General features: G+C 41.9%; 2 protein-coding genes across 2 annotated transcripts; one reads left to right on the forward strand and one right to left on the reverse strand.

The window, feature by feature from the left end:
* Positions 1-6,847: 6,847 nt before the first annotated feature.
* On the forward strand, positions 6,848-94,540 carry LOC110077741 (atrial natriuretic peptide receptor 1). The gene is made up of 25 exons (XM_078384084.1): positions 6,848-7,295; positions 10,712-10,808; positions 19,058-19,190; positions 20,789-20,912; positions 27,557-27,661; positions 28,951-29,053; positions 30,533-30,678; positions 32,347-32,419; positions 34,308-34,331; positions 34,489-34,846; positions 36,736-36,822; positions 38,255-38,398; positions 44,481-44,602; positions 60,806-60,947; positions 61,894-61,928; positions 63,528-63,541; positions 69,275-69,379; positions 74,840-74,959; positions 76,042-76,135; positions 77,107-77,194; positions 80,969-81,108; positions 82,091-82,243; positions 85,205-85,303; positions 87,207-87,298; positions 90,569-94,540. The coding sequence occupies exons 1-25, from the start codon at positions 7,209-7,211 to the stop codon at positions 90,701-90,703; spliced, it is 2,820 nt and encodes a 939-aa protein (XP_078240210.1). The 5' UTR covers positions 6,848-7,208; the 3' UTR covers positions 90,704-94,540.
* A 7,394-nt stretch (positions 94,541-101,934) lies between these two features.
* On the reverse strand, positions 101,935-104,088 carry TMEM215 (transmembrane protein 215). The gene has a single exon (XM_020791128.3). The coding sequence runs from the start codon at positions 103,949-103,951 to the stop codon at positions 103,148-103,150; it is 804 nt and encodes a 267-aa protein (XP_020646787.3). The 5' UTR covers positions 103,952-104,088; the 3' UTR covers positions 101,935-103,147.
* Positions 104,089-144,179: the final 40,091 nt, after the last annotated feature.

Here is a 144,179-nt window from a genome sequence, read left to right on the forward strand (position 1 = left end):
TTCTAACACCCTTGTGCCAGCACCTCAAATCTGCCTGCACAGCTGGATCCTGCTGGCATAACAGCTGGCAGTGGCTGAGATCAGCTGGCAGAAGAGCCAGGAAAGGAGCAGAGAAGGGAAGGAGATGATCAGATCCAACCTCATCCCTGCCAGACATGCAGCTAATATGCTATCACAACATTGGGCCTGGGGTTGGGTAGTCCTAAGTAACTGCTAACATTCCTGGGCTTCTTCTATTCCTACATTTGGCTTCTGCACAACCTCAGCTGACTTAGTGTCAGCTCAGCCAGCAATCCATCATCATGACTAGTTAGGGTTCCCCCTTAAGAGCAGAAGCCAAACTGGCCAAGATGGTCAAGGGTCAGCCGAGTTAACCTTGGGCCAGCTGAAGCTGTGCTAAATCCAAAACTGCCAAAGATGTTGGGAATCCATGGCCTAATTTTGTGCTGGCATTGCGGCTGTATCCCTGAAATGAGCTTCAATCTGGTAAAAGATGGCTTCTTTTCTCTTCCTGCTTTTTTTTTTCCTTTTGCTTTTCTACAGGCAGACCTAGGACAGCAGAACCCTTCTCTGGACAGATTGCTCAGTCAGCAGATCTTTTTGACCATTGGAGATCACAAAGATCACTTTCACCTGGCAGAAAAGAAAATCCAATCCCCACATATCTCTGAATTAAGATTGCACTGTGAGTATATTTTAGTGATTCTTCAGTCCAAAAATCCTGTTTATGTGTGATATCTGCATATTTTCAATATATCCATCCAATAAATGTCCTGTTTGTCTTTGAAAGTTAAGCTCCTCTTGGGCACAGGCCTGCAGCCTCCAATATTATTTTGCAAGATTGTTTTCTTTTCTTTGTTGTTAGTAAATTTATTTATTTATTTGCTTTGGAACTTCCATTGTTAAGTGCTTGTCAGTCCTCTTCCTTTGCAAAAAGCAAGTGCAGTGTGCAAGCCTGAGCAGATAATTCTGTTCCTTCTGCTACAGTTGACTTCAACCGTCATAAAACATTCATCAGCTAAGGTCTTGGCAAGTGCATTTGTGGCCTCTGATTTGCATGCTGGGACTAAAGATGCTTATTCAACATCTGTAGTCAGATCAGAACAGTGTGAAATGAAATGCTCCTGTACTGCAACTGGGTTGGAACTGTAGGTGAGATCTTCCTCTTCCAGAATATGAGTCAAAGTGACTTATTTTGGTTCAAAGCTTGGCAGAATTACTTTCTTGGACTACCACTCCAACAACTGTACAAAAAGTAAAATTTCTGAGCTTTTGGCTTAAATAAGTATAGATCTCCATTTTGGAACAGACCTGGTTGGCAGACTCCTTTCCCAATGCAGATCTTCTTGGTTGATTGTTTACCTCAGGGGTCTCCAAACTTTTCACTGTGAGGACCACATAATATATTTTCCATATTTTGAGGACTGAATGAACATACGCTCAAGCATGTGCACGCACTCCCACTCGCCTGCCTGCCCACCCACCCACCCACATGCACACCCATGCCCACATGCACTCATGCATGCAGCCTGCATACATGCATGCACACATGCACAGGGCAGATAAAAAGGCAAGGCGGGCCGGGTGCGGCCCGCAGGCCATACTTTGGAAACCCCTGGTTTACCTGGTTCCATAGGTATGACGGGGAGAGCTGCTATAGCCCCTCTGCTAGGGTGGCCATGTATTTTCCTTAACAAATTCTGAGTCATAAAAAGGCAATACCTTGCTTATAATCTAGTTAATGTATTTATTTATTTATTTTTACTGCCAGAGAAGCGGAGAAATATTTGCAGTGTTTAGCATAACATGCACCACTGAGTCCTGGCTGTTGTTTAGTATTATGTATGTACCTGATTTGGGGGAGAGGGGGGAGAGGGGGAGCTGGCAGGCACAGCATTTGGCTACAGCAGAACATCTTGGGTTGGCTATGCTTGTTGTTTTTTTTCCCCCAAGGACTCCTGCATGCCATGTCAGTTCCTCCTGTCACTATGGAATGTGATGAGATCCTGTTTCCCTCTTGTGGCACCTAAAGTCTTTGCTCACGGGATTTATACTTTACTAAGAGGAGAGGCAATGGTAACAAGGTGTGAATGACAAGACCTAAAAAATCAACCCACAGAGCTGACAGGGTTTTTTTTTACTGGAACTGAAGAACGAAGTTGGACAGGTGGAGACAGAACAAGAATGTAAAGAGAAGGAGTAGGAGCTTGGTTGAGTGGAACCTCTTTCTACTACATATTATGGTCACAAGAACCATGACTTTCTCCCTGCTTGGAGGTGCATTAGAATGGTAGTCCTCAACTAACAACACACTAACTACTTCTGTGACATAGAAGTCTAGTTAGGGTTTAATTTATTTTATTTGTTGGTGATATTTACCTCTCACTCTTTCTCCAATGAAATCAAGGCAGCTTTCTTCCCACGTTATGTTTAGAAGAGCCTTGTGGGGTAAGTCAGGCTAGGGGAGTGTGATTGGGCCAGGATCACCTAGTGAATTATGAGGATATGATCCTGCATCTTGCAAGTAACAATGACTAAGAATTTGCTCACCCTAAAATTCAGGGATCCTCCTGCAAATGTGACATGCTGTCTCCTAACTCTGTGACCAGCCACAGGCTATCCACATTCAACCTTTTGGCAGGTACTATCACGTGGTGGCGCTGTGGGCTAAACCGCAGAAGCTTGTGCTGCAGGGTCAGAAGATCTGGCAGTCGTAAGATCGAATCCACGCAACGGAATGAGCACCCGTCGCTTGTCCCAGCTCCCGCCAACCTAGCAGTTCGAAAGCATGCAAATGCGAGTAGATAAATAGGGACCACCTCGGTGGGAAGGTAAACAGCGTTCCGTGTCTAAATCACACTGGCCATGTGACCACGGAAAGATTGTCTTCGGACAAACGCTGGCTCTATGGCTTGAAGAGCGGGATGAGCGCCGCCCCCTAGAGTCGGACACTACTGGACAAAAATTGTCAAGGGGAACCTTTACCTTTACCTTATCATAGCAGTAAAATTTATGAACAGCATTGTCACTGTGTTCATCTTCTAATGGAATGATTATTTTTGTTTCCTTCAACTCCCAACAATTTTGTTTATTCCTAGCTGCAATGTTTGTGTCCTTAAAGCCTAGCAGAAATGAAATGGGTAATAAAAGAATGTCTGTAAACACATGAACATTCTTTCTAAAAAACTGGTTTTTGTTTGTTTCATGGTGAGACTTTTTTGGGGGGGCAGAGTGATTGATGGTGTGAAATAAGGTAGGAAAGACTGAGACTGCCTCCAAAGAGCAGTGTGGGTAAAAGAAAGCACGAAGCACGCCATTGAGATGCCTTCTTCTAGAACCAAAAGCAAGTTTTCCTCTGCCTATGAGTCAGTTCTGAGACATACAGTAGAAAGAACTGTGGATAGGAAAAGTCCAGAAGACTCTGTGAAAGATTTTAGGTCCCTAAGAATGTTCAGATTCCTGTCTATGCCCTCTAAATGGATATCTGAAATGGATGGGTTTGGAAGAGAAATAATCTGTGTAGAAGATAAGAAATCTATTACAGTATAATATAACATATCTGTAAAAATGAAGGGTGAGAAGCTAATTCAGAAATCATAATTCTAAGTCATGGCCAAAAATATTGGCACCTTTGCAATTCTGTCAGAAAAGGCAACCCTTCTCTCAGAAAATTGTTGCAGTTGCAAATGTTTTGGTACTCACATGTTCATTTCTTTGGTTTGCGTTGGAACAACACACACACACACACACACACACACACACACACACACACACACACACACACACACACACACACACACACACACACACACACGTAATCAGAGTTCCATGGCCTAAAGTTGCTTGATGCAATTTCAGCTAGCAATTATTATTTCCTATGTGTTCCATCTGCTTTTTCACTGCTGTACATTACCAGAGTTTATGAATTCCAGTGCAGCAAGGCACTTGATTCCATGACCAAACAAACTGATATTGTGTTATTTTAGTCTAAAACCACTAGATGGGAGCAAAAGTACATTTTCCTTCTTTATGTTGCACATGATTCAGTTACACAATATTCCTATAATTGAATGTTCATCATAGACAGGTGTTGTGTTTATAAGTGCAGTTGCTAAAATAAATCTTTTCCAGAAAACATTCTGTGCAATGTAATTGCCAAGGATTCTTGACAACTCAGTGTTGTTAAGTATCTCTTCCTTCCACCAACTTTCTGTCTCCTGACTACTTATAAGTCAGATTAGGCATCCATCAGTCTCAAGAGACTATGGTAACATGCTCTGTATGGAGGACTTGAACAATGTCTAGTGCGGCTGAGAAGGCCAATTTGAGAGTGACAATCCCTTTCACACTGAAGAAAAATACAACCTATCCCCTGTCCAGCTCCCTGATTTTGCTGGTTTTGGGACTGCCTCTTTGCCTTGGCCTGCTGGACAAGGGTCTCTTCATAATGGAAGAGGCCATGATGCACCACCTGCCTCCAGGCTGAACACTCAGATATCAGGGTTTCCCATCTGTTGAGGTCCATTCCTAAGGTCTTCAGATCCTGCTTGCAGATATCCTTGTATTGCAGACCCTCGTGGCAAAGTGGTTAAACTGCTGTAATGCAGCTAAAACTGTGCTAACGAGCTGAGGTTCAATCCCAGGTAGCCGGCTCAGGGTTGACTCAGCCTTCTATCCTTCCGAGGTCGGTAAAGTGAGTACCCAGCTTGCTGTGGGTGGGGGGCAATGTGTAGCCTGCATAATTAACTTGTAAACTGCCCAGAGAGTGCTTGAAGCACTATGGGGCGGTATATAAGCGGCGCACTTTGCTTTTTTTTTTTTAATCTGCAGTCTCCCTCTGGGGCGATTTCCCTACACTAATTCTTCATACAGGATATCTTAGAAGTCAAGTTACCTTGAGTTTTATAGTGGAGTAAAAAGTCTGAGGAATTCATAAGCTATATATGATTTTATAACGTGAAGAGATAATAAAAATTGTTTACTTGTTGCATTTCAAGTTCACAGACGAAATACAGGAGACTTTATTTCCCAAGCCATAATCAAGTACCAGTCATCATGGAAGGTGGCAGGAATGTGAGTCTTACTGTCTGTATCTGTTGGGGAGAGATCAAGGGAGGAAACACCGTTTCCCTCCTCACATTGATATTTTCCTGTGGGAGATTCCCACTCCCCAAAGCCTTGCAGGAAATCTTGTGAGATTCCTCAGATGTTTCACTATCATTTTTGCAGAATGGCATATTCCCTATGTAGAATTAATTGAGCTGTCTATAATATGGCAGTTTCGTGCACAGAACAGGTGAAAAGTAGAAGGAGAGAGACGAGGAAGAGGGGTGGCAGTGGCTGGGGACTCATTTTTGCTGTAAGTAGGGGAATGTTGGTGCTGCAGAAAGCCTGAGTGCGGAGTCCCAGCATTGCTCAACTCATAGAATTAATGAGATTGAGTAAAATTCTAAATATTCATTACATTTTTGGAATTGCTTCCTTGTGCTGCATTCCTGTAACTCCATCTGGACAGAATAACGTTTAAATCAGATCCTGGTCAAGAATCTAAGGTTAAAGTACAATTATTGTGTTCAGATATAACAGGAAACTATGATTTATCTAAGCTACAATGTCAGTACTGAGGCTGACATATCAGGGAGGAGAGGAGAAAAAGGCCCAAATGGAAAGTGTTCAGGCATTGTGCTCTGCTTACTAAACTACAATCACTACCAATCTGCTCCTTTTGCAGAAATCTTTCATTGCATTCATAATTGCATTGTTTCTACAGTTCCTCCCAGGCAATAACCTCATGCATCTGCATGCGTATGCTCTGTATCTAGGATGCCAACTAGATTACAGAGTAGGGGTGGGTAACCCATGGCCCTCAGATGATGCATCTCCCATAATCTCTTCCTATTGGTCATGCCAGATGAGGCTGGTGGGAACTGATACTGAAGAACACAGGTGGGACAGGGCACAGGCGTCACAGGCCTGTTAAAGTCTATCCATTTGAGAGTGGGGCACATTGGACCAATTTCTGGGGTCATAGCAGAATCCACAGCACATTTTCAGACTTATAATTCTAATTATAATGTGTTATAACCTGTTGTAGAATACTTTCCTCTTTAAAATATGTAATGATTCCAGAACCAGTTTTTGTATGGGTGTTCCGAAGCTTCCCCAGGGTGAAAGGGAGCCTTTGGGAGCCTCAGAATCTAGAAGCAGCAGGATAGAAAGCTTTTAATTACTTTAAATTGAAAGGTTTCAAAGCCCCATCCAGGTTATGCTGGCACAGAGTTAAATGGCAGGTTTTTGCCCAATATTTGCAATCTTTTTCCTGTATCAAATGCTTTTGTGTATGTTCCTTCTACTAATATATGCATTTTGTGTTCACTTCCTCTTAACCATATGCAATGTTTTGCACATATTTTTGTACAATATGTACATTTTTGTACACATTTCATTGTTGTTCAGAAAAGCGCATCTCAAAATCCAGAGAAGTAGAAATACTGATGGGCATAATGTTCCGACTAAGAACATGCACATTTGCTGCATTGGTATTGACATGTGAACTGAATGGCATTCTTTCCCATCCCTAGCTGGAAGTCATTCTACATTGTCATGTGGAGCAGCAATAAATTTTTTTGCGAATGCAAAACAGTGCATAGGCTCGAGCTGCAGTATCTAGGATGTTGATCAACACCTGTCTTAGTTCACAGGACTTAAACTGATATAGCCATACCTACTTATTAATACCAGCCCTAGAACCTGGAAAGTCCAACATCCGCATGAAGAAAACATTAATGCGAAGCCCAATCAGAGTTTCGTTTTTTAAATGCAGGCCTCGGTTTCCTTGCATGTGCCCAATCTTGATTTTTCAAGCAGGAACACTCAACATTTCAAACACATTGAAAAGACTTGAGGCCAATGAGCATAGGGAATGTGTGTGTGTGTGTGTGTGTGTCTGTGTGTCTGTGTGTCTGTCTGTCTGTCTGTCTGCTTATTGTCTTTTTATTATTCTTACCACAGGTGGTGATGAGCACAAAAAAGTCATGTGTACAGTCAGAGAGAGAGAGAGAGAGACCTGAAGGCAAGGCTGTGCTCCTCTTGCTGGAGTCATATGCTGGGGACACTCTCCATAATTTTCTTCACACAGTGGGGAAGGAAAATAACAAAGAGAGGGGGAGATACAGTTGCAGCAACTGTAGGACACCTAAAGAGGAAGCATGCCTGCTTGTCTTGATTCGGGTTCCAGGATTATGAGAGCTACCGCATCATTTGGCCGTGAGCTCCCTATCTTCCTCATTTTACTGGTAGGTAATTTTCATCTGGATCTTTATTATGCACCACTGTAATAGAAACTCTTGCTTATCAGTGATACTTCCAAAAGCAAACATTTTGTCTGCAAAATAAATAACTAAAAGCAAAAATAAACAGCAGTATCAGGTAATATTGATCTATAATGTGGATAAGGTAATAATGGCAAACATGATTAAAAATTTAAACTGCTTGCACACCAAAAAAGAAATTTTAAAAAAAATTAGTGAATATGACTGTGAATCAGCCAATATCAAGTATTTTGAAGTCCCATTGATTGAGAGTTCTAAGCATTAGTTGAAATGTTTCATTCTGGAAAAAAACCTCAGTAATAAATATAAATATTTAATATTGTTTGAGGATCATGTCCTACATAACTAAATGGTGGCATTGGAAGCAATAAAGAACAGTTCTACTATACAAAATAATACTTTATAAGGATGTGACATATTAACCAAATAGCAAATAACTATACAAATAACACAATGCCCCATCAACATCATGTAGACAATAAAAACAATATAGTGCCTCTAGGTCTGTGTATGTTTTGCTTGTGAGGGCAGAAATCATAATAACAGTAGATCCAACAAATGTCTGGGCTACCCATTTGTGTTCTGCTACTGCAGAGAAATTGTTATAACCTCTTATTATTTGGCTTGTCTGTGTGTAGCATTTTAGCCATCTTATTTCTTCCAAATTATATTAAACTGAAGAATTCTTTTCTTCTGTCTTATTTTGGACATTTTCTTGTAGTTTGTGTCTTAAGACCAAACCATATAGAGGGCTTCTACAGTTCTTAACACACAGTACTTCTCTTGTTGGGTTTCATACATATGATGTGATGTAAAATGGTGTTGATGATATGTTCTGTTTAATTAAGAGCTAAGTCATAGTCAGAAATCTGTAGCCACTTCACAAGAATGGCAACTGAATGGCAACAATGAGAGAAACAATTAGTTTAGGATAAGTTGTTTGAACCATGAGTTAGTTTGTTTACATATGCTCAGGGAATGACCTTGGATGAAAAAATGTTATAGTGTGTGTTTAAATCATTCATTAATTACAGTTTCAAATTCAATGTTTGCTCCATGACTGAATTTCTGAAGTAATGTCAGCATTATGAAAGCAGAATCAGCCTTGTTGTTAGGAAGAGTGAGTGGATGCCTCAGGGTACAGATTCTATGTTTAGGGTAAGGTATTGGACAGTACAGTTATGTGTGCCCTTTACCACCTAGGCTACCTTTATGTTCTCTGGTATGGGGCAGGATGTTTGCCCTGAGGTAAATTTTGTCTGGAATTCTGATCATACTTATTAGTGGGGAACAGGAGATGGTGCCATCCTGTCTTCCACATCAGGCGAGAATTTTCATCTTACCCTGATCAAAGGCGTCCAGAATTACTGTACCTTTGTGCAAGATAGCAAAATGCTATCCTTTACAAACTATAACAACTTTGTAAGACATCCCGGGTATGGTTTTGGTGTTCTCTCCCCTTCTGTGGGATCATCATTTCCTGCTTCCATCACATGGAGGTCAGAAGAGGAGAGAGAAAAAGAGAAGAGCCTGCAGAAAGAGTATATATACCCCTGTGTATATATACCCCCTCTACAACACCTACATAATCAGATGGAACCAGTTAGGAAAGACATGGGGAACAAATGCTCCATATTCATATGTCTTCATTACGAGGTTTTGCATTCCTGTCTTGCCATCACCCCAAGATTTGGTCCCTCCTCTCCCTTCCCCTCCCTTCCCCTCCTGCATTGCCAGTCTGCAGGAAGTCACTCTGCCACTTTCCTACCCCACAGAGAGCTGCTGTATTTGCAGGTGAATTTGACTGGCAGCTGTGATAGCAGCCACTGAGTTTCAGGAGCATTGTGGCCTCTGGGGAGGTTGCGTAATCCAGAGTGTTTCCTCAACACGAGGAAGCTCTTTACCCCTGAGCTAAATAAAGAGAGATAAAGAAATGAGATGCTACAGCCCTGAGAGTGCATCTTCACAGGAACTTCAAACATACCCAGTGTGCTGTTTTGATGAGTACAAGAAATACAGAAAACAGTATTTGTCAAAAATCTGTTGGAATTATTGCAACCTTTGATTTATGCCTTTAAAAGGTTTCGGCTGGGAGGGACCCTTCTGGACAGGGGGTGACTGTCAATCAATCCAGCAGCAACCAAATGTTCCTTCTGTCTCCGATTTTGAAGACAGCCATGCCTCTTTACTCAAAAGCCTTTTCCAGCTCTTTTCCAGTCATATAGTCAGTTATGTGAGTCTGCTGTTCATTAGCCTACAGTTAGTATGTAGCCATGTAGCCAGTTAAAGTCTGTTCATGTAACCAGTATTTTTTTACAATGTGTTGTTTTTTATCTATTAAAAACTGTGAGTAAATGGGACTTTTTATTCTTTCTCTTACCCATGTCTCTGAGTGAGTTATTGAGACAGTAAATGCTGATGAGAACAAACAACATAAGAGTCTACTGTGCGGAGACCTGAAGCTAATTATGCTCTGTAGATCCCTTAACTATTTCTCACTGTGTAGCTAGAGGTTTTTAAGCCAAAATTTCACATTCTGCCAAGAAATGCAACAAAAGCAGAATCAATCATTAAAAGCATACATATACCCTGTTTCCCCCCAAAATAAGACCTAACCTAAAAATAAGCCCTAGTATGGTATTTCAGGATGCTTGTAATATAAGCCCTACCCCAAAAATAAGCCCTAGTTAAGTGAATTCCCATCCTCCACCATTGTGAAGCATTGTGCAGCAACCAGAAGATGGCATGACTGTAAAATAAAACATCCCCTGAAAATAAGTCCTAATGCATTTTTGGAGCAAAAATTAATATAAGACCCTGTCTTATTTTTGGGGAAGTGCTGTATGTATTATGTATCTTTCTCATGTTTGAAGTATTTCCCCTCTGTTCAGCTGCACAGTTCCTCACCATCTGCTATGTGTCTGTTAGGGAATCAGCATGGCTTGTGGCTGAAGGCCACATGGATTTTGACATATGTTTGTTTGCTTTTTACAGTTATATCCTTCCTTTCCTCTAACAAGGTGGTAAATTGTTCCCTTCCTCCTCACTTTATCCTAATAAACCTGTGAAGGAGGTCAGGCTGAGCAAATGCAAAAACCCAAGGTCAAATGCCAGGTGGGCTGTTTTAAACCCATGTTTCTTGCCTCCTAACACAGCACACTGCTACACCACATTGGTTGTCATCCTGATCAGGTTTCACATAGAATCAGCCCATCAAGCACCTCTTTAATGGTGCCTCATTTTGTGTGCCTTTATGGTATTCTTCTAAAACGGCAATTATGGAAATGGAAAATGTGCTGTGCGTTTTTAAAAGAACTGCCCTTTCATACAAGCATGTATATGAACACAATAGCCCTCCCATGTGTTTGTTTCTGTGGCAGATTGTTGTGGTGAAGGCATGGCATGATTTGGATAATACGGATTATGACTGCTGGCCCTTGGAGAAACCAGACGAGTACAATATGCTGGACTGCGGAGGTGAGTGACTCTCTTTTTTCTTTACAGCCACCTACAGGTGCAATAGACTGGAAAGAAGTTTAAGTAATCAAGATGATTCTTAATGCATTTCCAGTCTTGTATCTTGCAGCAAATATGTGAGTCAGCAGTAGAATCTATTTCTAGGCAAATTAAATGGTGGAAAGTAACCAGCACGCATGAAAGTACTTAAGAATGATTGCTTGCCAGAAATTTGTACTGTCTAACATTCCAATGAATAGGCTCCATCCATTCCTGTGGAGCTCCATTATACAGCAGCCCCACAATTCCCACTGCAGTCACATTTGCTGTATGTCTACCTCTCTGATGCAGATAATTGGTTGTTGTTGCTTTTGTTGTTGCAAGAAACAGCTTATGTATGAACAGCAGAAAGACTTCTTAAACATGGACGGATGGGCGGACGGATGGATGGATAGATGGATTGACACCACCCAATATTTTGTTTCTGTGTTGTGTGTAACATATGTGCATAATATACCCTGTTTCCCCGAAAATAAGACCTAACCTGAAAATAAGCCCTAGTATGATTTTTCAGGATGCTCGTAATATAAGTCCTAACCCCCAAAAGCCCTAGTTAAGTGAAAACCCTGCCATCCACCCTTGTGCAGCAACCAGAAGAAGATGGCATGACTGTATCTGAATAAATGTAGATAGTTGTACATGAAAAAATAAAACATCCCCTGAAAATAAGCCCCAATGCATTTGGACCATATAGAATAAAGGTATATAAATAAATGAATACAATGCATTCATACTTTCCAAGAAGGGATGGGCAAAGTGTGGCCCTTCAGATGTTGTTGAACTGCACCTCCCATTAGTTTTAGCCAGCATAGCTAGGGGTGAGGATTAATAGGAGCTGCAATGCAAAACCCTTTTATTTAGAGGGCTCCAAATTCCTCCTCTCCACTTCATGAAAAAACCTCATACACTTGGGGCTGCTCTCAGGTCATTATAAAAAAAAGAGGACAGGCTACCAATTTACATTAGAAAATGAAAAGCAGTGCACCCAGTAGGAACATCTTTTCCCCCTAAATTCAAGAAATATTTAATATTGTTTGAGGATCATAACCTATGTAGCTAAATATTTAATATTGTTTGAGGGTCATGTCATAATTTCTTATGCATCAGTTTCAATGGTTATTCCAAGCAAGTAGGATTGGACTACAAAATTATCCATTGTTTTCAAGTTAATACTGCTGTCGTCAGATGTGGCAAGTTCAAGTTGCACTAGATCCAAGCTAATCTAGAGAGCTCCTCTACTGATCTTTTCATGCTTTGTTATTTGGAATCATTCAGTGTGATAGCAGTTATTTCAAACACACACGCAGACACACAAACACACCAGCTTTGGCATGCCTCTGCCTGGTGCCTTCAAAACTGAATCACTGGCTGAAAAATGTACGTATAAAACATGTTTCTATTGAGTCTCAAAAACTTGTATAATTATTGAAAACTTGTCTATAAATATTTCCTTTAAATAATAATTCAAAGTGGGGGGGGAACATAACCAAGGCAAACTGACAGATCATCTTGTTTTATTATGAAAGAATGAAACAAATGGCTTTTAATCTACTTGTGACAAATTCATCTGAAAATGTCCAGTATAGGACCAAGCCTTTCAAGGGTGACATTCAAATGCGAGCTACTATGCAAGACACTGGATTACTAGTACTGTGAGAGAACAGTTTTATGTCTGTACACATTTAAGCAGTCTACAGGTTGGCCAACATGTATTTATCTTATTTATCATCTGATATCGGCAGCCTGAATGATGTATTCCACGACCAACTGCAATATCTAATATTTGCTTGCCTTTATAAGCAATGCAAACACAATAAATTTCTCTTGTAATTTCAGGAGGAAGACATTTTGTTATGGATAAAACTTTCTAGATGTTGTTTGCAGGGGGGAAAAGATGTTTGTATTATTACTGCAATATATATGAAGCCAGTCAAATCACTATCTGCATTTCTCAAGATGACCATGATGTCGCCTGGTGGTAGCTCCAGGAATGTTTGAACTCTTCCAACGATACCCTTTAGACTGAGTTCTGTATTAACCATGAAACCAGAATGGAATATTTTCTTTAATCAGTTATTGTAGAGAATTCCTGGTGATATCATTCTCAGCGAATGGGCATTTCTCTTGCAGTTTGGTACAAGTTGGGGGTGGGCTGGTTCAGTTCTTTTTCCAATGACCATACGACAATTGCAAACCAGCCTCCCCCTGATTGTTGGCCACTCACACCTTAGTGGGTCCCTAAGTCTAGTCTACTTTTTTTTTTGGTCCAGGTAGGATTACTCCATTTTGGTTCAGTTTCAGTGTGTAAATTGCTGAGATTGAACCGAAGCAGCTGGTAGGCTGTCCCTTTGTTGACATAGTACATTCAAAAAGCCCTTTCAAAGGTTTGCAAATGTGTTAACAACAATTAAAAAGAAATGGAAAACTTCCTCTCCCTTTCCCTGTACAGGCAAGCATCAAGGAAGCTTCCCATTTCTCAAGATCATTAAGTGGCTTAAGCAAACCACAGAGGGGGTGACAGGTGGGGGATCTTTGTTGGTTTCTTTTCTTTCCCTTTAATGGAAAATATCTGTCTAGATTGTACTAAACAGAGTTGACTGAAGTGTGGTATGATCAGTTTTTGCATGTGGATGCAATAATTGCTCCAAATGACATACTATTGCCCCAAGTTACCATGATCCAGAGCAGACCAGCATAATTGGGCCATCTAGTGACAGCCTTACTGCCTTCTAAGGTTTCTTGTGTTGTCTCCCTATATTTTCCCTGGCACAAGGTATTAACAATTTCTGTGTATACTCATTTATGTGCATACTAGCAGAATGCTACTGAGTCTTTTGGAGTTTATTGTCCCTTTAGTTAGTAACTTCCTCCTTACTCCGCCCTTTAATAGCAAGCTAGATGTCTCTTTGACTAGTCATTTCAAAGAGTGGTCTGAAGCTCAACATCAAAGCAAAAGCAAAGTGTGCTACTTATATACCAACCCATAATGTTTCAAGCACCATCTGAGCAGTTTACAAGTTAATCATGCAGGCTGCACATTGCCCCCCCCCAGTGAGCTAGGTACTCATTTGGCCACTGGTCCCATCACCTCCTTGCAAATAGAAGGGGAAGACATGGAGGCTGTAACAGATTTTACTTCCTTGAGCTCCATGATCACTGCAGATGGTGATAGAAGCTACGAAATTGAAAGACGCCTGCTTCTTGGGAGGAAAGCGATGACAAACCTCGACAGCATCTTAAAAAGCAAAGGCTTCACCTTGCTGACAAAGGTCTGCATAGTCAAAGCTATGGTTTTTCCACTAGTGATGCATGGAAGTGAGAGCTGGACCATAAAGAAGGCTGACTGCCGAAAAATTGATGCTTTTGAATTGTGGTGCTGGAGGAAGCTCTTGAGAGTCCCCTGGACTGCAAGGAGAACAAACCTATCCATTCTGAAGGAAATCAACCCTGAGTGCTCACTGGAAAGACAGATCCTGAAGCTGAGGCTCCAATACTTTGGGCCATGTCATGAGAAGAGAGCACTCCCTGGAAAAGACCTTGATGTTGGGAAAGTGTGAGGGCAAGAGGAGAAGGGGACGACAGAGGACGAGATGGATGGACAGTGTCATCGAAGCTACCAACATGAATTTGACCGAACTCCGGGAGGCAGTGGAAGATAGGAGGGCCTGGCGTGCTCTAGTCCATGGGGTCACAAAGAGTCGGACATGACTTAACGACTAAACAACAACAACAGTCATTTCCTATTTCTTGCATTGACTGAGAGTTAATTACTTTCTTTAATTACTAGCAATTATAACTGCTTACTTTCAAATTAATTTTTACCAGCAGGAGCTTTTTATTTATTGTTGATACAGTAGCAGCATTAAAAATTGCAAACATGAACAAATAAAACAAGACAATGACAAAATGCTCCTCCTGAAATGAAAAGAAGTGATTAATTAAGGATAATTAAGGAGGACTGTAAAATTTGAACAAGAACCATTTAGTCAGTGATTTTAAATGCAAGGAAAGAAACTTCTAATTAAGGGACAGTTGTAAGGAGAAAAGGAACTTTGGGGATTTATTTTTTTAGAAACGTATAGGGTATAGTCATCACCATGGGAGATTAGAATTGTGAGATTTTAATCTATATTAAATGCCATGGAGAGCCACCCTTTCAACTGTCTTTATAGCTAACTATAAAAAGCAATTTTATCAGAGTGCAAAAGGGAAAAAAAACATTAGTGGGGAATACTAGAAGTGAGGTATGCAAACCAAGGGATTGATCAGACATGCATTTGTCCCACTGTTTGGTATGGTGTGGGAACAGATTGGTTTGCCCTTTTTTCTGACTACCAGATGCTGTAACCACTAGAGCAAACTAATCTGTCCTCAGAACACCCCGTACCCATCATCATCATCATCATCATCATCATCATCATCATCATCATCATCATCATCATCATTATTATTATTATTATTATTATTATTATTATTATTATTATTATTATTATTATTATTATTATTATTATTATTATTATTATTAATTGCCTCTGATAGACCATTGCTGTTGTGCTGCAAAACCTAGATTAATTTTAAAAAATACTTGTCTTGCATGAAGTGCTGATTAAAACTATGGCTGTGGACAGTTTCTTGTGCAGCACAAGATGCAAGGCAAATAATTTTTTTAAATTAATCTAAGTGGTGCAGGATGTTAGTGGATGATCTACCAAAGGCAAGAAAAATAATTTCACTTTCCTGCTGCTTCGCAGAGGAGCAGAGGAAATATTCAATTTGCTGACATCTTGAAGTGGCTCATTTATTAAGTCACTTCATGTTACTGGAAATTGACAGTGGAAGGATCTGGATTAAGCTGGATAGCTTGAGGTCCATATGAAGATCACACCAAATGATGTATCACACCTCCACCTGACCTTAAGCAACGCTATTTAGACCGCACACAGCCTGCTTCAAAAGGGCCAACATAGACGTGCTTTTTAACACTTTTAACACTTCTTTTGATCATCTCATGATGCAAAAGGCCTTTGCTCATCTCTGGCGACAGGGAGGTCATGTGTCCTGCCTTATACAACATAGTCTTCTGTTTGACGTAGCCTTTATTTTAAGGACTGTCCAGTCCAAGTCTGGCTGAAAGGTGGTGAGCCATAAGAAAAGAGTGCAGGGGTTTTAAATTTACCCATGATCGGTTAGTGAGAGCAGCTGAACAATCATTCAGGTAATCTGGCCCCAATCCTCCTCATGATGGATGAGAGAACTGGAACAGTGAGTAGCCATACCTAAGGCTGTGAGGGAAGATGAACTACACATTGCCAGAACTCTTGAGCAGCAATCAATGGAGACATTGGAAGTGAAAGAGGAACAAGGGAAGGCAGAGGAGGACAATGCTGAGGAGAGAGCAATCATAGTGGAGGAAGATCCATGGAAAAGAGTCACAGTTAGGAGCAAAAGGAGAAGGCTATATTTACTGGCATGGGGACGTGGTGGCGCTGTGGGTTAAACCACAGAAGCCTCTGCGCTGCAAGATCAAAAGACCTGCAATCGTAAGATCGAATCCATGCGTCGGAATGAGCCCCCATTGCTTGAACCAGCTCCCGCCAACCTAGTGGTTCAAAAGCATGCAAAATGCAAAATGCAAGTAGATAAATAGGTTCCACCATGGTGGGAAGGTAGTGACGTTCCATGTCTAGTCACGCTGGCCACATGACCACTGAAGATTGTCTTCAGACAAACGCTAGCTTTATGGGTTGGAAACGGTGTTGAGCACCGTCCCCTAGAGTTGGACACGACTGGACAAATTGTCAAGGGGAACCTTTACCTTTACTATATTTACTGGTGGAACTGCAAAACTGCTTTTAGGTTCTTGATGGGGAGTCTGGCAGACAGCAAGTGAAGTCAAAAGGGAGACCTTACAGGAGTACACAAGAGGGACTGAAACTCAACTAAGCACAGAAACTGAACCCCCACCCTACAAAAAGAGGACTAGAAGAGTACTTGTAATAGGAGACTCCCTACTGCATGGGATTGAAACTGAAGTATGCTGGGAAGATCCATGGACCCACCAGATATGCTGCCTCCCTGGAGCATAGATTAGGGATGTGACAGGATTGACATCACTCACAGAATCCATGGATACATATCGTTTCTTTCTCATCCATGTGAGAAGAAACGACACAGCCAAGAGCAACGTCAAAGACTTTGAAGCTCTGGGAAGGAAACTTAAGGACTTTGGAGAGCCCAGATACTTTTCTCATCCAGCCTACTAGAACTTGGAAAGGAAAAACACTCCGGGTGAATGACTGGCTATGAAGGTGGTGTCAAAAGTGAGGGATTTGGTTTTTGGGACCATGGGCTAAGTTTCCTGGAAGATGGACTGCTAGCAAGAGATGGCTTTCACCTCATAAGGACTGGGAATAATATGTTTGGCCATAGCATGAAGAACTTCATCAGGAGGGCTTTAAACTGAATTGAAAGGGTGGAGGGAGACACAAGTAAAGAGGTAAAGATAGATGAACCCTTATGCACAGTAAGAGGAACAGACCAAACTTTTTGATGGGGGTCAATAATAAGATTAACGTTCAATAGATGGGGGTCAATAATAAGATTAACGTGGAATAGCTAACACCCTGGAAGACAGAAACAAAATTCAAAATTATCTAGATAGGCTTGAGCACTGGGCTGAAAACAACAGAATGAAATTCAACAGGGATAAGTGCAAAGTACTGGACCTAGGAAAAAGAAACCAGACAAACAGTTAAAAGATGGGGGATACATGGCTCAGCAAGACTACAAGTGAAATGGATCTTCGAGTCATTGTAGATCACAAGCTGGATATGAGCTAACAGTGTGATGTGGCTACAAAAATGCAAATACTATTTTAGGCTCTGTTAACAGAAGTACAGTCCTCAAATCCCGCAAGGAACTAGTTCACCTCTATTCGGCACTGGTTAGGCTTCATCTTGAGTGCAGTGTCTAAACACCACAGTTCACGAAGGATGCTGAGAAATTGGAACAAGTTCAGAGGGCAACACAGAATATCAGGGGGCTGGAAACCAAGTCTTATGATGAAAGACTTAAAGAATTGAGCATAATTAGCCTTGAGAAAAGAAGACTGAGGGGAGATATGATAACACTTTTCAAATACTTGAAAAGTTGTCATTCAGAGGAGCGGCAGGATCTGTTATCTATCATCCCAGAGTGCAGGCCAATGGGCTCAAGTTGCAGGAAGCCAGATTTCAGTTGAATATCAGAAAAAACTTCCTAACTATTAGAGTAGTATGACAATGGAACCAGTTACCTCGAGAAATGATCCAACACTGGAGGCTTTCAAGAGAAACTTAGACAACCACTTGGCAAATATCCTTTGATTGTTTTCCTGCATTGAGCAGGGAGTTGGACCTGATGGCCTTATAGGCCCATTCCAACTTCATGATTCTATGATTCTTGGAATTCTCTCTTACAATATTAAAAATAATACAGAAAAATGATTTCTAAATTTGCTTGTTGTACACAAATATCAGCACATGCAAATATGCATCCATTTTGTCTTCTTTTCTGGCCATCCTTCCTGGGAAATACCCAATTTCTCAATTCTTTGTTTCGCATTTCACTGTCATTGTTACATCCAATACAGTTGTATCTTGGTAATCAAGTGTTTTTGTCTGAGTTGTGACAGTTAGATATTTTTGGACAGAATCTCATTTCCAGTTTCCCAGAATTTATTGGTTTTTTTAAAAGTGAAGGATATAGAAGAGTCTCACCTATAAATCAAGAAAAAAATGTTGTGTATAGCAGCTCTTCTGTTGCTGATTTGTCTATAATCAATCAGCCACTTTTATTGCTGGAATGGTAGCAGTATTAACCAAGCAATGCCAACAAAAACACTCAAATATATAAAAGGGTTTTGATACAAAGGGGAACAAAATTAGATGTGGTATCCAAAGCCCTGCACGAAATCTTTCCTAATGTGTACCTCAAATATGGAAATCCATAAGCAAAAGTGTTACTACCCTTTGGGGAAACTGAGGAGGCATTGCTCCTTTAATTGCGCTCATCTGCCCCTCACCCAAAAAGAGCATTTTAGGCCCATATGACATGCAGACTATATTGCTGATTCCATCACACACACCCCAAGTTTTTGAGCTAAAGGCTATGAAAGGTTGACCCAGGGTTGATCTATGCATCCTTGACTCATGGTTCTGCTTTATTTTTAGGTCTAGAGATGGCTTGGGTTCAGAGGCCTCCAGAAAAGATCATAAGTGGAGAGACCTTTGATGTTGTCTATGCAGTCTTTGCTTTGGATCCCTTTTACCACTATGCTGTGGAGAATGGAATCTTTTCCCACAGGTGAAAAACATGCATACAAGATTGTATTAATTGTGTTCTTGCTTCAGGAAAATTTGCACGCTAACCTCAATGATCAGGCATGGTACCTAGTGACTCCAAAGAAAATCATAAACCATCATTAACAGTTTAACAAGTTTACTGCTGGATAAATTTATTGCCAGAGAATAAAAGGCCACAACTTTGAGTGGTTTCAGTAGAATAGTATTGTTGCAACACAGGGAATGGATCCCCTACAACAGTTGACCTTCCTCTCTCCTTCATTTCTGGGGTGCTTCAGCTGGGAAGTTAAGATGGACTACTCTTCCTTTCCCTCTGTCTCCATGGTTGCAAACAGGGTACTGGAGCTCATATATATATATTTCAACATATTTTATGGACATTTTAAACAAGAAAACCTACATAAGTACAAGCAGATTATATTTGAGAACCAATATGTGAAAGTTGTATGGCATAGAGACTGATTTGCCTCCTTGGGGAAGACAGGCAAAATCCTTCAGGGAGATTTGTTTGTACAATATATGTTTTAAATCCCTACTAATGTACACTGTGACGTTTACCCGACTTCAAAGTAATGATGCTTACGTACAAAGCCCTAAACGGTTTAGGACCTCGATACCTGGCAGAACGCCTACTCCCACCAAGATCTACCCGTGTCACTCGTGCGAGCCAGGAGGTGAGGCTGAGGAGCCTAAGAAGGAAAAGACAAGAAATCGGGCCTTCTCAGTGGTGGCTCCTGGAACAACCTACCTCCTGAGATTCACGCTGCTCCCTCGCTGGGTATATTTAAGAATAAATTAAAAACATGAATGTTTCGGCAGGCCTTCCCATCAGATAATTCCTGATGCCCTTTTTTCCCTCTCTTATTGTTTCCCCCACTTTGTGTAATGTTTTACTATCTAACAATTCTTTTATATATCAATTTTATTGTACTTTTATGTTGTTAGCCGCCTAGAGTGGTCCTGATCCGATCAGATAGGCGGGATATAAATAAATAAATAAATAAATAAATAAATAAATAAATAAATAAATAAATAAATAAATAAATAAATACCCCATGGCCCTTGCTTGTTTCACCAAACCCAGAGCTCACGAAGGTATCCCAACAAGCCTCTTGACACACTGCCGCCGGTTGATCTCTTTATAAACGTATATTTCTTATGAAAGACTAAGGTCCATCCAGTACTGAACTTTTAAACAGAAACAGGTTTATTGATTATATTTGGTTTCCAGAATAATTCTTAAGCACATTCTTAAAGTTACACAAAGCTTCAATATTTTACTTTAATCTCTTCTCTGTTAATCAATACAGGTCATACTCTTGACTAATCACTCCTTCAACACACACTCTCTGCCTCAAACCCCCAAAACTATCCTCTTCTCTAGCTCTCCCTGACTCAGACTGAACTTCTCTCCCAGGCTCCGCCTCTTCAGCAGCCCCTTTGGCCCCGCCTCACAACCACATTAGCATATAACTTATGAATAATGCATAACTTAGGGTGAACGCCACATACACCTTCCAGCTTTTAAAAGTTAATGTAGAAATGCACATTGATTTCAAGGAATCCTTCTGTCTTCCTTTAAAAACTCTTTTTTTTAAGAGATGCAGCTGCTGCTAAGAGTTTCTGTGAAGATCAGGAGTGCCCACCCAACTGGAAGGATGCTAATGGAGAGAACTGCTGTGTCCATCATGCAAACATTCATTCCTGTCCCTTGGCATTCATGGTTAGTACCAAAGGCAAGATTTTGAGATCTCTGAGCTATATAGCCCGGAAAACATGTGGGAGCTGCTTTCAGAAGGGACAGTGGCAACAGCAGTTCGGCAATAATGATAAGTCAAAAGATAAGGACTGGGCTGAGACATTTGGCTGCCTGGGGCAAAAAATAAGATGGTGCCCTCCCCTCTCTTCTAAAATCCAGCTGCACTGACAGCTGGATTTTGCCTGAACACCTACAATGGAACAGTCTCTGAAGGCTTTGGGGTTGCTTGGGAAGCACCTGGCTAGTTTTATGGTGTGCACAGGTTTCATTTTACCTCAAAGAGCCATTTCTCTTGCTGTGTCTGGTAGTTTGGCTGGCCCAGGAAAGGACAGGAGAGACCTTACTTTAGCTAAATGTAACAGATATTAAAATCTCAAAAAGGACAATCTCAAAGTGCTAAGTCCTAACGCTTCAGAAGGGACATCTCTTTTGAGTTTTCTTCTCCTTTCCTCTGCTTGAAGAGCTAGGAGGATGTGCAGTGACCCAAAAAGTCCCATACTGATATTTTAGAGTGGTAGGTCTATGGGTTTGTTTTAGAATCGGGGGGGGGGGGAGGATTGTGGCAATTTTGAGATTAAGAAATATATTTCAGTGTGAGTTTTTGTGAACAGAGTCTACTTTTTTGGATTATGGCATTTTTGAAGAGGTGGATTATACAAAGAAAACTCACTCGAAAGTAAATTTATTCATCTCAAACTTTCCACAATATGTGTTTTTTTCTTTGTTTTTTAAAATCTTCACTATTCCGTGTTCAGATGTCACCTCAACCATGAGGGATTTAGCAGTTACACCACTATTTTATTTACTTCAGATTCCTACCTGCTATACAGGGAGAGCAATGCTAGTTATAAATGCTAAGGTGTCTTTTTATCTCCTTCAGAAATAAGTAGGGACTAATTTATGGTGCCCAGATTTCTGATTCTGTGGCTTCATTGTCAAGATGAGAAGATTTGTGAGTTCACCAAGAGGACTCAATTATAGCCGATTGTTATTAAAGATTTATTTTTATTCAGATATGCTTCCCTGCTTAGATATGCTCTTGCTCTCTCTCTCTCTCTCAATATATGAGAAATATGAGTTTGTGATATGAAATTCTTATTGGAACAACCTTAGCTTGGCTAAGTAGGAGCTATTTATATGCTCTATCTATTTTCTATTTTTTTTATACCCTTAGTTTCAGAAGCTGTCCAGGAGCTGAGAAATTAGAGTTTTATAAAAGGACTTAAAATAGACTTCTTTTGAGGTTTTTTTAAAATAAAAAAAGAAAATCTGGACTAGCCGTCAGAACAAGTTGAACATCAAAGACAAAGGTGCAAGAAATTCTCTCTTTAAACACTCTTTAGATAAAATTCCATTCTTAGGCTGCAATCTTATACCTAGGAATCAGCTCCATTGAAAGCAGTGAGGTTTACTTTTGAGTAGATAAGAATGGGCTCCTGCAGTTAAGTGGGTCCTGGAATACCTGCCACTATTCATTACAAGGAAAGAATGCCTTCCTTAATTCATGAGATAACAATTGGGGGAAAATGCATTGTTTCACAGAAAGTGCACAAATCAAAAGTTTTTCTTGTCTCTCTTTGGAGAGCATCTTATTTTTGGCTTTATAGTCTAGCTGCCTCCCTGCTTAGGCTGGAAGCAGGCTGCCAAACTCTTCTCAAAACGATAATAAAGCCACTGTAGTGTTAAAGAACTGCACTCATGGAGATAGGGATAAGCAGTGAGGTGGCCAAATTTGTAGATGACATAACATTTTCTCAGGTGGTGAAGACCAGAAGGGATTCCGAAGAGCTTGAGAAGGATCTCTCCAAAGTGGGAGAATGGGTGGCAAAATGGCAAATAAGTTTCAATATAAGAAAACGTAAAGTAATGCATACTGGGGCAAAAGAATCAAAACTTTAGTTATCAGCGGATGGGTTCTGAGCTGTCCATGACGAATCGGGAAAGAGATCTTGGTGTGCTGGTGGACTGCTCGATGAAAGCATCAACCGAGTGTGTGGAGGCAGTGAAGAAGGCCAATTCCATGCTAGGTGTCATTAAAAGGGGGATTCAAAATAAAACAACCAACATTATAATGTCATTGTACAAAACAATGGTAAGGCTGCACCTGCAGTACTGTGTACAGTTCTGGTCGCTGCACCTCAAAAAAGGCATAGTGGAACTGGAAAAGGTGAAGAAGAGAGTGACTAAAATGATGACTGGGCTGGAGCACCTCCCTTATGAGGAAAGGTTACGGCATTTGGGGCTCTTTAGAGAAAAGGCACCTGAGAGGGGACATGATTGAGACATATAAAATCATGCAGGGGATGGATAAAGTGGATAGAGGGAAGCTCTATTCCCTCTCACACAATACCAGAACCATGGGGACATCCACTCCAATGGAGTGCTGGGAGAGTGAGAACAGACAAAAGAAAATGTTTCTCTACCCAGCGTGTTGTTAGTCTGTAGAACCTCTTGCCACAGGATGTGGGGATGGCATCTGGCCTAGATGCCTTTAATAGGGGATTGGACCGATTCCTGGAAGAAAAGTCCCATCACAGGTTACAAGCCATGATGGGGATGTGTAATCTCCAGGCTTAAAAGGATGGTACCTCCAAATGTCAGATGCAGGGGAGGGGTATCAGGAGACAGGTATCTAATTGTCTCATGTGCTCCCAGGGGCATCTGGTGGGGCCACTGTAAGATATGGGAAGATGGACTAGATGGGCCCTTGGCCTGATCCAGCAGGGCTCGTCTTATGTTCTTCAGTAGAGTAGTTGGCTGAATGATGAACCTGGAAGACACAAGTTCAAGCTTTTGCTCAGCTGTAAAGAATAATAGATGGCCTTGGACAAAGTATTACAGAGGGAGTTCAGCAGTCCCAGGGATTGAAAGAATGTGTGTGTGTGTGTGTGTGTGTGTGTGGGATGTCATGGGGCCATGCAAGCTTGTCCTTTGCTCAACAGAAATACATGTTGGATGTGGCCATACACAAATTTCTGTATGGCCACATCTAATACCGCTGACCTCTGCAATGGAAATGTTTCCCACAGTTGATACATTGGCTGGAATGAGAAAGGGCTCTATGCATATCTGCAGAGTCATGTGTATCTGCAGAGCCCCTTCCAATGAAGGGAGACATTGACTGGGCTAGATCCCCTATACCTTAAAAAGCTCTATCCTTTCACTGGTGGGATATGATGGGCATATGCATGCCCTTTAACTCTTAACATAGCACTACTGTGGATAGCAGACTCTCCCTTTAAGAGAATTATATGTTAGCATAGTGAATTCTCTCTGACTCAAGAGCTAGGAGAGAGGCTAAAGCAGTACAACCTATGTAAAACCAGTTTAATTTCAAAAGTGTGCTCAGTTTAACCAGTTACACAATATACTACGCCTTCCAGGGCAGTGGTTCTTAACCTTGGGTTCCCAGATGTTCTTGGATTAAAATTTCCCAAAGCCCTCACCACTAGCAGTGCTGGCCAGTATTTCTGGGAGTTGTAGTACAAGAATGCCTGGGGACTCAAACTTGGGAAGCCTGTCGTAAGGCTTTCAAGATAATTTTATGTAGTTCATTCTGATCCCCTACATATCTTTCTTAACATTCTTTGATAAAAGGAGGGGAGCTAATACAGCTCACTGGGTTGGAGAACCTGCCTGTGGGCCGAGAGTTCTAATACCACTGTGCCTCCTAAAAGAGGGGCCAACTGAGATCACACAGAATTTGTGTTTCTGATGAGGTTGCAGACTTTACTATTTGTATAGCCCTGGGTAAGCTGCATGGCCTCAGAACTCTACCAGAAGGAGGGACTGGCAAGCCATGTCTGAATAACTTTATGTCTAGAAAATCCTAGGAGAGTTGCCACAGATCAGAATTGACACATTGACACACTGATTATTCTTAATAAAAGGAAATATTCCGTGCCTCTGCAGTGCTTTGGCATATAGTTGTCAGATGACTGAATACTGAAAGGCTGAATCTAATTTGTAGGTCCAACTCAACCATTGAACCAATGGGATTCATGTAAGTCTTGACAGGCCGTTCAGTCGTTGATTCAGTTGATCTGCTCTGGTTGAGTTTGATTTGATTTTCCCATGAGGCTCAGTGTTAAAACAGGACTTTGATTCCCAAAGAATGTCCATTCTTTCGAAATGAAACTTCTGTTGTCTTCTCATTTCTACCTCAAATTTCCTCTCTCTGGCTTGCTTGCTGGCCACTCCTCTCACACATCTGCTCTTTTTTCTCTTCTCAGCTCCAAGTCTGATGTCTTGGTGTTGTGCTTGGCGATGTAAATGTGCTGACTTCCAAAATTTCTAGCCGCACAGCAGTGCTTGCAACGATGCATCTATGACTCTTGGGTTATATATCTCCATTGATTGCTGGTTAAATACTGAGGCGGAGTCAAGGTGTTACCTTTGGCTTACAAGGCCCTATGTAGCTGGTGATGTGTGAGTGACTCCATATGCATATATTACAGCAGAATTTGGCTTTCAGGCTTCTGAATGTGAATGTAACAAAATGATATGTTTATTAGTGAAAGGACTGCTTCTTAGGCATTAAATTTTCACCTGGCTATTGGGCAACTTAGGCCCTGGTCACATGAAGGAAGTGTTCTCTAGTTACCCACCAGTTAGTTTGTTGGTTTTTTCCCCCCTTGGTCACATGGTGCACAGTCACGATCGAGACATTTTCCTGGGCAGCAGTGTAGCCACAGAACATTTTCCCATCACTAAGAGGGTTTGTTATTTTGTACGTTTGTTGCAACAGAGCATTCCTTACTGGGATTTCTTGTGTGCACAACCTGGCCCACATCTTTTCAGCACTGAAGCCAGGAAAGTGGCCGCCATTACTGTGATGCACATATTAATTTTTTAAATATTTTATTCCTGATATATCGATATGTTAGTAAAAGAATGTAACTGGGGAGTGCCATTATATTACTGGTGAGTAATAACATTTAAAACTCTCTATGGGAAGATACATTGAATTGTTGGTATGCCAGTGTTACCAGTATGTATGTGTGTGTGTGTGTGTCATTGACAATACTGCTGTCTGGATATACCATGTCCATTGTGTGCAGTGCATTTCTGCAGGAGCGGCCAGTGCAACAGAGGACACTCTGCTGAAGAGAAACCCCTTCCTGATCAACATTCTCTCTAATTTTCAGCCCCACTGGGCAGGGCTCCAGCCTCCCATGCATGAGTCTAACCCTGCCGTGCATGCAAGTCGCCCCCCCCATGCAGGGTTCCATTGCAACTGGAACAAAAGGGGCTGGAAACACTCGTTGGGTGCACAGGGGAGGGGGGAAACATATTCCTGATATAGCAATGTATTGAGAGATATAAAGGAGATCTAATCTAATATATAAAGCTAAATTGCCCCTTGAAGCAAGCAAGAAAATAAACTAGTACCATGGTGTAAGCTGGTCATAATGATTCAAATAGGAGGAAAGAAATTGGTACCATTAAAAGTTCTTGGGATATTCATCCCAGGATATAAACCACATGACTACGATTCACTATAACAGAGATGTGGAAAGTACTGGAAGTACTAGAAAACATTTCCCTTGTGAGATCAGGGCATTAGACTCTCAATGAAAATCACATCCAAGCCGTTGCATTCTAGAGTTAGAATTTTGAAATGTACATGTAAAATTTGAATGAGAATGTGTAAAGTTGTATTTAGAATGCTTGAAACAGAAATTGTATAGTCTTGATTATATTGATTAACATTTAAAGCCCTCTGTGGCCTCAGTTCATAATATTTTATGTAATAATTCCTTTATAAACCATATGGTCTTTCACCACTCCATATGCTCAGGTCATGTTAGGACACTGCTTTCATGGTCTTGTGAATCTGGAGAGAAGCTCTGAGGGGCAGCCTTGATCGTGTAGTGAGAGAGAGCCATTCTGTGAACCTTCTTGTTAAGAGAGGGTATCCATCTATTTTCTACCCATAAAAGTCAACAAGCATGTTAAAGTTGCTTGCTCCAGGATGATTCAGAATTAATTGATAGTTTGATCTGGTTTTTAGACTGTTGTTAGGTGTTGATATTTTAAAGTGATTTTTAATTCTTTTATGTTCTCTTATTTTGTACATTGTATAATAAATAGGATGGAATATATATATATATTTTAAAAAATCCTGAAATTTAACTACCCAAGGATGATGTATCTCAGGATTACTTTTTTAAAAAGATGTTTAAAATACTTAATCTGCATCTACTAAAATGTCATATCAGAAATAGAAGGAACTGTTGATTAAAAATACATGGATAGATTCTTTCATCCAGGTCCAGAGATTTGAGTGCATCACTCTTAGAAACCTGGGCTAGAGTTCCTGTGTATTCATCCATGTTTGTGGTGTGGTGCTGAATCTGAGTATCCATCTTTTCCCCCTGAGATTTATTTTTAGCAGCTGTGAGGCAGCCAGCTATAACATGGTCCTTTCCATGCCAGAAGTAGCTGTGCCTGTTAAAGCTGGCCGCTGCAGACGAGCGAGAAAATCATCGACATTTTGGTAGCAATTTATCAATTTTGTACATGTATTCAGACGCAGGTTGGAAAGAACTTGAAATTTAGAGAGGAAAAAACCAAATGTTTGTATAATTCCATCTCTTTACCGAAAGGGGAAAGGTGGCATTTGTGGACCATGGATTCCAGATGACGGCCAAATATTCACACATACTGTGTCTACTGCTGGCAAAATGACACAGATAAACTGGACTGCCAAGGTAAAGGAGATCTAATCATATACTTTTACTGCCTCTCAAATTGCTGGATTAAAGCCTGAATGATCCACATGAGGGCCTTTTCCCCTTCAGAGGCGTTGAGGATTGTACCCAGTGCTAGGAAGTCAGCAATAGGTGGAGCTGAAGCCAAAAGTAGGACAGTCTGCCCCTCTTCAGGGGCATTAATATCTGCATTTACTTACCAAAGAAGCAGGAGGTGCATGCCACCCCAGCCTTGTCTGCTTCTGGTTTCACTGGCTTGAATATGAAGAGGGTGAGATGTCTGAATGGGGAAAACCTGACTATGCATGAGGATTGACCATATGATTTTGCCACCCATTTTTCAGTGGTTGAGGTATCTGGCTGTGGAGCCAGAGGCTGGGACAGCACATGATGATGATTCTGTCTCTCCCTTTCAGGCTGCTGGAGATAGATTGCTGTTGCCAATATCTGAATTGACTGATAGCAGAAGGCTTTTGAAAATTACCTGAGGGGTGCACGTGGACCTAGGTTGCCCATTTGCAGTGCTCGAAAGCTTACTTTCTTGGACTATAACTCCCAGAACACCAACACCACCCCAGCATAACAGTGGGATTTTAGAGCTGTCCTCCAAGAAAGGAACTTTCCCAGTCTCTTTTTCCCCTGTCCAGTATAATTGATAAGTATGAGCCATTCCCCTTTGTTTCATTTCTGCCAGACACACTTGGTGCCGATAACAGGATTATAGCCACTGTTCACGCCTTCATTCTCTTTGGTGCTGATTGCATTCCGCTTCCCATTCCTTCTTGGCTTGCTAAGGAATTCAGGATCTCCAGAAGTTGCATGGAGAAGTTACATTCTCATCATCAACACAGCTTCTACAGAATAATTCTTCAGGTTTACACTTATGAAATTGCTAAAATGTTCAAACTCTTTCTCTGTTCGCTTTCCCGTAAATTTGCATGGAGTCTAAAAAGGAGAGATAGAGAGAACTCAGTTGGATTAAATAGATTTTTCTAACCCCCACCCACCCCTGCATGATCTTATGAGGAGAAAGAGACAAGGAAAGAAGTCATGGATGGCATCTTGAGCTCAATGAAAAAAAGAGAGAGGATATAAATATAGTTCATACATAAAATAAAATTCTCTTGAATATAGTGTTTGGGAATTGCCCTGACTACCCCTCCCCCCTTTTTTTCTTTTGCTTTTTTTGGTAATAAGTAGGGAAGAGGATTCCCTTGACCTTACTGAAGGAAAGGTAGAATATAAGTGCAAATAAATAATTTTGTTTGATGCTTTGTCTTGCCTTGTAGGTAGTTCTTGTGCATATTGGGATGACTTCTCTTATTGCACACATCAGAGTCGGAAGAATGCAGGCAGCTTTGGAAGCTCAAAGCATGGTGCTCCCTGCAGTAGGTATGCTACACAGCTGAGCTACTTATGAGTAGAGGCTTTCACAGCACATGTGTGAGATCTGTTGCTAAGGAGGTCCAGAGGGTTGTGAATATTCATTAGAATGGAATGTCACCTTTTCCACACCGCTGGAGATCTTGTTTCTCTTTGCCTGTATGAGGAATGACAATCGTAGAAGAAGATTCTTTGTGTCAGAAGGCTGGTCTCTAATACTGAGCTGCTAGCTTTAGGCAATACAAGTCATGGTGGATGTTTCAAGGTACAAAACTAATGTACTACACAATATCTTTTGCTGAAGGACATGGACATATCCCTTATATGAGAGGAAATGACCTTGTCTGAGGCACTGCAATTATGGTGGGCTGCTAATTAAACTTGATACCACCTTAAGTTCAGATTCACAAGGGACATGCGAAACATTGTCTTTGACAACATTTTTTAGAAATAGATTTATCCTGTTCGCTCTTTTCTGGACACGAAACTGGATGGTTTGTGGTGAGAAACTGGTGTATTTCTAGGATTGTGATATTATGAATGAACAATAAATTCCTTTGACAAGATATGTACCTTTGAATGTACACAAAATACTGTGGATGTTTCTAAAACATGCACAAAAATATATTGGTCAATAGGGACGTATGCCTGTTTAATGCTATCCCTTAATTAATCAGTTTGAACAATTTGTGTGGATTTTTTCCCCACTGAAACACCTACTACAGTTGGTATGGAATGCATTTGGAAGGGAGAAAGAAAGAAGTCCATAGCAATGGACTTTCCTAAGAAGAACAATAGCAACAACAGGAATAATGTAATAATGTGCCCTTGCAACAATTTTTTATTCATGGAAGTTCTTTCTATGGTTTCCTAGGTATATAACACACAGAGTTGGTTTTCCAGTCCCTCCCCCTGATGGTGTTCTGGGATCATATAGTTTCCTCACCCAGGACACAAGGTGGGGAATTAACTTCTAATCCCTGCCCAGCTGACCATTCCTATCCTGCTTTAAAAAACCGAGAGCTTCTTTTTTGTTTCACCTATTTATAAATGTGTGAAGGGTAATGGGGGGGGGAGAATGCAAAGAAAGAGCAGAGATGTTCTTTCTTATACCAAGTAGAATTTTCAATGATGAAAATCAGTTTCCAGATTGCATACATGTTATTTTTCCAGTTGTGTGTGGAGACGATTCTCCCTCCTCTCTCACTCTGAAGTATAATGGACAAGAATATTAATTCTGAGCTGGGGGTTCCTGCTTGCATCCCCAGCTCATCCACAAACTACTCACTAGACAGATTTAGGAAAGCTCTCTCACTCTCTCTCTCTCTCTCTCGCTCTCTCAGATTGATCTTTCCTTGGCCACTTGCCAGTGTGGCACCATTCTTGAATGCCCTTTGTCAAGATGTGGAGTCCGCTCAGTTTCAAAGGCATTTTATGGTTCCCTCTCTTTCATTATTCATGCTGATAGCACTTTCCCTTTATCCACAGTCTGTGGGGACAGCATTTGTGAAGACGATGAGGGTTGTTCCACATGTCCAGCTGATTGTGGTGAATGTCCCTTGGCCACTGGTGTGAAGATAGCAATTGCCTTACCTGTATGTTTAGTTTGCACTGGTTTCATTTTGACGGTCATGGTAAGTGTCACTTCGCATTTTGCCCCTGCTCCACTCTACTGCTTAGCTGTCCTCTCTCTTTTCTCCTTCCTTTCTCTAATCCCTGTTGTTTAATCTTAATCATGCCACAATAAATAAATGGAAGTTCTAGTTCTTTGCTGATTCCCTGGGTATTCCTGGATAAGATGAAATGATCGCCAATACCCATCTGCTTTGTAGCCTACCTGCATTTTTAGAGCAACCGACTGCCTCTAGCGAGTACCTCTCAAGAGACAGGCTGACAACTGAGGACCATTCCTTCTCCACTATATTTGTAACTCACCTGTGGAGTGCTAGAAGCAAAAGGAACTGCATGATATTTGTGTATCGCAAAGACCTTTTTTTCACAGCTGGTAGAGGATGCCTGAGAAAATTTCACTCACCACACAATATGGGGTAGAAGAATAAAAAATGACCCTAAGAACTGAGGCCAAGACCGTAAGACAGATTTCGCGCTGTAGCAGAGAAATCACAAAGCCCCTCAAGTTTGCTTTTATGATGTTGTGGCCTGTGAATATAACCAGGCAATCTCAGATCTATACCAAAAAGCAGTTTTTTAAAATCTATGGGATTTTGTGGGCAAAGTACATATGATGTGGGGAGGGAGTTCAGCACCTCGCCATCTCATTATTCTTTTCTTTCTCCTCTCCCTTTCTCCCTTTTTCTGTTTCTTCAGCCTCTTCTCTCTCCAACACTCTGCAGTTCCACTCTTTGATGCCTCCTGCCTTCTCTTTCCATGCCACCTAATCTCTGACACACAGCACTTCTTGTGGCGAAAGCAATGTATTTGTTTACCTTTGGAAAAGAATCTGTGCTTGTCTTTAGATATGTACGTCCACACATAATAGCTATCTTAAAAAACTGAAAGGCTGCCTCTGTCCTGACGTTTCTTCCTCTTATGACACATATGTGAATTGTACTGTACTCAGATCCAGCTATTTGCTAGTTGTTCAGTCTCTATACCTGCAGTGCAGATGCTCATTATTTGGAAGTGCAGGTGCTCATTATGACAGTCCCCATAGCCAGCTCCCACCCCAGGAGATTCCAGAAGTGCAAGGGGATGAATCAGTCCATATCAGCAAATGAGTTGTAGGTTTTTTGTAAAGTTAGTGGCTATTCATTGCTCATTCTAAAGCAAATAACCATGACACGTTTTGCATTATAGCAGGACTATCTTGCAACAATATACTGTTCCTGGGAAAATCCCAGCTACTCCCAGGTTATGTGTGGATTGCACCTAAACTTGGGAGGGGAATCAAGGAGATGTGAAGGGGCGGCAGATAATGTCATTATTCCTGGTACTTAGAAACTGACAAAGCTTTAATCCTGCAACCCTGACTGTGCTATAGCATTTTTTTATATGTTACAGCAAACATGTTGATTTTCAATGCTCAGGTTATCTCGTGCTGGAAACTGGGATTACTGCAGTGTCAGACTCTCTACTTCTAACAAAATCTTCAGGAATACATTGCTAATTATGTTTTTACTAGACACTACTAAGAAATCTGGAACTTTTGTGCAATTTCAGACAACCTAGTTTTGGACTATCATGTGCATTTACTAGTGTACTAGCAGTCTTTTCCCATGCTGTCCTATTGTCTATGTCAACAAGGAACTAGGGATTAATTTGGCCTGTTATGTTTTCTTTAGTGGTTTCAGTATCAAAAGCAAAAATTGTTTTGGGATGAAAGTTGGATTATAGACTTCAACTGCATCAAACAAGGTGTGTAAGTATAGACTTCATTCTTGAGAGCAATGGACACAAGTAACCGGTGGTAGCCCATGGGCCAGAGCTGCTGTCAGGTTTCCCATTTAGTCTTCAGCTTTGTGTCATATTTCAAAGAGAATCACCCTCCAATTATCCACCAACTTGAGAAATAATGAAAAACAAGAGAATCTCCTTCCTCGTCTTTCCATTGAACAGGTCTAGGTGGATGCTTCTTGCTTTATGATGCTCCCATTTGTGGACTAAACAAATGGGAGCAAGCAAGTAAAGCATAGAGTTGTGGAGCACTGCTTATAAGCCCACTGCTCTTATTCATATGTGGCAGCACAGGATAAAAGTGGTGGGCTAGTGGGCAGATCCAGTATTGCCAGGCCTTCAGTGTAGACTCGAAATAAACCACTTTTCTTTGTTTGTGTTCAAAATTCATGGGGATCAGGTAGGAGTATCTGAGTTATGCAAGTATCTCAGTTTGATACAGCTTTAACTGGCATTGTTCCATCTTAAAGAATCCTAGGGATGTGCATTTTAGTGAGACCCAAGCAAAGTGCCTATACATACTAGAGAATTAAACTACAATCTTCAACCCCCTTTTCTCATCCTGAATTGTAGTTGGAAACTGTAGTTCAAGGGAGTGCTCTCCAGCAGAGAACTTATAAGTACTCATCAAACTTCAAATCCAAGGATTTCTTCGGATGCAACCATGACAATGGTTGGATGCAGCCATGACATTAAAATGATAGTGTAGCTACAAGTTCGTAATATAAGTATGTCCCATCTTTGCTCATGTCTGTATATCAGCCTTCTCCAATAAAGATGGCTAAGCATCTAGAAGATAACTGCTTGAATGAAACTTACATAATAAATATGATCTCTTATTGATCTCACTGTAAAATCTGGATGTAAATCTCAATCATATTATAAGACATATGTGTTTCTGATAGCTTTGGCATATCATGCATCCCATTCCTGGTTGCTGTAGAAGAAGCAATTTCAGCAGGTATTATGACATTAGACGAGGCATTGGGTAAGGTACCATCTAGAAATCCTGCTGGATCCAGTTTGTATAGTCAACACACCACTTCTGTAAAATGACGGAAAAAACAGTTCAGGTTAAAACATGGTGGCTGAAATCCTGCTGTATGGTAAGTCACACAAGAGTAGACCTATTGAATCAGTGGAGACTGGTGAGTCAACTGCTCAAGTTCCAGTGATTCAAACAAACTTATTCTAGGTATGACTTACTTTAGGATAGTAAGTTGCAACTAGTGTAGGTCCGTTTGAATTAGTGAAACTTTCAAATGAATTGACTCACCAAATTACCACTAATTCAACAGGCCTACTCTAGTGTGACTTACTAAAGCAACATACCTTAATTTCAACCAGTGTATCTTCTTCAGTATGAGTATCTTGAGCAAGAATTTATTGTGTTATTATAATATGCTGCTGCTGGTAGTAGACTTTGAGATGCTTTCATTTATTTTTATTACTGAAGAGTATGGATTTGTAGTTTTCTTGGTGGAATGTGATTTGAAACATTGCTGCCCTGCACAAGAGACAAACAAGAGATAACCTGTACTCTTCCAAAAACAAATGATCCTCAGTTAGCCTGAATCTAATGAAAAAAAGAATGTTCCTAATTGAGAGAAACAAACTAAGCATCGATAAGTGAAGGCAACAAAAGAGATCATTGCTTCATTAATTAAAACAGAGAGAAGGATAAAAATAAAGATGTATACCCAGTAGGAAAAATCTATGGACAGAGCTGTACAGTGAGAAAAAAGATGAAAGAAAAAAATTAGGAAGATCTTTTTTTGTTTAATGGTATGGCATCAATTTAAGAGAACAAGTTATGTTAAATATAAGTTTTTCATCTTTGTGTATACAGGAGATCACTTTATATTGGAACCAGGTAAGATGTACACGGGGGAGAATAATCCAGATGCGCACCATCTTCATAATATTAAAAGGATAAGACCCAATTATTTCAAAAAACCAAGTTGTGCTGCTTGTATGTATCAACAGATTGTTTGAAAGATCCATGAAAGTTTTGTAATTATAAAAATAATTTCCACGCTTCTCTGTGGTGGGTCAATTCATCAACCGGCAGCCATCTGCTGCAAGTCGAGAATATGGGTGCATACTGCACAAAGGTAACAAGCAGAGCAAACAAATCCCAGGAGCCCGGAGGATGAGTCATCATCACTGTTGTTCTTGCCAATGTCTCTACAAGCAATCTACAGTTAATTCCCTGTTTTATTCCTTTTTTGAAAAAATAGAGGGCATGTCAAGAAATGCGGTGGGGAGTGCCTTAGGTACACCACACATTCCCAGTGCCTCCAACACCAGCTGCCTCACAGCACTGAGTTCCTGTACACTGGCTGCCAATCCTTCTAAGGCAAACTATTTCACACAGATCGGGATCTAGTAGGTGTATCTTTCAGTTCCTTCATCTTATTCTTATTCCCTGTCTCAAAGTGCTATATGACGTAGATGAGTGTACAGTATATGTTTACAGGTGTTTCTATGTATTTCCCCCCGCCCGGGGTCATTCTAGTATGACCCATATGCACATACCTGGCTTGAAAACTGTTACAGGGCCTGGATTATGTGCTCACCAGTAGGATTTCTTAGAATGGTGGGCAGAAGATATAAGACATTTTCACTAGTGGCTTCAGAATAATGCATTATAAATGATGGCATTACCTGTTAACGCATTTCTTCTGTAGGAAAGGCAGAAGCCATAACAACAGTTTTCTTCCTAGTAGCTTCAATGGATAAAATCCTGTTACTTGTGCATTATGCAGTGTAACTTTTGGAGGTGAATTGTCACAAGTTATGAAGTCAGTATAGAAATCATCATCATCATCATCTTAGACCTGCAGAGCTGGGAGGGACCCTATGGATCATCGAGACCAGCCCCAATCAAGGAGACACAATGGGGGATTGAACTGCTAAACCATTGAGCTATTCAGTAGTTCATTACCTGTTTTGTACTGAGTCAGCCCACTCAATGCTCAACAAATAATATCTATGGTGACTTTATTTATTTATTTATTGCATTTATAGCCCGCCCATCTGGTCATACCGACTACTCTGGGTGAATGACTTTGGAACTTGCAACAATTCGCTGTCAAAAATTATCCCATTTGTGTCATGCTGGCAGCAAGATTTTGACCAACAATTAGCCATGTTGTCATGCTTCTGTTTAATAAATAACATTTCCTTGTCAGTTTGTTAGAGGACGTGGTGGCGCTGCGGGCTAAACTGCAGAAGCCTGTGCTGCAGGGTCAAAAGACCAAGGAGTCGTAAGATCGAATCCACGCGACGGAGTGAGCTCCCGTCGCTTGTCCTAGCTCCCGCCAACCTAGCGGTTCGAAAGCATGTAAATGCGAGTAGATCAATAGGAACTACTTCGGTGAGAAGGTAGCAGTGTTCCGTGTCTAAGTCACACTGGCCATGTGACCATGGAAGATTGTCTTCGGACAAACGCTGGCTCTATGGCTTGGAAACGGGGATGAGCACCGCCCCCTAGAGTTGAAGACGACTGGACAAAAATTGTCAAGGGGAACCTTTACCTTTACCTTTGTTGGTGGCTTAAATGCTTTCTTGGGATGTCTTACAAATTTGGGGCACTTACTTTTCAAAATCAAGGCTCCAAAAAAAGACTATTGTAACAAGTGAATAATATGTTTTCTTGAAATGTCAGTGGCAATGCACTAGTTCTTAAAGCTTTCCAATGAGTTACATGATGAATGGGTGTTAAAAGATAACTTTCCAAAATCTTCCCCTACTGTGGGATATTATTATTATTATTATTATTATTATTATTATTATTATTATTATTATTATTATTATTATTATTATTATTATTATTATTATTATTATTATTATTATTATTATTATTATTATTATTATTAATAATAATAATAATAATAATAATAATAATAATAATAATAATAATAATAATAATAATAATAATAATAATAATAATAATAATAATTTATTTATTTATTTATTTATTTATTTATTTATTTATTTATTTATTTATTTATTTATTTATATATATCCCGCCTATCTGTGCATATCTCCATCCTTACGGTTTCTAAATGAGTCTTAAAGAGCTGGTTATACTTTAAACTTAATGTTGGCCCATTCATTATGCTACAATTTTTACTTTTGTGGCTACAGTATTTTGAAGGTTAGTGTTTTGTATCACTTAATTATTTGCATTTGATAATTTAACTGCTTTCACTTATTACTCTCTTAATCTTCTTAGACTGGGTAATCAGATAAGTATTTTTGTGTTCTTTCAGTGATGGCAGAACAGTTGCCATCAAAAAAATAATGAAGAAGACATTTACACTCACCAAGGCCATACGTAAAGAAGTCAAGCAAGTAAGGTAAGTTATAACTTAGAACAAATGCTCTCTGAGCATGAGTTCACTGTCCTCTTGTTTAAAAATGAACACTGACCTATTTGTTTCATTTACTGGCCAAAATTCTATTGCAAAACACCATATATAAAAGAGTAATCTTGCATGCAGTTGTTAAATTTTGGTGGCTGTGTGTTGTACACCCAGTTATGTCACCAGTTCAGCAACCAGTTGTGCAGCCAGGGGGTTATGAGACCTGCAATGGACAGCTAGGAAAATACATGTAACCTAACTCTTATGCAGTGGCATAATGCAGCAGGACTTTGTCCACTGATCCAAACTTTTGTATATTTAACATCTGAGTAATATTTAAGGTTGCTTCTAGACTTTATTTTAATGCTAAGGCACCTCCCTCTTGTAAACATTTATTGAATCTGAACTAGCCAAGATGTACGTGTGCACATGGGAGAGTTAGAAATTTAACATGTAAATGAACATTAAAAGAAGGTATTGGGATTCTCAGGAATTCATATGAATGGAATCTGTGAGAGAAATTCTATGGCCAGTATCTTACTCAAAGCAAACAGGAAATTTCATAAGCATTCTCCTGCTTTGGCAGTCTCCATCATGCACCTGATCCCACAACTGATTGTGCAACCAGTCTCAGAAGTAGTGTGATACTGGGCACACAAACAAGACCTTGTGGGAGAGATAGAATACTTCCTCACTTGTCCTTTCGTGATTGCATAATATGACAGAATACTGGTCTATGCTTTGGGTAAGTCAACTCCTCTATAAGTTCCATTCATTCAAATGGACACACTTATCATTGGAGACATGCAGTTAAATTGGACCACCTCCTAATTAGTGAGGGAAAAAGGGATAATACATCGGCAGTAGAACCCTTATTGTTGTGTTTCTTGTCTTGTTTCAATCTGCTTTGTCTCTAGGTCTTTCCCTTCTAACTTGAACCCATCACTATGTTGCTTGTAGCTGTTCTGCTGACTTCTTTAATGATGGCATGTATTCATCAATGCCTATTTACAAAACCTTTGGGGAATCTGAGCCAAAGGATGTGTGTGTGAACGTATGATTTATGCATTCCTCCCCACACAACCAGCGCTGAGAGTTGTGGAATTGCTCTGGGACCTGATGTCAATGTCAACTCCAATGGAAGGTTTCTGAATGTTCAAAGTGTGATATTTTACTCATAAGAAAATCCCGTCCAGTTTAAAGAGATTCTGACTGCCTACTTAAGCAGTCAGAATTATTTGAAGACTGCATGCATCTATATGAATTTGTTTGGCCTTCAAGATATAACACTGGTTTTCTGGCCCCCTATGAATAGCAGTCAGACTGACCGACACTGAAGACAGAGCCTTTTCAGTGTGAATCCATCATTTTGGCATTGATGCCAGGATTTGATTCTTGTCTCCCCCTCCCCTTCTCACCTCAACAGAGAACTAGACCACCCCAACCTCTGCAAATTCATTGGAGGCTGCACTGAAGTACCAAATATCGCCATTGTCACAGAGTACTGTCCTAAAGGAAGTCTGAATGATGTGCTGCTGAATGAAGACATCCCTTTAAACTGGGGTTTCAGGTGAGAGCATGGGGACAAAGCCTCATAATAAGCTCTAAACCAAGAAGGTTGTGTGAAAAAGCCAAGCTAATGGTCAGATTAGATGGTATTGCAGTGTGCACTTGTCACTAAAACTAGTAAAGATTTTGTTTCCTCTGTAAATACATTGGTGCCTTGCTTGACGACATTAATTCGTTCCAGCGAAATCGCTGTAGAGCGAAAACTTTGTCAAACGAAATAAAAAACCCATTGAATCGCATTGAAAACCGTTCAGTGCGTTCCAGTGGGCTGAATACCTGCTTGTCCAGTGAAGATCCTCCATACGGTGGCCATTTTCAGTGCTGTAAAGCAAGGAATCTGTCCTAGAAAACAGTGGGGGGCCATTTTCTTCAGCTGGTGACCATTTTGAAACCAACGATCAGCTGTTTGCTGATCTTGGTAAAGCGAAAATTGGTTACTGAAGCAGGGAACCGATCATCGCACAGCAAAAAAACCCCAAACCCATTTAAAACATAGTTTTGCGATCGCAAAAGCGATCGCAAAAGCATCGTCATGAAGCAGATCCATCGTTGTACGGGGTAATCGTCCAGTGGGGCACGACTGTAAATAGGCTACGTGTGGTTCCCAGGCACCAAAGGCAGCATCCTCAACACTCTTGGGCCCCCTAGCACCTTCAAAACATGTTTGGAAATAACTGAGGTTGTTTCGTTTTGCTTTTTGTCTTTGGTTCAAACAGTCTCCTTGTGACCTCTGGGTGGTGTGGATAGAAATGTTGCCATATTTTGAAGTACATTCCCAGTAATCCTGGTGATTCCCCACATCCTTCCAAATTTAAAACCATTACTGGGGGGGGGAAATCCCAGGGGTGAACTCAATTTGGCTTACAGTTTAATCCTTCCCTCCATTTTTGTAAGAAGAAAATCAGAAAAGGGTATGGGAGCAGGAGAGGCCCGCCAAGGTCCAGGGATGGGGAAGCGCAACCTCTGAGGCTTGCCCACTGCAGTATACAATCTTCATAGGGATATAAAATGTTTTTCCACCCTGCTTTATCTCATTTGCTGTTCTGCAAGCGGGATCTGAAGGCCTTAGGAATGGACCTCAACAGATGGGAAACCTTGATGTCTGAGCGTTCAGCCTGGAGGCAGGCAGTACATCATGACCTCTCCCAATTTGAAGAGACACACTTGTCCAGCAGGCCGAGGCAAAGAGGCAGTCCCGGAAGCAGCAAAATCAGGGAGCTGGACAGGGGACAGATTGAATTTGTCTTCAGTGTGGAAGGGATTGTCACTCTCGAATTGGCCTTCTCAGCCACACTAGATGCTGTTCCAAGTCCTCCATACAGAGCACGCTACCATAGTCTCTTGAGACTGAAGGATGCCTACTACTAGATGTATGTGGGATGATTGTGGGAGAAATGCATATCATGTCATGTATTTCCATTAGAACATTTTACAGCAAGAGGTGGGGTAACGAAACATATGACTGCTGTTTTGTTAGAGAGATCATATATATTTACCATACTCATAGGCCTAAATGCACTTGCTAGACACAACTAGGGCAGACCCACTGAACCGATAACAACCCAGTATTTGTCTAATCGTTATTGGGTTTTTTTAATGGACTTCATTGAGGATGGGTCTACTCACATTGCAAGTAACGAGTAGATTTAGGCCAGAATGTATAGTATAAAGAATGTCAATGGAATCCCAGATAGTGTCTGTGGTCTGTTCCACCTATTTCCATCTAAGGTGGATTGCCTAGTTGCGTCCCTACCTTGAGAGCAGGTCCCTCACCATGCTGGTTCCTTCACTGGTAGTCTCGAGATTAGACTATTGCAATGCTCTCTATGTGGGGCTGCCCTTGGGGCTGTTACAGAGACAGGTCCAGAACTCGGTGGCCAGATTGTTGAGTGGAGTAAAGAGACACCAACATATTTTCCCCAATTTGGCTGCCCTGCATGGTTACCTGCTCGCTTCCGTGTCAGCTTTAAGGTGATGGTGTTAACTCATAAGGCCCTAAACAGTTTAAGATCGCAATATCTGACAGAATGCCTCCTTCTGATTAGATCTGCCCATCCTGTAAGATCTTTCCAGGCTGGGTGGTTGAGAGTTCGAGATTCTGAGAGAGACCCGAAAAATGACAACCAGAAATCAAGCCTTCTTGGCGGTTGCACTGAAACTATGGAGCAGTCTCCCGTCTAAAATTCACCTAGCCCCTTCATTGGGAACCTTTAAGAAATTAAAAACGTGGTTATTGAGACAGGCCTTCTTGGATTTTAAAACATCCTGATCCAGTAGTGCTTTTCATAACTAACTTTCAGACCTCCGCCATGTTTTTATTATGCTTTATTATGCTTTTATTATGTTATTTCTTAGTGTAATCTGTCCTAGTACCTCTAATATTTTGTTTGGTCATAATTGATTAATTTTGTTTCTTCTGTTATTATTTTATTACTGTTTTGTAAATGGCCCAGAGTGGCCTTGGCAGCCAATTGAATGGTATAAAAAAAATCAAATAAATAAATAATAAAATAAGAAGCATGCATGGCCTCCTGATGACATACTGTAAAACCTTTTGCTGTTGTTAAGCCTTTTACAGAATCCTGCAGTTTTAGGCTACTTCCTTAGAAACTGAAGGAACAATTATTTTTAGTAGGAGAGAAAATTGATAATTCCTGAGAAAAGATCAACAGGGTTTCTTCCTGGCTTCTACTTCATCTGCTCTTTTCAAAAGTTTGGACTGAAACCAGTTGTTCATATTGTCTTCAAAACAAGGGCCTAAATCTCTCTGAGGTCTTCTGTATGTGTAAAGAAATTTGTCACATTTTCATATAGCTTGTCGTGCCATAGATGGTACAACTAAACATAAAACAGACAGCTTGGCAAACAGGGTTGTTCACTAAATAGAATAAAATACTTTTATATATAAAGCCATTTTTAAAATCCATTAAAAACCACGAGCACTGGTTAGGATTAAGAAATTACTCAGGAGAACAACTGAGCAAACGGAGTCCATCCAATCTGAACTGTAAAAGAAAAATATATAACAAAAATGAGTCATATCAGTTTGAAAACAAACCCAAATCCTCACTAACTTTTAAAAAAAGCACGAGAAGTTATATATCATCAGTTCACCAGATGGAATTCTTGACAGAATGTGGGATTCTAATTACAGAGAAATATCATTAAGTAAAGATGGCAGGATGATGCAGCTTCTGAACTCGTTTCTTAGAAGTGAACTAAAGTGATCAAACTGCTTTATGATCATAAACTGATGAGATTTTTTGATGATGAGATTATGGACAGGGATTTGAGATGGTACAGTCATGTGATTTTAAAAAACCCTCTTTGAATTCAATGTTTTTAGCTATAAGGACATAATAAACATCACCTGGGTCTTAGCAGGTCTAAAAATTAGGTAAAGACAACCTCAGATGAACAACAACTCATATTACATTGTATCATGATTTATTTCACAAAGATAAAACCAACATGGAGAAGCCATGTGTGAAATACTACGTACACCTTATGATTCAATAGCTTGTAGAACCATCTTTAGCAGAAATAACATGAAGTAATCATTTTCTGTATGACTTTATCAGTCTCTCACATCGTTGTGGAGGAATTTGGGCCCACTCTTCTTTGCATTGTTGCTTCAGTTCATTGAGGTTTGCAGGCTGTTTATGCACAGGTCTCTTAAGGTACTGCTACAGCACTCCAATTGGGTTGAGCTCTAGACTGACTGGGACCTTCCAAACCAACCATACTTGTTCAGTCTTCCTCTTATTGTATTGTCATGAACCTTAACATTTAACATGCTAACCAAGACCTGTAGAGTCTGAGATGCAACCCTTGGTTTTTTTGCATTTTCTCTGAGCATTGCACGGTCTGACCTTGGGGTGAATTTGCTTCGATGTTCATTCCTAGGAAGATTGGCAACTATCTTGAAAGTTTTCTACTTGTGAATAATCTTCCTCACTGTAGAATGCTGGACTTTAAATTGTTTGAAAGTGGCTTTATAACCCTTCCCAGATTGATGGGCAGCAACAATAGCTTCTCTACGATCATTGCTGAAGTGTTTCCTCCTTGGCACTGTGTTAACACACACCTGAATGCTCCAGACCAGCAAACTGCTGAAATTTCAGCTTTTATAGAGGTAGTCACACTTGCTGATTCAAGGGCATTTGGTTAGCAGCACCTGGCTGCTACTTAGCTTATGGACACAGTAAGTGTGTACTTAGTTTTTCACACATGGCTTCTCAATGCTGGCTTTATCTTATTATTATGTCCTGATATGTAAAACCATAGAATTCAAAGATGGTATACTTCCTTTTTCATATGGCTGTATTTTCTTTTAATAATGACTTAAGCCTGCTTAACCACACATTAAAGTGGTTGCTTTTCTCCTCTTTCCCCTATATCTTGTGGTATTGGCTAGCACAAGGAAGGGGACCTTCCAGTTTGCTGAAATATCTGGGCAAACCCAGGTGCCCCAGCCTTTCAATGGGGATTCCCATTCTGGCTTTGTTCCTCCAATCTCTTAAAGGAAAGAGTGTGGGATTCTGTATCTGATTAATGAGTGAAGAAGCAAGCTTAAAGTGGACTGACATGGTTGTGAAGAATAACTGAATCTAACTCCTCTATTGTACAGAATGAAAAAGGAAAGGGGCCTATGTGCTCCTGAAGATTAAACAAATGCAAGAATAGGCGATACCTTTTATTGGACCACTATGGTAGTTTCTCCCCACCCCACCCCAACATGGTCCTTCTGCACAATGTCTTGTTGAACCATTGATTACTTACAACAGCCCCTTGCGGTGAAGGAAGCCCTCTCAGTGGTCCTTGCATTTGTCAGAGGAGAGTGGTGGCTTGATTCCTCTTTCCTCTTCTCAGCTTAAGAAGAAGGAATGCCAGTCACTTTCACCAGTCATCATTTGCAAGCTTGGCTCCTTCTCTCCATTTTAGATGCAGCAAAGGAGAGGGGAAACAAAGCCAGCAGCTTTCATCTGGCATTTGGAAGCATCACCTGGGAAGCCTTCCTTCACTGTCATCCTTCCCCACTCAGGAAATGGCTGTTGTAATAAATGAACAGTGCAAGAAGATATTGTGCAGAAGAACTATGTGTGTGTAGGTGGGAAAATGGGGGTAGATTCAGTTATTGTTCACAACCAGCTTTGCCCTTCCTCGTTCTTTTGCAGGCAGCTCCACCCAGCCCTTTGCCTAGGACCTGATGCTCCCAGAGCCCCAGCCATGCCCCTGGCACCCTCAGGCTTGTGGTGGAGTGCAGGGAATGGGTTTAACCTGTACTTGTGGTCTTAAGAAGATGCTGGACATAATGTTCTTTATTCAAAACAAAGGCCCAAAGTCTTCTGAGGTTTTCTGCATGCATAAGGACATTTGCGCAAACAGTCCCTCACCATTCTCTTGGCTTGTAGGGCACAAAGAAATAACCTTAGTATCTAGAAGTCCATGCCATATTTTTCTAGACTTTCTAGGACACATTAATCAAGAACAGTTCCACCCAGTTTTACCCAGAACTCAAGTTCTCTCTCTGTAAAAAGGAAAGGCTGGAGAAACAATGGCCTTCTTAACGTTTCCGGAGTCCAGTTCCCATCAACACCATCCAACCTGATCACTGGTGAAAGATCAAAGGAATATTTCAACATTATCTGGAGGCAACAGGTTCTCCAGCTCTACACTATATAAGAGAGACCTGCTTAGGCATTTATGAAACATGCTAATGTATTATGTTTTTCCCTCAATAATTTTTTCTGAATTTTCCTGAGTCCCTTCCAAAACTTAACAATGTTGTATGAAATGGCATCATGTCATCCATCTTCTTTCATTAGGTATATCCTATGCTTAAGGAGGATGGCAAACATCACAAAAAAGGAAGGACACATTTTTCTGGAGGGAAAAAATCTAGAGAATGAAAGCTCAACATAAACAGTGAAGAGAAGGCTATTATAGGATATAAGTCAAATACTGTATAAGTGAAACATTTGCCAGTAGGATCTGCTGAACTCTTCTAAGCTTTAGTAAGAAGTAAAATATGGTTCAGTAACATATATTAACATTCATTATTACCCTCTCTGACTCCACAGGCTTTCCTTTGCCACAGATGTTGCCCAAGGAATGGTATATCTTCACCAGCACAGGATTTATCATGGACGGCTGAAGTCCAACAACTGTGTCATTGATGACCGCTGGGTATGTAAGATTTCAGGTAAGGAGGAAAGAAGAGGAAGCCGATTGCTGTGATGTTATGCAAGTAACAAAAGAAGATATTGCCTTTGTTGATTATAATGGCATTGCAAACATGATCATTGTCATAATCATCCCTCTTCCACTTCCTGCAAACCATGAAGCTCTGCAGTGTTTTACTGTAGACACTGAATGGATCTCAGGTGGTCATTGCTAGGTGAGAAATGCCACACAATCAACAACCTGTGCCCAGGAAATGAATCATTATTTTGTATAGGGGTCATGTATATTATTGTAGGCATCCTTCAGTCTCAAGAGACAATGGTAACATGCTCTGAATAGAGGTCTTAGAACAGCGTCTAGCGTGGCTGAGAAGGCCAACTTGAGAGTGACAATCCCTTCCACACTGAAGACAAATATAATCTGTCCCCTGTCCAGCTCCCTGATTTTGCTGGTTTCGGGACTGCCTCTTTGCCTCGGCCTGCTGGACAAGGGTCTCTTCAAATTGGGAGAGGCCATGATGTACCGCCTGCCTCCAGGCTGAATGCTCAGATGTCAAGGTTTCCCATCTGTTGAGGTCCATTCCTAAGACCTTCAGATCCCGCTTGCAGATATCCTTGCATTGCAGCTATGGTCTCCCTCTGGGGCACTTTCCCTGCACTAATTCTCCATAAGGGAGATCTTTTGGAATCCAACTGTCACATACAGCACTGATGGTACCTGTCTGTCATGGGTTTGGAGGGAAAGTTCCATCCTATGGGGAGTGGAAGGCAGGACATCAGGGGGGAGGAGCTGTACTGTATATATATTTGGAGCTGGTGTGGAGAGTTAGGAGTTGGAGTCTGTGTGTCAGACTGGGTACAACTGTTTGTCAGTTAGTACATACCTGATAGGTTCAGGTTTCTTTCTAGGTAGCCAGAACTGATAGGTTCAGGGTCTGTGCGTTCCCTTAAAGGGTTCTGTGGGAACCAAGCTGTTGTATGTGTATGATTAGGACTATGCCACGTTACATTATCCTATTTACCTGATCTTTTATTTACCCTGTTTGTTGTTTCAATAAACCTTGTTCTTTTATTTATTAAAATCCATTCCTGGTCTGTGTGACTCCTTATAGGGAATGGTTGGTGGCAGCATAATTACAGGGTGGGATACTCCAGTAGGTCTGGGGTTGCCACATTGATTGGTGTCCAGCGTGTGGGATACGACTGGTCCAGTTGTCCAGTGGTCCAGCAAAGCCTTGGCAAGTGTGCCCAGAGCAAGGGGGTGTCTAGTCAGGGAAAATCTGAGGGCGCGTAGGTAATCTTCTAGGCTTACCTCACGGGGAGGTAGGCTAGTGGAAGAACGTGCAAACTCAGATTGGGGGGACTAGATTAGGGAGCTCTGAGGCAACCCGTTTTGGCGGGAAAGGGCTGAGGCAAAGCTGCGTGAAGTAACAGTGATCTAGCCTGTCTGCTGAGAGGCCTAGCAGAGGGGGTGGATTCTGCCTGGCAACAGTTGCAAGTTGGTGCTGGAGGGACAGCAGCAGTCTATAGAAGGCTGTTTCTGAGGCAAAAGGAAAAAAGTCGTCGTTTTGTTTTGAGGCTTGACTTTTGAAGGCAGCCTGTTCTGGGGGGGATTATGCCCTTGACTCGAAGCCAGATGGCAGAAATGGGGGAAGTGAGAGAACCACAGGGAGACCAAGGTTCTGAGGAGGAATTTGGCTCAGTGCAGGATGAGAGCACGGGAGAACTGACCTCAGAACTCAGAAGAATGCTCCTAGCCCAACAGCATGAGCTGAGGGTGAGGGAAATGGAGGAAAGGGAAAGGGAGAAACAGAGAAAATTTGAGATGGAAAGGGAAGAGAAACAAAGACAATTTGAAATAGAGAGAGAGAGAATGGAAAGAGAAGAAAGATTGGAGAGAGAGAGGATGGCGTTTGAGTTAAGAAAATTGGAAATGATGAATCAGAACAATAATAACAATAGAGATTCGGAGGTGGGCCAATTGTCTAAAACTGACCTGAAGAAATTCCCTGTGTACAACAAGGGAGATTGCCCTGAGGTGTTCTTTTCCCTCGTGGAAAGAGCGTTTGTGGACTTCTCAGTAAGGGAAACTGAGAAGATGACCATTATGCGATCTTTAATCAGTGGCAGCCTGGCAGAAGTCTATGCAGAGATGCCAGTGGAACTGCTGAAGGACTTCGCTGAGTTTAAAAAACTGGTGTTTGCCCAGCCTGGGATAAATGCTGAACAGCTGAGGCAAAGATTCAGGTCACTCACAAAAAAACCAGAGCAGACTTTTACCCAAGTGGGGGCCCAACTGGTGAGGTTGCTAGAGAAATGGCTGTCTCAGGAGGGGACAGAGACCTTCCAGCAGCTCAAAGACCTGATAGCGCTGGAACAATTTTATTCAGTCCTGCATGGGGAACTAAAGTTCCATGTGAGGGAGAGGAAACCTAAATCGGTGACAGAAGCGGCAGAGATCGCAGATTTTATTTCCCAAATAAGGAAGCCCTTAGGTGCTGAGGGGAAATCTGTGGGTAAGCCCAAAGAAACCTACAGCAGGTACTCTCAGGGACCAGGGAAAAACCAGCAAGGGGGAGGGGCCCATGTTGAAGGGAAGCCCTCTGACATGAAACCACCAAGACCTCAGATTTTGGAGGGAAAACCAAAAACAGAGGAGAAAGACTCCAAGTACAGCAGAAAATGTTATTTCTGTCGAGGAAAGGGCCATCTAATCTCAGAGTGTGAGAAATTAAAGCAGCTAAAGGGAAATTTGCCTCATGATTTGAGTGGAACCAAGCCAAAAGCTGTGTTCTGTGTCCAGACAGAGCAAAGCTCCTTGCCACTGAGGGAGCCTGTTGCCATGGCGACTCACTCTGGACCAGTTACATCTGCTGATCAGGCTGGGGAAAATGGTCCTCTTGTGGAGGTCAAGCGCTGCTTACTAGTTAGGACAGATTTGCAATTGTTTGAGACCGCAGGGGTGGACGTAGGAATACTTGACCATCAGTATAGGGGGCTAAGGGATACTTGTTCCCAGGTGACCCTGTGCCATCCAGACATTATTCCTAGGAAGTATATAATCCCAAATGAGAGCTTGAAGGTGGCAGGGATTGAGGGGCAGGTGATCTCACTGCCAGTAGCTGAGGTACCTGTGAGCTTTCAAGGCTGGAGGGGAGTTTGGCGTCTAGCGATTTCATCGACTCTGCCAGCAGCCGTGCTCGTGGGAAATGACCTGGCTGAACATGTGAAACGGGTGCTAGTGATTACATGCTCACAAGCTACCACGGGGACAGTTCAGGGGGGTACTGAAGAGCCCGAGGCTGAAGCAGATGAGGGTAGCCCCGAAGCCGTGGCAGAAACCTTAGCCACGGACAGCAAATTTGGCCAAGAGCAAAAGGCAGACGCCACTCTCCGAAAGTGTTTTGAAAAGGTGACAGACACCCAGCTAACACCTGAAACCCCAGCGAGATTTCGCGAGAAAAAGGGAATTTTATATAGAGAGACCCTGATGAATATCTCAAAAGGGGGAGATGGGATCAGAAGTCAGCTAGTGGTACCTGAAAAGTATCGCCCCATGATCTTACAAAGGGGGCACTCTGACATGTTTGCTGCGCACTTAGGGGTGAACAAAACACAGCAGAGAATCACACAAAATTTTTACTGGCCTGAAATAGGGAAGCAGATCAAGGAGTTCTGTAAACAATGTGATGTGTGTCAGAGGCAGGGGAATAACCGTGACAGGACCAAAGCGAAGTTGTGCCCTTTGCCTGTGATTGACACCCCGTTCAAATGTATAGGAGTGGATATTGTGGGACCTTTGCCCAAGGCCACAAAGAGGGGGAACCGGTTCATTCTCACCATTGTGGACCATGCCACGAGGTACCCCGAAGCCATTCCCTTGACTAACATCGAAACTAACACAGTGGCAGATGCCTTGGTGGGGTATATGTCCAGGATGGGATTTGCCTCAGAAATAATCACAGATTTGGGCACATCGTTTACATCAAAGCTCATGAAACGGTTATGGCAAATCTGTGGAATTAAACACAAGGAAACCACTGCCTATCACCCCGAAAGTAATGGGTTAACGGAGAAGTTCAATGGGACTCTGATGCGCATGATTAGGGCTTACTTGGCAGAGAATCCAAACAATTGGGACCAGAAGCTGCAATCCCTTTTGTTTGCTTATCGATCAGTGCCCCAAGCCAGTACCGGGTTCAGTCCGTTTGAACTTTTGTTTGGGAGAAAAGTAAAAGGTCCACTTGATTTAATCAAACAAAATTGGGAGCAGATCACCCAGGGTGACCCACAAGATGTTGTGACGTACATAGACACTTTAATGAATGACCTGAAGAGAAACCTAGAGCTAGCAGCAGAAAACCTGCAAGCTCAGAAGGTCAGACAGAAAACCTGGTATGACCAGAAAGCCAGGGAGAGGCACTTTAACCCAGGGGAGGAAGTGCTTTGGCTTAGGCCCTGCAAAGAGAAAAACTGCAGCTCAAATGGGCAGGACCATACAGGGTCATTTCCAAGATGTCAGATCTGAACTACCTTATAGAACAGGAGGAACACCAAGCACGGAGGGTGGTACATGTGAATGCCCTGAAACCCTACTACAGAGGGGAACAGAGGGTTTTATTTGCCATAAAAGCAGCTGAGAGTGAGGAAGCTGAATTACCTTTCTGGGAGGGTAGAGGGGAAGTGAAATACAACCCAGATGAGGTGAAGATCAGCCCTGCACTCACCCAAGACCAGCAGCAAGAACTAAAAGTGCTGCTCACTAAATATCATAAGGTTTTTTCAAATAAGCCGGGGATCGTGAAGGGAGTGATGCATCGGATCCACACAGGGGATGCACCCCCGCAAGCAGTATCCCCATACCGAGTGACGGGACCCTATAGGGACAAGGTGCGGAAGGAGCTGGACGAGATGCTTAGGGAGAACATAATCGTCCCCTCTTCTAGTCCTTGGTCCTCTCCGATAGTCCTGGTGGACAAGCCTGATGGGAGCATTAGATTTTGTGTAGATTACCGGAAATTAAACCGCGTAACCACTCCTGATGCCTACCCAATGCCCAGGCTAGACAACCTGATTGAAACCATAGGGGGTTGTCGGTTCATTTCATCGTTGGACCTAGTAAAGGGTTACTGGCAATTAAGGACTGATCCCAGGGATCAGGAAAAGACCGCATTTTGCAGCCCTTTCGGTCTATATGAGTTTAGAGTCCTTAGTTTTGGTCTCAGAAATGCACCAGCCACATTCCAAAGGCTGATGGACCAGATCTTAGCAGGGCTCAGTGACTTTACTGTGGCCCACATTGACGATATAGGGATCTTCAGCAATACCTGGGAAGATCACCTGAAACACCTGGAGATAGTGCTGCAGAGGTTAAGTGCAGCAGGGCTAACAGTAAAGGCAAGCAAGTGTCAGCTGGGTAGCCCAGAAATAAAATACTTGGGTCACATAGTAGGGGGAGGAGTGATCAAACCCCTAGAGGCCAAGATAGAAGCCGTTCGTGATTGGCCCAGACCCAACACCAAGAAAAAATCAAATCATTTCTTGGGTTGGTGGGCTACTACAGAAAGTTCATCCCGAGGTTTAGCGAGATGGCGACTCCGCTGACCGATCTGACGCGGAAGAAGACTGATGACCGCATCCCGTGGACCAGCGACTGTGAGGAGGCGTTCCGGAGGTTGAAGGAGGCGCTCATCCATTATCCAGTGCTGCGTGCTCCTGACTTCGACCGGGAGTTCATCATCTACACCGATGCATCTAACAGCGGGGTAGGAGCAGTTCTTTGCCAAGAGGATGAAAATGGTGACCAGCATCCAGTGTCCTACCTGAGTAGGAAACTCCAGAAAGGTGAGAGACATTTGGCAACCGTGGAAAAGGAGTGCCTGGCCATAGTATATGCGATTCAAAAGGCCAAACCTTACATCTGGGGAAGACATTTTGTTCTGTGCACTGACCACTCACCACTGCAGTGGTTAAAGACAATGAAAACCCATAATAGTAAACTTATGAGGTGGGCTTTAAACCTGCAAGATTTTGACTTTGAAGTGAAGGTGGTCAGAGGGTCAATGAACTGTGTTGCTGACGCCTTGTCAAGAAGACCCGACGAGTGAAGACAGCGAAGAAACCATGGACTATGTATATTTTGGTGACCAAAAGTTAAATGTACCTGTTTATTGAACAGGCTTGGTTTGTATTAATAAAGGTAACTTAATGTATTGCAAATATTAATGTTTAAAGTAAGTATGGGTTATGGGATTGTATGATATTGTATAACTGTTTTGTGTTTTGATCATGGTTGTTTTTTTGGAGAAAAGCACTTTAGCTTTTCCCCCGCAAAACAACTTATAAAGAGGGGAGGTGTCACATACAGCACTGATGGTACCTGTCTGTCATGGGTTTGGAGGGAAAGTTCCATCCTATGGGGAGTGGAAGGCGGGACATCAGGGGGGAGGAGCTGTACTGTATATATATTTGGAGCTGGTGTGGAGAGTTAGGAGTTGGAGTCTGTGTGTCAGACTGGGTACAACTGTTTGTCAGTTAGTACATACCTGATAGGTTCAGATTTCTTTCTAGGTAGCCAGAACTGATAGGTTCAGGGTCTGTGCGTTCCCTTAAAGGGTTCTGTGGGAACCAAGCTGTTGTATGTGTATGATTGGGACTATGCCACGTTACATTATCCTATTTACCTGATCTTTTATTTACCCTGTTTGTTGTTTCAATAAACCTTGTTCTTTTATTTATTAAAATCCATTCCTGGTCTGTGTGACTCCTTATAGGGAATGGTTGGTGGCAGCATAATTACAGGGTGGGATACTCCAGTAGGTCTGGGGTTGCCACACCAACCATCAACCATTCTCACAACATGCCCAAGCCAATGTAGACATCACTGTTTCAGTAATGTATACATGCTAAAAATTCCAACTCATTCTAGGACTACTCTATTTGGAACTTTGTCCTGCCAGGTGATACCAAAAATGCATTGGAGACAACGCATATGGAACATGTTCAACTTCCTGTCCTGCTGTCATTGTTCCCTACATTTCTCCCGCAACTGTCTGAGGGAAAATAACTTGTCAGTGGTGGCTCTATTAGCTCAGAATCCACACTGTGATTCTGGATGGACTCTGTCTGCAAGCACCTGGAGCCTCTTCAGCACAACACGGGCAAGCAGCTTCCTTACAACGCTGAGAAGAGAGATGCCATGGTAATTATTTCAGTCGCCCCTGTTGCCTTTGTTCATGTAAAATGTGACAATGTTTGCATCCTTCATGTCCTGTGGTGCTCCACCTTCCCTCCTGTGGTACTCCACCTTCCCTCCAGCAAAGACAAAGGATTTCATATAGCTCGGTGGTGATGATCTCTTTACAGCACTTCAGCACTTCAACAGGGATGTTATCCTTCGCAGGTGCCTTGCCAGAGGCGAGGGAATCCAAGGCTGCTAAAGGTGTTTCACTTTCCAACTCTTCCAAAACAAGCAGGCACTCAATATTATTTAATGCTTCTTCGGTTACTACATTATCTCTGGAATATAGCTCAGAGTAGTGCTGCACCCAGCGTTCCATCTGCTGCAGCACTCCATCTGGATGATCATGCCTGTAGCAGACTTCAAAGCAGCAGATTTCTTCTGTATTGGACCTAAAGCCTGATTGATACTGTCATACTGTCACATACAGCACTGATGGTACCTGTCTGTCATGGGTTTGGAGGGAAAGTTCCATCCTATGGGGAGTGGAAGGCGGGACATCAGGGGGGAGGAGCTGTACTGTATATATTTGGGGGAAGTCCTTCGTAAGAGAGCTGACGTGGAGAAGTGGAGTTGGAGTCTGTGGGTCAGACTGGGTACAACTGTTCGTCAGATAGTACATACCTGATAGGTTCAGGTTTCTATCTAGGTAGCCAGAACGGATAAGTTCAGGGTCTGTGCGTTACCTTAAAGTGTTCCGTGGGAACCAATCTGTTGTATGTGTATGATTGGGACTATCCCAAGTTCCAGTATCCTATTTACCTGATCCTTTTATTTACCCTGTTTGTTTTTTTCAATAAACCTTGTTCTCTTGTTTATTAAAATCCATTCCTGGTCTGGGTGACTTGGGAGAGCGAATGGTTGGTGGCAGCATAACTACAGGGTGGGATACTCCAGTAGGTCTGGGGTTGCTACATTTATTGGTGTCCAGCGGGTGGGATACGACTGGTCCAGTTGCCCAGTGGTCCAGCAACGCCTTGGCTAGTGTGCCCAGAGCAAGGGGGGTCTAGTCAGGGAAAATCTGAGAGCGCGTAGGTAATCTTCTAGGCTTACCTCACGGGGAGGTAGGCTAGTGGAAGAACGTGCAAACTCAGATTGGGGGACTAGATTAGGGAGCTCTGAGGCAACCCGTTTTGGCGGGAAAGGGCTGAGGCAATGCTGCGTGAAGTAACAGTGATCTAGCCTGTCTGCTGAGAGGCCTAGCAGAGGGGGTGAATTCTGTCTGGCAACAGTTGCAAGTGGGTGCTGGAGGGACAGCAGCAGTCTATAGAAGGCTGTTTCTGAGGCAAAAGGAAAAAAGTCGTCGTTTTATTTTGAGGCGTGACTTTTGAAGGCAGCCTGGTCTGGGGGGATTATGCCCTTGACTCGAAGCCAAATGGCAGAAATGGGGGAAGTGAGAGAACCACAGGGAGACCAAGGTTCTGAGGAGGAATTTGGCTCAGTGCAGGATGAGAGCACGGGAGAACTGACCTCAGAACTCAGAAAAATGCTCCTAGCCCAACAGCATGAACTGAGGGTGAGGGAAATGGAGGAAAGGGAAAGGGAGAAACAAAGACAGTTTGAAATGGAAAGGGAAGAGAAACAGAGACAGTTGGAGTTAGAAAGAATGGCGTTTGAGCTGAAGAAACTGGAAATAATGAGTAGAAATAGGAATAACAATAATAATGAGGGGAACCCAGGGAATGGGGAAGGCAGCCTGTCTAAAACTGACTTGAAGAAATTCCCTGTGTACAACAAGGGAGATTGCCCTGAGGTGTTCTTTTCCCTCGTGGAAAGAGCGTTTGTGGACTTCTCAGTAAGGGAAACTGAGAAGATGACCATTATGCGATCTTTAATCAGTGGCAGCCTGGCAGAAGTCTATGCAGAGATGCCAGTGGAACTGCTGAAAGACTTTGCTGAGTTTAAAAAACTGGTGTTTGCCCGGCATGGGATAAATGCTGAACAGCTGAGGCAAAAATTCAGGTCACTCACAAAAAAACCAGAGCAGACTTTTACCCAAGTGGGGGCCCAACTGGTGAGGTTGCTAGAGAAATGGCTGTCTCAGGAGGGGACAGAGACCTTCCAGCAGCTCAAAGACCTGATAGCGCTGGAACAATTTTATTCAGTCCTGCATGGGGAACTAAAGTTCCATGTGAGAGAGAGGAAACCTAAAATTGTGACAGAAGCGGCGGAGATCGCAGATTTTATTTCCCAAATAAGGAAGCCCTTAGGTGCTGAGGGGAAAACTGTGGGTAAGCCCAAAGAAACCTACAGCAGGTACTCTCAGGGACCAGGGAAAAACCAGCAAGGGGGAGGGGCCCATGTTGAAGGGAAGCCCTCTGACATGAAACCACCAAGACCTCAGATTTTGGAGGGAAAACCAAAAACAGAGGAGAAAGACTCCAAGTACAGCAGAAAATGTTATTTCTGTCGAGGAAAGGGCCATCTAATCTCAGAGTGTGAGAAATTAAAGCAGCTAAAGGGAAATTTGCCTCATGATTTGAGTGGAACCAAGCCAAAAGCTGTGTTCTGTGTCCAGACAGAGCAAAGCTCCTTGCCACTGAGGGAGCCTGTTGCCATGGCGACTCACTCTGGACCAGTTACATCTGCTGATCAGGCTGGGGAAAATGGTCCTCTTGTGGAGGTCAAGCGCTGCTTACTAGTTAGGACATATTCGCAATTGTTTGAGACCGCAGGGGTGGACGTAGGAATACTTGACCATCAGTATAGGGGGCTAAGGGATACTTGTTCCCAGGTGACCCTGTGCCATCCAGACATTATTCCTAGGAAGCATATAATCCCAAATGAGAGCCTGAAGGTGGCAGGGATTGAGGGGCAGGTGATCTCACTGCCAGTAGCTGAGGTACCTGTGAGCTTTCAAGGCTGGAGGGGAGTTTGGCGTCTAGCGATTTCATCGACTCTGCCAGCAGCCGTGCTCGTGGGAAATGACCTGGCTGAACATGTGAAACGGGTGCTAGTGATTACACGCTCACAAGGTACCACGGGGACAGTTCAGGGGGGTACTGAAGAGCCCGAGGCTGAAGCAGATGAGGGTAGTCCCGAAGCTGTGGCAGAAACCTTAACCACAGACAGCAAATTTGGCCAAGAGCAAAAGGCAGATGCCACTCTCCGAAAGTGTTTTGAAAAGGTGACAGACACCCAGCTAACACCTGAAACCCCAGCGAGATTTCACGAGAAAAAGGGAATTTTATATAGAGAGACCCTGATGAATGTCTCAAAAGGGGGAGATGGGATCAGAAGTCAGCTAGTGGTACCTGAAAAGTATCGCCCCATGATCTTACAAAGGGGGCACTCTGACGTGTTTGCTGCGCACTTGGGGGTGAACAAAACACAGCAGAGAATCACACAAATTTTTTACTGGCCTGAAATAGGGAAGCAGATCAAGGAGTTCTGTAAACAATGTGATGTGTGTCAGAGGCAGGGGAATAACCGTGACAGGACCAAAGCGAAGTTGTGCCCTTTGCCTGTGATTGACACCCCGTTCAAATGTATAGGAGTGGATATTGTGGGACCTCTGCCCAAGGCCACAAAGAGGGGGAACCGGTTCATTCTCACCATTGTGGACCATGCCACGAGGTACCCCGAAGCCATTCCCTTGACTAACATCGAAACTAACACAGTGGCAGATGCCTTGGTGGGGTATATGTCCAGGATGGGATTTGCCTCAGAAATAATCACAGATTTGGGCACATCGTTTACATCAAAGCTCATGAAACGGTTATGGCAAATCTGTGGAATTAAACACAAGGAAACCACTGCCTATCACCCCGAAAGTAATGGGTTAACGGAGAAGTTCAATGGGACTCTGATGCGCATGATTAGGGCTTACTTGGCAGAGAATCCAAACAATTGGGACCAGAAGCTGCAATCCCTTTTGTTTGCTTACCAATCAGTGCCCCAAGCCAGTACCGGGTTCAGTCCGTTTGAACTTTTGTTTGGGAGAAAAGTAAAAGATCCACTTGATTTAATCAAACAGAATTGGGAGCAGATCACCCAGGGTGACCCACAAGATGTTGTGATGTATATAGACACTTTAATGAATGACCTGAAGAGAAACCTAGAGCTAGCAGCAGAAAACCTGCAAGCTCAGAAGGTCAGACAGAAAACCTGGTATGACCAGAAAGCCAGGGAGAGGCACTTTAACCCAGGGGAGGAAGTGCTTTGGCTTAGGCCCTGCAAAGAGAACAAACTGCAGCTCAAATGGGCAGGACCATACAGGGTCATTTCCAAGATGTCGGACCTGAACTACCTTATAGAACAGGAGGAACACCAAGCATGGAGGGTGGTACATGTGAATGCCCTGAAACCCTACTACAGAGGGGAACAGAGGGTTTTATTTGCCATAAAAGCAGCTGAGAGTGAGGAAGCTGAATTGCCCTTCTGGGAGGGTAGAGGGGAAGTGAAATACAACCCAGATGAGGTGAAGATCAGTCCTGCACTCACCCAAGACCAGCAGCAAGAACTAAAAGTGCTGCTCACTAAATATCATAAGGTTTTTTCAAATAAGCCGGGGATAGTGAAGGGAGTGATGCATCGGATCCACACAGGGGATGCACCCCCGCAAGCAGTATCCCCGTACCGAGTGACGGGACCCTATAGGGACAAGGTGCGGAAGGAGCTGGACGAGATGCTTAGGGAGAACATAATCGTCCCCTCTTCTAGTCCTTGGTCCTCTCCGATAGTCCTGGTGGACAAGCCTGATGGGAGCATTAGATTTTGTGTAGATTACCGGAAATTAAACCGCGTAACCACTCCTGATGCCTACCCAATGCCCAGGCTAGACAACCTGATTGAAACCATAGGGGGTTGTCGGTTCATTTCATCGTTGGACCTAGTAAAGGGTTACTGGCAATTAAGGATTGATCCCAGGGATCAGGAAAAGACCGCATTTTGCAGCCCTTTCGGTCTATATGAGTTTAGAGTCCTTAGTTTTGGTCTCAGAAATGCACCAGCCACATTCCAAAGGCTGATGGACCAGACCTTAGCAGGGCTCAGTGACTTTACTGTGGCCTACATTGACGATATAGGGATCTTCAGCAATACCTGGGAAGATCACCTGAAACACCTGGAGATAGTGCTGCAGAGGTTAAGTGCAGCAGGGCTAACAGTAAAGGCAAGCAAGTGTCAGCTGGGTAGCCCAGAAATAAAATACTTGGGTCACATAGTAGGGGGAGGAGTGATCAAACCCCTAGAGGCCAAGATAGAAGCCGTTCGTGATTGGCCCAGACCCAACACCAAGAAAAAAGTCAAATCATTTCTTGGGTTGGTGGGCTACTACAGAAAGTTCATCCCGAGGTTTAGCGAGATGGCGACTCCGCTGACCGATCTGACGCGGAAGACTGATGACCGCATCCCGTGGACCAGCGACTGTGAGGAGGCGTTCCAGAGGTTGAAGGAGGCGCTCATCCATTATCCAGTGCTGCATGCTCCCGACTTCGACCGGGAGTTCATCATCTACACCGATGCGTCTAACAGCGGGGTAGGAGCAGTTCTTTGCCAGGAGGATGAAAATGGTGACCAGCATCCAGTGTCCTACCTGAGTAGGAAACTCCAGAAAGGTGAGAGACATTTGGCAACCGTGGAAAAGGAGTGCCTGGCCATAGTATACGCGATTCAGAAGGCCAAACCTTACATCTGGGGAAGACATTTTGTTCTGTGCACTGACCACTCACCACTGCAGTGGTTAAAGACAATGAAAACCCATAATAGTAAACTTATGAGGTGGGCTTTAAACCTGCAAGATTTTGACTTTGAAGTGAAGGTGGTCAGAGGGACAATGAACTGTGTTGCTGACGCCTTGTCAAGAAGACCCGACGAGTGAAGACGGCGAAGAAACCATGGACTGTGTATATTGGTGACCAAAAGTTAAATGTACCTGTTTATTGAACAGGCGTGGTTTGTATTAATAAAGGTAACTTAATGTATTGCAAATATTAATGTATAAATGCATAAGTGATATGTTTGACCTAGAGTGAGTAAGTATGGGTTATGGGATTGTATTATAATGTATAACTGTTTATGTGTTTTGATCCTGGTTGTTTTTTTGGAGAAAAGCACTTTAGCTTTTCCCCCGCAAAATAACTTATAAAGGGGGGAGGTGTCACATACAGCACTGATGGTACCTGTCTGTCATGGGTTTGGAGGGAAAGTTCCATCCTATGGGGAGTGGAAGGCGGGACATCAGGGGGGAGGAGCTGTACTGTATATATTTGGGGGAAGTCCTTCGTAAGAGAGCTGACGTGGAGAAGTGGAGTTGGAGTCTGTGGGTCAGACTGGGTACAACTGTTCGTCAGATAGTACATACCTGATAGGTTCAGGTTTCTATCTAGGTAGCCAGAACGGATAAGTTCAGGGTCTGTGCGTTACCTTAAAGTGTTCCGTGGGAACCAATCTGTTGTATGTGTATGATTGGGACTATCCCAAGTTCCAGTATCCTATTTACCTGATCCTTTTATTTACCCTGTTTGTTTTTTTCAATAAATCTTGTTCTCTTGTTTATTAAAATCCATTCCTGGTCTGGGTGACTTGGGAGAGCGAATGGTTGGTGGCAGCATAACTACAGGGTGGGATACTCCAGTAGGTCTGGGGTTGCTACACATACATTCCTTTGATGTTACCTGTGTCTGCTGCTATCTGTATCTGAGAGCAGAGCTGAAGCCAATAGTCATTAGAACATCTCCTGGCAGCCCGTTGGACTTTGCTACAAGCAAGTCGAAGATTCTGCAAGTTGTACTCACTAGGACAGGCTTTGTCTGCTGCTAGAGCTATCCTCTTTTCCTTGATGGCTGGCATCAACTCCTCCAAATGGGTTTCAAAATGGGTTTGAAACCCAGTCTGCCATCTTTTTGGTCTTCTTGCCAAATGTGGACAAGGCGGTGTTATAAACAGTGTTCCTGAAATGTTCCCATCATTCAGGTGCATTTCCAACAGCCGGGCCTAGAAGAGTGTCCTCAAGCACTTGGGCAAATTCCTCCACTTTTCTCGTGAGTCTTGCTGATGTCAATACATGGTCTTCCTTCTTTTTTCATGTGATACAATCTCTTTATTCACAGTTTTACTGTACTACACACCAGGGAGTAGAGTATCACAACCAGCAACCTGATAACTGTGTGTGATCGTAATACTAGGAAAGCGAGAGCGTCTAGTGAGGATCAAATCAAGCCGATGCCAATGCTTCTGTCTTAGATGTCTTCAAGAAAGTCTATGTTGAAGCTTTGTATTAAAGAACGTGTTGCTAACATAAAGATTATAATGACACCAAAACTCCAGCAAGCATTGGCCATTTTCGTTCATCTTCCCAATGCCAAAACAGCCTAGACAAGTGGGCCAGGAATTGTGATCAGCATGAACTCTAGCGTTAAAGTCTCCAAGAATGAACAGAGACTCTGGGATTTTTTTGGCAGTAGCTGCCAGATCATCGTAGAATTTGTCTTTGTCTTCTGTTGTAGACGACAGTGTTGGTGCATATGCACTAACAAGCATGACCGGTCCTGATGATGAGTGGAGCTGCAGAGACAGGATTCTTTCACTCCCCGCAGTAGGTGGAACAATGGATCTCAGCAGAGTATTTCTGACCGCAAAGCCAACACCATATTCCCTGGTCTCACTCAATGGTTTTCCCTGCCAGAAGAATGAGAAATGTTTTCTTTGACAGAGCCCGAGTCAGGCAATCTCATCTCTTGCAGGGCAGCAAAGTCCATCTCCAGTCTACTCAGTTCCATGTTGATGATAGCTGTCTCGTGTGCATTGTCTATTTCCTGCAGGTCGTCAGAAAAGCCGGGGTCATTGTCTGAACGTTCCAGTTCAACTTTAGGGCAGAAATTTTCTTATGTATGGTGCAGGGTTATCGATTTGCTTGTCGGCTTTCACCCTGAACCCCATGCACCCCATGAGGTTAACAGACCTTGGCGAGGCAGCACCTTACTGGCTGGGGGCTGCCCACCTTAAGGCAGGCGGTAGCTACCTAGTGAGGCACAATGACCTCTCTCACCAACGGAAATAGCCCCTGGCATCATGCTCTATGCCAATCGAGCAAAGACTTATAACCAGTAACTGCTGCTTCAAATGTTATTTTGATGCTGTATGTGAAGCTGGAGTGCTCTGTAGAGGTCATGTATAAATGTATAAATATTTGCCATGTATTCCTACTCTTAAGTCTGAAGAAGTGACTTGTCCACAAAGGCTCACATCCAAATATAGCACTTAGTCTTTAAGGTGCCACAGTGTTTTTGTCTTTTTCTTTCTTTAATTTAGTTTTGCTTTTGCCTGATATAAAATATAAAAGTAGGTTTCCTTAAAACTACCTAGTGAGTGGTGCATTGCTAAGAGAAATGAAACACATCACCAATAAAGAGGGCAAAGAGAAAACCCATTTGCCTAAAAAGCTGTATACTTTTCCCCTGGGAGGTGCAATGCAGACAGCCAAGTTCCCTGTGCATATTCAAGCAGTCCATGCCTTTTCATATTGGAAATTCAAGTGGCTGTGTTTTTGAAGTCTATCTGCAGTTCTGGTTGGCTGCAGGTTTTGTGCTTATTTTTATTTGGAAAAGCAACCATTCATTCTCCTAGTCATTACAATATCACTATGGAGTTAATCAGATCTGGCTGTGGGGCATTGCCACCAAGGGCAAATAAAACTAGTTCCAAGTTGAACTAGTTTAGCTGTCAAATAATAGTGTTTAGAAATAATCAATGTAAACATCAGACACCATCAGGCTTCGGATATTAAATGTGGGTGCTAAATATAAAAATTACCATGAATATTCACGTGGGAATTAATTCACATTCTCGTCTCCACTGTCTGCGAAAGAGAATTTTATGGAGAATCCATTTCAGTTCTAAGCAGAAATGACCCAATTTACCATTGAGATAGGACTGATTTACATCGCCAGTGTCACTCAACTTATAAACATGCAAAACTTTGAAGAAATAACACAGAACATCCAGGGGAAAATATCTCATTCTTTGCTTGACTTTGTTTCAGATTATGGTTTACAGTCCTACAGAAAAGAAGATTCTTTGTTAGATTCCAGCAACCCTCATAATCATTTAATGCAAATATATTTGGCTCCAGAAGCTTATTCTGTACCAAACTTTGAACCAACTCCAGCTGCAGATGTGTACAGGTGATGGCAATAACTTTATCTTTTCTTATATGTATGTATTATTGGAATAAATTCTATTACTATATGATGGCATAAACATATATAGCTGATTATTGGAATTTTCTGCTTACTTTTGGGAAAAACAGTGGCTGTGCTGCACCCTGTTAGTAATATGCAATACTATATCCAAAATGTATAAAATTCAGAATCTCCTAGAACAGTGATCCCCAAACTTGGGTCTCCAGATGTTATTGGGCTTAAACTCCCAGAAATCCTGGCCAGCAGAGGTACTGGTGAAGGCTTCTGGGAGTTGTAGTCCAAGAACATCTGGAGGCCCAAGGTTGGGGACCACTGTCCTAGAACAAATGTCATGTATGAAACCTGTTCCTAGACTATCTGATGATGGTGGTGGACAGAATCCTATAGGTGATTCACCAGTACATAAATTAAATTGCATAACTCACTGAGGCGATTGCAGCTAAATACTGGCATGCCAGTTGGGTTGCATTGTGTACACAAATTGCACAACAGGTCTGCACCAAATAACACGACCAGCACCTTATTAATTAGCACCAACTCATTGCACTGAGTTACACAATTTAATTTAGGCATATGTTAATCACTAACAGAAGCCTGGTCCATAATCAATATCCAGATTGGTAGTTGGTGAAGCCCCATATACTTTCATTGGCTAATTGAGGCTGAATGTAACTTTTCTGGACTAGCCATGTTATTACAAACAATGTGTGTCTCCATTTAATTTGTCCCTTGTGATACTGACTCTAGATCCATCTTAAAGTTCATTATATGGGAAGCCAGGGATCTTGGCCTGAAGTCCTACTGCACTCAGGAGGGCTTAGTGATTAAGTTTAGCTGCATGAGAAACTTTACGTGGGAAGATCCTTTTCAAAGTTGCTACGTTTGCTTATCTTGTTTTACCGACAATGGTTTGTCTCCAATTTTACAGTTATGCCATCATTTTATTAGAAATAGCAACAAGAAGTGATGCAACACTGGTAAGCACTATACGTTTTGATCCTTAACTTTGAGTTTACTCCTCTTGAACCCACATACAGTTCTGACTGTATATTTGTTTGAATTTACATAATCTAGAGGCTGCTTTCTATTTTCTGTTTTCCTTTTATCTGGTGGTAGTTCTCTGCTCAGGAAAAGCAAGCCATATGATATTGAGGATATGGAATCTTTTCTTGAAAATCTGAGGTGTTTTCAGCAAAAAGGGGCTTCTAGAACTTCTGGTACATTTTTCTACATGTGTTCAGGGTGAAATGAATTATGTCCACCCCAGAGAAATTGCTGGAGCGGACAACAGTTTGCTGATGAAGCGGAATTGATTCTCTGTCAAACCTTTTCAGGATGGAGAACCACTGAAATGCTGCTCATTCCTGCATAGGAAAAGTGCTCATAAAAGTTGGTCTTTTGGGATTATGACTGTGACAAACCCAGACCTACTGGGAGATGCCACAGTTTCACTAAGCTGCCACCAACCATTCCCTATAAGAAGTCACACAGACCAGGGATGGATTTTTAACAAATAAAAGAACAAGGTTTATTTACATAACACACAGGGAAAATAAAATGATCAAATGAATAAGATACAGTAACGTGGCTTAGTCTCAATCATACATACACTAGTTTGGTTCACACAGAACGCATTTAACTAAAGCACAGACCCTGAACCTATCAGTTCTGGCTAACCCTACAGACACCTGAACCTATCAGGTTGGTACTGACTGACACACAGTAGTACCCTGTCTGACACACAGACTCCCACTCAAGCTTCTTCTCTCAGCTCTTCTCCAGCTTCTCCTCTCCTTCTTCACACAAGCTCCACATATATATACAGTACAGCCCCTCCTCCTGATGTCCCGCCTTCCACTCCCCATAGGATGGAACTTTCCCTCCAAACCCATGACAGACAGGTAACATCAGTGCTGTATGTAACACCTCCCCTCTTTATAAGTTGTTTTGTAGGGGGAAAGCTAAGGTGCTTTTCACCAAAGAACAACCTGGATCCAAAACATACAAAACCAGTCATATAATAACATGCAATACCATACTTACTTATACTTACACTCTATTAGGCATCTAAACATTTACCATTTACAATACATCCAGTTACCTTTATTCATACAAACCAAACATGTTTAATAAACAAGTACATTTAACCTTTGGTCACCAAAATATATACATAGTCCATGTTTCTTTCGACGTCTTCATTCTTCAGGTCTTCTTGACAAGGCGTCAGCAACACAGTTCACTGACCCTCTGACCACCTTCACTTCAAAGTCATAGTCTTGCAGGTTTAAAGCCCACCTCATAAGTTTACTATTGTGGGTTTTCATGGTCTTTAACCATTGCAGTGGTGAATGGTCAGTGCAAAGAATAAAATGTCTTCCCCAGATGTAAGGCTTGGCCTTCTGGATCGCGTAGACTATGGCCAGGCACTCCTTCTCCACGGTTGCCAAATGTCTCTCACCTTTCTGGAGTTTCCTACTCAGGTAGGACACTGGATGCTGGTCACCATTTTCATCCTCCTGGCAAAGAACTGCTCCTACCCCGCTGTTAGACGCATCGGTGTAGATGATGAACTCCCGGTCGAAGTCTGGAGCACGCAGCACTGGATAGTTGATGAGGGCCTCCTTCAACCTCTGGAACGCCTCCTCACAGTCGCTGGTCCACAGGATGCGGTCATCAGTCTTCTTCCTCGTCAGATCGGTCAGCGGAGCCGCAATCTCGCTAAATCTCGGGATGAACTTTCTGTAGTAGCCCACCAACCCAAGAAATGATTTGACTTTTCTCTTGGTGTTGGGTCTAGGCCAATCACGAACTGCTTCTATCTTAGCCTCTAGGGGTTTTATCACTCCTCCCCCTACTATGTGACCCAAGTATTTTATTTCTGGGCTACCCAGCTGCAGTTTGTTCTCTTTGCAGAGCCTAGGCCAAAGCACTTCCTCCCCTGGGTCAAAGTGCCTCTTCCCGGCTTTCTGGTCATCCCAAGCTTTCTTTCTGACCTTTTGAGCTTGCAGGTTTTCTGCTGCTAGCTCTAGGTTTCTCTTTAGGTCATTCATCAAGGTGTCTATATATGTCACAACATCTTGTGGGTCATCCTGGGTGATCTGCTCCCAATTTTGTTTGATCAAATCAAGTGGCCCTTTCACCCTTCTCCCAAATAAAAGTTCAAACGGACTGAACCCGGTACTGGCTTGTGGCACTGATGGATAAGCAAACAAAAGGGATTGCAGCTTCTGGTCCCAATTGTTTGGATTCTCTGCCAAGTAAGCCCTAATCATGCGCATTAGAGTCCCATTGAACTTCTCAGTTAACCCATTACTTTCAGGGTGATAGGCAGTGGTTTCCTTGTGTTTAATTCCACAGATTTGCCACAACCGTTTCATGAGCTTCGATGTAAACGATGTGCCCAAATCTGTGATTATTTCTGAGGCGAATCCCATCCTGGACATATACCCCACCAAGGCATCTGCCACTGTGTTAGTTTCAATGTTAGTCAAGGGTATGGCTTCAGGGTACCTCGTGGCATGGTCCACAATGGTGAGAATGAACCTGTTCCCCCTCTTTGTGTCCTTGGGCAAAGGTCCCACAATATCCACCCCTATGCATTTGAACGGAGTGTCAATCACAGGCAAAGGGCACAACTTTGCTTTGGTCCTGTCACGATTATTCCCCTGCCGCTGACACACATCACATTTTTTACAGAACTCCCTGATCTGCTTCCCTATGTCAGGCCAGTAAAAATTCTGTGTGATTCTCTGCTGTGTCTTGTTCACCCCTAAGTGCGCAGCAAACATGTCAGAGTGCCCCCTTTGTAAGATCATGGGGCGATACTTTTCAGGTACCACTAGCTGACTTCTGATCCCATCTCCCCCTTTTGAGATATTCATCAGGGTCTCTCTATATAAAATCCCCTTTTTCTCTAGAAATCTCACTGGGGTTTCAGGTGTTAGCTGGGCGTCTGTCACCTGTTCAAAACACTTTTGGAGAGTGGCGTCTGCCTTTTGCTCTTGGCCAAATCTGCTGTCTGTGGTTAAGGTTTCCACCACAGCTTCGGCACTCCCCTCTGCTTCCGTCTCGGGCTCATCAGTACCCCCCTGAACTGTCCCCGTGGTGGCTTGTGAGCGTGTAATCACTAGCACCCATTTCACATGTTCAGCCAGGTCATTTCCCACGAGCACGGCTGCTGGCAGAGTCGATGAAATCGCTAGCCGCCAAACTCCCCTCCAGCCTTGAAAGTTCACAGGTACCTCAGCTACTGGCAGCGAGATCACCTGTCCCTCAATCCCTGCCACCTTTATGCTCTCATTCGGGATTATATACTCCCTAGGAATAATATCTGGATGGCCCAGGGTCACCTGGGAACAAGTATCCCTTAACCCCCGATACTGATGGTCAAGTATTCCTACGTCCATCCCTGCTGTTTCAAACAACTGTAAATCTGTTCTCACAAGTAAGCAGCGCCTGACCTCCACAAGAGGACCATTTTCCTCAGCCTGATCAGCAGATGTAACTGTTCCAGATTGAGTAGCCATGGCAACAGGCTCCCTCAGTGACAAGGAGCTTTGCTCTTTCTGGACACAGAACACAGCTTTTGGCTTGGTTCCACTCGAATCATGAGGCACAATTCCTTTTAGCTGCTTTAATTTCTCACACTCTGAGATTAGATGGCCCTTTCCTTGACAGAAATAACATTTTCTGCTGTATTTTGAGTCTTTCTCATCTTGTCTTGGTTTTCCCTCCAAAATCTGAGGTCTTGGTTTCATGTCTGAGGGCTTCCCTTCACCATGGGCCCCTCCCCCTTGCTGGTTTTTCCCTGGTCCCTGAGAGTACTTGCTGTAGGTTTCTTTGGGTTTATCTACGGATTTCCACTCAGCACCTAAGGGTTTTCTTATTTGATAAATGAAATCTGCGATCTCGGCCGCTTCCGCCACAGATTTCGGTTTCCTTTCCCTCACCTGGAACTTCAGTTCCCCATGCAGGACTGAATAGAACTGTTCCAGCGCTATCAAGTCTTTGAGCTGCTGGAAGGTCTCTGTTCCCTCCTGAGATAGCCATTTCTCTAGCAGCCTCACCAATTGGGCCCCCACTTGGGTAAAAGTCTGCTCTGGTTTCTTTGTGAGGGACCTGAATCTCTGCCTCAGCTGTTCCGCATTTATCCCATGTCTGGCAAACACCAGTTTTTTAAACTCAGCGAAATCTTTTATCAGTTCCTCTGGCATCTCTGCATAGACTTCTGCCAGGCTGCCACTGATTAAAGATCGCATAATGGTCATCTTCTCAGTTTCCCTTACTGAGAAGTCCTCAAACGCTCTTTCCACTAGGGAAAAGAACACCTCAGGGCAATCTCCCTTGTGGTATACAGGGAATTTCTTCAGGTCAGTTTTAGACAATTGGCCCACCTCAGAATCTCTATTGTTATTATTGTTCTGATTCATCAGTTCCAATTTTCTTAACTCAAATGCCATTTTCTCTCTCTGCAATTCCAATTCAAATTGTCTTTGCCTCTCCCTTTCCTCCATTTTTTCTCTCTCTAATCTTTCCTCCATTTCCCTCACCCTCAGTTCATGCTGTTGGGCTAGGAGCAATTTTCTGAGTTCTGGGTTCTGTTCTCCCGTGCTGTCACCCTGCACTGAGCCAAATTCATCCTCAGAACCTTGGTCTACCTGGGGGTCTTTCACTTCACCCATTTCTGCCATTTGGCTTCGAGTCAAGGGCATAATCCCCCCCCCCCAGAACAGGCTGCTTTCAAAAGTCAAGCCTCAAAATAAAGCGACCACTTTTTTTTCTCTCTTTTGCCTCAGAACCAGCTTTCTATAGATTGCTGCTGTTCTTCAGCACTAACTTGCAACTGTAGACAGCCAGAGTCTACCCCCCTCTGCTAGGCCTCTCAGCAGCCAAGCTAGATCACTGCTACTTCCCTCAGCTTTGCCTCAGCCTTTTCCCGCCAAAACAGGTTGCCTCAGAGCTCCCTAATCTAGTCTCCCCAGTTAGCACGTTCTTCCACTAGCGCACCTCCCCGTGAGGTACACCTAGAAGATTACCTACACGCCCTCAGATTGTCCCTGACTAGACCCCCCTTGCTCTGGGCACACTTGCCAAGGCTTTGCTGTACCACTGGACAACTGGACCAGTCGTATCCCACACGCTGGACACCAATCAATGTGACAAACCCAGACCTACTGGGAGATGCCACAGTTTCACTAAGCTGCCACCAACCATTCCCTATAAGAAGTCACACAGACCAGGGATGGATTTTTAACAAATAAAAGAACAAGGTTTATTTACATAACACACAGGGAAAATAAAATGATCAAATGAATAAGATACAGTAACGTGGCTTAGTCTCAATCATACATACACTAGTTTGGTTCACACAGAACGCATTTAACTAAAGCACAGACCCTGAACCTATCAGTTCTGGCTAACCCTACAGACACCTGAACCTATCAGGTTGGTACTGACTGACACACAGTAGTACCCTGTCTGACACACAGACTCCCACTCAAGCTTCTTCTCTCAGCTCTTCTCCAGCTTCTCCTCTCCTTCTTCACACAAGCTCCACATATATATACAGTACAGCCCCTCCTCCTGATGTCCCGCCTTCCACTCCCCATAGGATGGAACTTTCCCTCCAAACCCATGACAGACAGGTAACATCAGTGCTGTATGTAACAATGACTTCCAGTCTCTCCCAGCCAATATGATCATTGTGGGATTCTGGAAGTTATAATTTTAAGAAGTAACCTTTTCAAGCTTGCATAGAAAGTTACCGAAACTTCTGAAATTTGATCTGTGATCACCAAAGGGGGGGGGGGGATAAAATAAAATCTGAATGTGGAACTGAAAGAAATATTAATAGAACGATGGGATTGTGCCATGCAAAGTTTACCTTATTAGAGAAACCGGGAGTCCGGAGGCTCGAGTGTCTGGTGTTCACACACAAATGGGCAACTTCATGGTACTGGGGACCTTGGGCAATGCTTCAGGGTCTCATGGAAAATTCTTCCTTTTTTCTTAGATTAATTTTTGATAAATGGCCTAGTGCTTAAGTGATGCAGCTCAACACTGGAAAGTATTGTTTAAAATTACAAAATAAATAAAATGTAAGCAAGAATGCCATTTTCAGTGCAAAATAGGACAGAAGGTGCCATCCACAGTCACTCACCTCTACACATCACCACTGACACATAGGAAGAACATCCCCTTATCCCCCTACTGGAGTGGTCTAGTGGTTGTACAGCTAGAGAATTGTGTTTGTTTGGACCAATCCTAGCTCTTCCAAATAAACAGTAGTCTCCAAATCTAGAACCAATCAGGGACAGATTGCTCCCCATTAGGGATGGGTTGGAATCCTCTAACAAGAATGCTGTGTAGTCAACATTTTTTAAAGAGATCCCGAGCATTCCAGCAAGGTGTGATAGAGTAGGATAGACGTTGGTGTAGACGGACTCTCAGTCTAATAGAAAATAAATTCCTTTTGAGAAGAATGTCAAAGGAGGGCCTTACAAAGGAGGGTGACTGAAGGGGGGGTTGCGCAAGTCTTGTCTTTGTACAATCTCTATGGCAGCCTAGAGCCTTTCCAGTCCCCCACATTTAGTTTAAGCCTAGACTCCAACTATTTCCTTCAGGTGTTTTGGTGGGGATGAGGGTACTGGAGGACATGTTATAGAACAGCATTAGTTTCACCTTTTTTTTCTAGTCCAGCTCTGCCATCCAACATTGATCAGAATCCAATTTTTCTAAGAAACATTCTGACATATGTCCTTTTCTGACTCCCACAAAAATAATAGGTCTTGTCACATACCGGTAATTGTTTCCAATTATTTTTTTTCCGGAGCTTGCCTCTGCTTTTGCACTGCCATTACCATCACCACTATGCCCAATAATGTGCTAGGTAGAGGGCATTGTGGAGGAAGCAAAATTAAGGCATCACCTAGAGAAATCCAGAGTGTTTGGGTCAGATGCTATTGCTTGACTTATCTTGGTTTATGAGTAGACCACTGCTTTTTAAAACTGACTTGTGAATTCTCTTCACTAGAAATGGTTGAATTCATGGATGATTATAAGATTAGTACATGCTTTATTGGATATCAGGGCACAGATCAAGACCAATTCTAACAAAAAGGGGTAATCCCACTGTGTGTTAAAACCACTGATGAAAAAGTTGATTAAACATAAATCCTCCTCAAAGCATGCAAGGTGTGTTTTGAAAGATGATGCTCCAAGAGCAGGTATCTGCTGATGATATCTACTTCATGATTTCAATCTCTCTCCCTTTCTCCCATATTAAAATTTGCATTACCTATATTTTCCAGACGGATGATACACATTTGGAAGAATATTCTTTGTGCCCCCCTTTGGCAGAATTAGTATCAAATGAATCTGAGAATGCCTGTCCGTGCCCTATAGAATATGTCGAGGTAAATCCAGACCTTTAAAAACTGCTTTTTAAAAGTTATTATTTCCCATTGACTGATGTACTGTTTTGAGCACAATTCATTGTCATTATCTGTTACAGTGTTTTAAAAAAATAACTGGTTGAATTGCTTGTTGTGTTGCTTTCTACCTTTCATTATTTGTTATTACTCATGATTCTTTTTAAAAATAGGATAGATAAGAAAATTGTATATAAAAATTTGTGTGTGTGTGTGTGTATTTAAAAAGCCAATATATCTCTAAAAAAAGCCCTGAAAAGTAACATTTAAGTCAGTAGAAAATAAAGTAACCTTGGCCCCACTCATTACATTGCTTTTGATATATAATACCATTATATCCTTGTTGCTAAATTAAAAAGAGTAACTTGTTACAAATATCTATGTTACTTGAAATCCTTTATTTCCAAACACTAGCTGAATTTAATATTAATTCTGTTGTTGTTCCGAATGAACCACTGTTTACAAGTAAAGAGTGAACGCTGGGGTTAGCAATGGGAATGGAATTGTCATGGCCTGTCCCTTGTGTTATATGCAGTGTTCCATTTCACCAGCCTATACTCTGAAGGTGCTACCCTTAGCATATTTATCCCATTTGACTTTGGAAACTATGCAGGGTCAGACCGGGTTAGCACTTGCATGGGACACCACCAAGGAACTGCAGTGATCTCCAGATAGGACTGAGAAAGGATCTTGTGTGAAAATCTAGACAGCAGATGCCACTTGTTTGTCTAATATATTTACCCTGCCTTTCTCCTAAGAAAGGACCCAGTGTGGCCTACATCTTTAAAAACACAATATTAAAAGCTAAAAATAGTCAATTATTTGAATATTTAAAAATAATTAAATAAACATGATATTAAAGCAAAATAAACACAAACCATCCCATTTTAAAACCTCTCTTAGACAGCCAGTCACTAAGGAAAAGGCAGCGTTCTGCCTGCTTGCAGAAGGACAACAAAGATGGGGCCAGTCCAGCCTCCTGTGGGAGGGAGTTGTAAAATCTTGGAGCAGAGAATTTTGCGACAGAGAAAGTCTTCTCTTGTGTCCCCATCAAACACATTTCTGAATGTGGTTGGACCACAAGAAAGATCACTCCCCCAGTGATCTTAACATCCGAGCAGGTTCATAAAGGGAAATGTGGTCTTTGAAATAGTTTGGACCCAAGCCATTTAGAGATGTATAGGTTAAAATAGGCACTTTGAATTGTGCCTGGAAAAGGATCAACAGCCAGTGCAGCTGCTGGGGGGGGGGAAGGTATGTGATTCTTGTAACGAGCTGTCTGCAGATTGTTAGAGTTTGTCTTGGAGTTGACAGTATTGTACTAGAACAGTGATTCTTAACCTTTTTGAAAGAAACGCCCCCTTGAGCCACAGAGGAAGTTATCATCGCCCCCCTCCCCGCGGTGATGATATCTTATTTATTTGTTTGTTTGTTTATTTATTTAAGACACTTAAATCCAATGACCCCTGAAAACAAAATTAAATTCCAAGAAAATGAAATGCCCCCCAAAAAGTAACATTCAATGATTTAGTTGCAAGTGAATTTTAAGACGCAAAAAGAAATATAAAAAGGCCATAAAAACAAATGCAGGAACTAAAAATTTCAAGACAAAAAGTCTGAAACGAAATTAAAATTGGAGGAAAATATATATTCATGCACACTGTAAAAAGGCTGCAGCCATCTTCACAGGTTTGGCTTGCTCCAGCGCCCCCCTACCACCCCCTTCTGCTCCAGCGCCCCCACGCTGCCCCTTTTCGTTCTACCGCCCCCTTGAAAAATGAAATCGCCCCCTGGGGGGCATTATCGCCCACGTTAAGAACCACTGTACTAGAAGAACCACAATGCTACTGAGATAAGCACTCCCACTTACTCAAATCTGTAAGTGAAAATTATAATTATTCTGCCCTGTCCCTTCAATTCCAACTCATGACAGCACTTGCCAGGTTTTCCTAGGTATAAAGTACTCAGAAGTGGTTCACCATTCCCTTCTTCTGGGGCACCCTGAGCAGTCTGGACGATGCCACACAGCCTCATTCTTTTGTGGGAGGCACTGTGGGGAAGTGAGTTCCCCCAACCTCTGGCTGCATAGCCAGGTGCTCTAACCCAGTGATCTATCCAATCAGGTCATCTTAAAGCATCAGGGCCAAAGAAAATGGGGCAGGGGGAAAACATACTGCCTTCAAAGAAAGGAAAAGCTTTCTTTTTCAGTTGAAAGGACAACCCAAATTAAGATGTTTCCAATATCTCATCCAAGACATTTCAGAACAGTGTGTGGCCTTAATGTTTTCAAAAATAGCATTATTCCAACAAACTGAAACTTCACCTTGTCTCACAAAAAGAGAACGGAGTAAATGATGCTTTTAATATGAAGCCACTGGAGGTTTATGGCTTCTCTTGGTTATAAACTGTCAGCTCCATGATTGTGTTTAATCATTGTGTGAAGCTTTTGCTTTTGTTTTTTAAAAGGAGCTGTCAGGAAACCAAATATATGCGTCTGAGGGAGAGTCTGCCATTTTAAACTGAGGAATTCAAACATTTCCTTGTGTTTTAGGACTGATGTTTACTATTATGCAAAAGTTAGGAGAAACCCAAGACCATTCCCATTTCCTGCTCATCTTCATTTTTAAGGACTGCTCTAGGAGTAACTGTGTTGAAAATTTAGTTGAATTTATCTGCAGATTTCTCCTTGAAGTGTTAATCACAGTTTCCATTCAATCTTCACACTTTAGACCAAGATTAAAAGGGGGGGGGGGAGGATTCAACATTCTCTCTCTCAGGCATGGCTTGCTCAAAGCATCCAGACTGAGGCCCCAGTTAGTAAACAAAACAAAATAATTTGCATGAAATTGTGACAAGAGGTTGTCTGCCTTATGTTGAGTCTGACTGATAAGAGTCAAAGGTGCCTATCAAAATGCTGTTTGGGCCCAAATTAAAAGAAAGAGTATTTTATGAAACCAAATGAATTGAAGAAATGAATATTGGCATTGGGGAGGTCCATAGTTTGAAGAGGGGCAGGAACATCTCTATGTGAAATGTAATGTCCAAATGTAATCCCACTATTCTCTAACCAAAGTTACTAATGATTTCCATGTGGATATTTTTGCTCAGGAGTTATGATACTAGGGATGTGATGAATTTCTCAGGAAATGTCTTGTTCTTAAAGATGTTCAGTCTTTTGTTATGCCAAGATGTCCCAATGAGCCTTCCCCTACTCCTCCAGATTTCTAGATAACTCCCCCCACTATGATCCCTATAACTGATTTTTCTGCATTCTCTGCAATTACTTCTGTGCAGAAAACAGCCAAAGCCTGTGCAGTATACGTAACACAAAGTTTTTTTGTTTTTCCAAATTCGGTTTTGAATACTTTTATATGTAAACTTTTCTTGTAGAATGAGACATTACATGGCAGGAAATAGCACTACATACTTAGCAGAGAAAATACTTTGCTTCTGTGTATGTGTTGCTATGCTCTCTGTGATTGTTGTAACCCTCCATTCTGCACAGTATAGTGCAGGATGGGACATCACAGAAATTGTGGTTATATCTCATTTTGCAGGGGAACATTCTGCAGTGAGAAGAAAACAAGAGATGTTTTTTCACTCCTGTTCCAAAAGAATGGGACATCACAAGACTCATGTACCTAAATTGTATGTTAATTTAACCTTAGATTAGTTCCTTCCCAGTTAAAAGAAAAGGAAGTCAGGACTTTTTTAAAAGCTAAAACAGGACTGGATAGATCAGAGCACTGAAGTAGTGGAACTTTCACAGCCATTCTCTTTTATTTATTGTATAGTACCCTGAGTGCTGTACAATAAATGGATGGAAGGACAGATCCTGAAACTGAGGCTCCCATACTTTGGCCACCTCATGAGAAGAGAAGACTCCCTGGAAAAAAAAACCCTGATGTTGGGAAAGTGTGAAGGCAAGAGGAGAAGGGGACGACAGAGGACAAGATGGATGGACAGCGTCATCGAAGCTACCAACATGAATTTGATCCAACTCCAAGAGGCAGTGGAGGACAGGAGGGCCTGGTGTGCTCTGGTCCTTGGGGTCACGAAGAGTCGGACACGACTAAACAACTAAACAACAAGAACAACAACAAGCTTGTCTGGACAAAGAATAACAGCAGCAGCAGCAGGGAAACATGGCGGCATAGCAGCTATATTAGGTTAATTTGTCTCATTTACACATTATTTTGGAAGGAATTTAGGTGAATTTCCCAAGGGATTGAGAAGAAGAGGAAAAGGGTAACCAATAGGGATAATGCCAGATAACTGTAGGCGGGTAGAAGAAAGAACAAAAGGCACGAGGAATTGGGAATCTGTAGTTAAAAATACAACTGTCGAATTCACTGGAGATATACTTCCATGTGAATATGCAAAGGTCTTCAGCCTAGAGATCTGTGTCAAATTTGGGGGCACCTCCCCTCACTTGGCAGTCCTCTGCACCCCATACCACATTAGTTAGGAAGGACTTCTGGAGATGCATTATGGGGATGGGAGATGGCTGGAGCCTGGAAGAGGAAATGCAGAACTCTTTTTCCATGGACCTTTAAAAGTTAGCTTACCTTTCAATCCAGTGATGCATATATTCCTACACACATGCTGGTACATGCACAGGCAAAGATACTCAACATTCACATATTTATCCTCTTTTCTTAGCTCAGCAACAGTTGTATTTGTTAATCACGGTTTCCAGATTGTAGAGCCAAATTAGACATGACATAGGAATGCATTTAACATGCTTACCTTTCTCATTTAAATAATAGCTGAAATGGACTTTGTTAGATTAGGAACAGAGTGCGGGGGGGGGGTTTAACTCTTCACTGCATCACTGGGATGCCAACAGCCATTACCAACAAGAGCTTCTGTTAGCAGCAGGAGGACAATTTCCATTGGTGTTAACAGAAGCTGGCAGTGGTGGTGGGGAAGCATATTTTCATTCTTGTTGATATTGGTGAAGAATTTCTGATCTTGGTCTGGCTCTGATTTCTAAGAAGCAGGTGAACATACCAGGTAATGTTCACAATGAGCATAAATTGGCTTGGAATTTGATAAAGAGAATATGTTGTGGCCTGGTTAAATCTGGGTCAGTCATGTGGCTGCATGTTAAGACTATTAAGTGCTCTACTTTGACAATAATGAGCAGGGGGAGAATTCCTATGATATGTCACCCCCCCCACAACCTATGTTTGAGCTTATGGGTGGGTTTGAACATACTGTATTTATGAATAATCTAGTGAGAAAGGCCAGATTAACCATAAACATATTTGAATTCGCTTATGGGTTCAAATGTAGGTTGCAGAGAAAAGGAGAAATGTCATAGAAATCCTCCCCCTAATTATGAGGAAGAGATGCCAGATTACAAGGTAGTCCAATATTACTATGAATTGGAATAGGTGACTTGTTGTTGTTTTTGTTGTTGTTGTTGTTTTAATTGTGCAGCTGATCCGGACCTGCCGAAAAAGCAATCCAACCCAGAGGCTTACCTTTGAGCAAGTCAAGAAGTTGTTGTATAAAATGAATCCGAATAAAGTTAGCCCAGTTGACATGATGATGACGTTGGTAAGAACTGGAGCTGCTTAACTGTACTGGACAATGTCTTAGCAAACACACAGGATGCTCTTGAATGCATTTGAAAGATGTGAAAATTATACTATAGGAATATGTACTATGGAACTTGTTTGAAGAGAAGATGGTACCACTGAAATAATTGTAAACCATCACTTATATAAATCCCATTACAGTAATTCAATTGCTGTGCTCTACTCTAGCCTCTGGATTTAGGTTATACACATTGGCCACATGTGCTTCCTCAAGAGTATTTTTGTGCTCCAAAGCACCTCTGGCACCTAGTACCCCATATTCCTTAAAAATTGCTAAGAACGTTTTTTGAGGTGTGGTGGGCAATGTTGCCATGCTTTGAGGGCTCCTCAACACCCCCTGGAGTCCCCATCTCTCCAATTTCTTTTCTTTTCTGCCACTGGAGGACACAAAAGGGATCTTTTAGTTAGAAAAAAACTTTTTAAAAAATTAAAAACTATTTTTGGTCAATTAAAACCCATCATAGTGACTTTTATCAAAAAATATGCAAATTGGTCTCCTTGGACATGTTCCTTTTCTTGAGTCCTTTCTCTTTGGATGTGTGGCTCTCAGGCTACCAGTAAATCTGAAAAATGGCCCTCAGCCTTGCTGAGGTCAATCACCCCTGCTTTAGAGCTGAACACTGGAAAAAAAGAGATGTGTATCTTTGAATGTAAAGTCAACATGCACCTGACCACTATGGCCAATAACACCAGCACAGTTAGCATCTACTACATGTTTCCCTAGGAACAACAATCTTCCTTTCAGATTAAGTCATTACTGGGTTAAACACTGGTGTGCTGCTTAATGCAGCAGAATGTGTGAAGTAATTTAGCAGCTTCCACTGTGCAAATACTTTCAGATTTCTGAAGTATAATTTTGTGACACTGAACAGTATTTTTAATTGCTGAAGCTATGCAAAATCATCTCGCAGGCCTTTATGTAGCACAATGCTCATGAATCCGATGGCAATATGAGGCTAATGCTGGTGAATGCATGGTTGATTATCCTCTCCTGCTCATCTTCAGAGGTTGCTGAGCTTGAATACATTTTTGTTTGCTTAGATGGAGAAATACAGTAAACACCTGGAAGTGTTAGTAGCAGAAAGGACGCAGGACTTAACACATGAAAAACAGAAGACAGACCGTTTGTTGTACAGTAAGTGAAGTGAATGCAGCATGTTTTGAGTAAATTCTGCATGAGAAACTAAAACTTTGATGAGAATAAAAAAAACTTCATCCACTTCCCTGCCCTTTTTGTGAGACAATGAGGTACAGTGTTTACAGGTTCTTGTGAAAAGACTTGTCACATTTGCAAGAATGATTTTCACAAAGATTGTGTAAACTGCATAAATGGAGGAAGAAGTGAAGTCAAGAAGCATCAAATGGGTTGCTCACAGCTTTTTGTTCAGTCAGCCGATCCTTCTCTCTGTGCATGCTTTGTTTCACAATGGGAAAGGACAGTAGTTTTGCACAGCGATGCTTTTGGCCAAATTACAAAAACCACAACAAAAAGCTCCATACCTTGTTCTTTCTTTGGATTTATGGCTTCTAGACAGAGCTATGAATTCATTGGGAGCTGGGGCAGGGGGGGATTTGCCTGCCATGGGAGATATTTTATTAGGAAAACCGATGCTCATCACAGAAGAACCAGCTCTAGGACTGATGTAATGGTGCTTCCAGCTGAGGCTTTTATCAAGCAATCACCTACCTCCTTCAAGGGATTTTACAGAGGAATACAGATATCATCGTCATCCATTTGTACTCATGATGAGTTTCCCTATCATTCCTGTCTTCTTTCTAAAAATCTGTTCAGGAGAAAAAAAGAGTCCCAGAATGTCTTTTGATCAGTACCAGTAAAGGCCTTCTGTCTTGAAGCAGACTGCAGTTAACAAGGAGTGGAAAGCCTGTAGCTCTTCAGATGCTGAGAAGTGATGGGAGTTGTAGTCCAACAACATCTGGAAGGCAATACATTTGCTATCTCTGACCTTTGTTTGGCTGCTGTGATGGCTGTGGAAAAATGTGCAAGCTGTCCAGTTATGGTTTTCTTGCTGTGAAGATAATTTAGACTTATTAATGCAATTTGTATTTTATCCCAGTAGCAATAACTTTGTTTATTACCCAACATAGGCATGTTGCCTAAACAGGTAGCAGATGATTTAAGGCAAGGGAAACCATCACAGGCCCAAAGTTACATGAGCTCCACCATCTTTTTCAGGTAAGTAAGAATGAACTCAAGGATGTGTGCTACTTTGGCTGTGAGAATGACTTTCCAAAGGTGGCGAAATGTTTCAGCAGAACGGTGGTTTCCTGATGTTTTTGACTCACGGCTCCCTTGACTTACTGGCTGCGGCTCCTCAGTACAGCAGGACTGCCATATCCATAGGATCAGTGACATTTATCCACTGGAAACAAATTAAATTAAATTACAAAAACCACATGAACACACTTTCCCAATGTGTATTACCAGGACTGGTCAACAGAGGGAACCAGTGACTATGCTATATATACAGATGGCTTAATGGAAACACTGGTGGCTTGGCTTCTCCAGGGAAGCAGCTTCCACAAAAATGGAGAAGCCTCATTTTATTGGGGGAGGGGGGAGAAGACGTCCTTGTGAACAGGAGGGCAGGAAACCCAGTCTTTTGGCAAGAGTGGACCAGGGTTCCCTCTCTGTACCATGCATGGACACGAGAGAAACTGCAAATAAGTGCTGTAAGATAGCTTGGGTGGGGAGAAGAAGTGGGGAGGGGGAGGATGAGAGGATTCCATGGTACCCCCGAGTGGGTTTCCTGGCACCCCACGGAGCACAGGTTGGGAAACACTGCTGTAGAGGAATATCTGTCTGCGAAGAGACTTGTGTTTATTTTTCATGTTGTTCCTAATGGCTTTGCAGACATATTGGAGCAATCCAAACTGGGCTATGGAAAACGTGCAACAAGCCTCCAGGAGTGTGACCTACTGCAGTTCTGTTAAAAAAAAAGGCCACTTGCCGTTTGTGGGTGCTCTTAATGAGTAACACACTCCTCCATCTTCAGTGTCTAGCACATTTATGGTTCTATGTGAAAAAATAGATATGGTTTATCTACCTGAATGTGTTTATATATGCATTTCAATTACTACTTTAACAAAAAAAAAGAGTGAGATTTCCTGGGAAATGGAATTAACTTGACCTAAAATTAACTAAAACTGGGCCCAAAAATGTCACAAGATCTTACCTAAGCTATTTCAAGGCTCCAGTGAGTTGCTTTAGTAAAAAGGTCATTGTCTGACTAAATTTCTCAGGCAACAGTTTGTTTCAATGGATGATGATTTGGCAGTGTAAATTGCAGGCCTGACTAGTGGAGATTAGGTGGAAGTGGAGGTTAGGATGAAGTTCCCTTACTTGTTCTCCAAACTAGAGAGTGTCCCCCTTGAATAAAATGGCAGCAGTAAAGAAGAGGCTTCACCACTAGCTTGGTCTTTAAGTAGCAGTTAATTTGACCCACAAGAAGTGGGTGAAATTGAAAACTGAGGAGGTGGAGAAAACAATTTTGGGTTCATCTACAGCAGTAGTTCTCTTCCTGTTACACTTCTATGAGTACAATGCTATTGATGCTGGATCAGAGTTAGTGCTATGTTGGCAGAAAAGGAGAAGTTGCTCTAATTACTCTAGCAAAATAATTGTTTATGTACTGCTTTATGTGAACACACTTTTGATCTTTTATTCTTTCTGTGAGCGAAAGGCACCATTATTTAGAATTGGTTAGATCTGCATGTTTCTGCATTTGACAAGCAGGCCCATTAAAATTCTGCCAATTAATCTCTACTGATTTATGCTTACATTTGCTTGTCTGCAGATGAGCAAGATTTATACATGACAGGATGGCCAAGATTCAAGGATCTATATATCCAACAATGTGAAGCTAACCTATAGAACCTATAGAAAACCTATAGAAAATTTCTAACCTATAGAAAAGTGTGTGTGTGTGTGTGTTCATTTTTCAAATTAATTTTAATTGATTCAGTACATAGTGTGTTTTTTCTTTCCTCCCCCCTTTTCTTTTAAAAATTCTTTTATATTTTGGAATCAGAGACTTCTTTTATCCAATTACCAATGAAAGGTTAAAGAACCAAACTTTAAAAGTCATCAAAGTTCTTATTTGGAATTCTGCTTCAAAGTACCATGAATGATCTAGTCTCTCTCACTGAATGGATCCAGCAGTTCTTCTTAGTGTTATATAGTTGCTTATTTCATAGTCCATTTTCTTCCTTTCCAGACCCGGAGTGTCTCAGAACATGCATTTTTGAAATACAGGCATAATTTAATACATTATATTATTGAAACACTGTTAAATGTCTTTTGACATTAAAATAGTGCAGAACACAATTTAAAAACCCTTTTAGAAATGCAGCAACTAAAAGTATAATGCTTGCTTGCTATTAAAAAGCCTTTCCTCATCAATCAATCATGAGAAACCACAGGTTGTCTAAACAGAAATAGCTTGGTCTTCTGATGGAAGGACAGCAAGGAACTGGGCAGCATAGAATCCTTTGGAAGTGAGGTTCGAAATGGCCACTGAGAAGCTCTTCTTTCACGTCCACACCAGATGGCCTGGGAGGGTTTTCTGGGCTAAAAGAAAATCTCTCCTGATGATCTTAAGACAAAGGCAGGATTTTATGGGGAAATACCACCTTGTACATCAGAGGGGGACACATATGGCCAGGTAGGTATTTGCAGACTGCAAATTCCTATCAGCCGTAGTTCACTTAGCAGAATGAGGAGTAATGAGGAGAGTTTCAATCCAGCATCATCTGGAGTGTCACTAGATCTATATCTGTGAAGTTTATACATATAAATTATAGCATAATTTATACATATAAATTATAGCATAATTTATAAATTATAGCATAATATAAGTTTATACATATAAATTATAGCATAATTTATATGTATGTAAACAAGTGCAATGGAAAACATGGCTTTATAGAAGAATGCTGTTTTCAGCTCTCATATGGCAGTCAAAGAGGTGCTGGATGGGCATGACTAAGTTTAACTTGAGCAATTCTGATTCATGAGGTTGAAAATTTTTACGTGTTATTAACAACACAGATCCTCTGGTAATGTATGAACACTTTACATAGAATTTGCGCCACTGAAAAAGGAAGGCATGAATCCATGGTAGGTAGCTGTGATGAGGGAAGTAATGAAAATGTTCATCAAATACTGTATACTATTTTTTCCTGAGGTTGTTAATCAATGAAAGGATATCAGTAAATTAATTATCCACCTTTAATTAGCAGATTAAATGCTGATATGTAATTAATTTGCATATTATGAAGGTCTCAGTGTAAACATCCTTTTCATGGATTAGGGAAATGTAAAATGACTGATGAATTATTTTTAAAAAGCAGTCACTTGTTAAGGAAACAAACAATGGTGCCTTTTTCATTCTCTGCTATACAAATATAAAGGAAGCATCCAAATAATCTTCAAAATACACAAGTGTAAAATCACATTTTTATAAACCGGGTTCCACGCTCCCTTGCCCGTTCTTGGTCATGCAGATACCCTAGCTTTTAACTAAACATGCGAAGTCACACATTTCCATTTTGCTCTAATCTTCTGCTTAAATGATCAAAACAGGCTGAACAATTGTCATAGAAAATTTTGGAGGAGGGGGGTAATGTCAGAGTAAACTCCTTGAAGCAAATTTTTAAATGTTTCAATTTCAAAACTTCAGTGCTTGTTTAGTGACACATCAGGCTGTATCCAAACCTGGATTTCCACTCATACAAGAGTGGGGTTGAGGGAAAAAGGGTGGATTATGCCTCCCCTCTCTAGCCCCTTATACTATAATAAAGATTCCTGCTTCGAAAGGGTGGACAGTCCTCCACAGCATACTTTTGTTGCCCGAGAGAGCTCCAGGGAAGAGAAGGAAAACCCAAAAATCTTACTTCAAGCATTTTATATTTCAACTACTATGTGACTACATTTCTTCTTTCTTCCTAGTGACATTGTTGGCTTTACCCATCTCTCCAGCACTAGTACACCTTACCAAGTAGTTGACTTCTTAAACAAACTCTACACCACCTTTGATGAAATCATAGATAATTACGATGTCTACAAAGTGGAAACAATAGGAGATGCCTGTGAGTTTTTGAAAAATACCTGAGATTTGGTAATTGCTCAGCTTTCTTCAATGGACTATGAAGATGAAATAAATAAATGTGGTGGTGATGGGAGAAATCCAAAGGAAATGGGCACCCTACAATAAAGGACCCAAAAACAACAAATAGTCCCATGGCACCTTAAGGTCTAACAAGATGTATTGGGTGCAAGATTTTTATGAAATCTTTGTTGATTTGATGCAATAAATGAATACAACTGCTACCCTGAATATTGCCTGCAACTCTTTTGATGTTTAAATATTAAAACAATGGCTGGGGGGAAAAGCATCTTTGGCTAGCCAAAGTAATTGGCATCCAACAATTTTTCCTCCAGTGTAAAGTAGAGATCCAGAAAGTCCCCAGTTCTTTCACCAGTCCAAATTTACTTGGCAAAGCAATATTTCTTTGCTTTTCCCAATATCTCCACAATGGGACTGATAGTAGAGATGTGCCCCTTCTTTGAAGAAAAGTTGCACAATGAACTGAATCTGGGGTATTTGGTTTTGAGGGTGGGTTGACCAATGACAGGGTGGAGAAAGACAGCCCCAAGTACCCTTGAGGCAGAGTGGACACTCATAAAAATAGTGGAGGTTCAGTCCAGCAGCTCCTGTTTTAATAGTACAAGAAAAGAGCACTGTACGAGAAAGAGGTTGGCAGCTGAACCACCAATGAAGCCCTAGAGCTGTTCTGGGCAGTCCACCTCTGAGACCATGAGGAAGGCTGAGAGTGAAGTCACCAGAGTTTCTTACTCCTGCTGCTGCAAGGCATCAATTTTGCATTTGGACAGAGGGAGGGTGGTGTATATTTGATCCTAAAGAATGTCTTATCACTGATTGCCACTCCAGTGGAGCCATCTATAGATTAACTATTGCCATGCACTTTTCTGTTTTTCTGCTTGTATTTGAAGTTCCGGTCTGTTAATAAGTATCTGCCACTGCAAATATACTATGCTTTTTATTTTCAGACATGGTTGTGTCGGGGGTGCCCCGAGAGAATGGTATTCGCCATGCCAGTGAAATTGCAAGTATGGCTCTGGACCTTATCTCAGTGTGCAAAACATTTAGGATTCCACACAAGCCCAATACCCAGCTAAACATCCGAGCAGGAATACACTCAGGTAGGAGGATGGGCAGAGCCATGGCTAAGGCCTGCAATGATTTTTTTTTTTAAACTTGGTGATTGTGTCTGCTAGAGAGGTTAGCCTCTAGGCACTTGCCTAGATTCCTTAGTTTTAGAGGCACACGGCAGATTAATGTCATTCAGAATTTGGAAAGAAATGGAGTCTGCCCTTATAGGGCAGAAGAAGGCAATCTGATGGCCCTACCAGGATTTAAATGGAAATGGAAGGGAAAAGAAGGAAATGTAATGGCCCTTTCTATGTGGGGAATCTTGCTTTGGAGCTTCAGCGTAGTTTTGCCTCATGTTCTGATTAGTGCTGGTCCATTTACTTCAGCACCAGTTGGAACAGAAACTACCGTTGTTCCCTCGGTGGTGGCCCATGAATGGTTCACATCTTTCTGGTGCTTTGAATTAGAACACCCTTCACCCAGAAGGTGTTTTGGTTTCCTTTAAGGGCCTGGAGATCACTGCACCAGTTGTGTGGCATCTCCTCAGCTCCTCCCTAGTTGCAGCTTTGGTTGCTAATCATCCACCTTCTTCTTGTAATCATGTCTAGATCTCATGGGGCCAAACTATATCTTACAGATAGCATGTCATTAGAAACTAAAAACATACTGACATTCTAGAGGTGCAGTTCCACAGGACTTTTGTCCTTGAGTAACTGTACTTGCAAGCAGTATGTGTACCCATTGATGACCAGTCACAGAACAAAGGGAGCTAATTTGTGAACTATTGATCTGATAAGCTTGTGCTTCTTCAATTAAAGAACTACACCTTGTAACGATGTACTCTCAGCAATGGATCACTTGATTCTTATTCACAGGAACTCCTCAACATGTGCAGTTTTGTGTCATTTTCCCTTCCATTGTTTTTTATTCCATTTTCATTTGTATTGTGAATGCTTTCCACCAGTCTTTTAATGTATCCTATGTGTCCTTGCCCCTTCATGGATTGCTGCCTTGTTGTGGCGAAGGGGCTTGAGTAATTCAGAGAAGCTATGGGCTATGCCATACAGGGACACCCAAGACAGACAGGTCATAGTGGAGAGTTCTGACTAAATGCGATCCACCTGCAGTAGGAACTGGCAAGCCACTCCAGTATCTTTGCCAAGAAAACTCTGTGGACAAAAACAAAAGGCTAAGAATCCCATAGAAGAAATGGAGTAGCCCTCATAGTCAACAAAAGAGTGGGAAAATCTGTACTGGGATACAATCTCAAAAATGATAGAATGATTTTAATACAAATCCAAGGCAGACCTTTCAACATCACAGTAATCCACGTTTATGCACCAAGCACCAATGCTGAAGAGGCTGAAATTGACCAATTCTATGAAGACTTACAATACCTTCTAGAACTGACACCAAAGAAAGATGTTCTTCTCATTATAGGGGATTGGAATGCTAAAGTAGGGAGTCAAGAGATAAAAGGAACAACAGGTAAGTTTGGCCTTGGAGTTCAAAACGAAGCAGGGCAAAGGCTAATATGGTTTTGTCAAGAGAATAAGTTGGTCATCACAATCACTCTTTTCCAACTACACAAGAGGCGACTCTATACATGGACATCATCAGATGGGCAATACCGAAATCAGATTGATTATGTTCTCTGCAACCAAAGATGGAGAAGCTCTATACAGTCAATAAAGACAAGAACTGGAGCTGATTGTGGCTCTGATCATCAGCTTCTTACAGCAAAACTCAAGGTTAAACTGAAGAAAGTAGGAAAAACCACTGGGCTAGTCAGCTATAATCGAAACCAAATCCCTTCTGAATACACAGTGGAAGTGAAGAACAGATTTAAGAAATTAGATTTGGTGGACAGAGTGCCTGAAGAACTATGGATGGAGGCTTGTAACATTGTACAGGAGACAGCAACAAAAACCATCCCAAAGAAAAGGAAATGCAAGAAAGCAAAGTGGCTGTCCAACGAGGCCTTACAAATTGCAAAGAAGGGAAACAAAATGCAAGGGAGATAGGGAAAGTCAAAGAAAACTGAATGCTGACTTCCAAAGAATAGCAAAGAGAGACAAACAGTGCAAAGAAATAGAGGATAATAGAAAGGGAAAAACCAGAGATCTGTTCAAGAAAATAGGAGATATTAAAGGAACCTTTTGTACAAAGATGGACTTATATGCAGAATACATCATGCGAAAGGCTGCACTGGATGAATCCCAAACCGGAATTAAGATTGCCAGAAGAAATATCAATTATCTCAGATTTGCAGATGATACCACTCTGATGGCAGAAAGTGAGGAGTAATTAAAGAACCTCTTAATGAGGGTTAAAGAGAAGAGTGCAAAAAATGCTCCATGATCACTGCAGATGGGGACAGCAGCCACAAAATTAAAAGATGCCTGCTTCTTGGAAGGAAAGTGATGAGAAACGTAGACAGCATCTTAAAAAGCAGACATCAACCTTTGCTGACAAAGGTTCGTATAGTCAAAACTATGGTTTTTCCAGTTGTGATGTATGGAAGTGAGAGCTGGACCATAAAGAAGGCTGACTGTCGAAGAATTGATGCTTATGAATTGTGGTGCTGGAGGAGACTCTTGAGAGTCCCCTGGACTGCAAAGAGAACAAACTTATCCATTTTGAAGGAGATCAACCCTGAGTGCTCACTGGAAGGACAGATCCTGAAGCTGAGGCTCCAGTACTTTGGCCATCTCATGAGAAGACTCCTTGGAAAAGACCTTGATGTTAGGAAAATGTGAAGGCAAGAGGAGAAGGGGACGACCGAGGATGAGATGGCTGGACAGTGTCACTGAAGTTACCAACATGAATTTGACCAAACTCCAGGAGGCATTGGAAGACAGGAGGGCCTTGCGTGCTCTTGTCCATGGGGCCATAAGAGTCAGACATGACTTAATGACTAAACAACATCATGTGTCCTTGCTGTTACCTAACCTGTTGGTACATTATATTTAACATTTCAAAGTCTTTTGTGAACATTTTGTTTTCTCTAGGACCAGTTGTAGCAGGAGTGGTTGGAACAAAAATGCCCCGTTATTGCTTATTTGGGGATACTGTCAACACAGCTTCTAGAATGGAGTCCACCAGTGAAGGTAAGGAATTGAACTTTGACATGCACAAGCTGAACAGGGTTTTTTAATGCAATGTTTAACCCCATTTCAAAGCAAGCCTTCTGGTCAATAATGCCATGAAATCCTACCCTGTTATTTTCAAATAACTTTTCTTTAGCAATTTAGGTTACTTTGAAGTTGTCACACCATAAGTTAATATACCTTACAGTGAATGTTCAGAATTTAGTGGTTATTGCTACTGCCATATGAATTTTGACACTTGCAATTTTGTGTTTGTATGAACATTAGCAAACGTTGAAAGTGTGAATATGTGAAAGTCTGAGAAGTCAGTACTGTGGGGGCATTTAAAAATTCTGTCTACATTCAGGAGATTCACCGTACACCCACATACGACAGCCGAATTCCAGCCTTATGACTGAAACAGTGGAAAGGTTGAATCAGTGGTAGGGACAGGGGGCATAGCATGCACATAAGTCTTCTCCTTACACCCCTGCCTCGTTCACCCAGACTTTTGCAATATTAGCACCAAGATATGAAATGGAACCTTCCAACAGTTTCCCATTATGGGGCTTACCACCAGTCTCTTTCTCTATTCTAAGAGAAAATTCTAAGCTCTTTGTGTTGTTGGGGTGGCGCTGCTGCTCCTGCTGTTGCTAATAACAGCAACAGCCCACTCACCATTTTGCATCCTCTGCAGTACTCCAGAACCAGTTTCATTTTTGAGCAGTGGGGGCCGGGAATGACAGCCACCACAAATTCTGGCCTTCGTCTTCTAAAGGCAGGGGAGGGGTGGGGAAGATGTCCTCAGCAATTTTGTTAAGGCCAAAGCATATATTCAGAGAAATCTGTTTCTAGGTCTACTTCCTCAAGGGGTTAGAAAGCTGTTATTGTGAAAAGTTAAAGGAGAAGCTTATCTGTGGAATGTAAAGCAATTGTTTCCTTTGCATGTCTTCAGAGGATTTTTTTGGCTCACCTATATAAGCAGCAAATGAAGCAATGCTCTGTATCCCGCATGTGCTATTTCCAAGAAGGGCAGGAGTGGGCAGAAGTTGTTTTTGCAGCATCCATGGGTCTCCAAGGGTTCCTTTTTGCTTCTGAGACAAGTGTGGTAATGAAATAAGTACTTTTTTTTGTTCTGAACACCATCTTTTCATTTAAATAAGCACATGCACCTTGTGTACTTTTGTTTACAAATGGAGATGAATCTCCAGGGAACTTCCAGGAAACAGAACTGACCTGTAAACAAAGTGTCTGGGAATGTTTATACCTTGTTTAAATTAAAAATGGTGCTCCTCAAAGTGTTTCATTTACAGTATCAGGAAAGTTTATCAGTGGCATACTGTAGCCCTTCTCACAGTTCCAGATCGGTAAAATGGTCTCCCATATCTGAAGAAGTTGCCTTCTGGTGTACTAAAAAGCCACCTTATGCAAGCTCCTTAAAATGAATGGGCTAACTTTCTCTTGCACAGCTACCACACATTTCAATGGGAAGAACCTGAGCAAAAGTTATACTTTATTTTTACAATAAAGGGTGCCAAACTTTACATACAGAAAGTCAGTCATGGCACCAATGTCCAACAGCCAAGATGGTCTACAGGACCCCCTCTCATGCTCAGCTGACCATCATTCACACTTTGATAAAAATTCCAAGAACCTGGCTCCTTTTTAAAAGTCGGTTAGACACATCTCACGCCCAAACATAAAGCAATTGTCATTACTGTTTTTCAAGAAGTTCTCTAGGTATTTATTGTTTGGGCAAAAAGCAAGACAAATGCATGGAAGAAATAACAGTATCAGAAATGGCTTATAGAATGCAGCTTAGACAGCATTCCATAAGACATTAGAGATGCACAGGAGTTCGTGTCTTTGAAAGATGATGCAAACACAGTAACTATGGCACAGCTTCTTATCTTTTTTCCTTTAGCTCTCAAAATACAGTGCAGTTCAAACACATACCAGCTGCTGGAACAGATTGGAGAATATATATTGGTGTGCCGAGGGAATTTGCAAGTCAAGGTAAATACAAAAGATTTGTGTTCAAGGCTTCCCCAAAGACTGAATGAGTGGCAGGCCTCTGAAAAGCTTTTGCTTTAACCCTTACATTGTCTATTCTTCCATTCCCTCAGAAGCATGAATAACATCTCATTGTGGACTTTTCCTTAGTGTACATCTACTCTGAATGCCTCTCTTCCTGGGAACACTGAGAACTGAAATTTAGGGCACGTCTACACTGGCCCTTTTAGTGTGAGCTGATGCAATCTAAATAGAGTTGCTTGAGATCAGGGAAGGAGCAATATGCCATTTGGCATGATCCCCATATCCAAACATCATACTGAGCTCAAATGACCCTCCAACTCCTTCTGCTGCCAGCCGAAAACTTCCTCTGCTCTTCTGTGAAATTATTATTTTTGTCTGTGCTAGACAATAGCTGATGTGCTGAATCACTTAGATTAATTTTTTTTTTTTGGCCTTGTGAGTAGTGCTGATTGAGAAATTGCCTACAGCCATAGTTTCAATCAACACTTCATGTAAAGGTAAAAAATAAAATGTGATTCAGTGCGAGTTATAATTTACAAGAGTCAAAAAAAGGTAATAATTTAATTTCCCCTGTCTGTTTACAGAAAAGTAGGGCAAGTGTTCCATTTGTTGACATCCTGAAGTGGCTTGCTTATTGAGCCACTTCAAATACCAGAAATTGGAAGTGGAAGGAGGCTTGGCAGCTTTGACAGTTGCAAAGCTCAATTTTAGTCCATTGAAGGCAACCACATATGCTGGGAATGGATTAAACTAGAGCATACCAACCTGCACCAAAAAAAGGTAGAAGTCCCTGACAGGGACTCAAAAAGGTGAGGGTTGGGGTAATTTCCGGGCAGATTGGTTCGCTCTAGCAACTGCATCATGTGGTTGCTAGGAAAACAAACAAACAAACAAAAACAATCTACCCCCGCAACACACCAAACAGTGGGATAAATGCCCACTTGAACAAAGCCCTTAGTCAAGATTGTGAGTTATTCACACCCTAAGGTGTAATGTGTGCTTAGATTCTCCAGGATTTATTTTTTAACATAGTCTTAGAAGTAACTACAGTAGCTTACTCTCAGCACTGTGATCTTCCAGTACAGATTAGGTGACTGATATGGAGGTAGGTGTCAACCTTGATCTCTATCATTTAAAAAAATTTCGAACTGCCCCAAATGTTTCCAAAACTTTTCTTCAGGAAGACAGTCAGGGACCAAACAATTTTGCTTCCTGAGGTAGCAGAGTAGCAAGCGACACCCTCCCTGGTTTCCATAATGTCCAAAGCAACCAGGGTTAGTTTGACAGAAAAAAAAAATAAAAAATAAAAAAAATGAAGCAGAAGAATCCCACAATGTCTCCCTTTCTCTAGAATAAACAAAAACACCCCATACATACCAATAGGTAGATGTAAGCACTCATGAGGCCACATAAATAGCAGACAGGTTAACACTAGGTGTTCATAGCTTCTTGGAAACACAGTTTCTTTACCTGAATCCTCTCCCACTCCTTAACTTATTCTTCTCTGTCCCTGGCTCTCCTCCTCACAGCCACCAAGTTTCCTGCTTGTCTGCTTTTAGTTTGCTGGACACAGGCCTCTTGAAAATTTCCTCTTTTTTTCCTGCTCCAGTTCATTCACTGACAACATAATTGACTTAATGGTTGTAATGGAGGCCTTTGGTCTGGGACAGGGTAGCTTATTAAGAATGATAGCTTTTTTTCCACTTCAGAAGTCATCTCAGCCCTGCTGAGGTCATTAAATAGGTCCAACTGAACACTTAAGGATTCACTTAAATATATGGAACCTGCAAGTGGATTTTGGTTTCCATGCACATGAAGACATTTCTGCAGAGTTAGGCAATGTACAGCCTTCTAGATACTGGATAGCAACTGCTACATCCCATTATTATTGGCTGTGGTGAGTAAGGCTAGTGTGAGCTTCAACTCAAGACCATACATTCCCCACCAATGTTGTAAAAATAGGAATAGTTTTGAGAGACTGGGTGTCCAGTTCACTATCAATGAAGTGCCATTTAATGAAACTGAAGATACAAATGAAAGAGGAACTCATTGTATGGATAACAGTAATATTAATAATCATATACAGGACAGGTAACGTGTTTCACTATACTCTCAATTCCAGTAAGAGTTGGTAGAAATATGAACTATTCTACAAACAGTATACAAAGCGAAAATGTATTTCAGTTCCATATTATGTATTGTGTAGAAAGATTTTAGGTAGTTAATTATATGCTTGGATTAGCTGGTTAATTAGTTATACATATTTTAATTATACATATTTTCACAGCTCAGTAGCGGTGTATTTGAGATATTGCAGCAAGTATAAGCTAACTGGGTTTTAAATAAAACCTTCCATCCACTGACAGGTGAAAAGATTTTTTTATTGATGGTGTTAAGTCATCAAAATCATAGCTTAGTTTGAGGACTGGGATATGAACCTGTTGTTGACTTTAATTCTAGGTTTATGCAAATAACAAACCAGGAAGACTTTAAAGAAATATAGAGGCCTGAAATGCTGCTCTCTTTCTTATGAAGGGGAATATTGTCTTACATTGCCTATATACACATTGTCTATACCAGTGGTTATCAAACTTGGATCCCCAGATGTTCTTAGACTGCAACTCCCATAAATCCTGGCCACCACAACAAGTGGTGAAGGCTTCTGGGAATTGCGGTCCAAGAACATCTGAGGACCCAATTTTGAGAACCACTGGTCTATAGTGTCATCTTCTTGGTAGGCTTCGCTAGGTGTCATGTGATGGCTGCATGATTCTGATTCACCAACTTTCTGTTTTGGGATTGAGCAGAGAGCTCGCCATGGCTTAAAAATTATATTTTTAGAATTCCATGCCTTTTTCCTCGTCCTCAGTTTGTTTTCATACACCTCGCAGAAGAGCTCAGGTAAAGCTGAAAATGTCAGTATTTGATGAAAAACTGCCCACCTGGGGATTTTAGCATAAGAAAGTAAATATTTCACAATTTGTTAACTTTTTACGGAAATCTCAAGACTTAGACCTCTGCCTAATAGAGGGTGCTCTCAGCTTGTGCCCTTAGATGACACCCAGTCCTTTTAAATTTGCACATGGCTGATGGTCTTCTGGAGTAAAACTTGCCACACCAAATTCTGATTCCAGTGTAACTGAAGTACTGGGCTAGTCTTTTCATGTTGAGAATACAGAACTAATGTCTTCATATATAAAGTACTGTATTGTCTTTGAGACTCCTATGTTATTTTGTTTCTTTCCGTAGGGGAAAGGTGACATGATAACATACTGGTTAGAAGGAAAGAAGCCCAGTACAGTTCAAAAGAAGACTCCAAGCCCTTCCACTGCCTCTCAAACTCCTAAACAAAGTGTCTTCAGTATTATCCCTGGTGCCGTATAGAATGACCCACTTTCCACTGTGAAAAGATGGTGGTGAGCTGGCTGATAAGGTTTCTCCATGGCTTCAGTCTTTGTACATACAAAGGAAACTGTGGGCAGGAGGAATCCAAGTTGTTTCATAGCTTCCAATACAAAAGAGAGAGAGAGAGAGAGAGTGAAAGAGAGAATAGATACAATTGCAGGGTTGCAAACTAACTTTTCAGTGTTCATTAATAGTATTCAGACATAATATGAGACAGTTACTTGTTAGTTACATCATGATTTCTTGTACTGTCCTGCTAGGCATGTACCATTCAGCCATGGCTTAGCACATTCATAACCTGGCATGAACCCAAGTAACCTTTCGGTCGCACAGGGATACAAGAAAATTTTATTTGATTCTTTTGTGCAGATTTTTGCTTTTTTAAAAAGTGGCAAGAACTTGAAACTTTAAAAAAGATGAATGAGGGGGAAAGCGAGTAGCAGGTTCATTTATACAAACAGAAGCTTTTGAATGCTCAGTCTTTAAAAGCTTGCCTTTGAATCCATTGTACAGTATTCAGTCATGTTTGTGGTAGTGAAGTACATCTTCACCCTCAGTTTCTGATACTTGAATCAAGTTATCATCTCTCTTTGTTCTATCTAGCTCCCCCATCTGTAGCATTTACATGGCAGGCAGGTATAATATAGTCATCTAGAGCCATTGAAATTGGCTGGCACAAGTTATCATTCCATTTTGTTTCTTTTCTTTTTTTTAAAGAATGTAACCATCTACACAAATTTCTTTATCAATGGTGTTGAAAGAGGACAACTTTTTTTAAAAAATGTTAAAATGGACAAAAAAATGCACTTTCTTGACATCCTGCAGTCTATGAAAAAAGCAGTTTCGCTAAGATTCCTTCTTGGTATTGCTTAGGAAATTGTTCTTTGTAGAAATAGATAGTCTTATGCCTCATCTATATGTCAAGAACCTTTTGAGTGTTGTTGCAAGGTCTCCACATTTAACATTAGCACCCAATGTAGATATCTGGAAGGGCAGATAATGCAAAAATAACAGAATCTTGTGCACTTTAGAGTCTAAGGGAGCGACTAGATGGTCAAATTATTTCAACTTGGATCATGTTAGATCATGCTAAACAGAGTTGCTTTGAGGTGTGGCATGTCATTGGGGCAATTCTTGCATCGACATGCAAGGGCTGACCACACTGCACCTCAAGTGACCCTATGTGGTTCTTGTTTCAGTTTAAAAGGAGGAAAAATGGAAACAACAACAACAACAACAACAACAACAACAACAACAACAACAACAACAACAACAACAACAACAAAATACCCTTCCCTGAGCCCTCTGTGCTTTGCTTAAGCTGCTTCATGATCTTGGGAAACTGAATGCTTTCTCCTGCTCACCCAAAGGGAAGAGATAGAGGAATTTTTTTTCCTAAGTGGCATGTTGCAGCCTTGCAGGAGCTTAAAACAACAACAACATTGTTTCATTTCTCTCCCCCTCTGTAGGGAAGCAGGAAGAAACTTTCAATTTCCCAAGATTGTGAAGTGGAAGCAAAGGAAAATCCACTTTTTTTCAATCCCAGTGATCACACACATTTGGAAATGAACCAAAATAGAGGGATCCTACCTGCACCACAAAAACAATAGCCTCTGACAGGAAGCCAAAATGGTACATATGGGCATGGATCAAGGATGGCTGCTTTTCAATGTTCCACACATCATGTGTTCACTGGGAAAAGGAGTGAACCATCCCATCCATGGAGCACTCCAAACTGAGGGACAAATTCCCCATTGAGTTGCACCCTAACATATCCACATTTTTTTTATTTTTGTGCTGTAATACATGTGTTAATCTTTGAGGTGCTGCAAGATGCTTTGTTTTATCTAATATCTGTTACAACAAGCCAGGGGAAAATTGAAGAAAGACATCAGAAGAATAGGAAAATAGAGCCTTTGGATTTGTCTGTATACTTGCAGGCATTTTACGGTGCCTCTTTGATGTATCTCGGGGAGCCTGTGCCTAACCACAAAAGCACACAAAGCTGTTTTCCCTAAGAATCTCACAGTCACTCTGTGTCATCATGGAATTTAGGACATCAGCTGTGCAGTCTCCTTTCTGAACTCAAACCTGTCTGTGTCTCACAAACAGTGTTAACGTTCATAAATTCTTGCTGCCTTTTCACTTCCATTCATAAGTCCTTGTTGTGATGGATAATCTCTCACACTGTGGAGTGACATAGTATCAGCTCATTTCTCCTATAAGTATTCTTTCTCTTACAATGCTGGGCAAAATGGTCCCACAGGTAGGTCATGATCGTAACAGCCTGCTTCTATTTTCAGCCGTAAATATTCAGAATACTCCACCTTTACTTTGACCTTTGTCAATAGTTTTTTAAAGAGTTTATGGTGTTGCCTGAAAAATGAAAACTTTTTACATGTGCTTCAGATGTGCATTAAAAGTGAAAGTATAATTGAAAAACTACAGCTGGGGAGAGTTTACAAAATAAGTCTCATTTGTTTTGGAACAAGGCTACCAATAAGATAAGGCAGAAATAACTCATTCAGTTTCATGCCAGTTTTCATCTAATGTGAACAAGAAAACGAGAACAAAAATGAAGTGCATTTTAAAATGTTGCTTGTGTTGTGTTTTACCTAAAATGTTAATTAATGAAGAGATTCCACAAAATACATTAGGAACTGTGTTAGCCAAATGAGAAGAGTAAATTGTACAGAAGCCGCTTTTACAGAATATTGTAAAAGGAGAAAAGGCTGAATATTCTTTTAAGCAATTTGTTTAATGATAAGAGAAATAAATGTGTCATGTGTTTTATAAGACTTTAGTCTCATAATAATATGTTTTGAAAAGGTGTATAAAAGTATATGTTGTCCTATAACACCACCTATTGGCATTAATATGACCTGCAACCCTGGACTACCCTAGCGGATCGGTCTTATAGCAGATTGCTATACTTGCCCTTGACAGGAGGACCAGAATAGTCCATGATTAGGTCTAGTACTGATAAGTTCTTAACGCCAGATCATTGTCATAACAATGTCATGTGTTAGCGATATTTTGGCCTTGCTATAAGGCAGGATGTATTGGTTAAAGTATAAATACAGAATGAATTCACATAGAGCGTTATGAGACACAGCGGGAGACATGTGCCCTGCTTTTGTTGAATGGAGAGACATCATACAAGGAGGAAGAGGGAGTGTGAACTAGAGAAGGGAACTGTTGCCAGGATAACATCAGCAGCAGAAAGATAACAGTGTGGCACTGACAGCCAGCAATGGATTTTGTGTAAGGTTCGGTGAAAAAAAGTTTCTGTGTGTGTGCTAACAACATGCTTAGAGAATAAGAAATATTTTTCATTTTATATTTTCTAATCTGTTCTTTCATGTATTTTTAAGAAAGCTTTTAAAACTTGAGTTATACTGCTTTTTACTTTTAAATAAAATATTATAGAGAGATATTTTCTTTAATATGTTTTTAAATGTGTCCTTTAAATTAGTTCCTTTCTTTTTGATTCAAACATGATTAAAGTTCTTGCCCGCACTTTGTATAGCTACAAGCTTACAACTGAGATGTATTTTCTGACTAAAGTATTTGTCTAAAGCTTAAGTTCAGTTTTCATATGTTTAAGTATTTGCACCTACAGCTTTATTCATAGCTGTAATGAAGGTTTTTTAAAGCAACATGCCCATGACTTCTTAAATGTTAAATGCTTATAATACTTTTATGGTATATTGTGGTGAAGTATTTAATACTCTTATGTACAGTATATTATTTAATACTTTTATGGTATATTATGGAACCTAGAAGATGTAAATAAATTAAGCTTATAAAAATTAACAAGTTTTGGAATTGCCTGGAATTATTGCAGCAAAGGCTTATGATGTGATACCCAGAAGAGTTTGGAAATACTTATCACCGACAGCTTTTTCTGGTAATTTTCCCCCACATTTTGCACAAAATATAGCAGCACAAAACCAGTGTCTTTCACCTGAGTGATTGCATATGCATGTATGCACACATACAAACAAGAAGTACAAAAGGACAGGCCAAGTGAACAAAAAGACACCCATCAATGGCTACTGTTGTTGCTAGTTCATGCAAGAATGTAGCAGTGCTGCATTTTGACAAACAATTAAAAAAAGATCTTGCAAATATCTGAAAGACCAACAAATTTAAAACACATAGTAATATTATTATTCTCATCATCTCACAGCCAACAGCAAAAAGAAAAGGAAAAAAAAAAGGGAAAAAAAGGAAAAAGTCACACTGCCATCATATGGTAAGTCACAATCTGCATCCCTGTACTTGGCAAATTGGACATGAATGGCCGGATTTGTGTGCAAATCTGACACAACCAACAGGGAACCTAATTGTATAACTGGCCCTCAAGGTACTCCAATAAGGAGAAGTGGTATATTTAATTCTTTATTCATCTGATTTTTATTCTGCCTTTCTCCTGTGGAGACCCAAGGTAGCATACAAAGGCAATATATACGGCAAGGATCTTATTGAAAACATGTGCTACCAGAGCAAACAAAAAAATTCAGAAGAAAACCAGTGTACGCTTAATACATTACAGTAAAGCCTTTGACTGTGTGGATCATAATAAGGTATAGATTTTTTTGGGGGGGGGGGAAACGCTGTGCCACAATATTTGATAATACTGGTAAAAAGTGCCAACGACTTGAAATGGTTTACTGAGGAAGTTGAAAGAAGTAACAAAAGGATTGCAGCTGAACATTGAGAAGAAAAGAATGAGTATGGAAGAATCGGTATTATTACATGCTGTCAAGTCAATTAAGTCTTATGGCAACCCCTTTCAAGTTTTTCAAGGTATACAGTACTTGGGAGCAGTTTTACCATTGCCTTCTGCTGGCCATGCCCTAGGGCAGTGTACCTTGCCCAAGGATACAGAGGTTGGCTTTTCCCCAGAGATGCACAGTGGGGAATCAAATGCCCAAATCGCTGAGCTATCCAGTCAGCTCACATAACTTTAATGTTGACAATAAAAAACATTATTTCATTCTGTTCACTGAAAACCTTTTTTAAAATATGTGTTTAAAATGTAAAACTAATGGAATATCCAAACAATTTTTTGAATAGTGAATCATGAATTCATTTCTAGAAAACTTCTTACATTCTTGTTTGAAGTTTATTTCCTGAAACTGAAATATTAACATATTTCTTGAATTCATTCTTTCTTTCTTCGATCCTCTCAACCCACTCTGTCTAATTTACTGCTTGTCTTGCAGCTGAAAAGATATGTTTCTTTTGCACAATGGATTCATTAACATATATTGCAATCCTTGAATTAGGTAGTCTAATTTGTTTCTGCCATCATGTAAGAACCATAATCAAACACTCAATATTCACATTTGAACAAAGTGGTTCCAGTAACCTTTGGAACTGGGCTCATGTACTCTATTTTAGTATCAACCTACTGATGTTGGAATTAGAGTTTTAAAGGCAGCATGACAAATATTTCTCAGAAAAATACAAGCTTACTGAAATTACAAGCCTGACTACACCGCACCCCATATGTAATACTTGGCATTTATAAACCTCTTTTGAATGTTCAGAAGTATTGCACATAAATAACATTGCTGTAATCCTTAAAAGCCACACCGTAAAATACATCAGTATTATTCTCCTTGTATTTCAAATGGATGGCTTATTCTAAAAGTCAAACGATCATATTTCTATATCTACCTTTTTTCAAATTAATAAAAAAATCAGGTAGAGCCATGACCAGAATCACAACCATGGGTGTGGAAAAAGCTTTCCTCTGCATCCCATTGTATTCTGATTTCTTGATAAAATCACGCTCCCCACAACTGTGCTATCTGTCTTGGGAAAGGTGTTCAGGGCACAAGAAACAGTGCTCGAAAGCAGTTTGAACTGGGAAAATGGAAGGAAAATCTTAGTCACTCTTCTGCTACAGTAACGATGCAGATCAGGAAGTCCTCCTCTTCCTGTTTTTTAAAATTAAAAGTACAGAGTTTTAATTACCCATTTAATGTCATCTCTAGTTTAGCCTACATGAAGAAAGTGGGTTGCCTTTAGCTGACAAGTTTATGGTTGGCTGGATTAGGAGTTTTCTGAGTGGAAGTGCAGGGACCAACTATAGAAGAGGCAACCTTCACAATTCAACAGTGAAGAAGTGTTTGTTGTCTAGTTGTTCAGTCGTGTCTGACTCCTCGTGTGACCCCATGGACCAGAGCACGCCAGGCCCTCCTGTCTTCCACTGCCTCCTGGGGTTGGGTCAAATTCAACAAGCTGCTCGAAAGGCCTTCAGAGCTGCCATGCCTGCACACTCTGACATGAAAATGAGACCAGCGTTTGTATCTCTATGGCCAAAGGCAAAACAACTTGTGGAACTGTGGAAACGTTGGAAAGCTCAGTCGGATAAACATCTTTTACCTCTAAAAACAAAGCTCAGAAAGTTACATTTTAAAAGGAAAGTGGCGCACTGCTGGTTACTTTTTGGTATATTACTGATTGCTTCTTAGCAGTCAGATTGGTGTTACCATTGTCCAATTGAATGTGTTGCCTTACGTGGTATTAGCACATTGCACCGCCATCACCCAAAGGGGCAGAAAGTATTCTCTATTGGCCAGTTCTGAAACTGTACCTCAAAGATACATACAAAAGACAAAATCAAAGAATACCTCCCTTGCTCCTTAGGACTGGTCAGAAACTAAGCGCACAACACTAAAAATTTCTGTCAACACATCTCTAAAAGTGCTCAGTGTCTTACCGATCTATAATGGCTCTAAAAAGTAACTGCTGAAAATAACTAGGCATAACTTATTACTCAGGAAGCTTAGTTGTTAACACCTTTAACTCAGAGAAGGCTAGCTACATTATTCATGATATGAATGTACAGTAATTAGTTACAATTGTTGCTTGTATCCCCAGCACTACAAAGTAATGGGGATAAAAACAGTGCCTCGACACATGTTCTAGAAAACACTTGGGTTTAGTTAATGAATGTGCTCTTTTATACACCCATTTTAATTAAATTGAATAGCCAAATATAAGTTAAATCAGCATAAGGGAAATGAAATAACCAGCAGCGACAGATTGCCACTGAGAAGTTCCCACTTCAGTTCCTCATTGCAGAAATGTAATTTCACTGTGAACAAGCTAGGCTGCTTTAGCACATCACATGGAATAGAAACAGGTACAGCAATCTAATTCATACAAATCTGTTGCAAATTAAAGAGTCCCCAATTCTGGATTGTGCATGAAGCTATCCAACTGGCATGCAATGGGATTATGTTCAAGCAATGAGGAATTAAAGTAGAAACTCTTTAATTGGGTGCAATTTGCTGCTGCAGATTATGTCATTTCTCTTAAACCGGCATAATTTACTCACAGGGATTTTGGTCAGTGTGACACCTGAAGAACTTTATGCTATGGGATAGCACACAACTGTTATAAATAAAATAAGAATGAAATGCAATCTGTAAAAAAAGTGGTGTTTACCAAGAGTGCAGCATTAAAATAAGGATTAATGATTAAACATCTCAAATTGAAATCATGTGAAAAAAAAACCAGATATTGCCAATGTTAAAATAAAATAACCAGATAAGTGGCTCACAGTAGTAAAAATGCCAACTCAAGCAAAAAATCAGTTTGCACATCTGTGAATATGGGAATCTGTGTGGGACAGAGAAACATTTTCACATTGATTTCCATAGCAAAAAGAGATACTTGCTTTTAAGTTAACATTCTTCAAAGCCTCAACAGGGACATTTTCACTGTTAAACTGTGTTTCAAGTGATACTGTGTTTTCAAATTAAAAGATCCAAACTCATATTTTATCACGTTCTGAATGGAATTCTGCATAGAGAGCAGTTCCAGGTTACTCCATTCCATCCGTCCTACTACATAAAAGGGGGGGGGAGTTATATAGTGGCAAAGCTCAGCACACAACTGGGTGAGATAATGAGGTCCATGACCAGAATACTCATGTTACAATCCATGTTTCCAAAACAGAAGTGTTTATGATCATGGCCATGGTGCTGGCTTGGAAAGGCCTTTTAATTCTTTCCCACATATCATTTTTCTATTTCTTTCCCATATATGCCATTTCTCCTGCCTAGAAACTGCTTTACAGATACCACACAGCAGGCAGGCATCTGAAAAAAAAATCTACATCTTAGTAAGAATCACTGGCCAAGCTCCCTCCTGTTTGCTTGTCTTGCACAACCACCATTCTTGACATCTGTTTAACTTTTACTAAAGGACACTGGGTTGATTGAGATTCCACTCCCCTTAGGGCAAATGTTATCCTACAGGATGGTAAAGTTCTTTCCAGTTCTATGTTTTGGTAGTTATGCAAGACTCTGCTTACTGGATCTTCCTGGGTGTATACATCTGTCCCCTGTACGTGAGCAACTGTCAAAACACATTCGCTCTCATCTGCAACTGGCAAACCTATTTATGGTTAGCTTGTAGAAAAGATCACATCCACAATTAAAAGCATTGTTTCTCCCTTTTATAATCTACTTTGAAATAACTGTCAGCAACAATGTTTGCCCAAATGGGAGAGCTCTGAAAAAGCTTGAGGATGCACACACTCTGTCTGCACTAAACGGTGTCACATGTGGAAGGCTTGAATGCCCAGTCTACCTCTTTCAAGTCAACTTCTGCAGGATTATCTCACGTATGCCTTCAGCTGGGCTGGCTAGTAAGCAATTTAATGAATTCATCTACAATATATTGTGTGTGATTACTACGAGAATAGTAAGATTTCTAAAAACTGAGACACTTTAAGGAGCAGTGCAATCAGTTATGGGAAGCAAGCTGGGACGGGCTTACAGAAGATCAGAGAAATACAAATAGCTCTGAATTTATTGAATATATTCTTCTTCACATTTAACCCTTTGAAAGCTTCGAGCTGCATAGATTAAATGTATAATGCATATAAATTATCGAATAGAATAATACATTTATACAGTATATTGCACGTACATGACACAGAAACATCAGATACATGGGATTTATTGAGTCATTTCTTGTATTCTCTAAGGAATTCATAAAGTAACTCTGCGTCATTTCTTCCTTTACAACTATGAATGATCAACGGACTGATAGATGGCCTACATTATGTCCAAAACCAAGGGGACGATTTCCTCATTGTATATTGGGTGGTGGGGTGGGAATTGGATGCCTGACCCAGCCAAAACTGAACCCAATGATGGGGAAAGTAATGGTTCTGACTACAATTCCCATAATGCTTATAACAAGGAGTAACTATGAAGCCCTTTTGAATTTTATAGAGATTTCATTGTAGAGATTTAAAGAAAATGTCAACGCACCCAACAAAATTAATGAGGCCTCAAACGGTTTCACTTTGGTGAGGTTTTATCTCTGCTTTTCTAGGGCTGTGCTTCCTCGTTATTTTTGACATAGATTATTTCAAGGGGCAGGGAAGTGATGTTAAAGATTGTTTTGCGAAAAACCTACAATCTTCAGAAACACAGACATTTCTTAAATAGACTCAGTTCAATCCCAGTGAAAAGAAAGATTTATCCACTCATGATGAAAAGTGGTTTGAGACCCCAGGTGCTGTATTTCTTTATAGGCAGCCACATTTCCTTCGAAAGAACCTAAAAACGCATATACAGGAGCAGACACTAGTTATCCCAGGGTTGTGTTTACAGCACCAGCCAGGCTGGCTATTGTGGAATCTTCCAAGAAGAGAATGATGGACAATATGGATGTCCCTTGTTTTCACAATATAACACACAGATTCTGCTATTAATACCATTAATATACCTTGATTTATCTACTCCATTTGGAAAGCAATCTATGTTCTTTGCTGTCACCACATTTTGTTGCAAAGAATTCCACAAATTCTTGTCTGGATACCTTTGAGTAGCTAGCAGGCAAACTGCCATGTTCACATTGAGCACTCGTCCCAGTGCAGCAGAGAGCATGAAGCTCTTGTCTGTACTGCTGCTGAAATTTGATTGTCACTAAATTTGTACCAATGCTAAATTAGTATTGCTGCTGAAATTTGGCTGTAACTCTGGTAGTTCCCTTTGATGCAACATGGTGCTAGATGTGTGTTCAGTTTCTTCCCCTGAGCAGAGCTTGGATGTTGTAAACATACAACTTGCACAGTACTGATTGGCTAAAAGCTTATGATCCAATTAGTTTTCAATGTTAACAAATGCCCTGTTTCCCCGAAAATAAGACCTAACTTGAAAATAAACCCTAGTATGATTTTTCAGGATGCTCGTAATATAAGCCCTACCCCCAAAATAAGCCTGTTAGGCGAAACCCCACCGTCCACCATTGTGCAGCAACCAGATGATATGAATGTATTTGAATAGATGTAAATTGTTGTACATGAAAAAAAAAATGAAACATCCCCTGAAAATGAGCCCTAAATCATTTTTGCAGCAAAAATTAAGACCCTGTCTTATTTTTGGGGAAACATGATAGTGCTTTTTAAAAAGGTGGGAGAGGGTGAATGTAAATTCGACTGAATAAACATATTTGTGGTAATTTAATAATGAAAAGGAAAACAGCATGGTGAAAGCATGTAGGAAGAGGGCAAAACTAAATACTAATCAGATTTCTGGCTGCCAGACAGTACATCAATCAAATGTACTTTTCCATGTGGAGAAGTCAGTCTTCAATTGCAGGAAAGACAGAGATGGAGCGGGGGAAAAGGCAAGTCCTGACTGACTGGTTTATCTGTACATCCAAGTCTCTGTGCTGCAAGGTCAGAAGACCAGCCATCGTAAGATCTAATCCATGCAACGGAGTGAGCTCCCATCGCTTGTCCCAGCTCCTGTCAATCTAGCAGTTCGAAAGCATGTAAAATGCAAGTAGATAAACAGGTACCACCTCTGTGGGAAAGTAACGGCCCCATGTCTAGTCGCACTGGCCACGTGACCACGGAAACTGTCTTCAGACCAACGCTGGCTCTATGGCTTGGAAACGGGGATGAGCACCTCACCCTAGAGTTGGACATGACTGGGCTAAATGTCAAGGGGAACCTTTCCCTTTCCCTTACCAAGTACTATATTAAATTATGCACTCAAGAAGTAATGTTCAGAACAGAGTGATGACATGGGTGCTACTTGGATTATCTGGCTATGGAAGGTATAGTTATGGAAAACCTTAAAAGGTAAATCCTTGGTATACATTCAAAGCTGTCACAGTGAATGCTGAAATCAAAAAATTAATGATACAATACTTGGACTCTAATGTTGCTCTTTAAAAATGTTATTAAATATAGGTGGTATATGACTACAAGCTTTGAAATATTTTTTCAGTTGGTTTTGTCTGTAGGCTATTGCTGTCAAACGGAGAGAAATAATCTGTCCTAATTTATGGGGGGGGGATGCTCTAATTTCTTAAAAAATAACAAAAATGAGCCATGCTTTCAAAAACCGGAAATGATATCTGGCAGCGGATAAGTTACAGTGACCTTCAAATCTATTTCATCGATGCTCTTCAGATTAATTTCACTGGAAAACTGCTACCATTTATTTTTCAGCATGCCAGAATGATGATGTAACATATGGTAAACTACACCGCACATGCTACAGGGCTGCAAATACAACGTTAATGTTTTAATTTTTAAAAATAAAACTAAAAAGCTAAAAGGGAATATTAAAAATGAAAGATTTAAAAAGGGAATATCTGCTCTCCTAATAACTCAGCTGACAGCGTCAATTTTGCTGCTCCTTTAACTTTTTCTCTGCCACTCTCCTCCATCCTTAGAACTGTTTTTCACTCTCCTGCACACATGACCTTATTAGAAGCAAGCCACCCTGGGCAGCCTGAACTTGCCTGCCTGATCCTTAAGATGATGAAACTGAAGAACACACACACACACACCCACACACACCCTTAAGCATCTTAAAAGAGAACTGCCTCTCAGCTCCTCTCAGAGCTTGGGTAAGTTCAGAGAGGGGAAGAGCCTTTGTTTCCAAAACTTCACACATTCAGTTCCTGCCCCACCTTTAGCAGTGGGCTGGAATTTTTACCCTTCAAACAAAACCTGTACTATAACAAAACAAATAAGGATACATTCCTTCCTTACAATACAAATTCTCATTTTTTTAAAAAAAAGCATGCTGATTATTTACCTTTTAACAGGAACCCCCAAAAAGTCAAAGTAAAATCAAGTATTTCAGGCACGGAAGGTTTAAGTTATCAGTCACATACCATGTTCTTAAAGTTAACAGCTAAGAATATTGTCCCATGCAGTGCAAAATCAGCCAGTTATTATTATTATTATTACTTAAAAAGAGCCAGAAGTGTTTATTACGAGGATTGCTCGAAATACATAGTCAATTTTGTGTTGTTTTTGGCGTGGTTTGTTTTTGTTTTTTTAAAGAAAGGGATCTGGAGGAACCGACCCAACTGGAATAAAGAAAGTGGTGCTTCCATCCTGACTCCCATCCGAGGGTCAGTTCAAACGATCGCCTCGTGATCCGAGCAGATTTCTTCGCTGGGGTTTATATAACAACAGTACCTGTCGTAAGGGCTGTTCTCCCGGTAGGAGCAGACGATGATGCTGTCGCTAGGGGCGACGAACACGTTGTCCTCCGTGTCCCCTTGCGCGGCCGCCTCTGCCTCTGCCTCCGGCGGGCATGTGGCGGCCACCACTCCTTCCAAGCAGGGCGATTCCCGCCCTTTCTCTAAGGCACTGTTGTCGTATGGGGTGGCCTCGGCCACAAATACATTCCCAGGCATCTCCGGGTAGCAGTTCTCCAAGTACCTCAGCATCTCCTCCTGGTCCACTTTGGGCGCCAAGCTCTTGAACTCCCCGGTGGCGGAGGTGGTGACGGTGGTGCAAGTCGAGAGCGAGTCGTCCCCGCCGCCGCCGCCACCTCGGGCGCCGCTGCCCTTCGGCGCCTTGGGGGCCCCGAAGGCTTTCTGGGCCAGCTCATCGCAGCTGCCCCGGCCGGACTCCAGGTCCGACGGCGTCCTCAGCAGCTCCAGGACATCTTTGTCCTTGGGCTTCTTCCGGCAGCAGCAGGCGCAAGGCGGGCAGCAGCGGTGGTCGGGCCACTTGGTGCAGCCGTCGGTTTTCCTCGTCAAGGCGATGGCGGCGATGCCGGGCAAGCAGATGGCTGGCCCGATGGCTAGGAGAGGGATGTCCCCCAGAGTCTCCCCTTTGATCCCCGACACCGTGAACATAAAGCCGAAGACCAGGAACACGCTGACCAAAGCCACCACCAGTCCAGTCCGAGGATTGATGTCGTCGGGGCGCATGGCGGACCGGAGCCGCTTAGGTCATTTGGCGCCCTTTTGGCTTCACGAAGCAAATAACAAAGCGGGAAGCAGGAAAAGGGCTCCGTCCCCTCAAGAGTCTCCTTCGGAGGAAGGAAAAGGGTGGGGTGGGGAAGAGTAAGGAGGCAGCGGGAGCAGCCTCGCAAGCGGGCAAAGTGGGCGCCTCCGGGCTCCCGGCTTCCCTCAGGCAGGCAGGGCTTCCCGGGCAGGGGTCTCGTGGAAGCCGGAGCACGGCTCCCCTTGGCCCGACATAGCGGCGCGGCTCCTCTCCTGCCCTCTGCGCAGCGGGTCTCCCTTTCCCGCCACCGCTCCTCTTGCAATCAGCCTTACCACCGCGCTTCGCCTCGCCTTGCAATCTTACACGTGCAGTCCCGTGGGCTTCTCTGGCTGCTGCTGCTGCGCCTGCTGCTCTCCTTTGGATCCCAGGCCGGAGAGCACCAAAGCGGGGAGAGGCACGCCGAGCCCTTGTAAATAAAAATAAAGTGGGGGAGGAAGGGGGCGGCAGCAACAACAACGGAGACCGCGGCTACGGGAAGGAATTACTTACCCAGGGAAACGTGTGGCGCGAAGACAGGAAAGGGGGTGGACTTAAATCTGAAAAGTGTGTGCGGGGGAGGGTTGCTTCCAACAAGCCAAGTGCAGAGAGAGGCGATTGCCAGCTTCGTCAAAAATACATGCTAACAACCCCCCCCCCCCAAGATATCATGGCGCTTTTTCAGACTAGCAGATTTATTTCAGCCTGTTTTCTTGGCTGGTAAACCAGTTCTTTTGACACTGCGTGTGCATGTGTGCAACATCGGATTTAAGCCGGCAATTCTTCCGTGTAAAGTAGATTCCACCGCAGGCAGTGGACTTCGGTGCTGAGCCTGGGCGCCCAAGGCTGCACCGCTGCGACCCTCTGCCTGCGTCCCAGGATCGCAGAACTTTTTGCGCCTGGGTAAGCATTGGATAGGGTCGGACTTTCCCCGCCCGGCCAAGGAGGTTTAATACGGAGAAACCCGTGGAATGCACGAGGCAAGTCTGAGGGCTTGCAAAGCCAGGGGTGAATCGCCCACAAATTTCGGAGGACTGCCGCCCTTGTGCCGGTCACCAGATGCCTTCGGTGCGTGCGTGTGCTTGTTTGTATGCATGAGAGGATGGAAAACACCGTTTGCCAGGAAACAGGCACACATCATGTTTAGCACTTCGACCCATAGACGGTGGCGGTATTAGGGGCTCGGCTGGTGCATGGGGCCCCCGCCTTTCAGTAACGGGAGGCCGTGCTGCACCCTCGTCGCCCCTCTCGAGCGCCTCGCCTCCCCCACCCCTCCCCTCTCGCCATGGAAAGGAAGGAAAAAAGAGCTTTCCTAGTAATCTGCCCGCACCTTCTTGCCTCATAGCCGTTGGTTCCAAATGCCCGGCCCGCGATTTAAAGCCGGAAGGTTGGGGGAAACTATATTTTTCACCGGGTGCCCTGAAGGCTATTTAGACGGTCCCCACCCTCTGGATGGGCTAGCGAAGCTGGCAGGCCCGAGTCGCCAGTGGCGATCCAAGTTCATTCTGCAGTCTCCTGCATTGTCTATGAAGGAATAAGTCTCAATGGGTTCAACAATTCATCTGTGGTTTTAGCCACGGTGTTAAACAAGACCAAGGGGCAGTCAATCCAGCATCCCGACTGGCCCTACCATTAGGCAGAAGGAGGTGATTGCCGCAAGTGGCAGATCCTGCTGGCGGTACAGGAGGCTGGGTTGTTACCATCTTTTGCCCTTTTGTGAGGTCCGGCAGAGAATGCTGTCCCATTGCTGACACTTTTCCAGCTGAACAGGGGGAGTTAGAGGCACAATCTTGTCCTTAGCTTAGCTGAACCAGCAAGATGCCTTGGGCCAACCCTACGGTGGGGGGAGGACAGCACCATATTGTGGAGGGGGAGCACGACGGCTGCCCCTGGCCCTGCATTCATGTGCCTTCTGCCTGGAGAAAGTGAAAGAGAAACCCTATTCAGGGGTCATTTGCTTGCATTGAGTCAATAACGCCACAAGGGGCATGCCTAGTTTTGCTCTCCCAAAGGTTGCTCCTTTGTCATGTGGCAAGTGATGCCTCTGAAGTGGAGAGGTCTCGTTTTTGTGGGGAAGACCCCAGGCGTGTGAACAAAGATCCTGATTCTCCTTCGCTCTTGCTTGCCTATGGAGAGCCCCCTCCTGACCAAGAAAGAACCTTTCCTCCACAGGCAGGAAATGGGGACAGAGTTACGGGCTTCCCTTCTTGAGTGCGGATTCCCCTGAGATATCCATCACTTGCACAGGCATTGTGCCTAGCCATACTGTATATATACTGTATATACCGCAACATGTACTGCAGTCAGCAGTGGGAATGAACTGGTTTGGGCTTTGGCAGCTTTCTGTTTGTTCAAGAATATTGAAGGGATGTTGCCTTTTGCTTGGTCGCACATGTTTGTCCATCTAGCTCAGTACTATCCACTTTGGCTGAGAATGGTGTTTTTCATCTCATGTCCGTTTCTTACAAGGACAGATGCCGTGGAGCTGAGCCTTGGGCCTTCTAAATAGGAAGTAAGTGTTCTAGCATCGAGGTCTTAAATTCGTTGTCATTTAGTCGTGACCGACTCTTTGTGACCCCATGGACCAGAGCACGCCAGGCCCTCCCATCTTCCACTGCCTCCCGGGGTTGTGTCAAATTCTTTCTGGTAGCTTCAATGACACTATCCAACCATCTCATCCTCTGTCGTCCCCTTCTCCTCTTGCCTTCACACTTTCCTAACATCAGGGTCTTTTCCAAGGAGTCTTCTCATGAGATGGCCAAAGTATTGGAGCCTCAGCTTCAGGATCTATCCTTCCAGTGGGCACTCAGGTTTGATTTCCTTTAGAATTGATAGGTTTGTTCTCCTTGCCGTCCAGGGGACTCTTTAAGAGTCTCCTCCAGCACCACAATTCGAAGGCATCAGTTCTTTGGCAGTCAGCTTTCTTTATGGTCCAGCCCTCACTTCCATACATCACTACAGGGAAAACCATAGCTTTGACTATGCGGACCTTTGTCGGCAAGGTGATTGCTTTTTAGGATGTTGTCAAGTTTTGTCATGGCTTTCCTTCCAAGAAGCAGGTGTCTTTTAATTTCGTGGCTGCTGTCTCCATCTGCAGTGATCATGGAGACCAAGAAAGTAAAATCTGTCACTGCCTCCATATCCTCCCCATCTATTTCCCAGGAGGTGATTGGACCAGTGGCCTTAGTTTTTTTTGATGTTGAGCTTCAGACCATTTTTTACACTAACACATGTTAGCAATTTGGTCTCTAGTTCCTCTGCCCCTTCGAAATCCAGCTTGTACTTCTGGGAGTTCTCGGTCCACATACTGCTGAAGCCTACGTTGTAGGATTTTGAGCATAACCTTGCTAGTGTGGGAAATGAGTGCTAATTGTACGGTAGTTGGAGCATTCTTTGGCACTGCCCTTCTTCGGGATTGGGATGTAGACTGATCTTTTCCAATCCTCTGGCCACTGCTGAGTTTTCCAAACTTGCTGGCATATTGAGTGTAGCACCTTAACAGCGTCAGCTTTTAAGATTTAAATAATTCAACTGGAATGCCATCACCTCCACTGACCTTGTTGTTAGCCATGCTTTCTGAGGCCCACTTGACTACACTCTCCAGGATGTCTGGCTCAGGGTCAGCAACCACCCTATCTGGGTTCTCCAGGACATCCAGATCTTTCTGGTATAATTCCTCTGTGTATTCTTGCCACCTCTTCTTGATATCTTCTGCTTCTGTGAGGTCCCTACCATTTTTGTCCTTTATCATGTCCATCTTTGCACAAAAGGTTCCTTTAATATCTCCAGTTTTCTTGAACAGATCTCTGGTTTTTCCCTTTCTATTATTTTCCTCTATTTCTTTGCACTGTTTGTTTAAGAAGGCCCTCTTGTTTATCCTTGCTATTCTTTGGAAGTCTGCATTCAGTTTTCTGTAACTTTCCCTATCTCCCTTGTATATTGTTTCCCTTCTCTGCTATCAGTAAAGCCTCGTTGGACAGCCACTTTGTCTTCTTGCATTTCCTTTTCTTTGGGATGCTGAGTTCTGTACAGTGTTATGGGCCTCCATCCGTAGTTCTTTAGGCATTCTGTCCATCAAAGCGAGTTCCTTAAATCTGTTCTTCACTTCTACTGTGTATTCGTAAGAGACTTGGTTTAGATTATACCTGACTAGCTCTGTGGTTTTTTCTACTCCCTTCAGTTTAAGCTTGAGTTTTGCTATAAGCAGCTGATGATCAGAGCCACAATCAGCTCCAGGTCTTGTTTTTGCTGACTGTATAGAGCGTCTCCATCTTTGGCTGCAGAGAATATAATAAATCTGACTTCAGTATTGCCCATTTGGTAATTTCCATGTGTAGAGTCACCTCTTGTGTTCTTGGAAAAGAGTGTTTGTGATGACCAGCTTGTTCTCTTGGCAAAACTCTATTAGCCTTTGCCCTGCTTCGTTTTGAACTGCAAGGCCAAACTTACCCATTGTTCCTTTTATCTCTTGACTCTACTTTAGCATTCCAGTCCCTTATAATGAGAAGAACATCTTTCTTTGGTGTCAATTCTAGAAGGTGTTGTAAGTCTTCATAGAATTGGTCAATTTCAGCCTCTTCAGCATCTGTGGTTGGTGCAAAAACTTGGATTACTGTGATGTTGAAAGGTCGGCCTTGGATTCATATTGACATCATTCTATCATTTTATAGAGTGGTCGAAATGACTAGATAGGCGGGGTATAAACAAACAAACAAACAAACAAACAAACAAACAAATAAATAATAAATAATAAATAATAAATAATAAATAAATAAAAAAATTTGAGGTTATATCCCAGTACAGCTTTCCCCACTCATTTGTTGACTATGAGGGCTACTCCATTCTTTCTATGGGATTCTTGCCCATAATAGTAGATATGGTAATCGTCTGAATTGAATTCTCCCATTCCTGTCCATTTTAGTTCACTGATGCCCAGGATGTCAATGTTTATTCTTGCCATCTCCTGTTTGACCACATCCAGCTTACCAAGGTTCATAGATCTTACATTCCAGGTTCCTATGCAGTATTTTTCTTTGCAGCCTAGGACTTTCCTTTCACTTCCAGGCACGTCCGCATCTGAGCGTCCTTTCGGTTTTGGCCCAACCACTTCATTAGCGCTGGAGCTACGTGTCCTTGTCCTCCGCTCTTCCTCAGTAGCATGTTGGACGCCTTTTGACCTGAGGGGCCCATCTTCCAGCATCATATCTTTTAGCCTTTTGTTTTTGTCCATGGAGTTTTCATGAGAAGGATACTGGAGTGGCTTGCCAGCTCCTGCTCCAGGTGGATGGCATTTAGTCAGAACTTTCCACTATGACCTGTCCATCTTGGATGTCCCTTCACAGCATAGCCCGTAGTTTCTCTTAATTACAGTGGACCCTCAACTTATGAAGGTTCCTACTTACGGAAGTTTTGAGGTACGAAAAGCTGTGGCCGCAAAATTTTAGTTCGACTTGCGGCTGGTGCTTTGACCTATGAAAGACAGGGGGAAAGGGTGGGAAATTCAAAGCCGCCCCCGCTGCCCTCTTGACTCCTGTCCCTGGTGCCCTCTGCCTCCTGTGGACATGAGGGCACCAGGGACGGGAGACAAGAGGGCAGTGAGGGCAGCTTTTGAAGCCCCGCAAGCCAAAAGCTGCCCCGACCTTGGCTGGAATGGATTAAATGGTTTTCAGTGCATTCCTATGGGAAATGGACCCTCGACCTACAGACTTTTCGACCTGCAGCCACCATTCCAATACAGATTAATTCTGTAAGTCAAGGGACCACTGTACTCAAGCCCCTTTGCCACGACAAGGGAGCTATCCATGAAGGGGTTGGAAAAAGTGCCACCACCTTAATTTTAGCTGGAGTTTGACACTGGGCCCTTAATGTGAGAAAAATAATGCAAAAGTTAAAAGGCGTGTTTAGATACTGGGAGACTTATTTAGCATATGGGAGACATATGTGCCAGCTTTCTCTCCCCACCCCCATAATCTGATGAAGGTTTGCTGGCATCCTCTTCCCCATTTCTCCCAAGACAAAATTGCTGAGAAATCAAGAAGGATAAAGTCGAAGGTGGAGTTAGAGGTTCTGCAATATGGTGGATATTGGGTATTCCAAAATATTTTCTCAAATACTGTACAAGCCCTTCTACAAGAGTTTCTGGAGCAAAACAATTCTAGACTTCTTTCCCCAATCTCTTTTTTTATTTGATCTGACAGCAGTGCATGTCATAATTAAACAGTGGGTGGAAAAAGAGAGACTGAATGTATGTGTGTTGTGCAGCTGATGCATAAGCTTTTTTTCCTTTCTTTTTAAAGCATAGTAGTTTGCCTGAGAAAACCAACAGGAATCTCCTCCCAGGCTTTTTAAAGCACAGGATTGGTCTTTTGACATCTCTAACGTATCTTTTTGACAGATGTTGGGGTTGGAATTCACCAATCTGCTTCACAGAAGAACCCACATTAAAGCTTTTAGAGGGGCAGGAAATCACTGTGCCATTTGTGAGCTACTGTGGCCACTCTGAGAGTACAAAGACATAGGAATTGGCTGGATACTGAATCATATCCTTGGTCTGTAGCCCCATATTTTCACTTCTGGCTATGGGGAATCTCTCCATGGTTTCAAGTCGGATTCTTGTGCATGGTATCCTTAGAGATCCCCGGTTTCCTGGTAGTGTCAGGATCTGGCCTACACTGCCCTGGCAGCTGCAGGATCAGGGCCAGCCTGAGCCAGAAGTGGCCTGGTGTTTGCAGGCTCAGGCCCTGGCCTGTGTAGCAGCTCCTGGGCCACTCAGGAGGCTCACCTGGAAACCTGGAGGGAAGGCCTATTTAAGGAGTGGTTCTCCCTCCCAGAACTTGCCTCAGCAATAAAGGTCTTTGGTGGTGCTGACTATTCCTAGTGCCTTGCTGGTCCTGAGCTCTGGGTTTCCTATGCCAACAGCCCAGCCCTACATTTATAAGACAATTTCTGCCCATTTGCCTGAATTCATCAACAGTGCATCAGAGCAAAAGGCCACTAATAACAGAACAGCAAGTAGACTAGGAATGCTTTTCATTGCTTTGTTATCACATTTTGCTTCTGTCTCTTGGAAATAGTCCTGTGAGCTTCTCTGCCCTCATCCTGAGCACTCACAGTCTCCCACATCCTTGCCTGTAACTGAATGACAATAATTATTTGAACTTCGAGATGAGTGTGTTTCACAGAACCTTTGATCACCTCTTCACTTGCTGGCAAACGATATGTTACCAGCTATTATGGTGAGAGGGGGAAAAATAATAAAACTGAGGGCCTAAAGAGAAACTCTCAGTATTTCATTCCCTGGCTAACAGTTTAGTGTGTAGTGATGCTGTCCTTACAGGACATACAACTTGAGACAGTCTGAACCCAATGAACAATGTGATATCCTTCTCTGGATAAAAGAAGCGCTGTTCAGATGTTCCCAAAAGAGTAATCTGAAAGCATGAGCAGAGAGAGAGAGAGAGATGTCCCTATTTGACATCTCTCCCCCACCCCATTTTGACATCATCTTTAAGGGAAGAAGAGTCTGGAGAGAGGACAGTCTGTTACGTGTGGAACCTGCCCATATGATTGGATCCCTTGATTTTTCAGGATCCTGTTGCATGGGGGACACCTCCTGCAGCAGAAGCTTTCCTTGTCATACATGCTCTTATCCCATGTAAACAGTGACAGGAGGGGGCTGGTCAGAACCTCTGTCCTTGCTCACACTTGCTAAGTTTTTATATGTCTGAATAGGGATAGAGAAGACAGTCTATGTCTGGTGGGAGCTGGTCTTTTTTTGAGCACATGTCTGCTCTAAAATGAGCACTGTAGTGGAGCCAGATTTCCTAGGGCTGAAATGACAGGACATTTTGATTAGCAGGAATACTGACATTGTCAGCCATCCCTTTCAAATGCCCCATCCCTTTTGAGCTTAGCTACAGTCCCCAAAATAGCTGTGGAAGTTTTCCCCTCCCTCCCTTTAAAGTAATATATTATTGTCAGTGCTTCTTGCTGTAATTCAAAGTATTTTAGGATGGGATGGTCAAAGTGAGCCATCAAGTTATTCTTGTTTCATAAAACACCTGCTCCTGGTAGAGACAATTGCTTTCTTGATATGGATCAACAGAGCGGCTTGGATTTTCAGATTCTCTTTGTGGACTCAGGTATGGAGACTGACACTATGAGTGCTGCACTTCTAAATTTGCTGCAAGATTATCTATAGCAGGGGTCTCAAACTCAATTTACCTGGGGGCCACTAGAGGCAGAGTCTGGGTGAGGCTGGGCCGCATCAGATTTTCCGCCAAGCGGAGCAAGAGCCCGAGGAAGCCGCCCAGGAGTTTCCTTAGCTGACAGACAGGTGGGCTGGCTGGCATGCTGCAGTTCTGGATGGAGGGTGCAAGAGGTGCTGTCTTGGGAGAGAGCCAGCGAGCGAGGCAAGGCTTTTTTTTTACTCTTGACAGCAGAGGATGTGTGGGTGCTTTGGGGGGGGCAGGCAAGGTGAGGGCTGCAAACTATCATCTGGGGGGGCCGCGTGTTTGAGACCCCTAATCTATAGTGAATCACAAGAAGGGCAGAAATAGGTTTTCCATGACATTTACACATTCACACAATATACACATTCATCACCCTTGCTCCACAATGAATGGCAAGATTATATTTTCCCATCCTAACCAGTGGGCAGACCCATCTCACCTCTTATGATATATTCCTAAAATGTGCAGAAAATCCGATATGTCAGGATTTGAATCTATCAGTTCACACTCTTATTTTATCTAGGAAAGGGGCTACATAGGGTGGGCCTCTGTGCATTACGTTGTTACATTAAAATGTTAACATGACATTAAAATGTTCTTAATCTAAGACTTGATCTAGTGAGTTTAAGTTATGGGTGGAATGAGTTTACATGAACATTGGATGAAACTTCTTGATGAAGTTTGACTGGAACATATAGAACCAGTTACTGAAAGGGCTGTGGGTTCTTCCAGTTTGGAGGTATTAAACAGAGTTTGCACGGCTAGTTGTTGAAGATTCTCTGGCACTTCATTTCCTGCAACAAACATAAGCCTGGATTATACGGTTCCCTCTGACTTGCTCAATCTAATTTCTTATTTTGCAAGTCACCTTGTAAAGGCTTGGTTGGTGTTATAAAGTGGGATAAATGCACCGAGGTGTTATATATGAATAATTGTTGCATGCTTGTGACCTAGTGAAAAATACATGCGTTCAAAGACACGTAGTGACATCCAAGACGAGCCTCCCATTTCCTGCCATGTATTCCTCCAGGCACATGGTGTCCAATCTTGTCCACTGAAAACCAAAAATAGGGTTGTTGTTATTGCCTAAAAAGAGGAAATAGAGCACTACGTAAGAGGACACAATATGTTATTTCATATGCATAAATGAAAATTGTAAAAGTATTAGTATAGTTTAAACAGCAACATTCATCTTGCAGGTCTGGAGAAGATTGTGGCTCAAACTGGACATTAAGGGGAATATCTATTCCCTAAACCTAGCTCTCGCCCCCTCCCACAAGGGGATTTTCCAAAGAAATGTGTGCATCAGCATTCAGACTTGCAAACTAAGCCTATTTACTTTTCAGTGACCAGTCACAAAAGAAAGCATGAGAAATGCAAGATACTTAAATAAGGAAAACCATATGCTATTTTTTTAAAAAAAAGATATTTTTCACCACTTGGGAGAGCACCTCTGCAAAATACTGATAAAGGTATCTTCTATTTTGACCCAGAACCAGGTGCCTTAGTGAGTTTCTTCAGTCTGCTCTTCAGATGATTGGACAGCCTTCTGCTTTCCCTTCCTGAAGCTCTTTGTCTTTAACTAGTCTTGGACCAAATAGCCTTTCAAGTAAACTAGCAGTTCACAACCTGTGCCCCTTCATGTGACTCCCAGATATCAGTTCCCAGAATCCTTGACTCTTGACCATTCTGGCTAGGGCTCCTAGGAGATGAAGTGTAAAACAAAGATCCAATTACTCTCTGCAAGGTAGAATATAACAGGTCTTGAAAAGTATTTTCCTTGGATATATGTTACCATAAAACTAGTTCTGTGAGCCAAGGAGCATTTGACTTATATATACAGTATATTTGGAGTTGACACTTTTCTTTCTTGAGCAGAAGAACCAACTGTTTCTTAAATGATGTGGTGGGTAGCAGCAATCACAAAGGCAGGGAGGTATAATATGGCGTGAGAGTCAGCGGTTTTGAGCATAATATGTGAACCCATGCAGCTTTCTGGATCACAGCCTTCCTTTAGGCAACAATTCTAAAAGTACATTTCACTGAGCACAGACCAAAATCCTATCATAGTATTGCTTTAAAACAACAAGGAATAGCCACAGAATAATCGAGGTAATTTATCTCAAAAAGATCAAGCTGTTCTGGCACCTTCAATTTTCCAATTTATTTTGCACCATGAACCAGGTAAGGGGATTTATTTGCCAGCACAAATTGACCCAGTTTCACTTTATATCAATATTTTCTAACTCATGTGTATTTTTTTTTTTTTTTTAGATTTTAATAGACTTATTTCAGCCTGAGGAGTAAGTCACTGATTATGATCTGGCTGCCTTGCACTATGAAATAATGATATTTATGACCTGGTCTATAACATAGAATCAAAAGATTCACAGCTTGCATTTTTTAAATTTTCTAATGAGCAGCCATTAAAATGACAGTTGCGTTCTCTGAATGTAGGGTGTTCCCGGTGGCAAGTTATGTTTTCTGTCTGTGGTTACTCCTGTGGTAATATTTAGGATGTCAAAAAGATTTATAATAGTGCCCTGCAATTCCTGATCAGATACATCTGTGTTGTAGATTCAAAAGCAGTGCTTTTCTAAATCCAATCAAAAGCTGAGAAATGGCTTGAAGGAAGCCAGTGACCCTGTTTCTCTTCATTCTAGAGATCTGAATGTTGCTGGTAGTTTGTCACATTTCCCTTTCTTTCGTTGCAAATCCCAGTTATTAACTTTCCAGGGAAAGTACTGTGTTACTTTGCTAAACCAACAATTTTTGTGGTGTTTTAAAGACTAACAGGGTTTGTTTGGCATAAGCTTTCTTGGACTGTACAGTAGCCCACTTCTTCAGATGCGGGAACCCTTATTACTGTTTCCATAGTTAATGTTTACATGCCTTTACTGGAGGGACCATTGTTAATGTTTAAATACATGATGGCCCAAATCCTCTTTTATAGCTACACCCACTGGAGGAACTTTGGGAGGCAAGAAGTCAACATGGACTTTATCTGCTGCATGCCTACCAGCTATTAAAAAAATTGATAAAACATAAAGCAAATACATACAAACGGAAAAGACTAATAACACAAAACAACAAAAACAGTTATTAAAAACTTGCTTTTCCTCCTTTACTGAGTCGTCTTCCCCTCAAATTGCATTGCTTCGAGTGGAGGTGTATCTCCTTTCCCCTTTCTTAATGCAAAATCAGTAAATTCTCGCAAAAAATCTATTAAAATATTCTTATTTATCAATCCCTTCTACACTTTAATATTACATGTTTACATCATTAATAGATATATTCCGAACCTCTTTATACCATTCATTTAGTTGAAAATCATACTTTTATTGTCCAGTTCCTATCTACTATTAATCTTGCAACTGTTAATAAATTAGAAATTCATTCTTTAGTTGCCAAATTATATTGCTCCTTATCAAATATTGATAAAAGCACTATATTAGGGCATACCTCTAACGTCATCTTAGTTATTTCATTTATTTCCTTGAAGTCCAGCTGCCAAACTTTCAGTATATTCTCTCATTCCCACCACATGTGAAAATAAGTACCTATTTTCTGACAACTCCTCCAACACAGATAGAATAATTAGCATCTATTTGATTTAATTTCATGGGGTTCAAATGCCATCTCCAAACCAGTATATATTTTTTCCTTTATCATTACTGACATAGATTTCAGTGTTCTTATATCCTGTGTATCATTCCAAACCTTGGCGCAGTGGTTAAACTGCTGTACTGCAGCCAAAACTGTGCTCATGACTTGGGGTTCAATCCCAGGTAGCCGGCTCAAGGTTGACTCAGCCTTCTATCCTTCTGAGGTCGGTAAAATGAGTACCCAGATTGCTGGGAGGGTGGGGAGGAATGTGTAGCATGTATAATTAACTTGTAAACCAACCAGAGAATGCTTTAAGTGCTATGGGGCGGTATATAAGCAGCAAGCTCTGCTTTTTTGCTTTTACTTAATTCTTCTCCCAAATAATTTTTCCATGATGTTTAAGAAAATCTTGTTGGTTGTTTGCTTCCGATTATATTTTATAAAATTTACTTATTATCTCATTTGTTGCTTTGTTTTCATTTGTATTTTCTTTTTGTACTACGATTTCTTCAAATCTCCTTAAATTCTCTAGTAGAGATGGGCATGAACCACCGGTTCAGCGGATAGCCAAACAGGTGTTCTGGGGTTCAACACCCTGATGGATGGCCACTCAAATTGCCCAGAGGAGGCGGGGCAGGGAAGCAAGGAGACTGCTTCTGAATGGGTGCCCACCAGAGCAGGCGGGTGCCAAACCATGGATCACCTCTTTGTCTATCTGCTAAACCAGTAGTTTGTGCTCATCTCTGTTCCCTGCATCTGCCATTTCTTTTTATCCCATCTTTCATCTGTTGCCCATCAGCTAATTTAAGCGTTGCAGCTAAGGTCAGAGTGAAAAAGAAACTCTGGTTGTATATGTTGTATATACTACTGTCACTCCCATTAATCCAAAAATCCCTGTATTTGGCCCTTTGACCCATGGTTCCATGACCACATTATCTGCTACTTTCCCCTGTTGACTGGTAAACTTGATCCTAAAATCAGGATGAGCAGGAGAAAATTGATTAGCAGGGAAGGAACAGTTGAAATGTGAAGAAGACAGCTGAAGGATAGGGACAATTGTGAATTTTTAAAATAAAATTGTTGCTGATGCATCAAAGTACTAATTTTCAGCTTCAGGGGAGACTCACTTCTCTGTCTTCCAAAATCAAAATCTCTCAGTTTCCATCCATAAACTTCTCCCATATGATGACAGAATTCTTCTGTAGTTAGTTAATTAAAAGATTTGTAGGCTACCTTTAGGTACAGAATCTTCTCACAGGCATAGGAGGTGATTAAAAACAAGATACTTTATCTAATTATGTTGTTCTGCACTGTTTTGGGATGCCTCTATATAGGAAGCAGACTCGGCTACAGTGGGGTCTTGACTTAAGAACTTAATCCGTATTGGAAGGCGGTTCTCAAGTCAAAAAGTCTGTAGGTCAAGTCTCCAATGACCTACAGTGCATTGAAAACCGATTAATCCCGTAACAGGCCGTTTTTGATCCATTTTGGTTTTTTTCTGGTCTGTAAGTCAATTCTCAGGCTGCAAGTCAAACCTAAATTTTGCGGCCAGAGAAGTCTGTAACTCAAAAAGTCTGTAAGTCAAGCCGTCTGTAAGTCAAGGGTCCACTGTATATACAGTCACAACAGTGTACGTAGCACTAATCCTTGGAGCTGGTTTTTTTTTCCCTACTGAAGAATATCATACATTTTGTTGGCCTCATTACTCATAAAGGTCTTAAACTCTTTGGGCAAGTGAAAACAAATTAATCTGACCAATTCACCATAAGAAGCAATACAGCTTTATTAAAATCAGAGGGGGATTTTGCCATTGACTTCAAGGCAAAGTGGATTTAATCTATGACCTGAAAGGGGAAATGTTTAACTTTTCTCTTCTTAAGACCTGAGTCTTTAAAGTGTGCCAGTGAGCTGTTTGAAGAGCAAGATAAAAATAAATAAATAAAAATTCAACAGCTTGAAGTCATAGGAAGAGAATTTTTTGGCCTAACATCCACTGAATGCAGTCATGAAAAGACAATGGTGTCTGCAGGTGGTAAGAATGGCAATTTGAAACACAGTATTTAGTACAAACTTCAAGAACTGCTTAATGATTGTAGAAAGTAAGGGGATGTGGTGGTGCTGTGGGTTAAACCACAGAAGCCTCTGTGCTACAAGGTCAGAAGACCAGCCATCATAACATCAAATCTACACTAGCAGTTCAAAAGCATGTAAAAATGCAAGTACAGTGGTGCCCTGCATAGCGACGTTAATCCGTTCCAGGAAAAACGTCGCTATCCGGAAACGTCGGTATGCGGGGGGGGGGGGGAACCCCATAGGAACACATTAAACTGTTTAATGCGTTCCTGTGGGGACAAAACTCACTGCTAAGCGGGAATCCTCAATCCGGCCGCCATTTCCCCACTTCGGTAAGCGAGGAATCGGCGCAAAAATGCTGCGGGTGGCCATTTTCTTCTTCCAGCGGCCATTTTGGAACCGCCGATCAGCTGTTCCAAAACATCGCAATGCGAAGATCGGTAAGCGAAACGCTTACCGATCATCGCAATGTGATGTTTTCCCTATTCAGAACATCACAATGCAATCGCATTAGCGATCGCAAAAAACACGTCGCTATGCGGGTTCGTTGTTAAGCGAGGCACCACTGTACATAAATAGGTACCACTATGGTGGGAAGGTAACGACATTCTGTGTCTAGTTGCACTGGCCACATGACCATGGAAACTGTCTTCAGACAAACTCTGGCTCTATAGCTTGGAAACTGGGATGAGCACCGCGCCCTAGAGTTGGACACGACTGGGCTAAATGTCAAGGGGAACCTTTACCTTATTTAGCACAGTGGTTTACATTTCACACATGTGGCTAAAAAGTTTAAAGGTGAACAAGGACTGAATCACTAGATAGCAAATGAGCCAAATCTATCCTTGCTACATGACTTCTTGATAATATGGGACGTTACAAAAATCTCTTAAAATAGATCCCATTTTGCCCTTGGTGCAGAGGCATCGTCTGAGGAATCAGAAGAACTCTTGGGTCCAGCCTCCGCTCCCATTGGGCAGAGAGAGGTCATCGCCGTAAAACAAGCTTTTAGAAGCGAGAGGTTTTTCCCCCCACATAAGCTGGCCTGTTCCCTGTTAGCTAGCTTACTGCCTTCCTGTGCAGTGGAAGATGCTGCCTATTGGTCAGAACTGGAGAAAGATCCATCTGCCAGGCCAGTTGGCTCTGATACATAGAAGAGAAGACAACATTATCCTGTTCCTCTACTCAGGCAGCAAAATGTTTTAGTCCACTTTCCCATATTTTCTCTGGTGGAACCAAGGTACTGCCAATATCAGTTGTCTGATGCAAAGTCTGGTGTGGCTCATTGCATAAACTAGAGCAGAGGTCCCCAACCCCCAGTCCGCGGCCTGGTGCCAGTCTGTGGCCTGAGCCAGACCAGGCCACGGAGACAGACCTGCCCCACCCCCTGCATGCACTCTCCCCCGCACAGCTGATTTGCACATGCACATGTGCTGCAGCATGCCTGTGCAAGCGCTGCGCTGCCGTTTGCACATGCACACAAGCGCTTGTGTGCCTGCACAAGTGTCATGCCACCGTTTGCATATGCGCACAAACATGCGCTCATTTATGCAAGAGAGAGCGTGCACTTGTTCGTGCATGTGCACAAGCACGGGGGTGCCCCACCTTCCCCAGCCGGTCTGCAGGGTGAAAAAGGTTGGGGACCCCTGAACTAGACGATATATGAGAAACTGAATTATACTTTATGGTGCAGTTCAGTACAGACAAACCTGGGAGTCCCAGTTGGGTCATGCCCATGGATATAACTAATAGATTTTTTAAAATTTGCACCTAGTCATCGAAACTAGTATATGCAGATCAGTGCAAATCAGTGGTGAGGTGTGTCCTCATTTCTGACAATATATAATTGGCTACAATACTTTATTTAGTAATATGGACAAGATCATAGGATCTCATGTCCATCATGACAGACCTTCTGGTGATAAATGATAAAATAGAGTTGTTTTGAGAGAATAGATTGAAAACCATGACAATACTAGAAGACTTGAAGAAGCGGACAGTCTAATACCACTTTGTGCATAGCTCTTCAAAAGTTTTAGATGCACTCACCTGACATGACTTTAATGCATGCACATTAAACTGCAGTATAGACATGGCCTATTTTCCAGCAGAAACTACCAAATCATCTCTTCAACAACTTCACTTCGACCAACTCTGGACTTGTATCATACACAATGCCAGAGATAAGGGAAAGCCTGCTTTTGTTTTTAGAGCAAGCTGAAATATTTATGTCTTTAATGGATTAGCTCTTTGGTTGGTGTAAAAGGCACTGTCAGGGTTGAAGTCCCTAGCACTGTCCCCATTTATAGCAACTGGCAACGTGGCTTCCTGTTCTTAAAAACACACTGCATTGTCATTAATATTAGACAATAAAATAAGATGGGCATATCTGTTGAAATTGAAGAAATACAGAGCTGCCTGAAAATGTCAAGTTGACAGGCAAATAGGTGATTGTCAGGAGAATGCACTGGCTTAAGGAACAAAAGATGAAAAACTGAATGGGAGGATTTGGAGGAATCCAGAAAAGGGTTTAAGAGTCTCAGGTGAAAATAAGCCCCCAAATTGCTCTGAAATAATAATGACCTTAGAGATGATAGTCAAGTAGTAAAATGAAGCTTTTAAAAAAAAAAGCAGTGGTATGTCATGCTGTTAAAAAGCCAGAGATCCAATACTAGTGCATGACACCCAAGAAAACAGAATGCATGGCAGAGGCATGCAGACAAAAGGAAAGGACTACAGCAAAACTTTACACACACACACATTCTCCCAATTTTACAAGGCTATAGAACAGGCAGAGGAGGAAAGGAAGAGAAAGGAAGCAGAGCCCCAGTCAGTTGCCCAAAGAAGCCAGTTCTTTCTCCTCAGATGTCATCCAGCTTCCAGGCCACTAAGATGAGGACTCTTATAATGTGAAGAAACAGTGTTGGATTTAATTGTTTTCTTCTTCCCTCCTTATGCCTTTTTCTTTTTGTGTCATACCTTTAAAAAAATGCAAGCAGGGACAGTCTTGTTTCTGCACAGATTCACACATGCACGTACATTTATGTGTGTAACATAGACCCTTTCCAGCTATAGAGAAGGGAATTGCTGCTAGAAGGAAGGAAGGAAGAGCAAGCAAGCATACTGGAGTGAGAAGCAGGTTACATTCCAGAAGCTTCCCTTTCCCTTAGTAATAGTTGCTGAGATAGGAGTGGGTGTGAACGGCAGAAAGTGATGCATGTAGAAAACAGCTGGTGACAAAATCTGTACACCCTCACTGACTGAGGTTCAGTATGTCATGCCTAAACATCCTGTTGGGTTTTTGCAGTATACAGAATTTCTTTTGCCTTCATACACATTCATAATAGCCAGTGCTTTAGTAGATACATTCATAACCACAAAGATTGAAATGGTATGTAAATACTATAGAAATCTACATGTGGCTGTTTCATTGAAGAAAAGCTCCATTGAAAACTGGGTTCCTCAGTTGTGATCAAACAGATTCATCTTGTAAGAGCCTGGAGCTCATTTGTCACAGAACGAAACGGGATGTTTTAGTGTATGGTCAGTGTATTGCATTTAGCATACTTTCCTTTGGAACTGGTCACTGGAAGATAAAACACAGGCTTAATTTGCCACTCTGATTACTGAGGCAGGTATCTTTGAGGAAACCATGTTCTGGGCAGGGGGAGGATAGTTGTAAGAATTGGGAATAGGTATTTCCCTTAATGTCTTTGTTGGTCATTTAGGATTAGGAGAGTTCAGTGGCTGGGCCACAAAAGAATTATACACAGTAAGGTAAGGTTGCATTATTTTATGGATTATATTATAAAAGATTACCTTGTTCTGATGACAGTAGATATTTCCCTGTCTTATAAGGTAGACTGACACCACCAGACCAGGAACTGAACATACCCACCTCAGCTATTGTTGAATTCCAAGCTTCCTGTGAAACAGTTCCAGCAAGATAACAACGAGTCTTGTAGATCCTTATGGACTAACAGATGTATTGTGGTATAGACTTTCACAAAGCCAGTCCATTTGGTTAGCTGCATGAAGACAAACACTTCAAGACAGCTTGCATTGTTATTTTAAAATTGCCATAATACAGTATGTTTATTTCATGGAAGTTCTGAGGAGGACTTGAATTAAGATCTGGTCAGTCAATGTCTTTAATTATAAAAATTCCAGAGTGTTTAAAACTAAGTGCACTCTAGAGAAGAGCTACAATATAAGTTATTTCATTGGGAACTAAAAAACCCATATTTGATACGGTAGGTTTTTATTTATTTTCCCTTGCTGAGATATGTAATTCTTCTATTGTTTTTGCTAGTCAAACAATACAGTGGCTATTATTCAGCAGTTTCCTCTGTCGCACAGAGTTGGGGAAATCAGGGCTGGGGAACAAGTGCCTGTCCAGTGAGGGTTGGTTTGTGGTCTTAAGAGATTCAACGCAAAATTTCAGGGAAGACACCTCCGCTTAGCCTTACCTTCATACCTGCTATGCTAGATTTGATTAAAGAATCATGGGACAAATCCCCTTCATCATTACAAATCTCAAGACGTGTGGAAAACCATTATAAAACCCATGGTCTGTACACTGCCTTTTAATCCAAACATCCAACCCCGAATTCAATTATTGTGGAATCCAATCAACTGAGAGCTCACAACAAATCATCAGTTGCACCTACCAACCAAGAGCAAAGAAACTTAGATATTCTGGGTAGATGTCTTTACTCCCTCACTTCATTTCTTGTGCGAGTCACCAATTATCAAGCTGCCATGGGAGCTTACTATAAGCAACTATAAAATAAGATCCTCCCTGTTATTGAAGCGGCTCCTGAGTGTTCTAAGACTGAAGCCCTAAATATTCACACTGAGGCTTCTACTCTGGCCAAATAGTAAAGAATTGCTTCCCACCACACTGTTGATGCCATGTCTAAGGCGATGGCTACATCTATTGCCCTTAGACACCATGCCTGGCTTAGGTCAGCTAGCATATCTGATGACACCAGATTGAGAATTGAAGACCTCCCATTCGATGGCGCTGGCCTTTTCAATGAAAAAACAGACCAAGTAATGGACAACCTTCATAAAATTCAGAAAACAGCTCGATCATATTCCACCCAGCAGACATTTCAATACCAGCGACCCCAGTACCGCAGACAGCCCTTTGTCCAACAGCCATTTCAGCCATTCCTCCAACCATACCATACATACAAGCTACAAATGCAGAATATACCCTTTTCCGGCCATCAACATCTACCGCGCCGTCCTTTTGACCCCAGCAACAGCAACCATGTCGACAACCCTTTCAATGCCAACAGAAGAAGGGTAAGCAGTATCAATAAACCCACTCCTTCTTCCACTGCTATTTCCACTCCGTTTTAAACAAGGTTATACACTTTCCTTAGTGCATACGTTGAATCACCAAGGACCAATGGGTCCTTTCTATTATCGAAAAGGGCTATTTCATCGAATTTCAGCATACTCCACTTTTAACTGTCATTAAAACTACTCCCCACTCATTGGCACTTCAAGAAGAAATTTCCCTTCTCCAGAAACAAGCCATACTCTTCCTCTGCCCTGCATGATAGTTTCTACTCTAGATACTTCACTGTACCGAAAAAAGATGGAGGGCTCCATCCCATCCTCGACCTCAGAAACCTCAATAAATTCATTCAGCCTAGATGTTGCAGAATGCTGCCACTCGATACTAGCATTCCTCTCCTTTCACAGGGAGACGGGTTTGTTGTCATTGATCTCCAAGACGTGTATTTTCACATCTGTATGCATCTGAGTCACCACAAATTTCTTCGATTCCGATTTGATGGCATCTCATACCAGTTCTGTTCCCTTCCTTTCGGACTCTCCACGGCACCAAGGACCTTCAGCAAGTGTATGGCACCAGTCACTGCCTACCTCCACCTTCAGGGAATCACTATATTCCCTTATATAGACAACTGGCTGATAGTCTCTGCTTCCTACCACAATGCAGCCAGAGCTACCCAAATTACTCTCAACACTCTTCAAGACCTCAGTCTCAAGGTGAACCATGCCAAATCCCATCTCGAACCATCACAGACAGCCACCTATATAGGGGCATACTGTACTTCGATTCCCTACAAGCCAGAACTTTTCTCCCTTATGAGAGAATAATCAAACTCAAATGGGCTATAAAACTGTTCCAACCTCATGCTTTAGTAACAGCTCATCAAGCCCAATATCTCCTTGGGCTCATGGCTTCCACTACCACCATTATCCAGCATGCCAGGTTAAAGATGAGGTCTCTTCAATCATGGTACCTCTCTCTATTCGACCCCATGACACATCACCCATCCAGACACCTCAGAGTCACAAGTGAAATAGACCAACAACTTACATGGTGGACATTTCTCCCACATCTTCTTGTCAGAAGACCCTTCTCCCCTCTCCAGCTCACGGTACAGGTTACCATGGATGCCAGCCCATTCAGATGGGGTGCCCACTGTCGATATTACAGGATCCATGGACTCTGGACAAAATAAGAGCAGTCATTACACATCAACCACCTACAGCTCTTAGTTGTTATCAAAGCTTTCCACACCTTCCTACCTATCATTGCAGGATGTGCAGTCCAACTTGCTATGAACAATACGACAGCTCTTTATTATGTCAACAAGCAGGGCAGTACACCATTCCCTGTACCTAGCTGTCAAGCTCTGGGAATGGTGTTACCTTCACCACATCTTCCCAGTAGCAGTCCATATTGCTACGGACAACAATCTGCTTGCAGAGATCTCAGTTGCCTTACCACGAGGACACACGAGTGGTCCCTAGATGACAAAGTCTTCGCCCTTCTTTGCCACCGGTGGGGGACTCCTTCCGTCAATGTTTTTGCTACCAAGAACAATACCAAGTGCCAGCTATACTATTCCTGAACCGGTATCAGCAGAAGCTCTCTTGGAGATGCCTTCATGATAAGATGGACTCTCTACCTATTCCCGCCAATCCCACTGATACAACGCACCGTCATTCAACTTCGACAGTTTCAATCGGATGGGATCCTTCTCGCCCTATGGTGGCCGTGACAACCGTGGTTCACCCACTTGAGGTCTATGTTGAATGATCTCCTCCATCTTCTTGATCCCCAACCTCCTCATCCAGGACAACAGGCTCGTTTACCATCCTGACCTCGAATCTCTGAAACTGACAGCGTGGAGGATACTCCCAAAATAAAGGATATATTTGACAGAGCTTGGAAACCATCAACACAGATCCTTTGCCGAAATAAATGGAAAGCATTTCTCTCCTTCGTCAACTCTAAGAACTTACTTGCGGTACCAGTTTCACTAAAGACGTTGCTTACCTTTATACTCCATCTTTTTTTATCTTGGGTTGTCCCATTCTACCTTGAAGGTTTATATTGCTGCGATTGTAGCATACCAACCTTCTCATTTAGATGCAGCTAGACTTTTCTCCCATCCAACTTTGAAAAAATTCTTTAAAGGACTTCGTAATATCCGCCCTCCACACCAGCCTCCTCTTCCCCAATGGCCATTGCAACTTGTCCTCAATGCACTGACCCAACCTTCCTTTGAACCAATGGCTACTACTAACCTAAAATTGCTTTCCTTGAAGACATCATTCTTAGTAGTGATAACATTTGCTAAACATGCTAGCGAACTTGCAGCGCTTAGATCAGACCCACCTTTCCTACAGTTCCATCCAGACAAGGTCACTCTATACCCAGATGTTACATTTTTACCTAAGGTTGTATCTGGCTTTCATCTTAGTCAACTGATAATACTGCCTACCCTGTTTTCATCTCCCTCTATACCTCTCGAGTGCATGCTCCACATGCTTGATGTGAGATGTTCCTTGGCTTTCCACATTGACAGAACCAAATTATTCAGGAAAGCATCAAGGCTCTTTCTGTGGTTTCATGGCCCTAATAAGGGCTCACCAGCCTCTCCCCAAACATTGGCTAGATAGATTGTCCAAACAATTTCATTGGCATATATATGGGCTGGCAAGACACCACCTGAACCCTTGAAGGCTCATTCAACTAGAGCACTGTCAACCTCCACTGCCTTCCATCGAGGAATAGAAATTCCTCACATCTGCTATGGACATCTGGTCCAGTCAATCAGCATTTGTGACACATTACTGTTTGGATATCCGGGCAAAGAATGATGCTGCTTTTGGCAGGGCTATTTTGACTTCCTTTCTACCGTGACGTCCCACCATCCAATAAGTGAGCTTGCCAGTCACCCAATAATGTGCATTCACAGAGGCCACGAAAAAGAAAGAGAGGTTACTTATCTGTAACCATGGTTCTTCTAGTGGTCCTTTGTGAATTCACACATCCCGCCCTGCCTCCACTCTGTCCATCATGTTTCTTCTTATATAACTCTTCAACAGTGGCGTACTCTTTTGGGAACTGAGGGGACTTCTGGCAGGCAGAGGATGCGCTTTAATCACATATCTTTAAGCTCTAGAAACTTCCGAGAGGTCCTGTGCAGGTGCAAAACAACCCAATTGTGTGAATTCACAGAGGACCACTGGAAGAACCATGGTTACAGGTAAGTAACCTCTCTATATAGGGGTGCAAATTTTTCTTTGACTGAAATAATGTGCCCCTCTTTTGGAGTATGTGGCATATAGCAGCTCACAGGCTAAAGGGTCTTTCTGCCTCCCTAGCTGGTAAGAACATTTAGACCTTGTGTGTTAATGTAAGGATGAAATTGTAAAAATGGTAGTTCAGAGCATGGTGCCATTAGAGAGTGTGTGATGAATAAGGTGCCCTTTAGATGTCACAGTGGCAACTTGCTTTCCACCTCCGTGGTGCTCCTGTAATGATAAAAGGGCACTTGTGGATACATAGTCTTACTTCCTCCATTCTCTAGCACTTTTCCTTTAATCTTCTTTTGAGGAGAAGTACCTACTTCAGCTCCACACTAACACAGGTGAGCAGCATCCTTGATGGTCCTTGGATTCAAGGAGATTGAAAAGATACGAACAAAGCTGTATTTTCATACAAAGTCAATAATCTCCCGATCAATAATTCCAGACTCTTAAGAGGTGCCTGTTGTACTGCCTCTCTGTGCTATGGTATGGTGAATGTTTATATAATCTTCTCACTAGCACATAAAGATAGTCTGAAAGAAATTTCACAGTTCTGAATAGTCCTAAAATGTATGCATACTTAATTAATTTCTAAATGACAATGAATAGATCTGTTTGACCTGCTAGTCCTATCAAGGTTCAGAAACCTACCAGTTAAGACCTATTCATAATTTTGGCCTACACCAATATTTCTAGGACATCCCTACACTGAGCTGCTCCTCTACTCCTCCCGTGGTGTCAAAACTTCCCAATTTTCACCTGTTACTTGATGATTATATAACAAGAGGTCACAAAAGCCTAACTATTTTAATGCAATAAATCTTCCTCAGCCTACTTTAGTCTTGCTGGATGCGTGTTTGGGGCACCACAGTGTCAATGCATGTATTGGGCAGATATCTCAGTGCAGATATTACATATGTAAGACCAATAACAGTATTACTGATGCTTTTAAAGTTACTTGTCATATTAAAAAAAATCTTTATTGGTGTAAAAGAGATCAGATGAAAATGTCATTAAGTTTCCCAACAACTGTAAATAAGGATAATCTCTGACAAGTCACTGGCATAATTTCTCATAAATTCTCCAGTGTATCAGGAGCATTGTGGGAAATTTAAAATGGCATCTGGGAGATCTAGCCTCTGAGTATGATGAGTTCAGAGGAAACCATTCATCTTGATCCAGTCTTGTTACAGTGTTTGTCCCAAGAAGCTGCTTGAGGATGACAGAAGCTGACACTGAATCTCAATGGTAGCCTTGGTCCCTAATTCCATGAATAGAGGTCCAGGATTATACCACTGAAGGCTCTGAAGACAGCAGTTATCCTACTCTAGAGAGAATCCTCTGTGCTCTTTTTATGCACCAGTGGGGTCCAAACGTTTGGCTGTCCACTTGACCTTAGTCTTCAAAGACAGTTCTTTTAAAGCCTCTCATGTTTCACTATCATATAAAGACCATGAGGCTACAAAAAATGAGTGTGGGCCATTTAAAGTATGCAGTCTTCAGGAGTAAGGGTTCTGAGGGACCTGACCTCTTCCCTGATAAACTCTTGCTGGGCAAAACGGTTTCATTCGTGAGCAGCTACACCCACCAAGCAACCCCTGTGGGAAGCATATTTCCTCTCCTAAAAGGCCTCCCATGGAAGGAGATTGAGGAAAGCTCTGTAAAAGAATGACTAACTTGAGACAACTACATTTCTCTGATATATACATGGAGATTATTATAGTCCCAAAGGTGGTGGTGTTTGTAGTCACTGTTTTTTTTTCCCTGCATGGGCAGTAAAAACCACCTCTGTATGGAGCTTTTAATGAATTCCAAGTGTCTGTAGTTAGAACTGATGTAATAGATTGGCTAAGGCAGCTCTCTTAAAATTAATCTAACTTTTAGAACCAATTCCATGTCTCTTCCTATCTTTTCATGTTACAACTGTGCTTCCCTTTAAAAAAAAAAATGAAAACCATGAGATTGGCAACTAAATATCCATCAATGCGGGGCAGTTTATAAAGGGGGTGAGCCTTGGATCTACCAAGGAAAGCTTTGCTAAAATAAGACCAAAAGTAGCCGAACACCTTTCCAGAACTAGCACGTGTAACACTACTTTTGTAATGAGGAATCAAAGTTGGAAAGATTTTTTTTCCAGATTTGCTTCAATTATTTATTCTGTAGATATATTCTTTTTCAAAAGGATATCTCGAGGAAGGCTAGAGCAATATAAAATGCTAGTGTGTTGATGGGGGCCAATGAAAAGGTTTCCATTTGCCTTTTCCTCACAGTAGCTGGCTGCTGATGGGCCCCCAGGAATGGAGTGGGAGGGGTAGCAGTTGTGCACGCATGCCATCAATCACTCTTCTGCAGAGGATTAGTTTACATTTCTCCATAGAAGGGAAGAGCTTTATCTGTGTGCCAGCTCAGTCTCCTGTCCAGAGTCTAATGGTTGGTTGGCAATGTCAAGGCCACAGCTGCTGCTTCATATGGCTTTTAATCTTTAAAATGGACTGGCCATGGATCACCCTTTGACAGCCTTCCAAACAGAGGACTATATTCTGTGAAGAAAGGCACATGAGTCTCTCTGGCTCAGGGAGTCAGGTCTCAAGGTGTAGACCAGAGGGCCAGGGAACTGCTATGCTTTTTAAGTCTCCAGGATGGGAGAGAAATCTCAAGGCAAGGAGCACTTATAATAATTACATGCACTCGGGTTGACTCTGAATTATGGGGAGTCAGCAGGGTTTTACTGTTCGTTTCTTCTGGGGGGTGCTCTGATGAGGAAAAATATTGATTTTTTTTATATGTGAGGTGACTTTAAAGCTTGGATATGCTGTCTTAATTATTTCGCAACTAGTGTCAAGGCTCATTTTGTTCCCTGTCGGGCCACCAAAAAATTGCTTTTTTCCCCTGGCTTTGACATATTACAGTACATGATTACACAGGGATCCATTAATTTGGATTCCACCAAAGCCTATTCCCAGCTGGCCTGGAAACGGAACCAGGCCCCTTCCTGTCCTTGGCCTGCCTCACCACTATGACATCAGAAGGGCATACCCTTTTCACACCAATAAGTCTCACCACTTGGTCCCAGGTTTTGGCCCTGAAATCTATTGCTGCTGATCTGGCTGGCCTATTTAGTTTCCAAACAGGCCTTTGGTGGCTAGCTATAGCCATGGAAGAATGTCGTCAGATGTATTATGGTAATGAATGTGTGTGTCAGAGAACTTTAATTTCTTTTTCCCGTTAACTTAGTCCTTAACATACTCCCTATCCTAATCTCCAAGTATATGTACCTCATAACCGTGTCAGGATGTGAAATTTTGAATGCATAGAGTGCTAAAATAATTAAGGGGGTGTAGAAAAAGCAGCCCTGAAAATGTACATTGTATTTTAAAAATAAGGTTTGAACAGCAGTTTGTTAAAATCATTGCAAAACAATCATGCAGCTTTCCAGCCAAGTCTGGAAGCAAGGGCACAGTACAATAACATTGCCTTGCAAAAGAATCTCTTTCATACCTGAAAGCTGAACGTGTTTATAAATAATTTTTTAAAAGCCCCAACAAAGAAGAGAATTGTGAAGGATTGAAATAATTTGTTTGTATTATATAAAATGCTGCATTGTGTTAATATGACCAGCAAGTGGTGTTTGTCAATCCAGTAATTTGCTCTACCTTTATTTGAATCCTTCAGTACATTAGTCCCAGGGCAACAAGCTGGTTTAGCAAGTGTCACAACCCGTTTGTCAAAAATAATGACACTTATAGTCATAGTGGCAGCTTGCCTTAAAATTTCCATTATACATTTTTGACTGCATATCAAACCCCAGTAAGTTAATATAGGTTACCAGCAAAAGCCAGTTATTTACAATTACAGTAAAGGGAAATGTAAACATCTGAGCCAATTCAGACCAGGCAGAAATAAAACCAAGGGGGAGGATATATCGGGGTCTCCTACCAAGGGTTTCCTTTTCTGACAGAATAATCATTTGTTAATACAACTACAATACATATTAAGCTCTTAATCTATACAACATGCTTCTAACCGTTGATAAAACAAGTTCCATGTTTGATAATATTCTGCATCTTCCTTTCCTTTGATTTTCAGTGTCAGTCTATCCATTTCAGTACAGTCCAATATCTTTTTAATTATTTCTTGATCTGTAGGTGTTTCTTTATTTTTCCAGTATTGTGCAAATATAATCCTTGCGGCTGTTAAAATATGCAGTATTAAACATACATTTTGTTTATTCACATTTTGTGGATACATTTTGTGGTTCCGGTCATTGTCCTGCTGGAAGACTCATGACCTCTGGTGGAGATGCAACTTTCTGACACTGGCCACTATGTTGCGCCCGAAAATTCTTTGGTAATAATCAGATTTCATGATATTGTTCACACAGTCAAGGCATCCAGTGTCAGAAGCAGCAAAGCAACCCCAAAACATCTTGGAACCTCCACCATGTTTGACTGTAGGGACTGTGTTCTTTTCTTTGAATGCTTCATTTTGTTTTCTGTAAACAGTGCCATGATGCCCTTTACCAAAAAGCTCTACTTTTGTCTCATCTGTCCACAGTACTTTCTCCCAGAAGGATTGTGGTTTCGTCACATATGTTTTGTCATACTCCTTTTTTATGATGCCTTTGTTTCAGCAGTGGTGTCTTCCTGGGTCTCTTTTCATTCAGATGGTGATGGATAGTGCGAGCTGACACTGTTGTACCCTGTGTCTGCAGATCAGCTTGAATTTGTTGGGAAGTTAATCTGGGTTCTGTATCCACCATTCAAACAATCCTTTGTTGTAATTTTTCAGTAATTTTGCTCTTCCGTCCGCGTCCAGGGAGGTTAGCTACAGTGTCATGGGCTGTAAGCCCCTTGATGATATTGTGGACAGTGGACACAGGAACATTAAGATCTCTGAAGATGGACTCGTAGTCTTTAGATTGTACATATTTTTCCATAATTTTTTCTCTCAAATCCACAGACAACTCTTTACACTTCATTCTTTTCTCCATGCTCAGTGTCACACACAACACAAAGGTTGAGTTAACTTTTCTCCATCTTAACTGGTTGCAAGTGGGATTACTATATTCCCCACACCTCTTACTGGTAAAAAGTGTGTCTAAATACAAATTAAAGGAGCATCACATGTTTGAAAAGCAACTATTTCTTTCAATTTAGACAGGGTGCCAATATTTTTGGCCAGTGCATTTTTTGGGTTTCTGTGTGGGACTGTATCAGATTTGACTTTTCTTCTCTGTTTTTTGTGTTGTTCCAACACAAACCAAAGAAATGAACATGTGAGTGCCAAAACATTTGCAACTGCAACAACTTTCTAAGAGAAGGGTTGCCTTTTCTGACAGAATTGTAAGGGTGCCAATATTTTTGGCCATGACTGTAGATGAGGATGATGTGGATATTTCTTTATATCTTTAAGCATTTGTGCTTACGGTTTTCCCATAGCTGTAAGACTTTTGCATATTTTTCAACTGCTTTGAAGTATTTATGTGCATAGAAGCAATGTCGATAAATAAAGGTTGAAGAATTAGACAAGCTGATGTTGCCTGGAATCATTTCAGCAATGAAAAGACTTATACTTTGAAACCCAGATGAATTTTTATATGATTGGAAATGGTTGCCTGATTTCATTCTGGAATTAACCATAAATGGGATAAATGCCAGCTGATGGATACAGGCTTCTGATTTTTCCTTAGAGGTCTATTAATTTTATATGGCTCTTATGAGGATGTTCTGGCACCAGACAACTGGATTGGGGGAGACATAAGTCTTTTGAGCGGGGGCATCTGCATTATGCTAAACTGCAAAGGTAAATGTATTCGTGAAGGCTTTCACAGCCGGGATCTAATGGTTGTTGTGGGTTTTTCGGGCTCTTTGACCATGTTGCCAGTGCTGTCCTCTGAAGATGCCGGCCACAGAGACTGGTGAAACGTTAGGAAGAACAACCTTCAGAACACGGCCTAAGAGCCCGAAAAACCCACAACAACAATGCAAAGGTAAATACTCCTGAAAGAAAGTACTCTTCCCCCACCCCTAGTCTTTCCCCTAAACTCTCTCCTTTAGGTGGTTCTCTACTAGGCAAGCTAATGGCCTGGTTTTGAGGTCTGGAGAAAATCAGCCTTGCAGGTCAAGTTACCATAACTTGTGCATATGGAGGATTTCCCATGTCCCACCCTGCTTCCTTTTTTTTTTTTTTTTTGTTTGGAACTTCATTTCACTTTCCTTATGGTCTGTGAAGCAAGCCATTTCAGATGCTTCTTGAACTCATCTTGAGGAGACTTTTCTGGGTTGACAGCTCTGGGAAGTCATTTCAGTTCCATTTGAATTGATGGCTATCAGTTTTCTGAGCTGCTTGCTGTTAAACACTGCTCTTGGCCACATGAATTTCATTGGGACAGTGCTTTATTTTGATATCCCCATAACGGTAAGCTTCCTACAGAGCTAAGCAAAACCACAATTTATTGACCATGCTGTGCTCATCAATCATATAAAGCTAGTTGCCGAATGTATATGTCACCACCAACAGCACACTTTCTGTTTCTTAGTTCAAGTGGCCTGCCTCACAGGGCTGTTCTTGTCACCAACTTCAGGAGGGTAACCAGATGTGTTTAATACATAGGAAGCTGCTATGTAGTTATTTTGCCTATTAGTAATTTAGCCACTTAGTGCAAAGCTGCCAACTCCGACAGAAAGTGTTTTTCCAATGCTTCAGGCATGATTATTTCCTCACCTCATTTCCTCCCTCAAGATGTGCTGATCACGCTGAAGATGACTACAGTTATGGGCAAATACATATGAGGACAGGAGGTCAGGGGAAGGCTACTTTAATCAAGTCCAGGAGAAGGAATTGTTGGCCAGTACGAGAATTTTCCCAGTTGCGAAATTTGCAGGCACACCAGAATTTTTTAAAAGCAATTGCTATCCCAAGTTCCTCTCCTCAGCCTTATGGAATCTCACTGGTATTCTAAAAGCCAGTTGAGGAAGGGTTGGGGTGTGCAGGCAGGCAGTGGAGGGAGTGGGGAAAGAAAGGCAACAATGCCAACCCACTTCTTCCTCCGCCCTTAGAGTTGAGTCTTAGGGCTGAGTGGTGTTCCTTGGCCAGCGTGGGCATGCAGGTGGCAGTATTAGTAAGCTGGTGGCCAGTGGCGGCAGTGGCAGGGCAGGCAGCTCATGCAGTAGAGTAGGGGTGGCAGTGGCAGCGCTGTTGCCCCCTCAGACCTTCTATCATCTGATGCAATGTGCCTCAGTTTGGCTAACCACCGGCCTAGCCCTGGAGCTGTACCAAGATCTCAGTAGTAAATAACCGCACAGTTCCTGACTGGAGCCAAAAAGCACTTGCATGTGTAGAAAAAAAAAAAGGATGAGAGAAGATAAATAAAAAATAAATAAGACAAACAATGTTTTTAATGAAAGGCCATCATATGATAGGCATCTGGCAGACAGCTCAGCAGCTGCTTAATTGCTGATGGGAAAACAAATTATGCAGTAGTTTGGTTCTACTGAGCTAAAGAGGGAGAGTCAATAAGACATCAGGGCTTCCAGTGCATTTTATTAAGGTGGTATATCCACATCTTTGTGGTCTCTGTGAATCGCGCAATTGGGTTTTGAGTTGTAAATGGGGCTAGACAAGCTTACCAGTTTAGGTTTTTGGCCAGCATATCCAGTTCTATTATTATTATTATTATTATTATTATTATTATTATTATTATTATTATTATTATTATTATTATTATTATTATTATTATTATTATTATTATTATTATTATTATTATTGCTGCTGCTGCTGCTGCTGCTGCTGCTAAGGGGTGTGTATTTCAAATGGGAATTTGGAGATGTGTAAATTTCAGTACATAAGTGCATTATGTGTTGCTTCAAAATAAAAAAAATTGGGAACATTTGCATTAAAATGTGGACTGAGTGGACTTCTTCCTGCATCTCTAGTCAAAAACATCAAGGGAATGTCCATGAGCCACCAATTAAAAGGTGAGTATGAACACTTGGGCAATAATTCCCAATTGATGGATCTCATTATTCACTCGGAGCATACTGTTGAATGGGTGGTGACTTTACCCTTTTTAAAAAGAAGGGCAAGGCTGATGACGCTGGCCACTCATTACCTGATGTACAAGATAGGGTACATTGCTTGTGCCTCTCCCTGGTTTCAGCTGATGCCTACATTGTTGAGAAGATAGGCTGTGACAGCTGCTCAGGATGAGTGAGAATCTTGTCCAGTTAATGTTTTCCCCTCAAACTCATAAATCTCTTCATTAATTCAGTGGAAAGAATTTTGGATGTTAACAATTCTTATGGGGAGGGGACCATAGATTTCTTAACCCTGGCATAGGGATCTGACTGCTAAATTCTCAAGGTTTGACTATATTCACCAGCCAGCCTTCTAACTGATGGGTACAAGAGCCTTTGACTGACTGATGAACACTACATGCTTTTTAAAAATGTTGAAGTTAGTGTTTGTTTTGTTAATATTTAATGCTACTGTATAACTTTATACCTATAACCTAAAGGTAGGTTATCTGCCTTATCCATTTTCTGCTTCTCTTCCCATGGCTTCTTGGTGTATTTTTGAGGTTCTTTGGTCACAATATTTCTGGCTATAGGTCTCATAGTATTGTACAGTAGTAAACCAGCAGTCAGCTGCTAGTGCAAAAGCAGCCTGAGATTATCTCGTTCTAAGGTTGCATAGCTATAGAAAGAAGGGGGGATGTTTTGACAGCTCATCTCGCAAGATGCTTACAGCCCTCTTACTAGGAAGCCAGGCAATGAAGTGCCTGCAACAAGACAAAATTTCAGCCATGTAGAAGCACACGTAATTAATTAGCCTTTTGCTGCCAGGGGCACTCAGAGTCCCAGCTGATGACAGTCTAATTAAGAACTTCCCTACTGTGTAAATTTTAGATAATCATTTGCTTTGGAACAAATTAACAATGCCTTTTCTAATAGTTTGTTTCACGGGGGACTAATTAAAGTAATTAGTGGTACAAACCTACAAGAGTCTGAATAGGCATTTCAGATTTGTAGTTCATTAATGTGCAAAGACTATTGTTTGGGAACATACTATGGGGCTTTTTTTTTAAATCAAGGGAGAACACTTGTTCCCATCCAAATGCCATTCCACATTTTGGCTGCATATACAGCTGCTGAGTCTCAGTCGAAGGATTGGATCTTTGGTGAAGGTGACCTTGATTGTTGAAGGCTTATCTGAAGTTCGTTTGAACCAAGGAATTCCTTGAACAAATGGATGATAATGTTGATGTTGACCATACAGGACAAGTTTTCTATGACTAAATATCCATTTTCTAGACAGCAATGGCAGGAGATGGCGATTGCCTTCAGACTCTGCTTGTGGACATACTAAAGGCATTTGGGTGGCTTATGGAAAGCTGTATGCAACTGAGTGAGAGAGATTTTAGGCCTGATTCAGCAAGAATCTTTTGCAACATACCTGGTTAACAAATGGGACACCCAGCTGGAAAATGGAGGTTTGTCCAAAGTTTATTTTGTATGCTTCAGTGCATGATTGTGCATGGAATGGTGATGGTACACTTTGCAAGTACAAAAGGTGGTTCCTGGCAGGAGCAGGGCAGGCATACCTGTCAAGATTGTCTATTGGATTACTGAGCAACAGGGGGGAAAACCCACAAGCAAGACTTCCCAATGCTGACCTGATGGGGAGGGGGAGCTATTCAAATTTGAAATGTTGAATAAATAAAGTATGCTATGATGAAGGGGATATAAGAAATGTAACCCTGGAAATGTGAAATGCAATCATAACATAGAGGTTTGAACAGCAATGAACTGCCAGTTAGAGGTTGCTTCAGGGCAAGCAGATGTAACATTGAAAGTATAGTCATATGAAAAAGAAAGTACACCCTCTTTGAATTCTATGATTTTCCCCAGCAGGACATAATAAAAATCATCTGGCCTTTAGCAGGTCTGAAAATTAGGGATATGCTACATCAGATGAACAACAATACATTTCATATTATATTGTGTCATTTATTTTATAAAAATAAAGCCAAAATGGAGAAGCCATGTGTGAAAAACTAAGTACAGCCTTACTGCTGCTGTAGGAATTAAGAGGGCAATTAGCAGCCAGGTGCTGCTGACCAAATGCCCTTGAGTAACTGAACATCAGCAAGTGTGCCACCTCTATAAAAGCCGAAGTTTCAGCAGTTTGCTGGTCTGGAGCATTCAGGTGTGTGTTAACACAATGCCAAGAAGGAAACACATCAGCAATGATTGTAGAGAAACAATTGTCACTGCCCGTCAATCTCGAAAGGGTTATGAAGCCACTTCCAAACAATTTAAAGTCCATCATTCTACAGTAAGGAAGATTATTCACAAGTGGAAAACTTTCAAGATAGTTGCTAATCTTCCCAGGACTGAACATCCAAGCAAATTCACCCAAAAGTCAGACCATGCAATGCTCAGAGAAATTGCAAAAAAATCCAAGAGTTATATCTCAGACTCTACAGGCCTCAGTTAGCATGTGAAATGTTAAAGTTCACAACAGTACAATTAGAAAGACTAAACCAGTTTGGTTTGTTTGGAATGGTTGCAAGGAGAAAGCGTATTCTCTCTAAAAAGAATATGGCAGCATGGCTTAGGTTTGCAAAGTTGCATCTAGACAAACCACAAGAGTTCTGGAGCAATGTCCTTTGGACAAATGGGATCACAGTGGAGACGTTTGGCCAAAATGCATAGCTCCATATTTGGCAAAAGCCAAACACAGCATCTGTACAAACACCTCACACCAACTGTCATGGTATGGAGGGGTGATGATTTGGACTTCGTTTGCAGCCACAGGACCTGGGCACCTTGTACTATAGTTATTGAGTCAACCATAAACTCCACTGTATGCCAAAGTATTCTAGAGTTCAGTGTGAGACCATCTGTCTGACAGCTGAAGTTTGGTCAGAGTTGGGTCATAAAAGATAATGGACCCAAACACACCAACAACTACAGCATAAAAATCATCAGTTTTCTTCCATAGGTTTAAACTGGCAGACAGATGGATGAGCACTTAGAAAATGTTTAAAGGTTAAGAAATGTATTCCTGCTTTAATGATTTTTACTTTTTTGCAAGATGTGCTTTTTAAGGCTAAAATCTCTTGCCTTTTTGGATTGAAATAAGAACTGAGTATTTGTAACTTTTTTTTAGTTAAGAGCTTATTATTGAAATATATTTGACCTTGACAGATATGCATGAGGTGGGCGTGCTGTTTACAAGTTGTCTTGCTTGTAGTCTATATATGTGTGTATCCTTTTACATTCAAATCACTTCCTTCTAATGGGTAAAGACTCTGCAACTTTTTAGATGTTGTAATATGACTCTGATAATTCTGGGCAATAAGCAGTGCTAGTTGAGGCTCATGGCAGCTGATATCTAACAACAATTGTAGGGATACCGATGTCTCAACTTCCTTTTTTAAATTCAAAGAAGGGTAGGATACAACTTCAAACAGCAGTTTTGGTTCATGAATTCCCCAAAAGGTAATGAGCAGCCCTGATCAGCCAACTTTATTACTGTTTTCTTTTGTAGTGTTATTGATAACACTGAAAAGTTTTGGAAGCTAGAAAAGATTAATCCTATCAGTTGTGAAAATATCTATTCCCTTCATGTGCCATTCAGAGGAAGGCCCATAATCTGGAGCATCCATGTAGTTTAGTGCATGCAGAAGACACCAGATGGAATTCCTTAAAGCAAATCGGCACTGGGAAGGACCTCTGTCTGAGACTTTGGAGAGCTGTTGACTGATTAAGGTAGGCAGCCCAATATTTTCAAAATGGCAATATGAGTTATCAACGGTGCAGTGATACATGCCATACTGATCCATGCAGTCACACTTTCTGGAATTGCAAAGGTCATTATGGCTTCAATGTGCTTGTCCTGCATTAGCCTGTAATGTTCCCTTTCCTGTGGCAACCATGGTTAACTGCAAAGAAGCTCCTCAAAGCAGAATCACTGTGATCTTCGCTGCCTGCTAGTTGTTGGCAATGGCAGTGCCTTTGCTTGCTTGGCTAGCTTTCAGTCATAGTCAGTTCCCACCAACATCAAACATTCTTTCAATACATTAACACGCAGCCTTCGTTTTCTTTGTTCCTTGAAGGTAGGAGGTTCCATTATGGCTGGATGGTGGGATGCTGGGTGACTCAGACTCTCAGCATAACGCTAACAGACTGGATTAAACTTTTTTTTTAAGATGTCATCTTTCTTTTTAAAAGCTGAGCGTGTGTATTGATCAGGAAAGAAACATTTAACACAATTGCTTCTGAAAAGCGTGTTGTGGTATCTTTCGTGACAGATGTTTCATTCCATTTTTGTGAAGCTGGATTGGTTCTCAGAATAAAATGACTTTGGAATTTGTGGATAAATCGACATGATTCTTATTTGCTTCTATGAAACCACATCTACTGGTAATTAGGGGATGGAGAAATCATATATTAATGCTGAGGTTATACACCATTTGTGGTGTATGCACCATCCTCCGCTTTCCCTACTTACTTCCCATGCCATTTCTCCTAATGTCAGCATTTTTTGCTTGTAGCTTTCCTAACATAGGCATTTTAAAGCAACTTTTGACCTGAACAGCTACTGATCGCAAATTACATTCAGAAACGTGCACATAACTGGGTTCTGAGCTACATATTAGTTGAGGAAATGCAACTTAGGCCTGTTCTGCAGACTAGACAAAATCCTTACAACTCTGTTGATCACTTGGCCTTCCAAGGTACAAATGAAGTTGGGGTCTTAACCTTATTCTGGGGGGTCCCATTTTGGGATGTTCTAGTCCAAGAAAGTAACTTTTCCAAGCTCTGCTCTAGCTCCCTGGAAAGTGTCACAGGAAAAGACAGGAAGTTATTGTAACGTAGCAGGCCACTCTGATGTCCCTGCCAACTCAGGCCTCTCAGAATGCCCACCACATCACTTCACACTCTTGCTGCCACCAATTGAAAAGACCACTTAAGAAGGACAAAAGTTTCCTTCAAAACAAAACTGGTTTATTGATAACAAAATAAAATATGAAAATCACAAGTAGCTAATCACGATGTCAATCACTGTATCTTATTTAATCAATCACAGACTTCCCTCACTGAACACTTTGGCACGCAGGCCTCTAAAAACAAGTTCTTTCTCTCTCACTCTCCAGATCTGATCTTCCACCCCCTCTTCACACCCCTTTTTATTCCAGCTCCTCCCTCTCCAGCTTCCCCCTCCATCACCCCATTGGCTGATGATCCACTGCCCAGCTGTGACGGACAGGTGAGGTTAGGGCTGCCTGTTACAGTTATGTTATCCTGAAATTGCTCTCTGATAAAATTTACTGTATTTCCTGGCGTATAAGACTACTTTTTTGCCCTGAAAAACATGCCTCTAAGTGTGGGGGGGTGTCTTATACTCCGGGTGCACTTCAGTTGGGATAGGCATAGCTGCCCATAGTGGCCTTTCGATGCTCGCCCGGTGCTCATAGTAGCCTCCTGATGCCTGCCCATCTCATTCTACATACCGTCCAGTATCGCGCGGGATCCAGCGTAGCCGCGGCGAGCATCAGCAGCAAGACAAGGGTGCCAGCTTTTTCAATGTGACCAGCCCGTTCTGCTCGGCGGGAAGCAGCGGCACTCTGGCCCGCCCCTTGTCTATGCAGAGCTCACATATGCGCACTTGCGCACTAGTACCGGTCACAGGGAGATGCAGGGGCGGGCTGGAGGTGCTGTGGTCGTGCTGTGGTCGTACAATGGTGACAATGCATAGCACCTTTTATTTGGTGTGTGGAAGGTGTGCGGAAGAGGGGGTAGTCTTATATGGCGAGTATATAACAAACTCTATATTTTGAGTGGAAATGTTGGGGGGGGGTCGTCTTATACGCCCAGTCGTCTTATATGCCGGCAAATACGGGTAGTTTTAGAATTGTAGGAGGTTCAGCAATCTTCTCATTGATGGTCCTGGCCTGGCTGTTTATTGCAGCTCCCCTTCACATGTTCCGTTTTATTGGCTGGTCTTAAGTTTTGTTGTTTTTTTTTCTCTTCACACACTGAAGTTGCATGTGACTCTGATACAGCACATGAGTCCAGTGCAAGGAATGCCTGCCTCCCATTGAAGCAGTTTTCTATCAAGTGTGCGATATCTGAAGCTCTATTCCAAGTTGCAAACTTCATCACAAGCCAGACTGATAATTATGACAAGGAGCAGGGCTTTTTTCTTTTTCTTTCTTTTTTCTTTTTCTTTCTTTGTTGTGTGGCACTTCTCTCTGCATTAAGGATGTTCACTAGGCAGATTTGTATTGTCTTTTTCAGAAACGTTTGTTTTGTTTGTTTTGGAAGGCCTTTTGGACTAGTGGATTTTGATTTCTAATTATTGCAGCACCTCTGTGCTTTGAGTGGGTGTTATGTTGGGACTGGCTGAAAATTTGCAAAGATGAACTGATTGCTAGTTTTTAAATTAATGAACCTTGCATGATATTAAATATACTTTAACATACTAAGTCACAGTGACAGTAGGCTCATTTGAATCAATATGGAAGTGAAAGCTGGACCATAAAGAAGGCTGACCGCCGAAGAATTGATGCTTTTGAATTGTGGCGCTGGAAGAGGCTCTTGAGAGTCCCCTGGACTGAAAGGAGAGCAAACCTATCCATTCTGAAGGAAATCAACCATTAGTGCTCACTGGAAGGACAGATCCTGAAGCTGAGGCTCCAATACTTTGGCCATCTCATGAGAAGAGAAGACTCCCTGGAAAAGGCCCTGATGTTGGGAAAGTGTGAAGGCAAGAGGAGAAGGGGACGACAGAGGATGAGATGGTTGGACATTGTCACCGAAGCTACCAACATGAATTTGACCCACCTCCGGGAGGCAGTGGAAGATAGGAGGGCTTGGCGTGCTCTGGTCCATGGGGTCACAAAGAGTTGGACATGACTAAATGACTAAACAACAACCATGATCCCAAACTTGGAATCCAGTTTACTGACATATTACAAGATGATGAATTTCTTGCATGTTCTTCAGCTAAGTAAAGATACAGATACTCTGGAAGCAAAGAAAAGGGGTGCTCTGGTCCATGGGGTCACGAAGAGTCGGACACGGCTTAACGACTAAACAACAACATTTCAATCAATGGAACTTATGGAGGAGGTTGCTCACCAAATTCCCACTGATTCAGTAGGCCTCCTCTAGTGCAATTTACTCTGCTAAGCAGCAGCATTTTGGCCACCGTGTAATTTCTCTCATTTTGATATGTAAATATTATTTGATTATTATTTGATTTTATATTTGGAAGCCGCCTAGAGTGGTCCGGTGGGCCAGATAGGTGGGGTATAAATTAATTAAATAAATAAATAAATAAATAAATAAATAAATAAATAAATAAATAAATAAATAAATAAATAAATAAATAAATAAATAAATAAATGCCGTTGTTTTGCATGCTGCATACCACCTTGAGGCCTTAGGCAGGCCAAGCCAGTGAGTCGGTGAGTGAATTTAATGCATGGCTGAATACATTTTGGTATGTAATTTAGGACGCCAGTAATGAACAAATATTTTGCTGGGAATAGGACAGCCTCAAGCTGTTTCCCAGCAGGCCCACTACAACAGGAATTGATACCATTGTGGGACACCTAATATGAGACCACATTTAAGCCTATATGGTACATGCTCTTTTCACATTATGAGTATATGCAACTGCCTTATCTTGAGTCAGACAATGTAACACTCATGATCAGTAGCTGCTCATCAGGGTCTTCCTATCAGGAGTTGCTGGGGATTAAATCTAGGGCCTGCTGTGTGCAAAACATGTAACTCTACCACTGAGCTATGGCCTCAATAAATACGGAAAGGTATCAGTTGAACAGGGTCTCTCGGACAACACATGTCCCAAGGGATCAGTTCTCGCCAGCTCTATTGTGTTGTGGTGGAAGCATCACTAGCGATCCTCCTCATCTTGCCAAACAGAAGCTCACTGGAATGTTGAACCACATCCAGGGTGTAAGTACTTCAGGCTTCCAGAGTTGGCTTCATGCTCGCAGCCTCCGTGCCTTTCCCAAAATTCTTCCGAAACCGGACTACACAACATGCTTGAGTGGTCTGACATTTATCATCGCCTTTGTCTAAGAATTGCAGGACGGGTGACCAAAGAACAAAGCCAAACACAGCTTTCTCTCAGGTTACCAAACTGCCTATTTGAAAATAACAGTCTCCTTTCCATAGTTATGCCCTCTGGTCGTTTCTCATCTCCTCAGGTACCTGTCAGTGCTCTTGTCAGTCGTAGCTCCCTTGGAGAAAACCCCTTTCCCCAGCCTTCCACTCTTCCTTTTCACTGTTGACTAAACATCTCGAGGTCGGCTGGGCTGGAATGAGAGGAAGTTAGTACTGCATGAGCAGTTTGACAGCAGTCAACTAAGCAAATGCACAATGCTGTGGATTAGAGCTCAGAATCAGACATTCAGAAGGGGATGCTGAGCATCCAGCCCAAATCCTTAGGCTGGCAGGGCTCCTTACATTGAATTGATTGTGCATCTGGTAGACTTCTTAGTCTCTTAAAAGCTACTGCAGAACCCCATCATTTCCAAACACAGTTTGGTCCATTGTCATATTTTGGTATTTTATTCCAAATCCATAGAATATATATATAGAATATATATATATAGCATTGACATTCCCTACCTCTGTGATTGAAACACATATTATGATTTAAACATTTTACTTTACTTATTTAGATCAACATTTATATTGTGCTTTCCTGCTGGTGCCTCGAGGTGACCAGCTTAACAGCAACAATTATAAAATGGGGCAGATGTTCACATTACCACTTCATTACTTGTTTTGGATGACTGTGAATGTTAGAAACAACTGCAAACAGCAAGTGAAATACAAAGACAAAGCAATCTTGGTAATTTTGGAACAAGTCATTATTTTTTAAAAACTAATAACATTATAGGCTGTCATTACTCCTTACTAAAAAAATATTTAGAACAATTGTCTTCTGGGGAACAAATCACCTCTCCAATCAGTGCCACACGAAATCTTTGAATTTTATCTTTTGTTTTCCCCTAATGCAGTATTTCTTGATATGTAAATTCAGGTACAGAAGACTTGGAAGGTGGCGGACAAGGTCCAGCAAGGAACAGGATGTTGAGATCAGCAGAACCTTTCATTATTAGTTATGGGTGACTGTGAATCATTTACACCAACTCAATTTGTTATAAGACTTGAGCAATTGAGTTATTGCCCCAAAATAAACAGGGGGGGTTAAAAACCCCTCAATTATTAGAAGCCCAATTAAAAACCAGAATGGCACTGTATTATGTTTTTAATGCCCTGACTGGCAGCACAATGAGCAAAACTGAAAAGAAGATCAATATCATCACCAAGAGTCTAGAAAAATGTGCAGGGTGAGGCTGCAATTCTGTACTGCACTTGGAAGAAAATCTTGTTGAATTCATCTGGAACTCAGTTTTGAGTAGGCTTTTATCGGATCGTGCTGAAAAGTAGGTGAATCTCCTGGTGCTGCATCCTGTAGAATCACCCCAACTGAATTTAATGAGGTGTTCTGTTTACATCATTTGCGGTTAACACTATTAATGTGCATAATTCTGCAGCTGCCTGGTCTCCCAAAACCACAATACTGAAATCATAGAACAAACAGCAGTGCTCATTGGGTCAGGAGTCAGGAA

Source organism: Pogona vitticeps, chromosome 2 (genome assembly GCF_051106095.1).
Source record: "Pogona vitticeps strain Pit_001003342236 chromosome 2, PviZW2.1, whole genome shotgun sequence".
Classification (NCBI taxonomy): domain Eukaryota; kingdom Metazoa; phylum Chordata; class Lepidosauria; order Squamata; family Agamidae; genus Pogona; species Pogona vitticeps.

What these genes read in the sequence shown, in the direction of transcription:
- LOC110077741 (XM_078384084.1), top strand. Translation starts at nt 7,209, where the DNA reads ATGCCTGCTTGTCTTGATTCGGGTTCCAGGATTATGAGAGCTACCGCA. An exon ending in CCTTTAAACTGGGGTTTCAG is followed by an intron (nt 38,399 to 44,480) that starts GTGAGAGCATGG and finishes CTGACTCCACAG; the next exon opens with GCTTTCCTTTGCCACAGATG. An exon ending in GCCCTATAGAATATGTCGAG is followed by an intron (nt 69,380 to 74,839) that starts GTAAATCCAGAC and finishes TTAATTGTGCAG; the next exon opens with CTGATCCGGACCTGCCGAAA.
- TMEM215 (XM_020791128.3), bottom strand. Translation starts at nt 103,951, where the DNA reads ATGCGCCCCGACGACATCAATCCTCGGACTGGACTGGTGGTGGCTTTG.